This window comes from Erigeron canadensis, chromosome 4 (assembly GCF_010389155.1).
Source record: "Erigeron canadensis isolate Cc75 chromosome 4, C_canadensis_v1, whole genome shotgun sequence".
Lineage (NCBI taxonomy): Eukaryota > Viridiplantae > Streptophyta > Magnoliopsida > Asterales > Asteraceae > Erigeron > Erigeron canadensis.
Window position 1 is genome coordinate 26,748,892 of NC_057764.1, and position 121,896 is coordinate 26,870,787.

Genomic DNA, 121,896 nt, shown 5'->3' on the forward strand with positions numbered 1-121,896 from the left:
TTATATATTGAGGTCAAATAAGCTACCGAACATTTAATGAAACAAAGCTCCCCAAAAAATATATACACAATCTTTGATTACCAAGTCATTGCAAGCTGGCTTCAAAAACTACGCATAAAGTCAGGCATAAATTAAGCATAATAATTCTTCTAGACTTCTAGTGTCCTTTTTTTTTACAGATTGCTTACCACCCATAAAAAACAATTTTTTCATATAAACTTTTCTTAAATAGGCATTCTGAAAAGACAAAAAAAATCTTTAAAACTAACTATATACGCATAATATTTTGATGTCCACCAAGATACGGAAAATAAAACATAATAAAGTCCAACAAAAGCTCAAATAAATATTAAAAAAGTAATAATCCAACAAAAAAAAAATCAAATACTAGCATTACGCAAATGGTCTGAAACAGAAATAACAATAGTATAAATTACGAATACAAAATCTCACGTCTTTTCGTATCTTTTTTTAATATAGATATTTTTTTAAGCCTCATACAACGTAATAAAGAATATCATCAGTAGGCATAACAAACCCCATCTTACTACCCACCGACGCCGCCGCAGCACCACCATTCCCGTCGCTGCTCATCTTGACATCTCCGCCGTGACTTTGGTTCTCCGCCGAAGGTGGATGATAATACATCCGAGCAGTTTGTGGACAATGAGAATGGACCCTGCAAGCAATTCTAAATGCATCCAATATTTCTGTATATTTTCCCATCTTCTTCCTTCCTATAAAAATAATGATATAATGAAAAAAAAATAAAGAATAAAGATTGAAAAAAAATAGACTAAAAAACAGGCCAAACAAAGTTAGAAGAAGAGCCCATAAAAATAGGGGTTTGGTTTGGAGAGAAAGAGATGCGGTTTTGACATTAGAGTTGTGTGTGTATTTATATATGCACACGACGATTATACGCCGCGGCGTTTAGGGCAGCATTTTTTTTCCTTTTTCTTTAAGCCACGTTATTCTTTTAAGTGATATTTTGAGTTTACTCCCTTGGAGTATTGGGTATGTTATAATTCTTACCCTAAAAGAGTAATAAAAGGTCTCCTACAATTTTTACATTGACGAAGACACCTTTTTGACACTTGTTATTGTGCACCGCAAAAACAACTGACCACCTCTTTTTTCACCAGCATTCATTGCCTGGGAACTATGTATACAAATGGTGCAATATACCATCGAAATTCGAAGTTTTTAAGTTAAAGTTCTTTTCCTCACTAATATGCTTGCTCTCGAATCTTGGCTACCAAACTTAAAGAGTTCAATGTTATTATCCTCACATTGCTAGTACTTTGGAAAGCTTGAAATGAAACTATATAATAATTATCCAATAAACAAATCAATTTGAGACAAATATTTATTGTTAATAGTTAGATTGAAAAACATGTTAGAGTGACAAACAACATACAAACTCACGATTCATCAACGAAAATCATGATCGGAAAGAAAAGAGAGAAAACAAATATTGTCAGATTAGAATTATTGTTGTTCCTTTGCATAAATATTTTCATTATATTAACTTATACTCTTCTAGGCTTTTGTTAGTTATAAACTAGATAAATACATGCACGATACGAAAATGATAGTGCTACCACCACCACTTTAAACAATTATACATTACAGCAAAGGTAGGGTTTTCAATCAATTAATTTTGAAACGAAATGTGGAAAATAGTAACAATAGTTCATTTGTGATGAAAGTCGTCAAGAAGCTTAGAAAAGTAGAAACGGTATTTGACTTTTATTAAACAATTAATTTGAAAGAAAGTGGAAAATAGTGGTCTATTATAGATGAACATTTCTTGTTTTAGTCAATCGAAATATATTATTATTTTGAACCAAAGGGATAGTTGTTAAATTATTATTTATGGGTAAACTAGTTTTTAGACATATAGAGGTGCACGTATGAAATAAAGAAAAAACGTATAGATCACCTTTTTCTTTTTCTTTAAAGTAACCATATTGGTTGAAATTATCTACTATTCTTAATTCTTTCAGTATCTTTTTTTTTAAATACTCGTATCACTTTTTGATTTTGAATTCTTTATTTGGATCTACAGAGTACAAAAATACTTGAAAGATACGAAAATCAATTTTAATATAATTAAAAAAAATTAAATGAGCAATTAAGATATGTTTTGGTTTCTTATAGGATTGAGAATAGAATCATAGATATAGTCATATAGATAATAGGTATGTGAGGGCGTATTAGCCTCATAATTTCATTGTTTTAATGTCGATTTTAACTTTCAATATGAAAAGCGTTGGTCCATTAGCTCAGTACATCCCGTTATTTCTGATTTTGTGTTGAAGTCGGTAGACATATAAAATTCTTCTATGATGATTTGACTTAGCTATACTCAGGTTTAAGACCGAGGGGCAAGGTTTAACCCTATTAATTGTCGTGTCTTCGGATGGATTAGTAGGGGTTTTTCCCTATCGGGTTTGAAATAGGCATTTCTACTTCGAGATAGCGCTCTAACACGGACTCAGTTAAGACAACGTATAATGGATACGCTCTGGGACGAAATGATTCGAACCTTCGAATAGCCGGACCAAAACCCGTTTATTGTTTCACTCCTGTATCTTCCAAAAGGACATCCCACTGTCGAATCGCAACATGAAATTTCAAGAAAATTCACCTTTCCAAATAATAATAATAATAATAATAATAATCCTTGTAAACTTAATATATGGTTGTAAATTCATTTTTTTACTATTTTGCTCTAAACAAAAAAATGATTGTTAGAGTTAGGTATAAGCTGTCAGCATAAATTATCCGTCCTGATACTGTTTTAATAAGTGGTACCAACTGAGAGTTTCACGTCCATCTTTAATTTAATTCGAAGATTAAGAAAAATAAATTATTTAATGGGCGTCTGAAAATGAGTTATATATGGATAACATTTTTTTAAGGGAGGAGATTTCTTTAAGTTTTCTAAATTGACTAGTCAAGTTAAAGAAAATTTTGAACAGGTTAAATTTTGAATGTGATTTTTAAATATTGACCTTTAATATATTAATGGTAAAAAATTTAAACTTATACCTTTCCAGTTGAAATTAATTTGAAAAGATCTTCAACTGTTTTAATGCTTGAAAATTAAAATGCATAGATGGGAAACAAGAATATTCTTTGTCAACCTCGAGATGTAAATATTCTTTGTAACCTATTTGTTACAATGCATATAGATCTGGTCAAATGCTAATTGAGTTAGGACCTCGATCACTTTGGAACATATACTCAAATTATTATTATTATTTTATTATTAAAGTATATATGAATATATCCACATTATTATGTTCTTGTTTTCTCTATGATAACAGAATTTGCCCAAATGAAATATTGCATCATGTTTGATTCTTGTTCTCCCAACAACAATACATATTATTTTCATTACAAGCATCTGTATTAATACACACTTGTATACAACAAATGGAATATAAATTATAACCAGATTTAGTCTCGTGTCAAATATATGGATTATTTATCACATATTTGAGATAATATTTATCTCATTTATCAGAAAATTCTTGTAAAATCAAATTGAATTTTGTTTATGTTATGTGTTTAATTCTTGATATTGACGTTAGCTTTATGTTTTTAATTGATAAGTTTTGCTTATTTTTATATATATTTAATTATTTAAGAATAATTATTTAAAATTTAAAATTATAAGTATTTTATTTAGATTTTTTAGTAAGCTAGATAGGCCTTACAATAAAAATAATATTAGTTAAGTAATTTATTTATATTTCAAATAACCTAGATAAACCTTACAATAAAAACAATAAAAATAAAATACTTGATATAAATATTAATTCGTATTAATTTAAATCTCTAATTTTTAAGTTTTTTTTATTAGATGAATTTTATGCAATAAAGTATTAACTATTTTGACATTGGATTAAAATGTAAATTGATAATGAAAAACAAAAAAGTGTAAATTAATTTAGAAATTTAATTAATTTTGAGGAATTAAAAGGTGTGATTGGTTAATAACTATTAAGTCAGTTATCTTTTAACATATATTAAGATTAAGATAAGATTAAGATGATACATGACTGACAAACCTAAACACACAGTCAAAATGCTTTTGTTCCTTCCTTTCTTTTTATCATTGATTTTGATCAAAGCCACCATTATTGTGAATTTTTTTTTAAATTAACATGCAAACTAGGATTACAGTTTTTTAAGTATTTGCTTGCATTTTTCACTACTCTTATTTCCATAACTTTCCCAATATCAAAATAAAATTCGACATCTATTAGAACTTTTGTGACCACTGGCACGCGATTCGATCCAACATATGTTTGCTATTTCCTCAACCCTTGCATCATTTTGTTGATAGTGAAGAATGAAGAATCAATCTTGCATACCATGTTCTAAGAACCAATACTTTCTTTTGAATAGAAACTTAAACTACAAACATATTTGATTTTGCTTCTTTATTCTAGTCTTCTAGATATATTTTGATGGATACCTATTTTAGGTCAGGGCTGGTTGATTCCTTCATATACTATCAATGGAGTATTATAAAAGGTAACATGGAACCGATTCTTCACACTTTAATATTGGTGATGGACTTGTGATTTATAATTTTGTTAAGTGAACCAGGTCCAGGACCTAGTTTAGTCCATTACATTTCATATCACCACTTCAGATTCATGAGCTAGTTGTTCAAATAAGATGAGGATCAACAATTAAGGAGCTTGATAAGCCTCACCATTGAGTCCAAAATAATTCGTTTTACGTAGCCAATGAAAAGCTCCAAAATGCTAGCAGAAGTTTGAATCTCGAATAAATGTCATACTAAATAATTTAAAATGATTAAGGATGAAATCGTCCGACGTTAAAAGTGTGTTAACCAGTTTCGTGGCTTCTGTTTTGCATCACAAACTACACCTTTGTAGGTTATGTAACAATTACGCAAATTAAAGAAAATAATGTATCACTTGCAATCAAGAAAAGCTAATAATTCCTTTTGAACTTTGAGATCAATAGTACTTCCAAAAACAACCAACAACCTCTACGAAACCAGGAAAACCAAAACAACAAACTTGAGAAAATTACCAACCACCTATCAGTCACATTAAAAACACCATCCTTCGGAGAGTTCTACCAGTCAAAACACAGTAAGTACGCACCACCAAACACGGTCAAGTATGCACCAGCAGGCAAATCAAAGATATCCGTTTCACTGACCAGTGTCCTATTGTGGCTTCCGTGCCAAAAAGAAATACATTGGTGTAAAGATCTCCTTCCTGCCACACAAATTTACATGATAATATTAACAATAAGATATAAAGGTTCATACAACTTTTTTTCAGGTTTCTTTTAGGGTGGTGATGTCAGAAAAAGTTGAAATGCAATCTATATAATAGTTTTATGAAAGGAGGTATGTTCTCACTTTCCACCAGCAACAAGGCCTTCTGCAGCTTTTTCTAAGAAGGACTGAACCCTTTGGCTTCCTTTAGGGGCAAGTCCCACATATTCAAGGGCAATCACCTACAAATAACAACAAATTAATGCACTAATCTGAAGTGAAAACAGTCTTTTAACATTCAAAAGATATACGGCTATTACCATATTTTTAGTAATAAACCGTCCAGCTGCTGTAAGACGGAAACTGCTGAGAGAGAAATGACTTGTATCCAGGGGCAAGTACCATGGAAGAGGTGAATCTTTTGCGAGATCTTGCTCCCATATAACCTTAATAGCAAAAAAAAAATCACATCCTTGGCACAAGCGATATGGTACACTAGTACAGATAGTTTTTAGTTGTGGCGACAGGTTGGTATGAGAGGTCAAAACAGACAAGTATAATGTATGAGTCATGTCAGGTTGATCCAAAACACTATTTGTACAAAATTATTAAATTCTATGATACATAACTAGTGCCAAATTTCACTACAGAAATTATAAACCATTCGAAAATAACGATTTCTGGACTTTATGGACTGTACGTTTTAGTGGAAAATAAATATAGCACTTTTCATATAGAAAATTTTATTTTTTTAAGAAAGTCCTGTGCATTAAGAATACACATCAAGTGACTTTCATTATCAACCCGTCCGTAAGTAAATGGGTTAAAATTGCCCCATTAATAGCTACTAATTTCACCTCAAAACCTGCTTCTTTTAGAGCTGCAAGACATTGTTTAGTTGATCTTATGTCAGGAAGGCCATCACCGATCTCGATCTCTGCCTGTTGCCGTAAAGTTCTATTATTATATGGCCCATGAAGCTCAAAATATATAAATTATTATGCAATCTATGTAAAATGCCATGTACCTTAATTTTTTGGTGTTCGTTGTTATTAGGGTCAAATGCATCGGTCATGCACCACTCGTATGCGGCAAATGACTGACCAGGCTTCAAGACTCTAAATATCTCTTTGTAGCATCCAACCTGCAGTTAGATATGACCAATAACTTAATAAGGGAACCCCAACATATACCAGCATGGTTAGATAGTAACCTAGCTTCAAAAGCATTTCATAAATGATATGTATGTACCGCATCTGGAGCATGGCAAGTAGCCTCAATCGCATACACTGCATCAAAAGTAGCATCGGAAAAGGGCATCTTCATAAAATCAGCCTGCATATTAATGGATAACAAAATATATTAAGGTCCATTGCACTAAAACCATACAATCCTTTAAAAAGTAATACATGAAACAAAAATGAGCACAATGTACACTAACAGGTCAGCAAAAACTGACCTTTGTAAAGTCACAGGTTCGATCTACTCCCGCAACACGGTTCAATGCCTAGAGAAAACATAGATACATAAAGATCCAAATAATTCATACTAACATAACCGTTAGTACCATAAGAGACTCTACCTTTCCTCTCGTTATCTGATACTCATTATTGTTTATTCCCATCACAGATGTGGAGCTGCAACAGGGAAAATCAAAGTCAAAATACATTTATACCTATGAGTTATGAGAAATGACAACACTAATCAGTTACCTAAAACGAGAAATTTCCCTCAGCGGTCCACCAATTCCACATCCCACATCCAAAACCTTTAAAAAAACAGAGCATCCAACACTTGTTATCAATTAAAATGACACAATCAATCAGATAGCTTTGAAAGCAACTTAAATACTAATAAGACCTTCTGTCCAGGCTTCAAGCCTAATTGCAAAGCAAGAAAATGTTCATGTCTTTTAATGCTCTCTCTAAGTGATTCCCCATTCCACCTGTAAATATAGTAAACATAATTTTAGCACTACAGAAATATAAACTATGTCAGGGCTTAGGGGTAATCATTGAAATAAGACTATATCTACCTTGGGGCAAAATGAAATGATTCTCCCCAACCGTACTCGTAGAAGCTTGTGACAAGATCATAATACTTGTTAACCTGAAACAAAAGATAAAACTTTTAGTCCTCGTAATAGACTAACTAGTATTTATTATTATGCTATTGTAACAATATATAAATACATGTATATAAGAGAAGGTTAACATAGATCTAAAAACTTGGACAAATGTTTTTCATTTTTACCATATCAGTGTAGTTGGCCTTTCTATCTTCCTCCGCACCTCCAAAATCCGAATGATACTTCTCATACCTTTACAAAAGTCCACAAAAACGACCAAAAAGATCAAATCCATAGCATACAAGACATGCATTGACAGCTAAACAAAACTTTGGTTTTCGATAAACTACCTTCTACTTTCACATTGTATTTTATCCACCAAGTTTGTAACTTGGATTTACAGTTGCAATTCAAGAACCAATTTATCTGGTTTGTAATACTTGATGTACATTTTCTGGCAAGTATCAATTTTCCTTAAAAACAAATATATAATTCAGATAGAGCGGGGAGTGGCGGAGCTAGTAGGGAGTTAGAGGGTGCTCGACTCCCTCCAATAAACACAATATCTTTATGTAATTATATACTTAAAAGTCTAAATCAACATGCCCTTTTTTAGCCGGTCCCTACCAATCAAACAACCGATCCTACATAGTATCTCTTGGCTTCGCCACGGAGAGTGGGGAAATAGGAGAATACATATGCATATATATACATACATAATAATTGAAGTCCTATTGATAGGGGGTTTTTAAGGTGTACAAACACAATAATGACAACATGATTCATTCATATAAATATAAGCCCCAACATGTTTTTTCATTCTGTTTCTTCTAAAACGACCACTAAATACTTAGATCCTCAATACTAAAAATATTCCTACATTAACAAAAAAAAATCCTTATACTACTTGTCACATGCAAAGATGTTTGTAAAGAAAATGAAAAAACAGATCAAAAGGTATACTTATCAACAGCGGAAAGGACATCATCTTTATCGATTTTGCCACCGAGTCCAGACGCAAGATCCAACGCTCCAGCTTTCGACATTCTTTCTTCTATCAACACCAGATAAAATAATTATATCATATATATATATATACTATATCAGAAAATTTAAAGAAGAAAAAGATGGATAAATAAAGAGTGAAAGAAAGAGATGTTACAAGTGGGAAGTGAAAAGAGGATCTGGATTTGCAAAAACGGATTTGAACTTTGATGATATTTAATAAAGAAAATATGAAGAGAGTGAATCTAAAATACTCGCACAAAAACAGCGAAGATGTAATTGTCTTTTTATATGAGGAATATCGCCAAATCAGCAAGTAAAAATACACGTGATGGTGGGGATTAGATTGGATGCAAGCCGGCTGGATGCTTTGCTGTGTTTGGATCCTCTCAGTCTCACGCCCACTCACATTTTATTTGAAAAGTTAATTTTGATGGAACCATACTTTTTGATCGGCTTTACATAACTCGAATTCCTTTTTGTTCGGTCATAGGTTGGTCCAATGAACGAGAGTCGGTTTCTTTGCTCCCTCCACTACTACTTAACCTCTTATTTAGTCTAAATCGGTTCGGTATGGTTAGGGTTTTCAAGTGAATAGAGTCAAACAGACACAACGTCAAACTCAAGTTTGAGGTCGAGCTTCGCTTGGTAGTTAATCTCGAGGCTAAACTTGAGTTTGACGAATGTCTTATCTAATTTGCAAGCTTGAGTCTGGTTCAATTATTAAAGTCGAACTCGATTAAGTCTTTAATTCAACCTCGCCTAAATTTGAGATGGGTTGCACTCGAATATCAGTATTAAACTATTAATCAAGCTTGATTTGCCGGTTTGACACTCAAGATTGCTAATCTATTAAAGTGACTTAACTCAAATCAATTAACCCTTCAAAACTTTAATATGCATCTACAATTTTCAATATGATTTGCAAAACAAATAATTAAACACGAATATAACACATATCACATATGGATTGTCGTTAAATAGGGTTGAGTCATAAACAAACAACACAATTTGCACTTTTAAAGATTGATTTGTGTTTAGACTGACCTTCCATACTACCAACATGTATGTGATACACTATCAGCAATAAAGTTAAATAATGAAATTCTACATTAACCGTATAAAGTCTAAAAAGCACCGCAAGCAAGGCTTAGATCAAGTGAAAAGTATTTACATTTAGAGATAGAGGTTTAAGATTCAATCCCTACTCCATGCAAGTCGGATGTTCTTTTTAAGAAGCAAGATCTTTATTTAGGTAAGGGTAAAGTTGTCTAGATCTCATCTTCCGCATACACCATCTAAAACTATATTGATTATAATAACTCGTGAAATTCGGTGTTAGGTGTTACTTTAATTACTTTACAAAATTCTTATACTTTAGAGTATTATTTTTTTTTCTCTTAATAACTACTGGTTAAAAAGAACATTTTGAAGATAAATTCTTAATCACTGATTTCATTAGGTACTCGCCAATTCTACATACAAGATTTCACCCGTAAATCACTCTAGCACATTAAGCCCAATGATAACTCTAATGAAATATACGATCAACCAACATTTATCGAATTACCCACATCACATCTGAAGCTCAGGTATTATCAAATGTATTATCAACCAAACTATAATTAACTGGCTCTCTTAAATGATTAGATGAATGATCTATGAAACCGACTTGACTTTGAGTTGAGAATAAATAAATATGAGAGTTGTTTTGTTACTATTTTATTTCCTCTATTATTTTTATTTTTTTATTTAAACCCAAGAAAGTTTCAAATTAAATAAATACTAAATAACAAACCAAACCTTCATTCACAATTAAGATATGATGTTATTATATCTATACTATCTCATAGAGTTAAATACAATAATGGTCCCTGTGGTTTGTTACTTTTTGCAACGATAGTTCATCTATTGATTTTTTAGCAACCATGGTCCTTGAAGATATGTTTCAGTTACAACGGCGGTTCCTCGCTAACAGAATCGTTAATTAGTGTCGTTTAGTTTTCCATGTGAGTAGCACATGGGGGTATTAATGTCTTTCCACCTATACAAACATAGGGGTGTTCAAAAGTATTTATATCTAAACACATTATTTAAAAATCTAATCCGGTATTATTTGAAATGTCGGATATTCAAATTTCGGTTCGGATTTGGATTTAAGTTTAGGTAACGATTTTTGAAAACTTCGGATATTCGAATATCCAAAAGTCGGATATTCGACTTTTGGATATCCTAAATTTCTAGATCAAATTTCGGATATCCAAAAGGGATATTATGCCTATCTTATCTTGAAAACTTTAGATATTTCGGATATCCAAAACCTTTGGGTATGTGTTCGGATATTCAAATCCACTATCCGAAATTTTGAATATCTGAAATTCAAATAACCGAAATTTAGGAAAAAAAAAGTATCATAGAAAAAAAATAATAGGATTTTCATATTATTAGATATTGAGACTAACGTTTAGGATACTTTCAGATATTGAAACTAGGATTTTTCGATATCTTTTGATATTTCGAATTTAAAAAAAAAATGATATTGAAATTTAACCAAAAAAAATCGGATATTTTCAGATATCCAACATATTTGAAACTTTTCAAAAATCACTATCCGATTTTGAATCCAAAATTTATCGTATCCAACTTTTCAGAGAAAATCGGATCGGATTTTGGGATCATGGTTCAGATACAGATACTTTTGAACACCTCTCTGTTTATGTAGGAGGAAGGACATTAATACCTCTCATGTGCTACTCACATGAGAAATTTATTGACACTAACGGTTCCGTTAGTGAGGGACCACCGTTGCAACTGAAACATATCTTCAGGGACTACGGTTGCAAAAAAATCAAGAGAGGGACTGCCGTTGCAAAAAGTGACAAACCACGGGGACCATTCTTGCATTTAACTCTATCTTATAAAAAAAATAATCTCATGTTGAAAGTTACATGTAGAAAAATATATAAAATACCTTAATGATTATATTACACTATCAGTAATTTATTTTTTGAGATATTTTCATTAACCTTTTACATCAATTACTTTTACATCAATTATCTACACCACTTGATGCCGCTCTACCACCAAGTCGTTCCCAACCAACCATATTACCCGGGTACCGTGCTCGTATAAACAAAAACTAATCCATACATCACACGAGAAATATTATACGAGGCAAAAAAAAATCGTTACTTCTTAAATTAATATTTAAATTTTCATTTATAGAGGCCCAGTAAGAACTTATAATACACTAATAAAGGAACACTTAGTTAGTGGCTTAGTGCTTTAGGTATAGCCCAGATAGAAAAGGTCCCTAAGCCTAAACTATCAGTCTTATATTGGGCCATACAAACCGTAATTCGTTAGTTTGTAATGTAACCGCTATCGGTCAGGTTGAAATGTTGAATACAGAATAGGAAAGTTGTCTTAGAAGGCCCATGGAACTCAAGGTTGACAACGCATGGAGTCTAAGGTATTTAGTAGGAGAGAATCATAAAGAATAAAATGTAATAGAGAATGGAAATAGTGAGAAAAAGAATGAGTATTTAGAAAGAGAATGAATTCCGTTGTTTGGTACCCACAGAGAATGAATATATATAAAAAATAAAAATTTAAATAATAATACATTTATTACATATAACATCTTAAATTTTTTTTTTTTTCCATTCTCACCCATTCTCTACAATTTGTAGAGAATGGAATTGATTTCCCTTTCTCCTTTCTCATTCCCTTTCTTCGTCGGGATGTCTTTCCCATTCTCTTTTTCCCTTTTCCATTCCATCATACCAAACACACCCTCTACGGCCTTGTTTACATTCTACTAAATAAACTTAATAATTAAGAATTTAATAATTTAGTCAAAATTTATGTTATTTTTTTAGTTTAATGTACACAAATAAATGTTAATTACCTATATTTTACTTAATAGATACCGACATTATTTATGACTTAAAAAAAACATACCCATTTTACTTGCATCTATTTTAATCCTCTATCATATTATTTGAATGGAGTGGACAAACTTTTGACTTTGAAAACAAAATTCTAAGGGTTCAATTTTCATTCTTTGTTGACTAGAACTTATTTACTAAAATAAATATGGATTAGATCGTATGCATCTCATCTTTCACATACATCTTCAGAGATGATAGTTGATGTAACTTTATTAAAAATTCGATTTTAATAAGAAAAATTACATTTCCACTAACAAGTTTAATTATACGAGATTAAACTTTGATATATGCACAATATTAAAGCCTTAAATTCTTAAAATTAAAGTGATTGTTTTGTCCTTAAAGTTTAGACAACTCTGAAACTTGAATACTTGTGAGGAACGGTTGACCTCCGCCTCATGTTTCTGTGGCCTACACACCAACAATTATCCAAAGACGGACACATACAACATACGAAGTACGAACCACTCACAAAAAGACCATACTAGAAATCCCCAATATTCCAATGTTTTGCAAACGAGTTATGCACTTATGCCTATCTTACCATTAAGTTAACTCTAAATATTGACGAACACATCGTTCATTCAAGAACACTACATCTTTTAAGAGTATGTTAGATCGAACTAGCCAAATGTCAACCGTATTGTAAATCTTTTTTACTACATACAGTTCGCTATAAAACCTTGACGACACTGATGGATAGTGGTTCCCAACAAGACTGATCATAATTTAATATTGTTATCTTTGATGGAAATGATTTATTCTCTTATAAATTAGTCTAAAAATCTTCCTAAAATTATTAGATGATGAGTTGATGACATGTGGAATTCATTAATTCTCATTTTTAGTCTTGCTCCTTGATTTTTTCACATGTCTTTATCTGATAGTTTAAAGGATTTTTAGACTATTTTTATAAAAAGATTTATCATTTCCTTAGTGTTATTGTTATACTCCTATAAGACATTTGAACGGGTACATACGTAGATACTAAGTAAAATGGTGACTCAACCTCTATATATGCATCCTCATATCATGTTAACAAGGAAGAGGTAAATCACGTTATATTTAGATTGAAACATTCATTAGCTAGGTCTAATTATCTAGCTAATTAACTGATCATGATTACTATCCATGTGTTTTTATATTCATACATCTCAACGCAAAATCAAGCCGCGATTCTAATTAAATTTAAACCAACAACTAGTTAATTTGATTTAGTTTTGGGTCTAGTATTAAGAAGTTCTTAATATGAGAAACCGGCCTGAAGAAGATAAATAATCTAGACCATCCAAACCCAAACCAATGAACACGTGTTTGAAAGGACGAAGCATTGCACCTTTACCTCTCATTGTTTATCAACTTCTTCCCCACAAACAATGCAATCGAGTTTTCTAGAGATAAAATGACGTGATTGCGACATATCATGGAATGAGATACTCTATGTAACGACATAACCAATGAAACTTATGCTACTAAAAAAATCCAAACATTATGTTAATTATAAGCCTCTTGTTTTTAGACCAATAAAAGGAAGACTTTCAATTTAATTTATTTAAAATAAGCGCAGTTGGCTAGGTCTCATATATAGCTTATTTAGTTTAAAGTTGTTAGTAATTTTTTTTTATCATTAAGCTTAAGCATGTCTATTGGTTAGACTGGTCATATTTTACATTTTAAAAAGTTTTCATACCATTGGAAGTTAGAACAAGAAGATTGCTCTCCGTGGATTTTTTTTATAGTTAAAACTTAAACGTTAGCAACATTAATAAATACAGTTATATATTATTCATTTTGTTGCCAACTTGCCATCAAGCATATTCACTTAAAAAAATGCTTTGTGGGCACCAAAACAAAATACTACTACAATCTTCCATTTTGGCAGTCTTGCTTTAACAAACAAATAACAATACATTTATTATATAGAAATATAGTATTGTTATATGGGGATAGTATCTGTACTGCTGGCAGTTCCCTTATCGGAACTGCAAAGGGGAAAATCAGGGGGGAGGAGGTTTATTAATCAATTTCCATCACGTGAAGAAGATGGATGTGAGAGGGAAGTACTGAACTGCTGCAGTTCGGAAAATTATCCCTTGTTATATTGCCTTTTTCTTAAAGAAAAAAAACTTCTTAAATATATAAAAGGATACATACAATGATACAAAGAGTTAACAGTTAACACACTATAAATTAAGTTGAGGATGGGCGGATTTTAGGTTAAACTAGCTAGGCTAACCTGAATTTGTATATGGTTTTTTAAAATAGAGTAAAGGTAATGCTCGTATTTGGTTACAAGTTTCTGTTCTATGCCTAAGTATTATTTGTTGACATTTGTATTACTTGTTTATTGTAGATGGTCTTATCCCGTGGCATGGTCGGGTTTACACAAAAACGCTACAAAGTGAAAATCGGTGGCTCGGTCTTTGTTGGTTGAGGGTTTTTCTCGTGTCTATGCGAGTTTTTTCATCCCTTTTGTGGGCCTCGCAGTTCATATCATGGGATGAGTATAGATTGTTGTAACTTGTTTGATTCTAGATTGTAATTGTAATAGTATTGTTTTGGTAACTAGTGTTTCGCTAGTTGCCTAATAATCAATATAACTTTTTTCCTATTGAAAAAAAAAGGGGTAAAAGTAACTTCTTAAATTGTATTTAGCTAATTACTTATTGAACATTATTATAATGAAAGTTTTTAAAGTTGTATATATATAATTCCAACAGGTAAAATTTGTTACACTTTTGTATACTAATTCCATCTTAATAAAGCTTTAATTTGAAAAGGCATTTGTGTTATAACAACAGATTAACTACCTTGTTCTTAATGAAACAAGGTAGTTTTAAACTAGCTAGGTTGAATATGATAATCCATCGTATATAAAAAAGACTAGAAGGGTGCTCGCGCGTTGCAACGACAACGGTTTATAACTTGTGAGATGCCGTAACGATAATACAAACTGTTTAGGTTATTTTAATAAGATGCGACGATGAGACAACTAATCGTAGTTATCATTCTAAATATAAGTCAATGCTTAGATGCAAAAATAATAAGGTGATAAGATTAACCATTTTGAATACATTTGTTAGGATTATTTAGGGTAGTTTGGGAATATTGAAAAAAGTATTGAATTTCCTAAAAAGAGATAGATAATCATGTAAAGCGATTAAATTTACCTTTTGAGATAGATGCACAAATTAGAAAGGAACTTTAGTGGAATACATGGAATTAGCAATGTAAGTTATAATTCATAGATACAATCTTTCATTTATGAGAAAATGATTCGTACGACAGACTTTACCTAAGCTTAAGTAGTGTCACTTTAAAATAAGTTACAAATTAAACATTTAAATTTGATAAACATACATAGTCCCCTTATCTGAATTATACATAACTTTCCCTGAATTTTACATAATCTCCACTGTTTTACATAAAATAAGTATTACATGCTTTACTTAACCTTTCTACTTGACATAAATAACATTTTACGTGATAACCAGTTAATATGTCATTTACATAAATAAGAATGAACTTTAACCGAATACACGTTTGACATGTTTGACCTAGTACACTTCCTAAATACTGTAGACTGATATAGCCAAAGTTCTTTTCTATCTTTTAAGGATAAACGCTAATACTTTATACAAGTATATATATATTACATGTAGCACTAGCAGTTCATTCAACAAGGCAAATTTGAGTTAATTTCTCACAATATTATATATTTATATATCAATCTTGTACCCTACCCTTTACCTTTACTCCTGAATGTAACTCTGAAACAAAAAGAAAACGAGATCGAGAAAGAGATGGGAAAAGCCACTAAATGTCACACATTCAAATGGCCTTCCATAATGCAAATTGATTTATCTTTATTTATCCTAATTGTTTTTACTCGTGTGTGGCTATTATTCATATATCGTACCACCTTCATCTATTGGCCACAATTGCATTACCACTTTATCTAATGGATTCAATATTGATTTCCATCCCTTGGATTGAAATTTTCATACCCCTCAACACCACTATATATACCAACAAACCCATGCATTTCAAACCAACTCAAAAATTAGTTTCAAAATACCAAATATATACTCTTGTAGCAATAATTAAATGGCTTCCCTCTCCTCATCCAGTGTAGCCACTGTGACTCGAGCTGTCCCAGCTCAAGCCACTATGGTGGCTCCTTTCACCGGTCTAAAAGCAAACGTTGCTTTCCCGGTCACTAGAAAGGAGAAAAATGAATTTTCTTCCCTTCCTAGTAACGGTGGGAGAGTGCAATGCATGAAGGTGTGGCCACCACTTGGATTGAAGAAATACGAGACCCTTTCTTACCTCCCTCCTCTATCTGAGGTGTCGTTGGCTAAGGAAATCGACTACCTTTTAAGAAATGGGTGGGTTCCTTGTTTGGAATTCGAAGTTGAGCATGGATTCGTGTACCGTGAGAACCACAGGTCACCCGGGTACTATGATGGAAGATACTGGACCATGTGGAAGTTGCCCATGTTCGGGTGCACTGACTCGAGCCAAGTCATAAAGGAGCTCGAAGAATGCAAGAAGGAGTACCCACAAGCCTGGATCCGTATCATCGGATTTGACAATGTTCGTCAAGTCCAGTGCATCAGTTTCATTGCATACAAGCCATCAGGCTTCTAAGCAAGAAATCATCAATTGTACTTTATTAATTTGGGCCTTTTGTTTTTTTTAGCGCGCATTACATCTTTTGTAATGTTGTGTTAATTGATTGTCTCAAATAAATGGCATATATATATGTGTACTTTTTTTCCTTTAAATGGTCAACCTAAGTAAATTCCGAATATATATTGTGACAACAACAGGATTTGAACTTCAACCTTAAAGTTAAAACTACGTTACAAACAACAACGAATATTAAGAGGATTAAAATTCAAGTAACTTGTTGCAACTTCACTTGAATTTATAACACAAGTCTGCATAACCTGTATCTTGTATAAAGAGGGCATGTGTAAAGAAAACTAATGAATTGAATATGATATACTACGTACCTAGCTCGATCTATTACTTATAAAACAAAGAAAGACGAAATTATCACGAAATTACCAGCTATAGTTGCATATTTGCATGCCATTAGTTTTGTCTGACCAAATTTAATTATTGCTTGGTAAACTTTAAAAAAAAAAAAAAAAGGCCGATTGCATAGATATATACGTCAATTTATACTACTGTATAAAATATAAATTTAATAATTTATGAAAAAATGAGTTGATTGTCATAACTTAAACCTAGTCCATACACAACTTTTGATTATCATTAAAAATATAAACCAAGTCTTTATCCTAAGTTGAGTATGTTTGCAATTTTTACTTGGGCAAATCTCGACTACAGCGTGATTTTAACCCACACGTGTCATGATTACTTCCACAACAAAATATATATAGACCCTTCAAGTTTTTAGTGAACATATACAAATTTGACATGTCAACTCTGTATCCACACGACACATAACTTTGATATCCAAATTAAGGATTGGGATCTAGAAAATTCTTACTGAAAACAAATGGAGCAATAGTAACCATATTTGATCAAGCCTACAACCCATTTCCATCATTTGAAGAAAAATAGAAGTCTCAAAATGATTGATGTATAAACCGTACAAATTGAACTATTAGAACAAGTGTTTCCCCTTTTTTTAGAGAGACAACTCGACAAATTTTAAACAAACGAGTAGTTTTATTGTATCCTTTCCAATGATCCTATCGTGTTTATACAAATTCATATTGCCATTAAAAAAGTCAAAAAGAAAAAGTCATTTATACTTTTATACTACTATATAAAAATTATTAACCCATGTTAAAAGTTTACAAAAATAAGACATAATTGACAAAAATATATTTGATATATTAAATCACCATCAACCTTTAGTATTAAATTACACTATTAGTCTATTATATTATAAAATATCTCTATTAACACCCTTTAAATCAAATACCTTTACCTACACCAATTGGTGTCACTACCACCGTCATCATCCGTTGCTGCCATCACATTACCGTCATCGCCGGCTTGCTGTCGCATTGCACGAGTACCATGCTCGTTTATAATAAAATTAGATTATAAATTTTTAAAAGTTGAAAACTCTAAAATTAATAAAGTTGAATTAAAATTAATAACTTTTAAAAACTTTTCAAAAATCATAATTTGAGAAGATTTTTTAATCCAATCAGGTATCCAGGTTTACTATAACCGTAAAGGAACTCGATGACCAACAACTACAAAACATATACGGCTGGTCATCTGCACTTTAAACTATTTATTAGACATTTAGACCCGACCACTTAAAATCTAGACTCTTTTCTCTTTCCGACAATATCTAATTAATTATTTGTTGAAAATAAAGCTCGACTTGTATTTTATGATAATTTTAAAACGAAGAATTTCACGACATTAATGTAATTATTCATGTTATAAATACATTATTGATAATTTTCTTTTGGAGTCCAATCTTCAATATGCATTATTCATATCACAAATTCATGCTATTTGAACTTGCATAACAACTTCAAAGAGGCTTGATCACGTCTTGTGCATTATAGAGTTAGTTGGTCATGTCAATACTGTTCAAATTTGTCATTTAATTAATTCCTGAAACATATCAAATCACTACTTTACTCAAGCTATAAAATACTCGTAAACAACATTCTACTTTGACATCTCTTCTTCAATAACATTCTCACATATATGAAAGCTCAATTGATAGTACCACCTTCATTCCTCTACACTCCCAAGCAAGTTTTTAGAGTCTATGTCTACTCATAAGATAGGTTTTCGTCCAAAAACTTTAATGATGGTCTTTATTTTCGTAAAAACATTTTTCAATATTAACATTGTCATATTTAAAAATGCAAGCATTGAAGAAAATCATCAAGTTTTGAAGGTCACAATTTTGTATGTTTTCTTTGAGACGGGTTGTAAGCTAATAAGCTAAAGTGTGCAGTGTTTTTAGATAAAGTTTCTAACCGATAAGAAGGGCTTAAAAAAGATGATAGTAATATAGTTTTTTCTTACATATATAAAGAGGCGTTCTAAATGAAATTTAACATACATCACTTTCGAGAAATTATTTTTGTTGTATGTGCATTCCAATGCACACATATACTTTGAAGTTTCTTATTTGTAGTTTTGATATATTTTAAGAGTCTGGATTTGAGTCAAAAGCATACTACGGGTCCGGGTTTTTTCAAGTGAAGACCAAGCTACCTGATAGGGATTTTACAACTTTTTATGTATAAATGGAAACTATAACCTTTTCCAATTTTACTTTTCAAAAAAGATAACTTTCTAAAAGTTAACGTGACAATCACCTAACTTTAATTATATGAGGCAATGCAGCTGAATACAAATATGGGCGTACATGATGAATTAGACTTCGAGTTTTTTGGTTTGATCCCACAACAGATTTTCATTACTAAAAAATCCTATGAAACCAACACCAAATTGTGTGAGCACACATATCTACTAATTATTGAAAGGAAACTATAAAAAAAAAAGGAGTAAGTTTACAACTCTTGTTTTGAGATAGCTTTACTAGCTAGCTTAACAAGGCTTGCAACGGATTTGAAAAATTCATTATACTTAAATGTCGACTAGTAAATTTCATTATGCTTGGATGTCGAATAGTGAATATATCAGACGACAAACAATTTTACCCAATTCTTGAGTAAGTGGGATATAAGGAGATACAATGTAGATGGACTTAATTCTACCCGAGGGTATCTTTTTCTGTAAGTATCTTCGGCTCACTAGTAAATATATCATAATGGTAATGACAAATTCATGTTATTGTAAGCTGTCATCTTTACTATTAAGATGAAAAGAACGTAGAAACGAGTCAAATGGATATTTATTAAGCATTCTTCCTTGTATCGTTGCAAGTTTTATGTCGATGACACACCAATAAGAGTATTCAAGAACGACAACTACACATGCTTAATTGGGTTACCTACATCGGGCTATGCAAGTGATTGTAAGCTTATGGAATGTGTCTTGGGCTACTGATTCCGGAAAAACCAAAATCAATTGGTCCAGTGGACCATTTCAGGCCGGGCCCATTTTCAAGATTTTCATATTGATGGGTGCTCTTAAAATCCAAATATCCCAAATGAAGACTGTTATTCCACAAAGTATCGGTGCAACAAGAAAAACTATTCGCAGTTAAACCATCATCAAAAGAAAAAAAAATATGATAATGCCAGAAAAAGTACATAAATAATTATGATTATTGTACTGATAAGGGTAGGTACCATTTCCCTTCTCTAGATTGTCTTGAGGAGTAATTTAGTAATTTGATTGCTAAGAACTATTTGGTTTGGGTTGATTTGTGCTTAGGTTGTGACTAGAATTAAACCCTGCACGTTGTGGCTGGATTCAACGTATATACACGCGCGTGTATATATAAGCATTTATATATAGATGTCGTTGCATGTATCAGACAATCGGGTCTAATGGGTGAAAACTAGTAACATCGAAATTGAGGTTGATCTTGTGGAGCCTAAACTACGCATATATCATTGGCTTTTTGTTTACCAAGTGATGGTATATGTCACCCACTGTGATGTAACCTTACCTCCGTGACGGAAAACCTGCGTGGCGGAACCTTACCTCTATGACGGAAAACATGCGTGACGAAGCTACCCGTTGTAAGCTTAATCTAAATATGAAAGAGATTATCTTAATCTCTTCCTCCAAAATTAAGGAGATTTGCTCTTATCTCGTTCTAAATACCAGATCTGACATATTATTAGGAATATTCTCCAAAGCCTAAACTTATTCTCCAAGATAAACATCCCTTCCTTATTTAGATTATTCTCCCCTCTAGATGAGTTCTAACCCTAAATGATCATTCTCCTCCTCTCTAGAAAACACACGAACATCTTCCCTTCCTTATGAGAGATGCTCTCTCGACCTACAACAATATACTACATATATCAATAACATATCAATATACTGCGGGACGGTGACTCTCCATCACGAAGCCTCTCATAGCTTACAATCACCAAGCAGAATGATCCTTAAATATCGGGATGTGATAATATCCCTCCATAATCTTGCTACACAAGATAAAGGTCAAAATAGGGAAGATCTCAATCTCCCAAGTCATACCTCTCTTATAAAAGGAAAAGAAAAACTCATTCATTAGCACGATTATAATCGGCTATACCTCACATACGTTTGATTGGCGTAAAGAGACACGAACCCTACCTTCGGGGAATCGCCAACAAATCCCTAAATCAACCATTTATCCCCTCGGGATGACAACCTACTGTTTGATGAGCAAACACCAAGCATCCTAGATTGCAAGGCTACCATCAGTTGTGCCATCAATTAGCATTTTGAGGAAGTGAAAGATCGATCAATGTTACACTGCAGGCATAACCTCGTCTTCAATGGGATCTGGTGTTTTTTCTTTTTCTTCTTTGGGAAAGTATGCCTCAGTTGTGCCTTCAAGTTAGTATTTTGAGGAATGTACACGTATAATGTACACAAATTACATACATATGTTATACTGGGTTAGTCCTGTGCGTTGCACATTTATATTTTAAATCTTATTAATTTCTTGTAATTTATATATAGTAGAAATAATCAAAGTTGACGTGAATGATTATATATCATAATATAGACTTTCATATACATCCAAGTAATAATGTCGACAAAGCAGGAAGTATTACAATTAAAATATAAGTATATAAAAACATAAATTCAATTTGAATTGGTCAAAACTTCCATGAAGACAACAATATTTGTGATGACTTGTTATGTAACAAAAAGAACTAAAAGTAAAGCTATTTAGAATGTTACATACTTGTATACGTTTACATACACTCAAATGACTTTTTTTTATATAAGCATTCTTTTTCACATCTATATCTATACTACTTTATAATAATTCCACTTTCTAAGGTTAAAACTTTAAAGTTACATTTTTCCTTTTTGTCTATGCGATATTACCATTATTCTACCATTAATAAATTAATTTACACCATCGCTCTCCTATCTTCTAAAATATTTGAACTACCTCATCTACATTAAATACTTTTACATCAATAACTTATACCACTCGACATCGTCACCATTACCGACAGTCACTCCGACAACCACCGCCACTCGCCGCCATCACAGCACCGCCGCTACCACTGCGCATTGAACGGGTACCACTCTTGTAGCATGTAACTTTAATTAGAGGTAACAAAGACGACATATGTTTTGCTAAAAATGTTATAGCTGGTATAATTATGAACTAGATTAAACTCATCCGTTGGACGGTAACATTATAATAATTAAGCGGAAATATTATAATTAGTAGATAATATATGTTATTTCTGATACTTGTGGATGATTAAAAACTATAATGCAATAAATATATTTGAAAACATTATAGTAGAATGATAATAAATATTTTCGAATTTTATATTACACGTATAGCTACATATATAATTTAAAGCAATTTGTTTTAACAACAAAACGCTACATAGAAAGACATTATATAGAAAGTTAAATTATATAGAAAGAAATGATAAATGATTTTGAAATTGTAAATTCATTATTACATAAATAACTAAACAAAAAAGGAAATAAATTTAATAGAACCCTTAAATTAATTTCTTTATAATGTGAAAATAAGTTTATATCAAATAATTTTTCAATACTTTATATTGATATTGATTGACAAAGTCTTCGACTAACTAAGTTATGACTTGGACTAATGAACACGGCACGATTATACACATGACATGAACATAAATAAATATTGTGATAAAATGATAAATATACAAAAATCTAATGTGACAATTAATTCTATATGTCAATTAATATCAAAATTATCTTATCTTAGTTATATAATAAAAAAATTTTAATTTGAATAAATGATTGAAATTTTATTTTTCCAAAGTAATTAATAGTTTATAAATAATTATAGCATGACAACACACATGACATATAAAAGAATTTAAATTAAATAAATGACTAAGATTTTATTTTTCAAAGTAATTAATAGTTAATAAATAATTACAATATTACAATACACATCACATATATTAAATCAAATAATGTTAAAAATAAATAAATAAAATAAGATAAAATGAAAATTAAGCAAAAATCCTAATTATTAAGTATAGATAATTACCACATAATCAAAAAGATATCATCTATTAGTTTTATAGAGAGATTAATATAAAGAGACTAAATAAATTAACTACATATACATATATTAATTGTAATGAGATTAAATATATATTAAAAGATTACAAAAAAATAAATGCATAACTTACTTTAAAAAATAATAATCGACATAATATATTAGAAATATCAAGGATTAGAAAAATTCACAAGTAAGCAAAAATCATATTTGTCATTTACATATATAAATGTGTCACAAAAGATTATTCATATCTTTTGTTAGTTATAGATAAAAATAGATTAATCTCGTAATAAAATTTGAATTCGTATATCCATTTGGAATAAATATTATTTTAATGGTTAAAGAAAAAACTAATTTAAATGTGATAGACATGCAAAAGTTATTTATAATTACTATTTAAAGTTATAATTATAATCTTTATATATAATAAAACAAGATTGTTTCTTATAAATATTTTTAGAAAGTTTTTGATGTGGCAAATCCATATTTCACCTAAAAAAATCTTTTATTTAATTATGATGTCATATATAAATAAAATAAAAATAACCCTTTACATGTTTAATTAAAATATTAATCATTTATTTAAAAAAAAAATTCTCTCTTATATAATATTACAAATAAAATGTCTTTTTTTTTATTTAGTTGATTTATTAACTATATAATTATTGTGTTAGTTGAATTATTAAATTTATATCAAGTTATAATGTTTTAAGAACAAACATAAAATAAATTCTTTTAATACATTTTATAATTTTAAAGTTTTAATTAATATGTCCGGGTTGAACCCGGGTTATTAACTAGTATAGAATATAATCCTTAAATGATTCATAATATATACTTAAAGGGATGTGCTATATGTACCCCCAATTACTAAACGTACCCCCTAAAAAAATCTATTAATTAGTCAAATTTTTATTTTAACACTAATCAGTCAATTTTCCATATTAATAGCTAATTATATGTATTCAAACAAGTATTTAATATATCATATTAAATGCTATTACATTTATCTTTATATATAAATATCAATCTTTTTCTTAAATTTCATAAGCAAATCATTAACAAAATTTAAGCACAAAGTAGAGGTAAATTATAAAAACACAAAGGAATCACCACCATCGTCGTACACAATCTCTGGCCACCACCGCATACACAATCTCCGACCACTATTTCGTTTTATAGATGTCGGATTTTAGTGAATTTGTCACTAATAAGGTAGACATTTTATTTACACATTATTATTATTATTATTAATTTATTTAACTTATTTAATTTGTTATTATTATTATTGTCGTAAGTATTCATGTCACGTGAAGATTTGACAAATTGGGTGCAAACAACGGCTCATTCTTTTGGTTATGTCATTAATACTAAAAGATCTAAAGCAAATGCAAGTGATTTCACTTATATAAAGAATAAACCATTTATAAACTATTAAGAAAAATAAATTTATTATGAAATATATTGTGTTAATGAAATAAATTATAAAAAATGTTTTATGTAATGATTAGAAAGAAAAAAAAATTAATAAATGGGGTGTTTTTAAAGAGATATTTAATGATTAAGAAAAATAAAGAAATATTTAATGACATTATTAATGATTAGTGTTAAAATAGAAAGTTGACTAATTAATAGATTTTAATAGGGATACATTTAGTAAATTGGGGGTACATATAGACACTCTCTTTAAGAAAATTTATACATGATGTAAATGTTTTGAATTAAATATACTTTGACAAACTCTTTAAATTTTGTTACCAAAAGTGCTTAATACGGATTTTTATGTTGACTATCTAATTAAATTTAACTAATCACAAAAATTAAATATAATGAGATGGCTATATAAATGGTATAAAAATATCAAATATTTGAAAATTTTACAACTAAGCAAAAATCATACTTGTCATTTAAATAAATAGGACACTTAGAATTTTTCATATCCTTTCTTAATTATATAAAGAGAAATCAAAAATTAATTACCTATTTTTTAGTTACCTATATTTAATTAACGTGTTTCTGGTATAATTATAGCTGGCTTATGAAAATTTAAAATTAATTAATAGATAATGTAAATTCTGAATAATTTATATCTATCTATATTTCATATTAAAGCAAACTGTCTATTTTTTTTTAACCAATTTACATTTGAAATACCTAATATACCGTTCTACAAACAACTGTTTCATCCACTTTTTTAAGTGATTTTCCTATGATATGATTCCATCTATTTCTCGATGTTTATCCCTAATCCTTTGCTCTTTGTCCAATCTCTTAGCAAATACCACCATCGTGCCCCTTTTCTGCTCTTTGATCACCACCACTATAACTCACTACGACCCCCACCAGAAAAAACCATAATCACTCCGATCAGAATAGCCGCTGCCCCATCCCTACCCGATTGGAAAAGCCGCAGCCGCCATGTCCAAATGCTTCTAAGGTCTTACACATTTTCAGAGGTATATATTTTATTGATTATCTTTTTTATGTCATTTGGGTTGATCTTATTATATTGGTTTAATATTATGATTATATGAGAGTTCCATAAATTTTCAAAAAATTGTTATTCTGATTAATATGACCATAATTTATTGTTATTATTATTATTTCCTAATTTGAATAAATCATGTTACATTTATATTTCGGTAAAATCATTTTTTTCTTCAACAATTATTATTATTATTATTATTATTATTACTACTACTACTACTATTAGTTTATTTCAAATTCAGTTTTGATGATGGGAAAGCAGCTTGGTTGTTTGTTGTAAGGGATCCCTTGTTGTAAACTTGTAACTAGTAACTTGGTTTTTGACAGTAAGCTTGAGACAAAGCTTAACTTGGTTGTCTTTTGTAATCAGTAGTTTGCATAGAAATTACTATAGGCAACTTTATATGGCTAATTCTTTATATGGCTAATTTTCATTTGTTTTCGGACTATTAGCATATGTATTGATGCAAGTGTACATGAGAATATTTTATTTGTTAATTGTATCCGTTGCAATGTGTGAGTATCATTTTAGTAAGGTAAAAAAGTATAGCCTTAATTATATATATGGAAAAAGGTAAAAAAGTACATGGTGTTAATAATTGTGAATATGTTGTAGTGTAATGAGAATGAAAGTTCTTGTTATGTCCATTTATATATACATTCCCATATCGTTTCTAAGTCGTTTTAAACTTAATTATGTGCAAATTACATGTATATTCGATGCTTTGATGGTATTGTTAGTGATTTCAGGCTTAGAACAGGTACATTGGTTAGAAAGGGCATTTGGAAGGTTAAAAGATGCATTAGGATGGTTCTTGGACGAGTACGAATGAAGACGAGTCAAAAAATACAAGTTTCGCAAGTTCTGACAATCTGTGCGGCGCACAGAAGGAGTATGCGGCGCACAAGAACAAGGAATTTTGATCAGGGAATTTGGCAAAAGTTCCTGTGCGGCGCACAGGAGGAGCATGCGGCGCATATCGGGAGCCTAAAATAAGGAAAGTATAGTTTTGTGCGGCGCACAGCCATTTCGTGTGGCGCATAAACTAGGTCGGCAGATTTTCTTTTGAGATTTCACTATAAATAGAAGACCAACCCCCCCCCCCCCCATTCGATATACATTCACTTCTAGTCGATTTTAGGGTTCTTTGAGGCAATATTCAGCAACTTTTTCGTCCATCGAGATCTAAGGGTTGCTCGTAAGTTTCAAGGGATTCAAACGTCGATTTTCTTAGCTTTTCATTCTCTTTCGCACTTTGGTAGAAGATGTTTACTCTTTCTTTTACTTTTTGTGACTTATCTATGATTATGTCTAGCTAGATAACTTCATCATCCACTGAGATGGAGTGACACATTGAATAATGGTTGCATAATTTTATGAATTCAAGTTGATTGTTAAACGTTTCGTCGTAATCTTAATGTTTTGAGTTCTTGTGCTCTTATCTACTGTTTTGTTGATAATGTATGAATGATCTAGAGGTATCTAGGTTTAGGAGTGCATTGTTCTAGTTATTTGGGTACAATTAATAGGAGTTGACTTGTGGTAACAAGACAATAAACGGCAATAGATAATAGAATTCAAAGTGTTAGCGGTTTGGTAAAATCGATAAACAAGATTGTTTACAATAACAATACAAATTCGTCAATTTAGTAGGTCTTGATAGTGAAGGTGGTCACCGGAACTTAGGGATCGAAAGATTGGTTAATGGGTCGGATAGAGTAATAAGCTAAGTACGCAACTAGTGAGTTCTTTGTTCGACCTCGTTATAAAATCAACAAGTTGAATTGGTTTTAATATAGATGCAACCTAAATAATGTGTGTTATGGAGTCGAAGTGGATGATCTTTTAATTCTATTTGATATACGACAATTCTCTTTTCGATAAATTCTTCGGAATTTCTAACTCTTCCAATCAACTAACTTTTTCAACATAAAATCAAGACGACGTGGTGTCTTTAAAAACCAAAATCTTTTTAACTACTTAAAACTCGCTAGCTCTTTGTAGTCTTCGTGGAACGAACCTTTACTTACTTTAATCTATATTGCATACGGACGGGTCCACTGCCCGATTGTGTGTGGTATTCCATTCAGAGTATTTTTTAAGGATTTTAATTTAACTAAATTTTCACGCATCAGTTCTATATATATCATACGTCAAAAAGTGAAATGAATTTTTTTTTTTTTTTTGTAATAAGTGGTAAATTAAGAGAAAGAGACGAGTAATATCATTTAAGTTTTTGTTTAGTTACTTTTGTCCTTTTCTAATGATTATTAAGTCGATTTATCATTAACTTTCTAATTAAATAATATAATAAACTACATCAATTCTTGCATGGATACTTTTTAAATTAAAAGGTCAATTGTACCTGAAAGGCTGAAAGTAGCTAAAGATAAGCTTAATTATATATTAGCCAAAAGGTGAATATTATTATTCATAATCATAATTAACGATGAAAATACATAAAGTTGCAACAAGCCAACAATTATTATAAGAATAAGAATATAATAATTAGTGGGTTCCAACAAAGTTGGCGATCACTTGAATCAATTTACGAGTTTCCTCTGAGGTTTTCTGGTCGACATCAATGGCAATCTTGTTGAGATAAAAGCTATGTCCAACTCCATTACTCACCACCAACTCAATCTTTTTTCCATCTATTTTCATTCCTTCATAAAATTCCATTTCAGTATCGATCACAAGATCTTCCTCTGCTACACAAAATAGATATGGTGGCAAATCTAGCTCGGATACGGGTTCTCCCATTGGGGATGTTATCGGGTGGTCTTTCGTGCTTCCTTTGGGTAAGGCTAGCTCCAAGAACTTGTCCAACATGTCTAGAGTGAGCATTGGAGATTGCGGCTTTTCCAATTCGGACTTACTTCTTGTGGACCGGACAAACCCTGGGTGTATAGGTATTGCACCAGCTAGTCTTATTGGATGGAGGTTTTGGCTTTCTATGGCTGCTTTTTTGGCCACTTGGTGGACTATGTTAGCCCCCGAGCTGTCTCCAATGAGGAAAACTCGGTTAAAGTCGCCTTTAGTGGACAACCATGGTTCACTGGATTTCTTGTTTGCCAAGTCTCGAAGCCAAAGGAGAGTGGAATAGCCAGCGTCGATGGCTGCAGGAAGACGGTGTTCAGGTGCAAGTGGAAGGTATGTACTAACCACTATGCAACCAATTTCACGTGCAAGACGTGTGTAGATATTATAGTACATGAACCAGTCTGCCTGACTAATACAAAATCCTCCACCGTGGTAGTGGATAATTATTGGCAGTTTTTCAGTGTCAGGGTTTATTTGTGGTAAATAAACCCTGACACGAAGATCAGATTGTTCATCAATCACAACATCATTGATTGCGACCCCATCAATGAAATTGTGATGTGGCAGGACAGGGTCTGACAAGAACTTGAATTGTGGTGGTCCGGTCCATGTACGATCAACGAAACCGTCGTCGTAGATGGTTAGCCAGCCAGAAACTTGGTCGATAATTTTCCTTTCGATTGCCATTTCAATTTTCTTACGTTTTTGAAGATATTTTTAATGTTTTTGAAAATAAACGTAGAAATGGTTGTGCATTGTGTTGATAGTCTGTGAGTTTATATAGTATGGGATGGGGGATCGACTCGTGTTATAAGTTTGGAGTCAAGGAAAGAGTGGGATCGGAAGTGGAAGTTGTTAGGAAATAATTGAATTCATCAAGTCAATGGCTGCATTCTGAAAGTTTGAACACATAATGAGGATTGTCCCCATTATAACAAAATTTGACTTCTTTTTACACCACACTATCTTCTTTATATATTCACTAACTTTACTTTACAATTTCTATATCGTTAATATTTTCATATATTTTGCATAGCTTTTTAACCACTTCACATTAAATTTATTCAATCATTGGCACATCTAATACGATTTTTTTAAACAACCACACATAATAAGAATCGATACTCATGTTAAGGTATTATAAATGTATTTATTGATGACTTGGGGTTCAAATCTAACAGTATAAGTGTATGACTTATGGGAAGTGATATTGGTACCACAATTTTTGATAACTTTATCATACAGTACAAGTTTTGAAATACATTGTACAAGCAAGTAATACACACATGTGGTATATATATCAATACTTGTGGTACGATTAACACTTCCTATGACTTATACATGTACAAAGTATAGGATCTTTAATGTCAGTAAAAATCTACCATGATACTTTGTAAGTTGTAACCATGTAAATAAGAGTATTACCTTCCAATATGTTTGTCTTTTATAATAATAATAATAATAATAATAATAATAATAATAATAATAATAATAATAATAATAATAATAATAATAATAATGATGATGATGATGACTTGTAGGTTGCTCTGCAATTTCTTTCAAATTTCCACAAGAATTGATAAATATCATGTCTATCACATTTATATCACTACATGGAAAAAAGTTGCAAAAAGTATGAAGTTTGGTTGGTAGTTTACTCTAAAGCCCTAAGAAATTTCACTCACATGAAAAATCAACTTTATACAAGTAACATGCAAAAAGACATTTAAAGTCGGGGGGGGGGGGGGGGGGGGGCAGAATTTTGAATGTGTGTTTTCATTTTATTGGTTGTATATACACAATCAGGATATTATGCTATTTGTTATATACGATTTAAATTTTTTGTGTAGGTAGAATCTCTCTTTTAATATAGATGAAAACAAAAGTTTGCATGTGGTTTTTTAAGTGGCTTCAAACGGAATTACTACTCATCTACGGTTCAACATTTTTTCCTGCTTTTCATAAATTAGCATAATTGGTTGGATCAGTGGTTGGAGTTTTTGTCTTTGGAAACAAAGGTCATGGGTTCGATTCTCATGCCCAGCAAGGTTGGAGGTCATTTTCTACCTTTGGTAAAACCTGGAAGCAGCATTTCTACCTTTGGTAGGGGTAAGGTTGTCTACATCTCAACCTCCCCCATACACCGTCAAAGACGGTATTTGGGACCTAAAACCCGTGAAAGACGGCATTGGGAGTTACTTTACTTTACAGTAGTAATTATCATCAAATCATCTATCTCTTCATATACATGACCCGTTGAACCCGAAATGACCCGTCAAACCCAACTCTGTGAGCTTTACCACTGCTCTCATCCGGACCGGATCCATGACCCGTCAAACCCAACTCCCAGAACCGCTCATTAGTATGTCTTGTTTGATTCCTAATCATCTCTCTTAAATGATAGAGTAGGTATTTATCTATGTGATCAAGTCCCTCAAGTTTGATTGCTCATTAGTATGTCTTGTTTGATTCCTAATCATCTCTCTTAAATGATAGAGTAGGTATTTATCTATGTGATCAAGTCCCTCAAGTTTGATTGCGAAGGGATGTCATCCTTTTACATCTAAACTTATACTAATTCTCTGCAAGTTTGATGCTGTCACAAGTCTTCATGACTTGTGGCTATATATCTTGAGGATGGGATCCTTATGGTCAAATAGACTTTATAAGGTATATATAGTTGCGTTGCCAAGTCGTCCACTTGTCCTTATGATCTTAATTCTCATACATTCTTTGCTCGCATTCGGGTTTTATGGATTTTACTTAATTTTTGGTTAACCGCTAATTATATACTTATTCTTCGTTAAGATTTATCGCTTTCCGATGGAAAGTGTTTATATATTTATCTGATAAATAGAAAGATGAACAATTATTTTTAGGGGTTAGCTAATATGTTGTTAACAGCATTTAGTTGGCTACTGTTACCCTCACATCAGTGGCGGATCCAGGAAATTTTTTAAGAAGGGGCAATATCTAGTAGAGACGATAATACATATGGGTTGGTAACGATTCAAGAATATTCAGGTTTAGTTTTACGTTACATGTAAGATTATATGATACAGAAATAGGTATGCTTTTATTTAAATAAAAACTTAGATGTACATATAACATTTGATTGTAATTTTTTCATTGAATTATCCAAGCATGCTATTAACATATCAAAATCATAAAAATACAAATATATTGTTTCATTTAAGTACACAAGACATATATATACTACCCTAATGATAATAAAAAACCAACATCCATTTTTTTATTTTAGTGAAAATCTAAAGTAAAGATGTTAAAAAAATATGGAAATCAATATTTGTTGGGTTAATGTGAGGAGGTGCCTAGGACCCCCCTAAGAACATTATGGATCCGCCAATGCCTCACGTTCAGGGGGATAATTATTTATTTATCATGTGGAAAATTCAGGGGAGGTGTTTGTGAGAGTAGCAGGAATGATGCTAACAACATTTTATATTTTCCTTTATTTTTAAGTGTTATCTAACGATGAGAGATGCTTACTTTTTTTACCCGATGTATAAGTTTTTCAAAGCATTACTTCTAGATGAGAAGTACTCATTCTTTTATTCGATAAATAAAATATGAATACAATCTACTTTGGTGACAGCTTTCGAATAATTATAAAATATTCGCTATCAAGTTTTTCTTTTGATTAATATTATAATTTTCATTAAAAAGTAAGTTGTCATGAACCCATCAGTTCTTACTCTCATAGCGAGTACTTTTCCAAACTCTGACTGGTGACTACCAACCAGGCACCAGAGACTTGCTACAAAATACAAGGACTGATATTGCAAATATTCCAATTGTAAATTGAGAAAATTTTAAAAACTTCCACATAATTTATAACCTGCTAAAACCCACCCACAACTTTCAAACTGTAACTTAGCCACACTGACACCTATTTCTTTGACAGCTGAACAACACATTCTTGCCTTCCCTGCTACTGGGTCAGTCATGTCCAGTTTTTCGTTTATAAGTTATAAACTTACCCAAAATATTTCTGATAAAGAGATGCAGAAATCGCTAGGGCATCCCCTCGAGCTTTCACAGGATAAAGCTTTGTATCTTGTTGCCATTTATTTGAGTATGATATCCATTCCTTTCTCCATTTGATTATCTCAAACGTTGTGTTTTCTCTCAAACTTTTGGACAAACGATTGAAATACATTGAAGCTCGTGGTAGATAGTAGTCGACCAATAATCCACTCCAAAACTTGTTTGCTGCTCATATAAAGGTAAAAGATAAGCATATACCAAAAATGACTCGAATATAACATATATGTTAATCATATTCCTTTTATTTTCTTCAAAAAATGTAAAATGTTCATATCTACACGCATGAAAACTTTTCATAGAAAAGTCACAACAAATTTTGTGCTTATAGTTGAAACTGAAAAGAATTAACATTTGCACTCGAGAGTATGGGATGTTATAGAATACGTCTAGACTTAAAAATAGAGATTACTTTGTTAAATCTAATTTATTCAAAATTGTAAAATACCGTAATCATGAAGTTGGCTTTGATTGGTTTTTGTTGTATCGTACCACATCGTGACTTGTGTTCTTGCATTCCATTCATACTGAAATGACACACAAAGAAGTTAAAAGAGAAGAAATATATATTAATGCATCCCCATATATACACAGTCATTCTAGTAAATCAGTTATCACCTGCTGTTTTTCTTGTGGGGTTAAAGCTAGCTTTTTTGCACTCTCGAGCCACGTTCCAAGAAGGAAGTTATCATCAGCGGCAAGAAGTTCATCAATGTCAATGATAAGTTGTTCAAATTTTTGGCTGTTATATTTCAGAGCTTTCGTGTCCTTGTGTAGGAAAGCAAATAAAACATCTAGATAGACTTCATTTGCGATCTTTGACAACACTTGTCGAGTTAAATCAACCAAGTCATACCTATAAAAATTATTTTAAAAAAAATCATAAATGCTACCAAGAGAAAAAGTTGACAAACTGGACTAAATAGCAATGTACTTCACATTAACTACGTTGCAATTCAGCACAATTTCCAAAACAAGAACAAATAGTCTAATCAAGCATTGGCGTATACCTGTAAGTGAGGCTCCCAACAAGATCCTTGCCTGCATCAATGAACAGTTTTAATGCCTTGATGGCATCACTATTCGAGTACCACATATGCGGTTGAGGTAACGTAGACTTAACTTCACTCAGCATAGACCTTCGATTTCTAGGCAGTGTGATGAGGCTTAGTTTGTGGTTTTGTCTCGGGATGCTAGAGTGGATATTTGAATATGGGTCCCAATCAGGAAACTTCACGATATAATCTGTGTTATGGTCCTAAGAAGATAACAAAAATTGCGTCAAGACATAGAGAGCAAATACCATGTGACCAAACACTTTTATCAGCTAAGGCATATTATAAGTATAAAATAATGCATTTTAAGTTGGTTTCTATGTTAGAGAACATGCTTAGAAGATCAACATATAAGAGCCTGGGTACCTAAGTTTCTGATCAAATAAGGGACCTGGTTACCACTGAAAGGTTAGGTATCAAACCAATCTATTAATAGATGGAGTGGTAACCGTTACCAACGCAGCTTGGGCCCACATGTGAAGTTGAGAGACGCAGGTTCGATCCTTAGGGATGCCCAAATCATGTGGGTATTAAGTGAAGTTATTTTACCGATATCATAACACTTACGGGGTGGGATGATGGGTATCCAATGTGGTTCCGGGGACAGGGTGCCCACCTTTACCCTTTTGCATGAAAGGTTAGGAACCAAAGTCCATTATTTGGTTATAAGCTTACAAGACTCTGGAAGTCCATTCCATAAGTTAGAATTGCCTCGAAGTGTATTCCTTCACGTGCAACTTGACAGTTATAAAGTAGTTGCACGTGATGTCCCAAGTTGTGAGCAGGTAGCACAACAAAAGTGAAATAAACCAAGATATAGTATTCTTTTCTGTAAAAGTTAAGAGAAACGTACAGCAATTCCATCACTGCAATTATAAATAGATCTATGAAGAATTTCCCATGCTGACTCAGCTTGTTTCACAGTTTTGCCGTAACGTCTATGAGAATAGATGTTCAACCATTCCTGCATTAGAAAACATAGTTTAAACTTCCCAAGCTTTAGAGAGCCTAAATACTTTAATAGTCAATATCCATCCAATTATTACAAAAAAAAAAAAAAAAACATTTAATCACCTCAACATGAACTTTATCCTTTCGAAATGCCATTTCAGGCATCAACTCATACACAACAGGATTATGTTCTATTCCTTCCATACACATTCCAACACCAACCTGTGCGGAAAACGAAAACATAGTCAAATACAATTCTTCTCTATTATATGAAGATATTTCTTCTATTGCAATTGTTCTAAAATTTTCACATGTTATATTATCCACAAATTATATACTAGTCTCAGAAATTAAAGCTGACCATAGTTGAATTTTCACTGAGCCGTGCAACAATAGGACCCGATGCAAGTGTGTCCAATACGCCATACATCTCAATGTTCCCGCCAAAGTTGTGTAACATGCACCTGATTAGTGTACAAGTCATAAATAAAATACAGATTATTGCCAAATTAAACTTTTTAAAGCAAGTGACAAAATGCTGTTACCACACATAAGGGGTGCCATAGAATTGCGAGGATGATTCCCATACGGGTTTAACATCAGCGAATAGATCAAGAACAATCATTTTCCCAAATGGAACCGAATGCAAAAGCGCCTGTTACACAAATAATATCATTGCTAACTCGTCAATAAGCTACGGTCTACTCTTCCAACAAAAATTTCCAAATTTCGAGGTTAGGTATGGGTCAAAACAGCTTTGGGTAGATAGGAATTTTAAACACTGTTAAAACACATTGGGTATACACACAGACATATCTTTTATCCAAGTTCATAAAAAATTATTATTCGATGGTAAATCAGCAAAATTTGTGTAACTCTCAAGTTCACATGCAAACATAATTAAACATAATCTCAAATTATGAAATATATGATTCATAAGGTTGTATATTTAATCACACTTTGTGTAACTCTTAAGTCGTCCGACCCAATATTCCCCATTTAGTTGAGGGAATGAAGAGCTTCCTAAAGCATCCTTCTATTAAGCCTCCTAACAATAAGATCGCGACACTTTGCAAAAGGATGAGGAGAGGATTAGTGGGTCACACATGCCAAATTGCTATGGTACCAGGAGGATTGTTAGGCTAAACTTAAGGAGGATAAATCATTTTGGGGTAAACAGGTAACTAGCCTAATAAGGGTTTGCGTGGCCATTTCCTAGTCTTCTTTGGCCATCCCAAGATGTTTACCCGGCGAAGGTCATTTAACTTGACCCAAAATGGCTTGAAGTTGCCACCTATACAAAGAATCAATGAAAAGAACATACTTTCATTTGCGGAGGTTTCCAAAAAGATGAATCTGAATAGAAGAGCCAGCCCTGCATAATCAAACATTCAAACCATCTAAATTCTAACTCCATTATGATTGAAATACTTGAAACATCCATGATATAAATTAGTAAGATACCTGCATAAGCCAAATTGCATTCTTGTCAGCTTTGGACATTGCTTCATAAACAGCAGAACCAAGAGTTGATATGTATGTTGGATCACTTGTTGGAGGTAAATTCTCATTGAATGTATCGCTGTATAAAACACCAAGATCATTTAAGATATCACATTTAGCTGTAAAATCTAAGAAATTACTGAATAAGGATTACAGAAGCTACCAGTTATAAATGTCCGTCACATCTCCATATTCTGCATTTAATATTCAAAGAGTCAAATGAAGTGATCAGTTTACATGCCCAAACAGAGGAAATGGTTAACAGATACACATGTTCACCTTCAATTTGTTTTTTTATAAATGCCTCCCCAATTTGTATGAACAAGGGATCAGAAGGGTCAAGAAGGTAAGTACAGCACCAGCGAGGATTAGCATTAACTGTGTTCCTATGAGAGCCAAAACAAAAAACATATTAATAGATGGATCATCTAAACTAGCTGTCAAAACATGGGAAAATTAGGCAGGTTGGGCAATCGGTCCACCAGGTTCTGTTCTGAATGTGTCATATTAGATATCTATAAGGATCGTAATGGTTTGGGTTTTCCTGAAACAGTTAGTTAAAAGATTAAAATTCAACAAAAACAAGTTTCTCAGATATGATTACAAATATTAGATTATTTAAATAATCAATGAGTTTTATGACTTAAAAATATAATTTGTACTGCTTTTGATGCGTTTGACCATTTGACTTGTTTCCTCTCAGCTAATTTTCTTTACTTTGCCCATTTCACCTAATAGAGATGAAACTTAACCCAAAATGCCACCTCTATTACTAGATTGAATCAATTAACACAAGTCTAATAAGTTGTGAAAATGATGTAACTGACCAGTCTCCAAGCCTGGTGATATTTGCAGATGGGAATATGTCTCTAAGTGCCTTAGGAACATTTCCAGAAAATGATGGAAGCACTATAAAAGATAATATTTCAGATGAAGCATATTATGGTTCCTAAAAACGGCTAAAGAGCTAAACTTGAAACTTTATTACCTGGAGTCATGCCTAACTCGATCATCCGGGATAATATTTGTTTTTGCAACACCAATTGTTGATCCAGCCAATTCTGAGATAACGGTCCACCCCATCTGATACAATAATCAATAAACGGTTAAATTGAAGATTCTTAAGATGCATAAGCATTAAGTTTATTAAGCCTAAGTGATTCGATCATGACCCTCATTTACAAACAATTCAAACAGGCCAAAGAAATAGAGCTCAATGAATAATGTTGACTCACGCATGTAAGTTTCCCATTCGAGCCCATGCAAGAAAAGCTGGTCCACCGAAAAAAGTGTTCAAATCCTGTGAACTAATTTTGAAATCCTGCAAGAATACAGAAATAATGGTATATGAACTCAACGCACAAGTGAACTGGCTATAAATAACAATAAAATCTAAATCGTTACAGAACTTGATATATAGATGTCATATATAGTAGTTCGAGATAATACTCATGGTGATTAGGAAAACGGCCATTGTAACATACGTAATAAGAAAGACTTTTAATTCACCATAAAAACTTTCTGCCAGATTGATTCTTGCCCAGTAAACGCAAGAGGCAGATTAATTCCTTGAAGTGCCATCCAATCAATCTCCTTCTCCCATCTTTCCCAATCCCACCAAACGTACGAATCTGTTTATATGAGAAACACAGCCATATTTATAGTTTTTAAAAAAACAGCAGTATGAGCTAAATATCATATCCCTTTTACAGAAAGAGTAACTATCCACTGTGTGTCTGTGATAAGCATAAAAATATTATGTGTAAGAAGTTAACGAACTTGTTCATATTTCTACATCAGGTAACACGCTTTATGTTTGCCCTATAAATGTCCTAAAGTTTTCATTTTAACCAATCTGACGTGACAGTAACTTTGACCATGTTGATTTAATATGGGCGAACCTCAAGATTACCCTACATTTTGAGCCTTTTGTATGGGTGAAAACAATGTCCATCCAAAGCTTGTTACCTTTCTATTATAGTTACAAGAGAATCAACATTTGGAGACCATAAGCCTAGAAACAAAATTTTATTTGAAACTAATTGAAAATCAAAGGTTCATACTTACAGCTAGAAGTGACTACATTTTGATAATAATTCCATGGAACTGGACGTTGAATCAGAATTCCATCTTCTTTTACACGTGGTAAGCTTCCTGGAGGCGGGATAGAAGCTATCTGAATGCCACCTGTCTTGTCCCAAGACACATGAGCCCCACACAAATACTTTAAGTACCAATGAAGGCCGGATGCTATTTCAACCGCTGTAGTGCCTTGGATACTGACAATAATGACGGGTGAGAAAGAGTATGCATAGAAATGGTATGTAAATTTCATATTGAGAGTCAGAACAATAACTAGACTATACATACATAATTTCTGGGGATTTGCTGCTTGCATTCTTGTAATTTGATATCCAAAAGCAGCTGTATCTACCACAAGCATCCTAATACGAGAGCCAATTTTGAACAAATTACATCTTGTTAGGGTAACTATGTACAAACGACTGAATATATTAAAAAAAATCCAAAAAACTTAATTGACTAACCATTCGTGTCAGCAATAAAGAACATCAAATCCAAAATGATACAAAATATTTGGGAAAACTTCATCCTACATCCCCTCAACTTATGATACAACAGACTTTCGACTAAAATTGAATACGTTCTCAAACACTAATCCCTAAAATTTAATATCAAGCAGGCTCATTTTTCGTTTGGGATAGCACACCAAAATGTATTCTACCTTATTGTCACCTTTTGCTATCGTCTCTATCTGACTTTCAAACCAAATACTATATGGTTCGAACTTTCTAAATTTGCTACTGTCCGGCTTACGGTTTTGATGACCATGGCTACTAATATCATCAAAAATAATCGTTACTTACTGTAGAGGTATTCGGATACATACAATAGCAATGAACCGAAAGTTTTATACACACAATAGCAGAACATGACAAGTTTGACAATTTTTGGTTCACTTAAACCCCTTTTAAAAAATTTTCAAGATGATGTACTAGAAATACTAAATCATGGGTTCTAATTAATTGTTTTCATCCAAGATTCAATTTTTAAGCAACTATGCTCGAAATTATTGAATACCCAACAACCAAAATTGCACAAAACAGCATAAACTGATGAATTAAGAAAAAAAATTCATAAGATGATAAAAAAAAAAAAAAAAAAAAAAAAGGAAAAAAATTGAACCTTGGAGACAATCTTGAATTGGAAACTTGACAAATGGGTAGGAAGCAATCTTTTGAGAAGAGCTTTAGCTGCAGATTCTTGTAATAATGGAGATTGTTTATTTTTATCCAAATTTTTGATTAAACTGTTAATTGCTTCTGAAGATGATGTCGATGATGAGAGTGGTAATAAAAGAAGTAAAATTAGATAATATAATTTGGAATTGAACATCATTTTGTTAGCTTATTCTTGAATTTCAATTTAAAGAGTGAAGTAGATAATGGCATAGTGCTTACTTCTTGTTAAGAACACCATTTATTATGGGTTTTGTATAAATAAAAATAAAAAAAGATAAAATACATTAGGTTTGGAATTAAGCTCTGTCAAAACGATTCCCAAATGTGATGAGTGCAAACAGCAAACTAACAAAATTAAGAATAATCAAACATATTTTGAGCCGTGTAACCCGACCAGCCACTTTCCCGACGATATCGCCATGGAAAGTAGAATAAGACAAAACTGCAACCAACCACCAGAATTAAATGGCCGCTGACTTTGACCAAACTTTCCTTGGTAATGTCGCCGTGGAAAGTCTCTTCAAAAAACGCAATTCAAATTTGACCGTTCATTCTCCTTTCTTATCCTCCTTTTTATCTTCTTTTTTTTTTCTTTTTTTCCTACTGCCGAACTAAAAAAATTTTAACCTCTCCTCCTCAAAACCAAAAATCAAGAATTCCCATCCTTTTTTCTCCAATTATTCCGGCCAACTTTCCGGTCAATTTTCCGCGGCAACTTTGCTTACCACCATCCCCATCTCTCTTTTAAAATGCCAAACAAATCTCAACCAAAACCCTATTTTTTAAAATCCGGCCAAGAAATTTTCCGGTCATTTTTCCGCATTTTCCTACCATCTTTAAACAATGTATTTTCCGGCCATCACCCTTTCTTTTTGCTTTTATTTGTGTTTTTTATAGCTTTGGTAAATGCTTGTATTTTTTTTTTATGGATTTGTTAGTAGCCTCTGCGGTTCGAATTTTCCGGTCAGCCCGCGTATCTCGACCATCCTAGTTTTTGGTATGTATTTTCTGATTTGCAGTGTGGTTTTGTCTTATGCGGCTATCCGCGGCGACATCGACAACGACTTTCCGCGGCAACATCGCCACAGATAGTGTGGTCGGGTTATCCTTTTTCTGGTCGTGTTACCCTGTGCCTTTAGTAATCTAAACTTACACAAATTGTTGATATGACATATGGTTTACTATTTTGGTATTTTGCCCGTTCTTAATTTCTTATTTTAAATTAAAAAAATGAAAATAAAACAAATAAAAATAAATATTGGAAATGTCTCTACCATTAACTCGTTTGAATCTTAAGCGTACGTTTGGCATAAAAGCTTTGAGTTAGGGTTGTGTATCTGTTTGGCAAGGGACTTTTGGAGGCTTTTAGGAACTTAAAAGCCCGAACTTTAATATCCCTTTCTCAAATGCTAGTCCTGTTTAAATATGCATTTGAGATCAAAAGCATTAACCCCAAAGAGCCCTTAAAAGCCCCGATAGGTCTTTATAACAAAAGTTTGTGTAAAAAGGGTTGAAATAAAAGACCTAGCTCTTAACCCTATTTCAAAGCTCTAACTCCAAGCCCCTAACCACAGCCTGAGCTCGAAGGTTTTGTGCTAAACATACTATGTGATTAAGGGCTTGGAGCTAGAGATTGAAAATGAGGCTAAGTTGAGGCTTTTATTTCAACTCTTTCTTAAACAAACTTTTATTTTAAATACCTTTCAGAGCTTTTAAGAGCTTTTTAGGCTGATTCTTTTGATCTCATATGCATAACGAAATAGATCTACCATTTTAAAATGAGTTTATTTTAAAAGTTTGGGTATGATTGGCAAAGGACTTTTGGGGGCCATTTTAAAATGAGTTTATTTTTAAAAGTTTGGGTTTGTATGGCAAAGGACTTTTGGGGGCTTTTAGAGCCTTAAAGCCTTTGTCAAATAGACCTTTTATCTGTTGGTGTAACCTTATCATTCCAAAAATACCCGTTTAGGCCAAAAAGTAAATAAAAATATATTAAACACGAGCACACCAGAAAACTCTATCGCTACCCACCAAGCCAACTCACCACACCAACGAATACACCAACTTTTTTTAACACAGGCTCAACATATATGTCTCAATAAGCCAACAATATGCTGGCCCTAAAGTTGGTCTTAACATAATTGATCATGGAAGAGTCATACTTGTTATAACTACTTTAAGGTTTAAAACTGTCGTGTAAATTAAATATTTCCTACATTATAGATAGACGACTCATTAGAGCATTCACAGTGGGAGACACTCATCCTCCAAGGACTAGTCCATGTCAGCACCACATCAGCTCCATATCAGCCCAAGGACTAACCAATGACCAATCCCCTAAACCACACACAATGGGAAAACTAGTCTAGGACCTACTATATATTTAAATTTACTTTTTCAACCCAATATTCTACCATCTATTTAATTATACATTTTTAACCCTCTAAGTTATACAACTTCAAATTTAAAAAAAAAACACACTTAAAAATTTCATTAAATAAAAAACACATTATTAATTGAAAACAACAACATAGTTTCATAATTTATTATTACTAAGACAAACAACAATGGATCACGGGAGACTCTAAATATGCTCGACAAGATCATGACGAAGACCATGGTGAACCCCTCAGTCTTGAAGCTCCTATTGGTCCGTGCGTGGACCGTCATCCTCTCTCGGAAGGTACGAACAGATACACGGGGTGGCTCAGCTAGGATTTCTAGATCATAGGAGGTTATTGCATGACCTGAATCCTCAACGATCATCTTATGCAATATGACACAAGTATACATGGTTCGACGAATCTTGTTGACACTAAACGACCTTGAGGGGTGTGTAAGGATCGCCCAACGACCTTGGAGAACTCCAAATGCTTGTTCCACATCTTTTTGCGCACTTTCTTGATACTTCTTGAATTTTTTCTTCTTCGGCTCTTGTGGGCATGAAAAAGCCTTGACGAATGTCGCCCACTCAGGATAAATACGGTCGACTAGATAGTACCCCTTCTGGTAATCGGTTCCGTTAACCGTAAATGAAGTATCTGGAGCCATATCTTCAACGATTTCCCTAAATAAATGTGATTGATTGAGTACGTTTATGTCATTGTTCAAACCTGCCGTTCCAAAAAATGCATGCCAAATCCATAAATCGTACGATGCAATCGCTTCAAGCATGATGGTTGATACCCCTTTATCACCTCGAGTGAACTGGCCTTGCCATGCTTTTGGACACCTTTTCCAGGGCCAATGCATACAGTCAATGCTCCCCAACATCCCTGGAAAACCATGAAGTTGTGCGTGTTTCTGGTAGAGACGTTGTATATCATCTGTTGTTGGTCTTTGTAAATACTCTTCTCTGTAAAGGTCAAACACACACTTACAAAAAGCATAAAGCGCGTCTCTAGAAGTTTGTTCACCCATGTGTAGATACTGATCAAGTGAATTGGCCACGTTTCCATACATCAGCTGACTTATCACGGATGTACACCTTTGAATTGTAGAAAACCCGAGTTTACTTCTTGCATCTATACGCTGGTTTCGAAACTCAACAAAATGACGAGACACAGGCTCATCACCAACTGGGGAGAAAGAAGCGATATCGTTAGCTATAAGCATGAATATCTCTTTTCGCATTCAAAAACGCCGCCTAAAGAAGTGTGGCAGGTACTTTGCGTTTTCTACAAAGTAATCATTTCAACAACTGATTCCCTGCACCAAGTCGATCTCTTGGAATATAAACACGAGTGAGACGGGTTACAGATTCCCCATTTTCAACCAAATCAATAAAATCACCCATTATAGTGATAAGTTCTTCATCGTCGGAGTCGTTCCCAAATAACTCCGGTCATGCGTATGTGTTAGCACTCGACAGAAGTGAAAAAGACATGATGATTTTAGATATATGAATGTGTGTTTTATGTCTATAAAAGTGTGTTTTTATGCATAAAAACTATAAATGTAAAGATGTTATATATATAAGTGATAAAAAGGGACCAAAAGTGAAAATGTGTATAAAATTCGGAAATGGCCGTTTTAGGGACTGATTGTGTCAATTTTTTGAAAACTTTGAAAAACTTGACCGCTGCTTAAAAAAAATAAAATAAAAAACATACACTCCTCACTCGTATGTGTGGGAACGAGCCAGCGAGAACGAGCCCAAAGACGAGCCACACCTAACCGTGTGCGCTCGTCCCTCAACCGAAAACGAGCCACGAATGAGCGATGACGAACCCACTGTAAATGCTCTTATAAGTCGGTTAAGTTAGCAACTTTTTATTGTGTAGGAAATATTTAATTCATGGAAGAAAAAAAGTTAGGAACAAAGATATTTAGTTTAGAGTTAAGATGTCTACCAATGGTAAATTGTTGGGGTATTCTTTTGGCGTCATCCAATGATGAAGAAGATATGTTTTTGGTTCCTTTTTTTTACCAATAATAAATGAAAATGAGAAGATATTAATATATAGAAAACAAAAATATATTTGATGATAAAAAGAGAAAAATATCAAGTCGTAAATAGGACCATGTTTTTGACTTCCAATCATCAATATTTTTTTCCATTCAACTAAAACTTTAGGAAATATTTTTTTCCATTCTCTCAACTAAAACTTTAGGAAATGATATTAGTACCATACAAGTTGATTACTTTACCACAATTGCGTATTAACTGTTTGTACAATATGCTATAATACTTATATAGTGTGATAGATTAATCAACTTATGTAGTACGATTATCACTTCCTTAATTAATCAACTTATGTAGATTAATTAACTGTTCTGTATAAATCAATTTAATCACATATGAATAGGTATCTTAATGGTAGTTTCCCTTCCTTAAAGGGTATGATCTCCAATATGGTACGCTTGGTGTGCCCTTCAAAATTAAAAAAAAATGATGTACTCTTTGATCTTTATGAGATTTGGTGTAAGTCCACAATTTTTCTTGATTTGGTCCAACATATATGTGAAGAGAATGATACTTAGGATATTGTTAGTGCGATACGTAAAGAGATTTATTAAGACATCTAATATTTCAGACGTTGGTTTGCTTATGATAAGATGACTTAGTGATGTGATCATGAGAGAGAAGACATAATGTTTTTAATTATTGGACAGAAGACATAATGTTTTTAATTATTGGACATAAGAGGGGTGGGGTGAGTTGGAGGGGGGATAGATTATGGATTAATATGGAATGAATGTCTATATCTATACTCCTCTATAAAGCATATTGGTTTTTTTATTTTTGGAAATTAAGCATTTTTTCAGTATTCTCATAATACCCTTACACCCCTACCTTCTTTCTAATCATTACACGCTCTCCTCGGCCTTCTATCACCCTCCGCCGCCGCCCTCCTTCTCCACCACCGCCCTCGATCTCCACCACCGCCTCCCTTTTATATTGTCCTCGCCTTCTAGCCGCTGCAACGCGCGGGCACTATGCTCGTTATTTACTACGGTTACTAGATAATAATAGGAGATATAATAATAATAATAATAACAATAATAATAATAATAGGAGATATAATATTAATAATAATAATAATAGGAGATATATATATATATATATATATATATATATATATATATATATATATATTTGAGAAAACTCCATCATAATAAGACAACTTTTTCATATTTGTTTCTTGTTCCTTATTACTCGTATATTGTTATGTTTTATAGTTTTACAAAAAAAAAAAATATTGTTTTTTACAAGATATCTATTAATCACAAAACGGGCCGAATAAATGTGTGTGTGTACGGGCAATGCTAACCTTGATTATTTAATTTGCCACTTCAAGCGTTACGGCGGTTAGATGGTGAGGGTGATAGGTCATAGGAGGTGATATGTGATAGAGTGTCATAGCCAAATGTCTTAGCCGTACGGGCTCTTCCCTCGGATTTAAAAATTCGTCGAAAGTATATCGAATGACATCTCTAATGAAAGAGCATAAAATTTTAAGAACACCTAAATAATTTTTATAATTTATCGATGTACGGTTTTTGAGATAAAAGATTTTGAAAGAATTAGAGGAATAAAATGATTTATGAAGGAGAGAGAAAGTTGTAGGCATTGATGTATGGTACATTATGTATTATCATGTATAAATTGTTGAAATTAAAAGTTGAAACCCTATTTGCTTTATATTATCTACTCTAATAAGGGAATAAGATGTGAACAGTGGTTTTTTTTTGTCTTCATTTGCACATTGAAGATAAATATAAAAATTAGCAATTGTTAAATGTAAAATGAATTTGGTTCAGTGGTTGTTTTCCATGCCTTAAGGGGTGGAAGTCATGGGTTCAACCCCTCCCACCCTCTTTTTTTTTTAAGTTTGTATTTAATAGTAAAGTTTTACATTTTGGTCCCTCCTTTGTTTTCTTTTTACTTTTCTGTCCTTCCTGTTTCTATTTTATTATTTGAACCCCCTAAACTTATATAGATTTTAAAAAAATTTTTTTTTTTTTGTAACATCTTTTTTTTTTATATATACCTTTATGTTTTACTAATATTTTGTCTTTTTTTTTTTTTTTTTTTTTTTTTTTTTTTGTATTTTGTCATTTTTAGCATTTTATTCTTTGTAATATATTTTTTGTAACTTTTTAAATTTTTTATAACTTTATTATATGTACTTTATAACAATGACATATGCGTTGTAGTTTATGATGTTTTAACATTTAGTTTTTTTTTTATATATAACTTTTGTTTAATTTATTGTTTTTTTGTCTTTGTATTATACAATAGTTTTCAACACTTTGTAACATTTAAACTTTTATAGAATATTTTTTATAAATCTGTATTTTTTTAATATTCCATTTGTATATTCATCATTTCTTTAAGTTTTTGGTCTTTTATAAAAAAATTTTGTAAAATTTTGTTTTACATGTATGTTATCAAATTTTTCTTTTGTTTTCTTTTGATTTATGCGTTTCTTTATAAAAAATTTACGAAAGAATAGTATTTGATAACGCAGACATTTTCAAAAGCCGATGCCGCCCATCGGACGGCTCGAGCTACCTAGTTATAGATAAGAATAGGAGACATGAACAGAGAATCAAATAGTTTCATGGGATTATGGCAAATTGGCAATGGACTAATGGACTTAGTGGGGTACTGGGGTTGTTGCAATGCAATAATGGGCTGGGCTTTCTGGAAAATTAGCTCAGGTAAGTTTGGAAGATTAATGACAAATCGATTTGGCTAGAGGAAACTGTAACGAGTTATCGGTAAAAAAACGTAAAACTTTTCTTATTGAGTGGAACGTATTTTAGTAACCGATACGTATTCAAGTGGTCAAAAATGGGTGCCAGATATTTATGTGAAGGGCGGTGATGGATTGGATCCCGACCCTCGCTCTTCAAGTTCGGAATTATAGATTTGGTGAGGTGTATTTCGGTATCCGGACATCCATTAAATATACTAAATTACTAACCTAAGACTCAAACTTGTACTATCAAAACTCACCCAATTGATTAATATCTTTGTGACTAAACATGTAGGTGAACATAATATGAAATGAAACTGCGAAATGATAAAAAGCCGCCAGAGTGATAAAAGAATCAAGCACGCGAAAATGATTGGTCCCCAGGACTCCAACCACCCATCTCTCTTCCTTTTAAAGGGCAAATAAAAAACGTCTAAAGTTCTAATTCCATTTCTCTTTCATTTTAAAGGCAAATAAATTACTTCGAATTAAAAAAGTCTACCATTTATCAATTATCATTTTCCTTAAGACATTGACATAACACATATTTACAAACGACAATACTTAAACATGTTTATCTGGTTTTAGAAGTTCCATAATCTACTTAGACGTACACAACCACAAACGAATATTTTACACATATATGATTAAAAATGAATGTTTTGAAAAGAAAATAATTCATATTGTCTTTTTCCGCCCCTTTTATATTAAAATTTACACATTTGATACCCCATTTATAAACTTTTGTGATTCATAATAGGTGCTACTCGATAGTCGATAATACTTATCAACCATATTAACAATTTAGAGTGTAACAATTTATATTCCTAGATATTTTGTTTAGTGAATATATATATTTTTTCAAATAAAGTAAATAAACCAAGAAACTGATATATATATATATTCTTAAAAACTATCCTAATAATCGCCATAGCAATATGATCATAACATTTGGTAAAAAAATTTTTCTCAAATGATAAGATTAAGGTATAGAATAAACAAATTCCACTCGTCATATAGTCATGATACATATGGATTATATTAAGAGAACATTTAAGAAGACTAGCACAATACTTGCGTAATGCAACGGCGGTGGTGGCGATCAGCGTCTGGTGGTGGTAGCAGATGGTGGTGATGGTGGCGACCATTGGTGATGGTAGCGGCGTCAAGTAGTATATGTTGATATAAAATGTAATTGATGTAAAAGTGATTGTAAATATATTTTAGAAGATAAAGTTTAAAATATAAATTTTGGTATCACTTCTTTTGACAAATGTACCACAACTGTACGGTGTGAATTTGTATAGTCAACTATACAACTTGTATATTGTGGTACATTTATAAAAACTTTTGGTACCAATATCACTTCTCATATATTATTAATGTAAGAGGGTTTAAGTTATAAAGTAGTTTATTAAGAACAAATTGGATAAATTCTAATAAATCATTTTTAAAAGGAGAGTTCATTAAGATCATTTGAGTTAATTCTATCGTGGTTTTTTTTTTTAGTTATTATTTTTTTAAGAAAAAAAGGCTAAAATATACTCTAGTATAGATATACTCATATACCATTTTTCTTTCGAATAACAAAGTTGATTTAACACATGCTTAATTAATACTTTTTCAATATTGCATCCAGATATCATTTTCTCTTATTCTGTTATAGTAGGCGTCTATATAACGTACATTATTATTATGTAGAAGGGTTGGCAGGAAAAATATAGTAAGGCCAAAAACAAAAATGCAAGTCCCATTCATCGTCCTGGTGCTCATACTACAATGGCACTTTTCACATTCCATATCATCTATTGTCAAAAACCTCCCTGGCTTTTCTGGCAATCTTCCATTTACTCTTGAAACCGGGTACGTACCCGCCCACCTACGGCCTACCTACATCTATATATATGTTCATTAATTAATCATCATTATTGTAAAATATTATTTAGATGTAGTTAGTAATATACACTTGCTTATAAATGACCTCATTTGGATTATGTCTTATCTTTCGTCTAAACTAAAGCATTTTAATGTAATTAATTTGTATTGTGCTTCTTATAATGTATTCAAAATTAATTAGTTATGTTGGAGTGGGGAAAGGCGAATAAGTGCAATTATTCTACTACTTTGTCAAGTCCGAAAGAGATCCACACAAAGATCCGTTGCTTCTATATCTGACTGGTGGCCCTGGAACCTCCGGCATTATTCCCTTCCTTAATCAGATTGGTAATTTTTATTTGTTCTATTCATGTGTTTTTAACTATATATGCCAAAATGCAAATATGTTTTTTTGTGACATACATTATTTTTTTTATAGACACACGAAATATCTATAGAAATATTAAAACTGTAGGAATCCTAGCTTTTTAAAACTCTCTTTAATTTAAAACTATTTTTAAAATTTGAAATCCTATGTGTTATCTCTATAATTTTCCACAATATTTATTTATTTATGCAATAAAAAATATTAAATATATTATTGGTATGTAAAAAATAAAATTATGAAATTAATAAAATTGATTTTGTTTCCTAAAAACCAACATTAGTTTCATATATAGATTACATAATTGTGTCGACACATCACACCATTGTCATATTATTTTTTTAAAGTTGGTTTTTGATTTCATCTTCAAATTCTTTTCGACTTTTAATATGAAAAGTAATTGGGTTGTTATTTTTTATGTGCTTTATACATCATTATATTTCTCAAAAAATTTATATGCTTTAATGTATTATGTATTATTATAAATTAGTTCATATTCATTTTTATTCTTTTTACGTAGGTTATTTTAAATAGCCGCACATCGCGCGGATAAAAGACCTAGTATATATATATATATTTTTTTAAAACATATTTTTGTTAGAGGTCTTCTAAAAAGAAGTATTTTTACTCTCAAGTGGAGGTACAATTGTGTACATTTCATACCCCACTTTTGACATGATTATCGTGTATTGTTATATATATATATATATATATATATATATATATATATATATATATATATATATATAAAAGAGATCAAATAAGAAGGTGTCTTAAGGGGAGAAGAGAGAGATGGTCTTATGAACCAATTAGAACGTGACATGTGGATTTAAAAAAAAAACGCGGTGGCATTTTTGTAAATAAATCAAACTTTTGTCAGTCTGGTTCTGGATAGTTTGGGTCAGTATGGGTTATGATCAGCTTGGTTTGTCAGCTTGGTTGGGTAAGCTTGGTCAGCTTGGTTGGTCACTTTGGGTTCTGGGTCAGCTTGGGTTCTGGGTCAGCTTGGGTTCTGATCAGCTTGGTTAGTCAGCTTGGTCAGCTTGGTTGGGTCAGATTGGTCAGCCTGGGTTATGGGTTAGCTTGGTCAGCCTGGAATCTGGGTCAGCTTGGGATCTACATTTGTGTAGTTATGTGTAGTTTTGTGTCAAGCTGACCCAACCCAAGCTAACCAAGCTGACCCAACCTGACCCAGACCCCAAGCTGACCCAACCCCACCCTAAGCTGATCCAAAACCCATTATCTACATTTGTGTAGATTGTGTCAAGCTGACCCAACCCAAGCTAACCAATCTGACCCAACCTGACCCAGACCCTAAGCTGACCCAACCCAACCCCAAGCTCACCCAACCTGATCCCAAGCTGCTCCAAAACCCATAATCTACATTTGTGTAGATTAATCTATATTTGTGTAGATTGTGTCAACCTGACCCAACCCAAGTTAACTAAGCTGACCCAACCAGACCCAGACCCCAAGCTGACCCAACCCCAAGCTAACCAAACCTGACCCCAACCTGACTCAATCAGACCCTGACCCCAATCTGACCAAACTGATCATGCTGACCAACCAAGCTAATCAGAACCCAAGCTGACCCAAACCTGACCTAAGCTGACCCAACCCAGAACCCAAGTTGACCCAAAACCCATAATCTACATTGGTGTAGATTATGTGTAAATTGTGTCAAGCTGACTCAACTTGAACAGACCCCAACCTGACACAACCTGACCCAGACCCAAGCTGACCAAACTGATTATGCTGACCAACCAAGTTGACCCAGACCCAAGCTGATTAGAACCCAGGCTGACCAACCAAGTTGATCAGAACCCAAGCTGACCCAGACCCAAGTTGATCGGAACCCAGGCTGATCACTTCAGAAAAGTTTGATTTATTTACGAAAATGGCACCGCACATTTTTTTTCATTTTGACACATGTCGCGTTCTGATTGGTTCATAGGACCTTCTCTCCCTTCCCTCCTTAAGACAGCTTCTTCCATGATCTTTACCCTATATATATATATATATATATATATATATATATATATATATTGCTAATCCAGTCTATTCTATTTTTCATAGACTGATGTTGGACTAGCTGACTCTATATAGGGGGCAATCAAATAAAAACAATTTTAAAATAAGAATGGTGAGAACACTTAAAAACATCATTTTGATGCATTAAAAGTCTATATATATATATGCGATCAGGGGTGAGATAAAATTGAGTCTAGCTAATTTGAGTCCAAAAAAAGTCCATGTAACTTACATATGTGTAAGTTAACTCTGACCACCACCACCGCCATCATCATCTCCGGCCACTACCATGATCCTACGGTGACGGCGACCATCTCCGGCGAGACTTACACATGTGTAAGTACAACTTACGCATGTGGTGGTAGGAGGTGGTTGGAATTGGAGAAGATGGAAGAAAATCAATGGACTTATTTTAGACTTAAAATAAACTGAACTCATTTTATATTTCCCCTACATGATCATATATATATATAAATATTTTTATATATATATATATATATATATATATATATATATATATATATATATAAAAGTACTTATACTAACTTGTGAATTAAAATTACTGTTATTAAAAAAAAGTGTTATGGCATCCAGCAACTTGTATGTACTTCTCTCTTACATATTCATATATATCATATGTACGTCTTCCCTCATCTAATTTTATAATTAATATTAATAGTTAATAAGATATAAAATATAGAAGGTGGAACAATTCTCTTCTTTAATTGCGTGTCATTATATGTAGTACACGTAAAATATTTGATATCAGTATTGAAAACGTTGGTCAGATCTATATAGAAGGTAACCACTGGCTTAAACCCCAGTGGTCAGAGGTGTTTACACTTCTCACTATGTGGGGTCCTGGTGGGTTTTCTCTTAAGGTTGTGGGTTCGAGTCTTGGCTCACACAATCCTTGGGTATCCCATCTAGGAATTTTCCACAAGGAGGGGGGCTGAGAGACTACAGCTTATGCTCAACATCTCGCGAGGTTCAACGATAGTTGGTTAAAATTGTCTTCAGCCACGTCTGAGTTGAAATACACCTTTAAAAAAAAAATCTATATAGAAGGTTGTTTGTTTGAATAAGTTGCCACTTTTAATTTGTTTTCAAATGGAATATGGTCAGATTTTAATAATGTTGCTTAATTTGAATCTAAGAAACCACATAATATAAGTGAACTCTTTATGTATACAATACTTTCTCTTAAGAGCATCTACAGTGGTAGATGGATCGGATGTGACAAATTTTATAGTAAGTCAATGATTGGTGGTGGTGTTTGCCACAAGTCATTTTTAAGTTTAGAGCATCAAGTTGCATGTCACACCAAAATAACGAAGTACACATAACATGAGTCGGTTTTGGTTGGTTTTATTCTAAAGTGAAATTCGAATCGATTCATTTGGTTTTTAGAAAACCAAAACCGTTATATTCGGTTTTTATTCTCCGGTTTAGTTTGGATTGGTTTTGTTTTTCTTTTTCAAATTTTTTTTTTACACTTTTTGTTAATTATCTTGTAAAATTTACTTTCGATTGTTAAGTGAAAATATATGAAATAGAAACTAAGATATACAGATTCTTATTACTAACTATTTATATCTTTTAGGTGTTAAAATTGATATCCTTTTTATAAAATGGATTGATTTTGTTGTGTTTTTATATCTAAAACATACAATTAATATTGATTTGTACATTAAAAAGACAAAAAAAGAAAAAAAAACCATATGTACTAACTATAAGTAATAATTATAAATGTAATATGATATAAATATAATATTAATAAAAAGAAATTTGGTTTGGTTCTGTTCGGTTTTTGATCGGTTTTTTGACATATAAAACCCAAACCCAAACTAATCAGTTTGGTTTTTGGGGAAAAAAAATCAAACCAATCGGTTTCCTTCAGTTTTTGGTGATTCGGTTTCGGTTTTTGGTTTTTAGTTCGGCTTTTTGGTTTTTAGTTCGGCTTTTTGCTTACCCCTATCCCAAATATTCTATCATTTAATTTCTTTTTTACTTCTATAGTGTATTCAATTTTCCTTCGTTCAGTAATCCATCCATCATCTTTCTTTCGATGATCAGACCTAAACAAAACAGGTTTTCTAATTCCAATTATAAGCGTACATACACAAATAACAATTAGAGTTAATTTCATTATATGGCCCTGGAGTATACCATATATATTAAGTTTTATTTTTTTTATGTCATTACATCTTCTTAAGGTGACTTTTTGCTTCAACCCTCACCCTAACGTTTGTTTGTTAGATTGAGTCCGTTAGGTCCCTCATGTGTGTGTATTGCACACGAGGGATTTGACGGACTCAAACAAACAGATTTTATAGATCGAGTACACAAATGCTCTTATATCTAAGAACAATCTCCTAACAATGAAATGAAATAAATATTTCCATCTTGCACAGGTCCTCTTAAGTTCGAGTACACAAATGAAACGAAAAATGATGTAAAGTTGGGGCTGAACCCTTATTCATGGACAAAGGTTCCCCTAATTTCCTTAGAATCATATATATGTATATCCTCGATTGTTTCTAAATGTGAAGTGTAATGATTTAACTGTCCATGGTGTGTTGTTGTAGACAGCCAGTGTGATATTTATAGACCTACCAGTTGGCACTGGTTTTTCATATGCAAAGACATGGCAATCATCAAGAAGCAGTGATTCCCTTGTAGTTACTCATGCATACGATTTTATAAGAAAGGTAACTAGACATGTACAATCATATATGTTGTGTGCCAACATGTATCTGTTTTAGTTTAATGAATGACAATGGTCGAATAGAACATGTCCCCACCATTCAAAGGTAAGGGTCTATTACAGACGAGGATAGTTGGTTGTTTTAACCGGGGCACCACCACATCCAACCACGAGTAGTCATCAAGGAAAAACCACATAAAGGCCCTAGTCTAGAGGTTACCACAGATCAAACCCCTTTCCAGTGTCCTAAAGAAAAGTATATATATATATATATATATTAAGAGTGTTGAATATAATGAGTTAATAAGGACAATAAGTGTGTTTGATTTTTCTCTTCCTATAGATCTAATTTATATATAAATGTTGATATCAAGACTGTTTGTTATTTTGTTTGACTCTAATGTATTAGTAAATTTACAGTGGCTCATTGAGCATCCTTCACTGATGAGTATTCCACTGTACATTACGGGAATTTCTTACATGGGACTTATCATTCCAAGACTTGTGTCAAGAATTTATGATGATAACAATCAATTGTCTTTCCTCTAGCTAGATATATGTTTCCAATGATATATGCACTTGTTAACTTTAGAAAGCAATTCCGACTCATTAAACTTTTTTTTTTTTAATTTTATTTTTTTTTATAATTTTTGTAGGCAACGAAAGAAAAATCCAACCAAGTTTGAACATCAAGGTTACTTGGCGTCTCCAAGTAACCTAATTCTAATCAACTCATCATATTTTCCATGTACACTAATTCTAATCAACTCATCATATTTTCCGGCATAGGGATTTTTGATTGTGAACCCTCTTACGGATAGGTCCATAGACTTTAATTCAAGACCCGAATTTGCTTATCAAGCTGCACTTATAGAAGAGGAAATCTATGAGGTACATTATGAAATTTGCTCTGTATTAAAATCGATCAATAGCGTGTTTCTTACGTGCTTAATCTTGTAAGTTTTCATTGATTAATCCAAATTAACCTCAATCCTGAATTTTGCAGCCAGCAAAAGAAAACTGTGGAGGTGTATACTTTAATGTAAACCCAAATAACACATTGTGTCTCGACAGTCTTAAACCCATATATGAGGTGAGTCCATTAGTGGATCTTCTCTGTTTTTTTTTTTGGTTTTTTTTTTTATGTTACTTATGATGTATTGCCCTCTCATATATGTTATAACTTGTACATGTTTTTGTATGTCAATGCTTAAGTCGAATCAATGTAGGTCAAATATTAGATCCGGTTTGCAATGCACAAGATCCAAAGACAATTTGTCGAGTAAACTCTAATTATAACCCTTTTGCTTAAAACACATTTGTATATATCTTACGAGTATATCTTATCTTATTATAGTTTTATATAATCTTTTTTATGATCATAGTTAACTTTCTTTAGGAATCCATTTATGCCTATTCGAGTATTTGGGCAACAAAAAATCTGTACGAGAAGCTCTCCACATTCATGAGGTATGTTAATCGTATGTTTTTCGCACCTAGTAGTATTATGAGGAAAACAATATAATTCAAGTGCATCCTACCGTAACTAAAAGATGGTGATTGATAGTGTGTTCATTAGATTAGTTAACAAATTTTTATTATAGAAATAGAAACAAAAGTAGGCAAAAGTTTACCTGTATAAAAGGTCAATGAGGTTGGTGGCCCATTGGTAAGGTCTTTGACCTTAGAAGGATCCACCTGGATCGAGTCTCACTTCCCACATTTGTGGGGGTGGATTAATAGGGGAATCTTCGAGAGTTTTGATTTTTAACTCAGACAAGCACACTGAAAACAGAATTTGAACCCAATACCTCCTCATTCGCAAAAGTTCTTTCAATGAGATCATGTGTTTTACATGTGTGGATACCACATGAGTTATTCTTAATTGGTCATATCAAGACATGTTAATGGCAAATATGTTTTGAATCCAATTTTCAAGATTGATATGTGCACAAAAACATTTGATGTTTGTGTTGGATTGTACAGGGGACAGTTGACAATTTTCAGTTCACCAACAGAAGCATTCGGGCCGAATTTGCAAATGGAAACTCCATATATTACACCTATGACATCAACAGTAGTTTAGCTTACTATAAGCAACTTGCTACCAAAAAGTGTCATGCCTTGATTATCAAGTAATTTCTCCCTGTCCTTCACTCCCTCCCTTCCTTTTGAACTTCTTATGCATGGAAACTGGTCTGACCAATTGGGCCGTGTTCTTTTGTATTACAAACGGGCTAAGTAAATCTCCTAGCTAGGCGAAACAGTGAAGCAGAGCTGAAAGACAATACTGGCTAAAGCTTGTATCAGCTAAGTAGCAATGTAGGATACAACCTTAATTAAATAGTTTGGGGTGTATAGTAGGATTAGCTAAATGATTGTGACATAAAAATACAAATGGATTATATCATAGAAGATTTAGTTTTTGCCCCCCTTTTTTTTTTCTTCTCTTTTTCCATGCAGTGGTGATCATGATATGACATTTCCATATATTGGAACCAAGAAATGGATAAATAGTCTTAAGCTTAGAGTCAAGAGCCCATGGAGACCATGGTTCGTTCGTACTCAAGTCGCTGGGTGAGTCGTCGTTACACATATTCACACTATTTTGGAAAAGTTGGATGTTTATGCTAAGATCATTCGATCTCTGTATGTTCATAACTTTGCAACTCTTCATGTTATGCAGATATGAGAAGACATATTCAGAAGCCAATTTCTCCTTGAAATATGGGACTATTAAGGTTTAAACCACACAATTATCCATTACTTTAGTTATGATTAATTTATCTAACATTAATAATCTTTAATAGCTAGATCATTTGTCTCCATGTAACCGTTTACTTTTGTTATGAACTTATGATAGCTAGGTCATCTTAATATAAAAGATTAAAAAAAACACAAATTATATAAAGTTGTAGAACATGCTCTTTAATTAGAGATCTCATTCGATATACTTTCGACGAATTTTTAAATCCGAGGGCGGATCCCGTACGACTAAGGCATTTAGTTATCACACTCCATGACCTATCACCCCCACCATCTCACCGCCGCAACGCGCGGGTACTTACTCTCGTTATTAATAAAAGAAAACACTCCCTCTAAGTCTGGTACAACTAAAGCAAAATTGATTTAATTAACATACATGTTATTTAACGTAAGATTTATATATAACGAACAGTTGACCATTACTTAAATAAAGAATCATTTTAACAAGACAGTAATAATACAGTACTATTTATATATATTATCATATCTGGGGCACACATATATAATGTGCATCAGTGCATATACATAGAGAGAGGTTTGGAGTGAAGGGATGATAATGGAGCCAAAAAACAAAATGCAAATCTATCTAATCATCCTCGTGCTCATACTGCAATTGCACATGTCACCCTCGACATGTTCCAAATCGATCGTCAAGTATTTGCCCGGCTTTTCAGGCAATCTTCCCTTCACTCTTGAAACCGGGTAAGTGTCTACTGTCTCTAAGCTTCAACATTAGTCGTCGAATAAAAATAATACTGTACTACTGATTGTCAATACTAGCCTTATATTTTACCTGCAATAAGTTTCTGTATAGTACTTGCGGGCCACAAGTACTATACAGAATCTTATCATTTGATGATATATAAGGTACTAATAATTGAAAACATTGATATGTTGGTGGGTAAAGATATATTGTATCATGTAGGAATTTATTTATTTTTTCTCGATCAAACGCGTTTTAATTAAAATAAACAATAATGCACATTGTGCTGATCTTGTAATTATTGGATTGCATTTGTGTTCAAAATTAATTAGTTATGTTGGAGTGGGGAAAGGCGAAGAAGTGCAGTTATTCTACTACTTTGTCAAGTCTAAAACAGATCCACAAAAAGACCCATTGCTACTTTATCTCACTGGTGGTCCAGGGACATCCGGCATTATTCCCTTCCTTTGTCAAATCGGTAATTTTCTATGTTACATTCAACTTAATTTGATGTCACACTACAATGTTGAGACATTTTGAGCCTACTGTTATTGTTTACACATGTTTGGTGATCATAGTCATAGATGGTAGTTCAAGTTTGACTAAGTTGACAGATATGTTTTGATTTATAAAATGGCATATCTAATAGGTATTGCTTAATTTAAGAGAATATATAAGAAAATAATATGGTTGGTCGATCCCTGTAGTATGGCAAAAGTTATGGCACTTCATTAAATGTACTAGAAAATTTCCTGGCTTTGTACTTTATTGACTCATTTATATGTGAATGTAAACAACTACTAAAACAAAGATATCGATACAAGAAAATGACCCGTACTACAGACTTTACCTAAACTTAGGTACTGACACATTAAAAAAAGTTATATGTTAAATCTTTGAATTTGATAAACATACATAATCTCCTCTGAATTTTACATAAACCCCCCAAATTTTACATAATCCCCCAAATCTTGTATGTTTTACCTAACCTTTTCCCGGTATATATATATATTTTATATTTTATTTTATTTTTCTTTTGATATGAATCCAAAAACTTATCTTTTTTTAATTTCCGTTTATCCATTTACTAAGAATAGAACAAAACAAAACTTGACGAAGAAAGCTAATCTATCTATCATGCTAACAGTTTTTAACAATCTAACTTAGGTAGAAGTGTAGAACTTTCATTTCCCTTAATAGACTTCAAAACTTTTCTTTCACTATTACATATTAGAGTCTATGCATGTTATCAAAAATCCATATTTATGATAGTATGTTAGGAAATGATGAATGCTACTACATATTTTGGTTAACTTACTACAAATATACATTAATTAATCGCCTGTAATAAAGTGTACGTGTACATAGTGGTAAATTTTTTATCAAAATAATGAATGGAATGAGGATATATATGCATGTGCTCCTAGCTAGCTAGTATATTACCTTCCTTTATTTCTAAACAATGTGCACGTTAAGTGGTTATCTAGATGTCTTTGAAATCACCCAATTTAATTTCTTGCTCTTTAATCTTTATATAGATGTTGAGCTATATATCTTCTTGTTGTTGAAGGTCCACTTAACTTCAAATACACAAATGAAACAAAGACCGAGGCAACATTGAAAGTGAACCCGTATTCATGGACAAAGGTTAACTCTTTCGTCGATCTACTTATAATGATTATCTACATCGATCTACATAACTAATACATGCATATCATGATATATATATATATATATGCTAGCTTCATATACGTCTTTATATCGTGAAATGATCAGAGTGTTCGAATTTGCAGAAGGCTAACATCATATTCATAGATTTACCGGTCGGCACTGGATTTTCCTACGCTAAAACATGGGAATCATCGAGGAGCAATGATTCCTTAGTTGTTACTCATGCGTACGATTTTATAAGAAAGGTAAGACGTCATACATTAAATTGCAATATATCATGCTGATGAATGTTATGTGTTGCAATATGTATTTTCCGCATATAGAAAGAGCATAATAACTCAGAGACCTCAAAAATGGGCCGTTGAGTTTGCCCCTGTTCAGGGCCGCCCTACAAGTTACTAATTTGGTTTAAAAAAAATAAGACGAATGCAATGAAATTTTGAACTATATATACACAAGTGTCTCATAGTTTACATGACAGGGTTGCTCAAGAATAATTCGTTAGCGTTTGATTGTGTTTTGATGAATTTGCAGTGGCTTATGGACCATCCTACGTTTGTCAGTAATCCATTGTACATAACGGGGATTTCATACATGGGAATTGTCATTCCAAGACTTGTGTCAAGAATTTATGACGGTTAGCAATCGTCTATCTGGTTCAAAAACAGGCATACAGTTTCTTTTTTAAAAACTGAAAACAATATCTTCCAACATATTTTTATCAGAAGTTAGTATGGTTGTGAAACATGATCTTTTATAACATTTCATTTTTGTAGGCAATGAACGGAATATTCAACCCAGATTGAACATCAAAGTAAGCCAATTAATATCTTACATAAAGTTTAATTAATTATACACATGTTATCTTATTCGATCTAATTCATGTATGTTGTCAATGCAGGGTTACTTGATCGTGAACCCACTTACAGATAAGTTCATAGATTTTAATTCGAGAGTTGAGTTTGCTTATCGAGCTGCACTTATAGAAGATGAAATATATGAGGTACTTGTGAACGGGCCGGGTCATTCGTGCCATCTTTATAATAGTACTTTTTCTTCTGTTCTTTTTAATCACTTTTGAATTGTGTTTAACTTTTGCAGCCAGCAAAAGAACATTGTGGAGGTAAATACATATATGTAGATCCAAACAACACAATGTGTTTAAATAGTCTTCAACCTGTGAATGAGGTGAGTCGATTAATGAATTGTCTGCATTTTTCATATTCTCCCCTTATATATGTTTATGTTATACATGTTTCTGGTTGCAGTGTATAGCTCGAATCAACCTACTACATGTCTTAGACCCACTTTGTGATCGACAAGACCCAAAACTAATTTGTCGGGTAAATCCTAGACCTTCCTGTTACGCGCATTTTTCTTTAAATATATTTAGAAGTCCTTTCTTAACAGCATATTTCCTTTTTATAGGACTCCATTTATTCCTATGCTAATATTTGGGCAAACACTAAGGCCGTAAGAGAAGCTCTTCACATACGTAAGGTATGTTAATCAAATGATTCAAAGCGAACAAAATTTGAAAATGGTAATGTAATGATCAATGATAATGGTTGTGTATAACATTTTGTATTTGTGAGTGTGCAGGGAACAATAGACAAATTTCAGTTCAGCAACACAAGCATCGCAGGTAGATTTGGGAAGGCAGACTCCATAATTTATTCCTATAATATCTTCAGCAGCATAGCCTACCATAAAAAACTGAGCAGTAAAAAATGCCATGCTTTGATTATCAAGTACGTGATCACTGTTACTCTCTCGATCCCTCTCCTTCAAACTAGTTATATTTGTGCCTTCCTACTTCCTAGTTAGGCTAATAAGCTCATATATCATTTCAAACAAACTAAATATATGAAGTTTAAGTTTTTTACCTGCTACTATAATTTTTATAGTATATTTACATATATATACAGTGGTGATCATGATATGACTTTTCCATATATGGGCGTGAAGCAATGGATAAACAGTCTCAATCTTAGAGTCAAAAGCCCATGGAAACCATGGTTCATTCATACTCAAGTTGCCGGGTAAGTTCATAGTTAGTTCCTAATGCTTCTTGACATACAAAATGTGATATTTTTTACTAAATGATACATTTATGCTACGATATCTTTTGGGTCTTCACACAGAGGATCACAAGTAATGTTTCATATGTAGTGATCATTCTAGTTTTTATGGTTCTGCAGATATGAGAAGGCATACTCCGAAGCCAACTACAGTTTGAAATATGCAACTATTAAGGTAATTTCGATCTATATATATTTGGATGCTCTGATATAAATTCTTCCCCATACCTGTCAAAATGTTTCTCAGGATAGTAAAGTCATTCGTAAATGTCCAAGTCTGAAGAATTGATGGTCTAAACATGCTATCGGTTTTGCAGGGTGCTGGTCATTCTGTAGCAATATACAAGCCTGAAGAATTGATGGTCTTAGTACAAAACTGGCTTGCTTCTCACGCTGACTCTACAAAATCGTAGACACTTAACTAACAAAATAGTTACCAAACAGTAATTTATTTTGATTAGAATTGACCAACTTTGTTTTACTGTACAGTAAAACCAGTTTTACAGTCACATACATTTCTTGGCACAGATGTCAAGCTTGGAAATTAATAATGTTATTTGTGCCCAAAAACTTCCTGTATGAATGTTGAAATGTATTAGAATTTGAAAGTTGTGAGGTAATAGCATTGTGGTTACTGGTCAGATGAATGAAAAAATTTTGAGATAAGACCATAAGCTTCGCAAATTCATATTAACGGAATAGGTAACAGCAAGCGATGTAGATCTGGTTAACTGCTGACTCACACATGAACGCTTCAAAGATTTTGGACAGGTGGTCCAAATGCTTGAAGATGGCTATGGAGGTTACGAGGGTTAGAGTGTTGCAAGATTTATAGGGCTTATTGTAAGTCATGCTGATAAAGAATAATATGGCAAGTGTATACTTGTAACCCCTTGACCAATCTAGTAACCAAATCCCACTTGACCCAGTCCGTTACCTTACTTTCATACAAGGAGTCTGGGCCTAAAACCATCATATGATTCAAAAGGGCACCCAAAACATCGTAATGAGAATGCCACATGGCGTTCCTAGAGATAAGTAAATTACAATTGGTATGAGAGCAATCTTGTAGCCTTCCGGCTGTGTAAATCTACGCTTATTCACGCTTTAAAGTTAACCCTTGAGATGACATTACAAGGCCTACTAAGCGGTTGCCATAGTGAAGTAGTTTGTTTCATGCTGGAGTCAAAATATGTGAGGATATCAGACGACCTTTAAAGCCATATACGTTGTTTGAAAGAACATATACGTTGTTTGAAAGAAAAAAAAAAGTTGCGGTCATAAAATAACACATTGTTTCTAAATAGTCTCGCACACTCAAAACTCGTGACAAAATCATGTCATCTATAAATCAAAAGTACCAGTTCTGGCCTCTCCTTACATCAATAAGATAACCAAACTACTATAAGCCCTTCAGTATTCTATACGAGTATCAAACAAGTAAGAATGTAAAAAAATGAAATCAAGCAATATCCTCAGATAAGTAAAAAGAAATGACAAGAACTACACTCTGCTACACACTTTACGACCAAGTTCTTGTGTACAAAAGACAAGATATGCAACGGGCATTAGCAACCGGATACATGGAAAAATTACATGCCATGGTGGACATGGTCGCTTAAAGTAGAGCTCTTGGTTTATCTGATATTTTGCCTAATCTTGATCATTCGTTTCAGAGTTGCTAACCAGAAACTGCACTCATCCCAGTCACTTGTGGTAAGATCCACCTGTGCCAAAATATGAATACTGGATCGTAAAACATTTTGGGTTAACCCAATAAATAATTCCGGCAAATATGATTACAATTAATTTATTACAATACTACTCCAATATTTTGAATAAAGCAGTTTTGGTTTGCATTCACTAAAAAAATACTTTTGGCTCCTTTTTGACCAGTTTTCCTACTTACCCATTAAGATATAAAAAATAGATCTAAATCAACCTGCTTAAAAGATGGGTCAAAAATTTCACCTACTAGGATTGAGAGTTTAAGAAACATACCTGGATTTTGAGGGCAGTAGGAAAGTCACCACGATCCAAGCATTGACAGAGCTGCACAAGCTTTTCAGCGGCATTTTTGGATATATCGCCGCTATTTAGTTTGGCAAACAAGGCACCGAGTTTTTTCGAGTTATCATCAATCTCACGCTTCTTAGCTGGAACGGCATTTGAACCTCCCAATGCTTCTGATGTCTCGTTCAGAAGTCTAGTCAAAGTTCCAATAACTGGCTTTTGTTGGGCTGAACACAGATTTATATTGATTAGCTTTTACCGAAATTGGAAGAATGGAAATAAACCACAATATTACCTGGTACATTCGTCACATCAGCTGTCTGTACAGTTGGAGGAGCTGCAGGAGGTGCAGCAGGTTGTGGAGTAGGAGGTTGCATTTGAGCTGAGGAAGTTCTTTGCAATCCTGTATTGTTTAAAGGCATAAATCCCCTCACTGGTGGGGTCACACCCTGTGATATCTTTGGCCCGATAGTTGGAACCATGGGAGATGGGACTGGACCAACTGAAACAGGTCCCGGGGGTCCAGGTTGGTAGCCAGAGTTAGCATTCCCCTGAGACTGGTCAACATATGCATCATGAGATTTTAACACTTAGAACTTTAACACTTACTAAACACTAATGAATTATAAGAAAACTATGTATACATACAGGATATAGTTGTGAACCCAAAGTCGGTGCCTGCTGGTATTGATCCGCATTTCTCATAATCGGTGGTGTTGTAGGAACAAAGACTTTGGGAGTAGGCTGAGTTGTAACCGGAGATGGATTGAATGTCGCCTAAGAGAACATAATTCACAACTATTTTCAATAATATGCAACTTGCAACATTTGGAATACAGTAGCATGGTACCAGCACAATTTAACACAATCATATAGTTGTATAGTATTTCGAAAGTAGTAATTAATGATTTTTAAAAAAGATTCTAGAAAAAAACTAGACTGTAAAAAACTAATAATGACCCGTGTGTATTTTTTTTAATAAAAAAAAGAAATTATTGTAGTTCCGTTTATACTCCTATTTATTTAGTGAAATATAATCAACTTAACCATAAAATTGGGTAATTAAACACACTAAGTTATTAAAGAGAAGGTATTATTGCTTTGAATGTCTGAGAAAGGACATATGTGTATTTTCAAAATTCGAAAATTAGGGCGCGTTTAGTTGTGGAAAATGTTTTCTAGATTTCCATTTCTATTTTTTTAGAAAATGGATGGAGTTTTCCATCTCTAGAAAACAAATGAAAATTTTGAAAACGCGTTCAAAACTAGAAAATGTTATTTTCATGTACCATATTAGAAAACGTGTTATAATCTACTTGGTGGAGTGCGGGGGGTGACAGGGGCAGGGGCGAGGGTGACCGGGGTAGGGGATTGGGGGAGGGGGGAAGAGGAGTTAATGTAAATTGATTTATAAAATTTGGATAATGGAAAATGAAAAGTGAAAAACAATTATATAAAGAGTTTTCCAATTCCCATTGAAAAGTGGAAAACAGTGTTATAATCTACTTGGAAAATCTTTTTTGGAAAACTATGATTTGATATTTTGATCCCATTTTCCGTTTTCTATGTTTTCTTGGAAAACAAAAATCGAAACAAAGAGTGTTTTCCCCAACTAAACACCCCCTAAGGGATTCATATAATGAGTTATATGTTTTTTAAATGTTAGTACAAATATATGTATTTTTTGAACTTTAGTTGTTTTAGTACCACCGGGGGAACGTTCGCCGTGGAAGATGGCACAAACATAGAAGGTTGATGTGTCTGTTGATATGGTGTGTTGTATACAGGGCCATGTGGTTGTTGATAGCTCTCACGTTGATAAGTGCTCTCAGGCTACATGGAACAAACCGATTATACAAATCCCATTAGTAAACCACAAGTAAATATACTAATGAGCAGGGTTAACCGAAACACCTGATAATAGCTTCTAGAAGAATCAACAATAGAGTTTGCTTCGTGGTTTGCATCATATACAGGTGGCACTTGAGGTTGAGAGTGAACAAATTCTGTAGACCCTGTTGCCTCTTTCTCTGATAAACCAAACATATAGAGATTACAGACCCACAAAGAATATAAAAACGTGGTATATATACAGCAATAAAGGAATATGATTACGGCTAGTTGATTACCTGGTTGAGATGAGAGAGCAATCCGTTCTCTTAAGATGGCAAGTTCAGGAGACAAATCTTCTGTTCCCATTAGCTTCAAATATTCCATAGCAGTTGTCAAAAGTCCTTGACTTGCTAATATCTCAGCATACTTCTCAACAAGCTTGCATAAAGAAGCACTGAATCTCTTCTGGCCCGTTGCTAGAGCAAGAACCACAGTCTTCTCCATTAAATCCTAGCACAATAAATGACATAATAAGCTTTTTCTTATTACTTTTCAGAAGGAAAAAAATATATAGAAAAATCTTAAGAAACTTGTCAACCAATTGCTTCCATTACCTGAAGAAGGCCAACATACGATTCTCCAATGTGTTCTGCGGTAACATTCTTGGACCAGATTTCGACTGTTTTATCAATGTTCCCAGCACATATGTAACAAAGAGTTGCCGCTAGAGTATTACCAGCTTTTACTAGCCGAGAAGCAAGGATATCACAAAGTAAAGTCCATTCCTCTTTTTGTGCAAACTGTGAAGGCATATGCATAGTTAGTGACTCAAAAGAAATTAATAATAACGATAATAAGCAAACCAAATTGAATGATCTGCTGCAGGATACTATAAAGCTGAAGTTTTTCAGTAATGTTCATAACTTACAGTGCATAGGAGAGCAAGTGTTTCCTTCCAAGATTTCAGTGGTCGGATATTAACTAGACTAACCAGATCATTGTTCACCATTGCAGAAACAACCTGTAACCGAGAAAAACATAGATACTAAATTAACAGGAGCTCCTGCTAAACTTGATATATTCACAAATTTAAATGGCAGGTGGGAAATGACCTTTAGGTAGGGAGAACGGTTCTTCTTAAGGTATTCATCACGTGTGGTCTCCCACAAGGACTGACCCCCAACCTGTGCAATAACTAAAGCATCTGCCATCTTATCTGCTGCAATACACTGGGCAACCGCACCCTTGTAATCTCCAACAACCAATGCACGTTGCACAGCGTCATTAAATGACGGGTCAGTGTGGCCACCGTGTAAATCACTTTCCATTGTTTGTTCATCCACAAAGGGAACAGATTCTTCGGTATTTTTCCCCGGAGTCGAGACAGGTGTGTCACATTTAGGACTTGGAAGATTGTTAAAGAAATCTTCCCCGTTATCAATAGGTGTTAGGTTGCCTCCTGTAAACTCTTCTTTCTTTGCTTCATGTTCTTCAAAATTGAGAGAGTTTACATCATGAGATAGTTCTTGAACATTATCATTCACTTCTGCAGGCAAAGTAAAGCCAAGGTGGTTTAAAAGCTTTGTCCTTGCTGTTCCTTCATCCTCAAACATCACCTTCAAAAATCCCCATGTTTCTCTTTCCTCCTCGGATCTAAATTCAGACAACAAATCACATTCTTAATAAGACGGGAATGGGAAAGTAGAGGTAGCAAGAAGAGATAGCTGACAGTTCTATACAAGTTCAGGTGAAACTCACTATTTTATATACAGGTCAAAATTGGTCGGTCCAAGGTGGACTATAACCACATTGTCCAAAATAAATTTTAAAAAAAGAGTATAAAGACGTTGATAATGATTATTAAAATAATACTGTATTATTATAGCAGTAATTTAAATTTTCTAGCAAAAACATTAAGGAGGCTGTAGACATCAAAAAGACACTTTGGGCGAACCTTAACCCATTGACTCATTCACCTACTAGCTATTTTATGACTTCACGCGTTTGAGATTAAAACACAAGCGAAGTCAACCCATTCATACATATGTGGGTCAAAATTGCCACCTCTCTTGGAAACAATATGCAACTCATTCTTCTGATAGAAACATACTCAGATTGTTGAGATTTGTTGTCACATAGAACTCTGAAAGAAGATCTATCTCCGCTTCGCATTGCCTCTTCAAATTCAGATGAGGTACTTACTAAATTGTGTTCAGTAACCAAATCATGAACATTGACCTGAAGCATAGAGAAGGCTGTGAGTTCATATTATTACGAGTAAATGACATTTTTCATCTCTGTGCTTTCAAAATAGACTGATGATGGTCTCTTAACATCTCTATTTGCCTATTTCAATAGTTGCCAATTTAGCCTTTTAGTTCAACAGTAATGTAGTTGCCCAAAATAGCATCATCAATATTAAAGCACAGGGAGTGCAAACACCCAGTAAGTATACCTCTGAAGGTCCAGAAGAACCAGTTGAATGGAAAGAAACAAGCTTGCCCCCAAAACCAAAAGAAACTCCAGCTTTACGTTGGTACCATTTTGGGGCTTTCAAAGGTGCTGCACGGAGTTATACACAAGAAAAAATATATATGAGATATCAACTTTTACCAGTCAGTATTATTCAGAAATGGTTATCAGTTGTATTAATATAAAAGAAGGCATGAATACGAAAAAGGCACGTCATCACATTGTACAGAACTGAATTACCTGAGCTATAGTAATTTTCCCCAGCACCATATCGAGCACAGGCCTATGAAATTTAAACAAATGTAAGCTTCATAAGCATTTAGTAGATAAAGCTTATTATTTCCCAACAACCACATGAACATGTTCAGATCATGAGTGGAAGTACAACACTATTGCAGGAAAGAAAAAAAAAGAGACATGAGTAGATATAATGTTGCCAACCTCAATATTATAAATGCCAATTTTTCCATCAAAGGAAGATGCAGATATGATCCCAGGTATCTTTGGATACCAATGAACATCAAAGTTCCAATTGGTTCCAGCTGGAAGTTCAGAAACAATCTGCATCACATTAAACGTAGGTTACAAACTTAGACAGTAAAAGCAACAGGAAGTAAATTGATTGAACTTTATAAAACTAACAAAAAGGGCATTTGAAACAATTGAAAAAAAGCCTAACAAAAAGATTTACAGACCGCAGCAGAATTAGTGTCCCAACAAATAGTGCGGTTATCTTTGGCACAGGTCAGCAAATAGGAGCTGTCATTGGGACACCACGACATTGCAACTACACCTGATACACCCATATTGTTGGGAAGAAAAGTTGTAATGAATAAGAAAAGTTTGTATAGAATGTCTAGAAGATAAAATAACTGCAAAAACAAAAACTAATACCAAGAATAACATATTCAAATGCTTGATACTTATCATGAACTTATATGCAAGTATCCTTGAAAATCAGCATACCTTTATCGTGACCTACTAACTCTCGCAATGGTGACATTGTGTTTCGCATATCCCACATCTGCATATCAAATCAAGGGTAAAGTACAAGAATAACATATTCACTTGCAGAAACATAAAAACTGGCATAACCCATTACCCTCAAAGAAGGCGAGGTATCATCATCTGAAGCAACAATCAGCTGTGTGGCAAAATCAGGATGCCACTGTAAAACAGAGCATCGTCTTCTAACTGAATCTGAGAAACTGGATATTGGAAGTTCATATGTTATAGTTTAACATTCAATTTCAATTTCGATTTACAGAACCATAAAAAATGCATAGTTACAACTTTGCATCTGAGTCAGTACGGTTACCTAATAATCGGTTTTTGCTTCCTGAGGTCCCAAACCACTAAAACCAAAAAAATATGTATCATAAATCTCTCTAAACATAGATTAGCATTAGCTTAACAAAATATGGTGATTATTATCTATACCAGTTGTCCCATTGACGGAAGTGGATGCCAAGATTGGCTGAACCTTTCTGTTCCATGATAAATAAGATATTTCACTCTGTTTAGCTGACGCACTTCCCTGCATAAAGAGGTTTATAAGCATTTGAAATTTATACCTTATAGCACAAGAATTCAGATCTAAAGAATTAACTGAAATTTCCAAGCGAACATGAGTGAAGCAGTAATTGAGTATCAACAAAAACAGCATAAGGATCAACAAGAACAATATAAACATTTCAAATTTGTACCTTAAAGCATAACAATTCATTTCAAAAGAAGTATGAAAAGGTACAATATCAAAACAGAAACTTATTAATCTTGCAATACGTTATATAACTCAAGTTTTTATTTAAACTAGATAATGAAAAGAAATTGCTGACTCGTGCAGAATATAAGTCCGCAAACAACCTATATTGGGATTATGAATAGCACTACACCTTTTGCTTCTCTTCTTAGAAATATCTTTTTTTGCTTCAGTTAGCCGTCATTTATGATTCAATTGAGGGTTTACAATAACGAATCGTATTTATTAACATTGCTGTTATTCTTTTTAATTTTATATAAGTGATTGCACAGCAGAAACCAAATCCGAAACAAATAGACAGAAAAAGGGTCCTGGCTACAAACCACAATGTGACTTACCGGCTTACCGCGGTCTCAATTATTTGTGGAGATGGTTACAATTGGTGAATCTGAATTGTGAACAAAAAGAAAATGTGTGTGGACCAAGGTTCTGTTGTGTGTGCGTGTGTGACTTAAAGAAACATGAAATACATGTTGGTTTTGGGTGGACGACGCGGGGGGAGGGGGGGGGGGGGGGGTTACAACTTTGTACAAACAGAGAGCAATGTGGAGAGTCCAGAATATGGTCCATATTCTACCACCTTATGCTTAGAGGCTCTAATAATTGAATAGGGACCCACAAGATAAATGCTTTATATAGTGTAGCTGTGTAGATATAGATAACTGAGTACCTTATCATGTTAGTAATCATATGCTGAATCTGATAAATGGATATAACTTATGATTTTATGCTGACAGGCTTATAACTACACACTAATACATGTGAAATGATTTTATTTTTCTATTCTTAGTACCATAAAAATTTTAAGAACAACTTCTTCTACTAATACTACATTAGATCATATATAAGAATTTAACAGTATAACTCTGCTCTAGCTGGATTATCCCCGTTGTACTATATCCAACATTTCTATCCATATAAAATAATATTATATCAAGACTGTTAAAGGTACATGCTGCTGTCTCCAATGGAATCAGTTTCAGTTGTAAGGTTCGTTACTAGACAAAGGGATCAGTGTAAGAATAGACACGGGATACATAACCAATTGTCCAATTGACCACTAGAGTAACAAAACTTTGTTTACATATTTCCTGTTAGAAATCAAGAGTCATCAATAGAGCAAAAGTCTATGATAGAACTCCAGTAATAGATATATGAAGATGAATATAGGAGTTTCGATTTACTGCAACATCTTAAACGTTCTCTTTTATTATGTGATTCCCTTAGATTGAGTACAGCTTATATCTCAGTGAAAACTGGACAGATGAGTTGCCACATCCATCAGCGTTAATTTTCTAAGCTCATTACAGAAGGTGACTCTAAGCGCAGCAAAAATATGTATCTTAATTAACAGGATTCATCAAACTCAGCCCTGCACAACCCTTTTTCTAAAAGGCAGAGTGCTCCGGTCATGGGAACCTTGTGCTGTGACGCAGTAAAATCACAGATATACCAGATGCCGGCTGAGAATGCTTTGTAGTGCCAACTGAGAGCATATTAAGTTCTAACAATAGCACATCTTAGTCAGTTGGATGAGTGGAATAGTGAATATCTCACTGTAAAGATCTTCTAAATCAACATCTTTTGAGCAAATTAAGAGCATACACATTATATCCACATGTCCTCCTAACGAAATATAGTAGTGTGCATATTCCACAAACTTATGTGGATGCCTGACATTAAGCCTAACAAAATCATTTTCATAGCATGATAGCTTCCTCATCTGGTCACCTTAAATTGCACTGCCCTTGGCATTTCCTTGTAATCTACCTGAAAGAATCTAAGAACTATACAGTTCCAAATACCTAAATTTGTTTTCTCGCGAAAATATTGATGCTCTAGCACTAAACGATTGCCGCCTGAACAACTCATACAGTGTACTTCACATTTTTGCCTAAGTACATTACACTATTGAATTACCATTCTGTTCATATCTCTAATGTTCCATTGCTAGCTTAACTAGGCCCTTTAGTTACTGAAACCACGCATGGAAAAGAAATATCCACTTTGTTTGAGGACTTTCAGTGTTGGACACTCGGCTGTTAGCTATACTAGTGTGCCAAAGTTTGGTATTGCATATATAGAATGGAGAGCAAACAATGACAGGCATTTTATATCAACCAGTAAAAGTGATTTAGAATTATATATCTGATTATATATTAGTTATACTAATATACTGTCATGAAATCGTTCTATAAGCCATAACAATCCGGTTAACATAAAGATATAGATTGTTCATGCTAGAATATTCTAACCTTAAGTGGAGGAAAATGTGTAGGTTCTGATGGTTTAGAGATATCCCATATACATATTTCCCCTTCTTCAGCGCCAGAAGCAAGATGGTTTGGTGAGAGACCGCTAAACTCAAGACCACGAACCTGAGGGGAGACAAAAGGAGACATGATACAGAGTACACTGGCTTATCTTACATGCCCAGGGAATAATTAGTGTAAAATCATACGAACAGAAAATGGAAACTTACAGGTCCTTTGTGTTTTGATAGTTGTTGGATAAGAGCACTTTTATTATCTTCAGAGCTATAGTCAGTAAAATAAGAAATAAGGCTTTCACAATGACAACAATATTACAAAACAAACTAACAAAGAACAACAATATTACAAATCGCAAGCAAAACAAACTCCAAATCAATGAACATAAACCAATATATATAGGGGGGACAATCAAATAAGAACAGACTTAAAATAAGAACACGGTGAGAACACTTAAAAACTACATTTTGATGCATTAAAAGTCCATAAAGCTAACATAGTGCGTAACTAATTATCATTATTTAAGTGTTTAACAACACATGGATCTGTCAAAATCAAGAAAATCATGTTTTTTGTTTTGTGCATCCATCTTGGATGCATATTCATCAGAATGATGCATCCAACAAAAAAACGTGATTTTATTGATTTTGACGGATCCATGTGTTGTTAAACACTTAAATAATGATAATTAGTTACGCACTATGTTAGTTTTATGGACTTTTAATACATCAAAATGATGTTTTTAAGTGTTCTCACCGTTCTTATTTTAAAAGTGTTCTCACTGGAGTGTTACCCTATATATATATATATATACACACACTTCCAATTACCAAGAGTTGATATGGTGAAAAAGATAAGATTTTTTCATTTCATTATCTTTTTCTCATTTGTATCTACATTTCCAATTTCTTTAACTATCAATATCTAAAACATCACCCAAGAACCTTAAACAGCGAAATCATCATTCAAGATGATCCTACATCTCAATTCTAAAACTTTCAGCATTTTCTTTCGAAAAACGATTAGTATATAGGATTAAGACACGTAATCTCCATTTTCCTTGAAACCGAGACAAACATGCAAAAACTTTCTTACTTCCCTTATTGACTTTCCAGCAACCCCAACTGACCCATCACATGAAAGGTAAATCAAGCTCACCCAGTGAACCCCACTAGCCTATAACCACCTGATCCAAGATCACCCACAAACTTTTCTAGGCAGATCGAGTTCCTCATTGGATCCGTTGGATATTAAACCCGAGATACTTCCAAATAATTAATCACTAAAAACCAACTAGGCTACATGCCCGAAGTCTATAACATAATTCAGTTATCTCTAGATCAATGCCCATCTCATAAACATATACATACACATACATACAGACAGAACATTACAATACATACAGATACCTACATTGTCAAATACATCACAAGTAACCAACTTTTCGAATAAAACAGTACAAAGAACCAATACCCAGTAACAATCAAACATATCTAAGCGAAAAACGACACATAACGAAAAGCCACGAAATTTCACCTTATAAGTATCTTGGGATTCCAGATACCAATATTACCATCAACAAGACCACCAGCAACAAGACCCAATCCGAATTCTTCGGAACTGGGCAGGGGGGATTTGCCCCAAGATAATCGATTAAAGGGTTCAGAGCTAGGAATAGAACCAACTAAAGGAAGATTATGATCATCAGATTGGAAATCAAGTTTGAAAATTTCAAGATTTGCAGATGAGCTGAATGACATGTCAACAGCTCCAGCCATTGTTCCGGCTGCGATGTACGGGGCATCGGGGGCAAATGCCACCGATGCCGATCTGTTTACCTCTTTTATACAGGCGGATGTATCCATTTTTTTTTGGGAGATTTGAGAGAGATCTGATTGGAATTGATTTTATTGGGTAATTGAGATTGGGATTAAGATCTGATATTGGGGATTCGGTGTGTGTGTGTGTGTGTAATGTATCTATCTATATCTATATTTTCAGTTACTTCAGTTGTAAACGTTCATGTTTGGGTGTTTCATGACATAGAGAGAAAGAGTTTGGCAATAATAATCGAACTATCGTAGTATTGTGTTTATGTTTTGTTTTTGGAATTTATTTTTTTCAATGGAAAAGTTTTCTTCGATAAATAGAGAACAGAAGTCCTTTCTCCTTTCTTTTCAAAAAAAATAATATGCGGAATTATATAAAAAAACAAACAAAATGATAATGACAGCTAATGGTTGTCATTAAAAAAAACGCATAAAAAATAGTATTTTATATATCAATAACCGTCTCTGAATTTTCACAAGACAAAATACAAGTTTTAATTTATCAAATTAATACTCAAAGCCCTTACCCTAAGGACTGTCGTTAACAAAACTCAAAAAAAAAAAAAATCTAAAATTTATTAAATGTACATTATGATTCATGAGAGTGTGAGTGCCGCAATACCGATGTGACAATGTACTTTCCCCATAGAATAAAGATTTATTACTAGCACGGTGGCGGTTTGGTGGTAACCTCGACTATAAGGAGTGGTGACATGTTCGAGTGATATGGATTGATGCAAATGTAATTGATATAAAAGTGGTAATGAAGATATATATAATCTATAATATAACTAAAAAGGGGGTGTTGGGATACACTTGGAACCTCTAATCACCCTCATAGATCCCAATCCTTTCTCCTTATTAATCCTCTAATTTATTAATAATTATTTATTTTTTTAATAATCCTATAAATTTTAGTCCGTAAAACTTATGGGCTTACTTTTATAAAATAATTTTTGTACAACTTGACTAGGCTTAATCAGCAAGTATAATTAATCATCACGATGTAAAACAAAAATATAGATCCAATCATAATATCATCATCATAATAATAATAAAAAAAATAATGATAATTTATAATAATATAACTAAAAGAGGATGTTGGGCTACACTTGACATCATAATCCCCCTCTTAGAGTCTAATCCTCCCTTCTTATTAATCCTTTACTTTTTTTAATATTTATTTAATAGTTATATTTATTAAGCTAAGCCACATAAACATGGGGTGTGATGATTTTGGTGTGTTTTATAAGGCGTTTGAGTGTGTGTATATGATGTGCCCAGATCCTTTGGGCAGGGAACAAAGGCAAATTTTCAAACGAGTTTGGCAGGAGAAGGGTTGCAAGGTAGCAGCGTGTGTGTGTATGTATCATATGTATGTATTTTGTGTTTGTATAGGTTGTGTGTTTATATAGCCTTTAACTCAAAATATTTGAATAAAAGTGGGATTGTAATCAAAAAGTATTTGAATTATAATCAAAATTTGATTTTAAATTAATAATTTATAATGAGATTAGGGGTAGTAGTACGGTTTGATATAAGTAGTTGTGTCTAAAGCATTTAATACTGATTGGTCTTCCCATACAAGCAGTATTCTGCTCTGTTTTACATACAGATGATACACACGCATATATATAGATTATATATTATATCTATAAATCAAGTACAATAATTAGGAGGAGGATTTGACACAACCGTTCAAGGATAACTTTCCCATCCATTGTCTTGAGATTTACAATTGACCAAATCAACAAAGATAAATACATATATTGTGTAACCAAACCCAATTAACATCACAAACACACAACCATAGTTTTTTAAACTCTTTCGAGTTCAAAGACAATATTCATGACAAACAACAAAACAACGCTTGCGAAAAACTAGATGCTTCAAAAGATTTCTTGAACATGAAGGTGATGATAATCTGGCGATGGATAATCAAATTAACAGGCTTGAGATGGTTTTAGTTGACGAAAAGGTAACTTATTTTTATGTTTTAATCTTTAAATTAGGATGTATAATATACAAATCCATCTGATATCTAAATCGTTTATGCTCTTTTTTGATGTTATTTTGTAAAAATCTATATTAATAAAATATATTTAAAAAAAAATGATATTTTAATTTTTAAATTAATAAAATTTGATAATGTCATAATTAAATTAAAAAGATGTATAATGATATCACATAAGATAATTCTAAAAATCTTATGCCATAACAATTTTTCTTTATTTATATAATGGATATTTCCAGTATTTTTATTAATCATTTAAAAATTCAAAATATAAAAGTTAACTACACTGTCCAAACTAAAGAAGTCAAGTAAAAAGGTGGGTTGATGGCTTCTCAAAAGAAGACGCCAAGTAAAAAAGCCAAAAAGACATGTCGATGGCTTCTCCAAAGTAAAAAGACATGACGAACCAACCGGTAACAGACCAACAACAATAATCTGCATAAATGTTACGAGTAAAAGCTTTGATATTTCATAAATAAGGAGTATTTGTTTTTAAAAACACTAGGAAGAAATTTATTTTTCAAATTTTCTAAAAAGTACGAGTTTTTAAAATTATTCTATCTGTCCAAAATTGCATTTTTTTTTATTGTTATTTTCTTTTAAGGTAAGAGATCCAAGTATTTTTAATAGAGAACTAAAATAGTCTTTCGAATTTATCCTTAGAATTAGAAAACACTAATGTATTGCTGAAAAAGCACAAATAAGCAGAATCATATCACTAATAGTACAAATTACCCAAATAAGTGAATAACTCACTATAACAACAACAATCGAATTACTCGAAATCAGCTAGCTTTAGCAGTGTTCGAGTTAAGCTCCAAAGGAGGATTATGCTTATCATATGGTAATTTAATCCGATCGATAGACCCCTGTGGCTTCAGCTTCACATTCTCGCAGTTGCAAATCTCGATCATAAATCCATCTGGATCATTGAAAAAAAGTTGATCAATCTCTCCATCCTCCTTCCCTCCAACTGTTCTCTTTATGTACTTTATGTCCATATCCTTCAATCTTCGCTCCAAGGCTTCCATATCCTCACACTATACACGTACAATAACAATACACAAAACGTACACTAGTTAACTCAAATATATAATGTCTTAAAAGTTGTGAACTTGTGATATACATACAGATCCAGGTCTTTTAAAGTACGGGGCCAGAAGTTTTTGTTAAGTTAATAAAGGAAAACTTAACAACTGTGAAAAAAATTAAAGGGTTAAGGTGCATAAATTATTTATACATTTACCATGAAAATCAGGAGTAGACTTTTAATATGGAAGGTACAAATGTTTTTATGCATGTTAAATACAACCCTTAGGGTTGTATTTAGCATTTCCCAAAAATTAAAAGAGATCAAAACTATCAATTTACTAACTAAATCTAATGATAACAAATTATACAAGATCCAAAAGGATTTAACAACTTTTGTTGCATTTGGTTGATTCAAATTCATAAGCAAAATTAACATATAAACATTCATAGTTTATGACTTGAAAGCAAATAAAAAGCCAAATATATAAGAAATTTTTTTATATGGTATTTGAAACTTGATTTCTAGGCTGCTTTCATGGACATTTATGCATGACTTCCACATAAAATGAGAATAGGCCGGGTCTTTACATCTGTTGGGCTGAATTCAAAGTCTAGAAATGTTGCAATATCCATTATTGGGCTACCTTGGACTTGGGTCTACCTCCCCCACCTCTAAAAGGAGCATCTTACATTGAAAGTAGGATAGCCTGACTACAAGTCTACACGTCGGCTCAACCCATAATGTAGTGAAACTTTTTTGAAAACCAAGTTAAAAAAAAAAAGATAGAGGTCATTTTGTCATTCTAAACTTATTCAAAATTTTCCTAACAATGAACGTCATAAAGTCGTATTTGTGTAACTGAATGAGAAATGGTAAATTGGTAATTATGTCAAAAACTCATAGTAATCGCTAAAAATATCCAAAAATCCCTTAAAACGGCTATATATCGTAGCAATCTAGTTACTTTGGGCAGATACATATAGTATAAAAATTTGTGCTACGGGACTACAAGGCAATATTATTGTGGATGTAATTAATGATGACATGTATTTTGACATTGAAATTGAAACTAAAGACAAAAAATGTGAAATATATATACCTGAAATGATATGTGATTATCCATGGGATCCAAATCATCATTATTATGAGGCAACTTGTCTTCATCTTTAGCTTGGACAAGATGAATCCCAATTCCATAATTAAACAACCACGCCCCATCGAAATCAAAGGCTTGAGGCCTCTCGATCAACACGAACCCCAACGTATTCGTGTAGAACTCCACCGAGTCCTCAACCGACTTACAAAGTCTTGAAACATGGTTTAATGACATCATTGGGAGCTCTTCTTTTTCTTTGCCATTTTGCTTCTTCTCTTGTTGTGGCTTTTTCTTGCCATTATTATTATTATTATTATGATTCTTCTGCCTTGATTCCTTTTCTTGGCCATTTTGATTTTGATTATTATTTTGTAGGGTTTTCTCCATATTTTTGGATACGAATAATCATAATCATTATTGTTTATGGGAGGGTTCTTATTATGGTTTGGAAAACGGTTGAGATTTGGGTGTGTGGCGGTTGATGACGCGTGGAGTTAATATAGTGTCTTGTATAATTGAGCGTTGGATGGGATCGATATGAGACTGACGCGTGGCAATGTTGGATTTTGGAAGCTTTGGAGTGAAGTACGAGTACTATATTGAAATTTGATATTGATATCGGAATTAAAAATTATCATATATAAATAGAAAGGTATGGAAACCGATGGGGAATCACATTGCATTCGACATGCGTTTTCTTTTGGTTACTTACAAAAAATATATTTATATACTTGAACTATACATCCTATTGTAGAAATCATAGACTTGGTTTATTAATCGCGCTTATCACACTCAAACTTATCATCTTCCTACTCGGACCATACCTAGACCAAATGTTCATTACTTGTGCTGTTAAGTCTCCCCATATGCCGTACACATGAAGGATATTTTTGTCATTTTAAATACTCTATTAGAATTACAGGTATAAAATATATAATTTTCACTATACTTTAAATACAATCTTTATAATTTACCTTTATTATTAATATTTTACTTTATAAAACTAAATGAACTAGAACATTCTATTAAAGGTTTTTTAAGAATTATCGTTTTATAAGCAAAATCTAAACTAACAAATCATGCAAGCATTTCTATCAATCAAAATGTTGTAAAGAGTTAAAAGTGATCTCATTATGATGTTTCCGTATGAAACAATTTTGATTACTGCGGTAACGGGAACATAATAAAAACATCACTTCCAACTTTTCCAAAAACCATTTTTGGTTACTTTGAACAAACTAAATGATCTTATGACGTTATTGCAAGTTACTTTAGCAATGCCGAAGCTACAGCCAGTGCCGACCCTGGTGCCGGGCGAAGTGGGCAAAGCCCTGAGCAACAATCAAGCAAAGGGCAACAACTTTCTGATAGATCTATTACATATGTATGTATATATATGCTAACAAATGCTACATCTATGTATAAAATTTTAAAAATTGCAGACTGTGTTCTAATGGAGAAATTGTCTTCTTATCCAAACAAAGAAGATGATGGGTCTGTACTATCACTTTTTGTGTTTGGTTATTCACCACTAGATGCCTGACCCACCCAAAACATAATATTTTTATTTTCATTTTTCATTAAGGCCCTTCTTTGTAATATTTCTTAATTTTACTACAAACTTATATTTAAGTCTTTGACTTTATAATATTCCTTAATTTGTTTATATAAAATAATTATAACTATGATCTTTTAGGATCTTATGTAACGGTTTTTGGAAACTCAATTAATAAAAATAAAAGATTAATCATATATATTCATCAATAAACTACTTACAATGTAGGAACAAAACCACTTAAATTTATTAAATCTTATATAAAGTAATAAGAACTTGAAGATGTAAATTTTTTTATAAAACTATTAAGAAATTCATAATGATGGAAAAGAAATATTGACATGTTTGAAGATGATGATGAAAATGTGAATTAAAAGTGTTAAAAACTTTGATATGCCAAAATTAACTATATATATCTATAACTCTTATAAAAAAGTAGTTAACCAAGCTTTTTAAAGTCCTCTTGCAATCTAAAACTATATTGAAAAAATGCCACATAGGATTTTATCCTATGTGTCAACTCCATATTTTTTTCAAAAATAAACTATATATTTAGAGAAAAAAATGAACTTATATATATTAATTAATTAATAAATAAATAAATATATTGTAGAAATCTAAGATTTTCTCATTAGATAAAATGATATTTTCTCTTTAACTAAATAATCACGTCTATACGTAATGATATTTCATTATCTTTTTTATTCAACATTACATAAAATTCTTTTCTTTTTTTTTCTTATGATGATTATTTGGAAGTTTTCAAAACTATATGAATATACAAAAATAAAACAAATTAAGTGTAAAAAATAGATTTAATTAGTTAAAAGATAACATCGAAACTCATAAATCTTAACATTATATTAACTACACCTTGAATATATGTTCCAAATTAAAAATTTTTGTTTTAATAAACAATATCCTCTTTTAAGTATAAAAACCACCTTGGTGTATACCTTGTTCTTTGCCAATAGCCGGTAAGTACAAATAAGATGGGTTTTATGGTAAACGTAAAACTAATTAATACACTTTAACAAAAACCCTTAGGATTTCGTTTAGCAAAACCAAACAAAATTTTGAGTCATATAAATTCAAGTAATTGTAAATCACCCGGAGTCCGAGACCTACCCCACCCTTAAACCAAATTCTACATCCTACTTTTCTTTTTCTTTCTTTTTTGGAACTCTACCTCTTCTAGATTAGTCAATTAGATTAAACAAAAATTAAAACCACCATGGTGTTGATAATCCATTTCTAAAAATCACAGCAACACCTTCAAATGAATATAACTGTTTTACTTTTTGGATGTTAAGAAGAGCATTCAACACACAAGGCATAGTCAAATTATCTTCTTTGAATTATATATCCAGCCAATTGTAATTTTTCATGTGACTTTTAACTTTTTTGGAGAGAAATGTAGTGGAATTGTCACTCTACATTAAGGATCAAATTGTATGTCTTTGAGTTCTGTTGTAACAAGATGACTACATGATACATGTTCTAGATGTAGATCATTTAGTGACAACAAAAGGCAAATTACTATAATTACTAGAAGAAAAACATATTACTAAATTCTTAATGATAATTTAAAGTATAGCTTAATAGCTTAAGTCCTTCTATTTCTTTAAGTTCATATTTTGTCAAGCTTTTGGTTGAATCTATATCTGTTCAACCATATGTTTATATGTTACTAAACTATTTATATAGTTCACATCACGTAATTCTAATGAAATATGTTCGTTATCGTTTCTTCATATATAAAGTATATTATATAGTTTTTTATACAACTCGCGCATCGCGCGGGTCAAAAATCTAGTATGTATATATATATATATATTTGATGTCACACTTTGCAATTGTTTAAATTGGAAAAGAAAGATAAACTTTTACCTTGAGGACATGTTACTAATTTAATTTAAATAATCTAATACATAAATCAGGTGAACACGTTTCTTGCATACATATAAACTTGCTACGGAATGGAAATTATTGTTGATTTAAAGACCTATGTTTTCGTTGTTATTTAAATCTAATACACGTTGCGATGGGTTGTCTAATCTGACTAGATTTTGCTCTTAAAAATAACATGTTGGTTATTAAGAAAATTTAGTATGGGCATATCTGGATCATCTAGCCCATAGCATCTAATTATACAGGACCGGCCCTGGCTACAGCCTCAACTCTAGACACAACCGGATGGTTAAGGACCGGAGACCTTTGCTATATTGATGAAGATATTATAAAATTATTATATGTTATATTTTAAAAAAATAAATATTTGATGACAATTGTTTTGTTTTGGCGAATGGAACTATGGAAGTGTGGAACGGACAAATAGAACCCAAAGCCCATTTTGATTATTTTGAATTTCTTGGGCCGTGACTAATAGCCCAAGAAGAAAACCTTCATTATTTTTTAGTGGTGTTACAACTTGCAACAATTCCGAGTGTGTGCTGCGCAAGAGAGGACAGAATCATATTTTTCTCATTCCCAAGAGAACAACTTACAACGCAGCAGCAACATCTAGGTCTTCATCAAACCGTCAAATCATGAAAACCGGATTATTTGGATTGGTTTGGTTGGATTGAGTTGTTAAAGTCTGGTACGACGGTTTAAGTTTTGAAAAACCGGGTTCCTTAGTCCGGTTACGGTTTGAGCAAAGAGTTAACCGTCAAAAACCGGACCGGACCAAAAATATATATGCATATATATTCACTAATTTAGTTATATAAACTCACTTTTACTTTCATACTTTCTCATTTTCACTTTATCTTTTTATATTTTCAGCTTCATTTTCATTATGTTTTCACTCAAAGATAAAAAATATTAAGTCTTGAGTCCCCCATCACCTTTAATATTTCATATTTTGTAAGTATAAAACACAAAGTATTTGTAATTTTATCAATGTTTCTACTAATATTAAGATTATAGAGTTACTGGCTTCTATATGTGTGATAAAAAATGAAAAAAATTTATTAATACGAAAAATGCATAATTTATTTAGAGATAAAAAAAATATATCTTGAAACCGTGGAACCGGGTAAACCGGACCAATTTACATGGTTTGTTTTGGTCTGGTTTAACAACATACTTGGTCTGGTTTGGTTTAAAATATGTTGAAACCGAGAATGCGGTTTGATTTGAGATTTAGTAAAAACCGGACCACGAACACCCCTAACGCCAGCAGCGGCTCAAGACAACAAAACAATTTATTTTTATCTTTTCACATCAACACCCACATATAAAAAACTCATATTACCATCATCTATCTCCACCATCATCTCTATTCTAAATCTAAAACCCATCATTTTCCTTAATATACTAGGGATTAAATCTAGACTTAATTCTATACATAAATTTATAGCAAATAGGCTAATTTTATAATGATTTTTTTTCCCGGCCCCAAAATGTATGTTAATGTGTACATACAGAATATTGATTTTATTATCACCTATTACAAACAAACATGATTAGCCATTGTCTTTTGACACCAACAAGAAATACATGATTACATCCAAGAAAAATAAGAGTTATTATGAATCTAATCAATGTCTTATATAGTCGAGAGGTTCTCCGGTCAAGAAATGCGTGACAAGTGTGAGTGCACTCTTTGGTTTGTCGCTCGGGACCTGGTGACCTCCCCCTAAAACTGTGGAGAACGTCAAATCTCCTTCATAAACTTGTGTAAAACCACCCATCTGTGATCATGATTTTTATGACATTACTTTTATAACAAACATCTTTCTGATTTTTGGTTATTTAGCAATGTAAACCACTTAGTAATTATTTAAAGTACTAAATTGAATATATCACTAATTACCTCCCCTTGATGATCAAGCCATGGATGCCATGGAGTCTTTATAGGAAGACTCATCGAATTAATAGAGTACTTGGTCGACGTGACTGGTATTATTGCATCAGCATCACCACTACCGAACAAAAGAAATAAAAGAATTTGATCACATAATGTATATACCAAAATCTGATTTCCATATTTAGTTCCTTTTCTAAAGTAAGATTATTATACCTGAATATCCACACACGAAGATTATTCTCCATCAATTCCCTAAGGAGTGGAATAATCGTCTGAGGGCTATCAGACCAGACATCTATGATACTACTGCATAAGTTTTTCGGAAACATTTCATGTCAATATTACTTGAAAGCATTTTTTGATTTATAATTAAGCATGCCTACAAATGGATAAATATATGCACATAATTAAACTGTGAAATTTACCTGCATAAATTCCACTCATGATCCAGTTTCGTGACATTAGCATGGATAGCTTCTTGAACATCTTGACGATTCATATAAGCATGGGTATAGAAATCGCTACATGGATCAATAACCTGAGACTGTTTGCACCAAAGAATTCAAGGATATGTATATCATATTTAGTTGTTATATTTGGATTCACTTTAATAATGATCTTGAGTTAGAATTTACCATTGGCTTAGGCTTGGAAGTAAGATTCGAATCCAAACATAAAGGTGCAAAAATGTTGTAGACATTGATATATTCAATATCATGGCTGATCTCATACTGCGCTTCATTGCACTGATCTAGATTTGTCGTAGACATTGTGAAAGAAAACACACTACAATAGATCACCCAATTTTACCCTTTTGGGCGTGTTTACACACTTATAAATGTGCAAAACTATAAAGTACATGTTCATAGATACATTTCATGAGACAAATTACTTGTAAATCTTTACCATTTTCAAACCTACATGCTATAATTTCCTTGAAAATATTAAGTGTGATAAAAATTTTAATATTATTTCTACATAGTTATTTGTTTTATTTTTTGGTTCATTAGATATATATAGCTTTACTGTTTACATATGTTAGTGCTAATTTTAAGACACATGATGGTACCAAAGATTATTTTTCGTATACGTTATATGAATATAAGGATATTTGTTGATGTAACATAACTCGCGGACTTGATCTATTGCTTCATCTGATACTATAGCATGAGAATTAAGGTAATCATACTCTCCTAGCGTATCAGTCTCATGGTTAATCAATGCGTTCCCAATCTGTAAGCACCACATCCAAAAAACTAATCAATGGCCAAAAGATAAAACACATGAGAAGTAAGGTTGTTAGATATCGAAATCATTAGAAAAGGAAGGAGGAAAAAGGCTATACAAGGATTCCTTTAAGATTGATTAAGGTTTTGTTAGCAATTTTGTTGTTGTAAAGAATGGTATGTGCGAGCTGAGGCACATAGTGTCCGGCATAGCTTTCTCCTGAGATATAAAACTCCCTTTCTTTGTACTCCGGAAATCTTTCCAACCAATTTAACAAGAACACATAATTGTCCGCTGCGGTTGAAGCATCTCCACAATTCAAGTAATCTGATGTTGAGTTTGAATATGAAAACCCGACGCCTGCAGGTGCTTCCACAAACAAAACATTTGCCACTGCAAGCATGAAAAATAAACATAGTTAGAGACGGCGTTTGTGAAACATATTTTTGTTTTTGTCAAATGTGATACCATTATTCCATGCAAATTCATTTATATACAGAGTTTTTCCATCACTGTTGACCCGAAATGGCCCAAGCTCCTGCGTAGCTCCAAAACCGAGTGAAGAACAAGTCGGACCTTGTAAAACGAGTAGTTTATTCAAGTCAAAATTAAATGTCACTAAGATATGTTGTAACAGAACACTCAATTAAGTACTATCAAATTATGTTACCTCCATTAAGCCAAAGAAGGAGTGGTAAAGATTCTTTGGAGTTTTCAGCTTCAACAAAGTAATAATAAAATGCGCGTCCTGCTGATTTGATCAAAATTTACAGATGGTTGACCAGGAAGTCGGTCAATTTGATCATTCCTTTTGAGTTCTCCTTGAGGAAGAACAACACTAACTTTATTAACATACGAAAGAGGCTCAAAATGGTTGGTTTCGGTTGCTGAATACCGTTTGGCCTTGAAAAGATGATCAAGTGCTCGCGTTTGTTTGTTGCGTGCATGGATTTGCCATTGAAAGCTTGAAAAAAAGAGGGATATGAGAATAGCCCAAAAGGTAGTCTTCTCCATTACTATCTATAGCAATACACTACAATGAAAATTGGAATTTCATGATGCTCTAATGTTTAGATTAGATTTAGAGTAGTTATGGTTATAGGTAAGATAATTTGATAAGTCATGAGCATCTAATGTTTATCATTATATATTTTCTGTAAGAAAGACAAATAAATTCATATACTTTTATAGTTTTATCTATATCTATATATATAGGACTTTGGACCCACAACTTTTAGGTTACCAGCATGCTAAACGTGTTAGAAAAAATAATTTAGTGTAACATTGATGGATCTTTCACTTCCTCTTGGTTACCAGTTTTGCTGATTCGTTTAAATAAATGTAAGGACACCAGAATGCATATATATTATTAATAATAGGGATAACTGCAGAAAATAGAAAACACCTTTCAGTCAATTCACGAAAATAACAGTGACATTTAAAAGTTTTACTTTTTAAAAATGAGCTTTCATTTATTCACGAAAATAGTAACATTTGACACGTGTATATGATGACGTAGACATTTTTTAATTACGTGCCATTTTTTAATGACATGACATGACATTATTTTTTATTTATTTATTATGTAATTTTTATCAGCCGTGTCATTTCCCCCAAAAAATGACATGGCTCCGTTTCAGTTTCGGTTCTGACAATGTATTTTTTCTCGTCATTTTCTTCTGGAACTAATTTCAGCTTAATTTTATTGTTTTTTGTTGAGTCTCTTCCTATTTCAATCATTGAAAAGCTGAAAAGCTGTGTATGAAGATCTTAAAGGAGACATAGATCTAGCTCTTCTTCATTCGTCTATCTCTAGAAAAAAAAATAGATGTCAAAACGTCGTCGTTTTAGTCGAAGGGAGATTCTGAGGAAGTTCAAGGTGAGACGAGAGTTTTATAGGCCGGATCTGGACCGTTTAAGAATAGTTCGTCGACAGATGACATAGTTCCAGAGGTTAGCTCGAACTTGAACAAATCGCCGTCGTTTTCTAAATTAGTTGAAGAAATCGAGAAGAAATCACCCCCACCTCCAACACTGCCGTCGTCGGTGTTGGAGTAATCCAACAATAAATGAGAGTTTATTGCTAGAAAGTGAAACTTTTAAAGGTTATCGCTATTTTCGTAAATTGGTCGAAAGGTTTTTATATTTTTTGTAGTTATAAAGTACGTCACGTCATTAAAAAATGACACGTAATAAAAAAATGTTCATGTCATCATGTACGTGTGTCAAATGTTACTATTTTCGGGAATAAATAAAAGTTCATTTCTAAAAAGTAAAACTTTTAAAGGTCAATGCTATTTCTGTGAATTAGTCGAAAGGTGCTTTCTATTTTCTGCAGTTATCCCTTAATAATACTCGTACTTCAGTTTGGTGAATCATCCAATATCCAAAAACAAAAGGCAAACACAACATTGATCATGATTGGCAAGGTTGCATTAGTTCTATCTTAATAATCTCATGTTATTGCAGTCTTATGAAGTTGTGTTATATGGTTTCTTTGGAACTACTATTAGCCGGGTTTTCAACAACTTTTACTCGTCTTCATCTGACCTTTAGAAATTCAGGTCCACCACCACCTGTTTGGAGCAATTTCCTTCTATGTCTTCATATTGCCAAGCTATGAAAGTCATCTTTGATCAGTTGGTTAATATTGGCTCCTCCATTACTGATGATCAATTAGTGTTACAGATTCTCTCTGAAGGGGTGGCATTAGTTCTCTCATGCACAAAACCTCTGCCAGGTTTTATTGAGACTCGATCTCAACTCTGCATGACTGAAGCTCAAAAGAACACTCAAGCTAAATATGCATGGTCATCACTATTGACACGGAATGGCCCAAGCTCTTGCATGGCTCCATAACCAACCGAAGTACAACCCGACCCTGAAATACAATTATAATTAGTCCATATATATGAATCATGTTGTCAAGGACAGCTAACAAAGAATGCACATTTCTTTTAAATTTTGAAAGTCTTTGTTTCTTAACTTTGACCCTAAGTATACTTGTTTCAGTTTATATAATACTTGATGATCGGTTCATAAAACTTTCATCAAGTATTGTATAAAACAAACAAAATAATCTAAAATCTAAGTTTAAAAAGCAAGACTTTAAAAATTTGAAAATACGCAATAGATTGTGTAGTTTTAGTATATTAATTATTACCTCCATTGAGCCAAAGAAGAAGCGGTAACGAATCTTTTGCCTTCAGAGCTTCAACAAAGTAATAGTAATAAGCCCGACCATCAGATTGATCCACGGTAACATATCCACCATACTGGTCGAATCTGACGTATGGTTGCCCTGGAAACTTGTGGATTTTATCATTGTTTTTAAGGCCTTCTTGGGGAAGAACAACGCTGGCTAAATTATTCACAAAGAGTGACGACTCGAAATGGATACTAGTGTCGATGGTAGAATTAGGGGACTTTTTGATGTTGTAAAGATTATCAAGATTCAAGAGCTTGTGTTTGTTTGTAGCCTGCGTGACGACCGTCACATAAACAACTTGAAAAGTTGAAAGGGAAACAATTGCTATCAAAAAGATCGTTTTCTCCATTATTGTTAGTATAGTAATTAGTGTAGATGGAAAACTAGAAGTAGGGTCTATGTTACACGTTTATATGGAAGTAGTAGTTTTTACTTACTATACGATATACATGCCAGTTATATTGGGATATCGAAGTGAATTAATCTATACTATCTATACTGTATTATAAAGCAAATAGGGTTCAACTTTTAACTTTCAATTTCAACAATGTACACATGATAATACATAATGTACCATACATCAATGCCTACAACTTTCTCTCTCCTCCATAAATCATTTTATTCCACTAATTCTTTCAAAATCTTTTATCTCAAAAACCGTACATCGATAAATTATAAAAATTATATAGGTGTTTTTAAAATTTTATGCTCTTTCATTAGAGATGTCATTCGATATACTTTCGACTAATTTTTAAATCTGAGGGCGGAGCCCGTACGGCTAAGACATTTGTCTATGACACTCTATGACATATCAACTCCTATGACCTATCATACTCTATGACCTATCACCCTCACCTTTTTACCGGCGTAACGCGCGGGTACTTACTCTCGTTATTGTATGATCTACGGATTTAGATTTGAACTTAATATTGTAACAGAAAATTTAAGTTAATTTAGGGATCAGAATTTTTTTTTTATAATATTGATCTAAGAAAATAAAGTTCAATTCTAAATCATGTGATAACGATTGGAGTTTTTTTATCCATATAAAATTGTTTATACTGTATTTGATTACACTAAAATCATTTGTATCTCAAACTTAGGGCTCATTGGATGAACGGATCATTTCAAAGAAGAGATTTTATAAGTATTCGTGTCAAACATGGAGATATTTTAAATTAGTTGTTTAGTTAAATTAAGAAAAGAATGGAGAGGAGAAGGAAGAAAAATTTTCCTTCCTAATTATCTCAAAAATGAAGGGAAAACTTTTGAAACAAAAAACAACTAAATTTCCTTCTCTAACCTTTTCTACTCCTTTTTTTTTCACACTTAAAAAAATCTTAAAAATATTTTTTTACTGTATAATTTTCCCCTCTCATTTCCTTTCCACCCTTAAAAAGTTCGAAAACACATTAAACAATTATACATATAGTGGAGGGTCATAAATACGGACTCTGAAGTTAAAAATCCATAAAAAAAAAACAACATAACTAATAAAATATTATTAAAACATAAATTTAAAGCTGAGTAACAATGTAAAAATAATTTTAAATATCTTAGGAGTATTCTACAGATTAATTAAAAATACTTAGTTGTAAAACTATATATTAAAAATAGTGAACGGAGTGAATAATAACCGTCTACGTGACAGTTTACTATTCGTCCGTATCACACACAGTGTAACTGCCTACGATACAATTATCCAGATTTTATCATATTACATCTTATTCGGGTTTTCAGCTATGAGTTATTTTTTGGTTTCTTTCATATTTTTTACTTTTAGATTTCCAACTAATATATTAAAATGTTTTACGCGGAGCACTTAAAAACCGCCAATCAAACTAACCTCACAAGTCAAAATTACCCATCCAAAAAAGTCAACCCCCTTTCTCTTCACAATCAATCATCCCCCAAATAAATCACATACCGCCACAATCAAATTCCGATCATGAATCCATTCCTCACACATTCCCTCATCTTTCTCGCCATATCACAATCAGTACTATCAGAAGCTGACGTACAGTGCTTACGTGGCATTTCAGCCAGCAATCAGAGATCGTCACGTGGAACTTCTCAAAACCACGCGCGGTTTCATCTGCAGCTTCTCCGGCGTCACGTGCTGGAACGATCAGGAAAACCGGTTGATTTCGCTCATGCTTCGGGATTTATCGCTTTCCGGTTCGATTCCTCCGGATATTAAGTATTGTGAAAGCTTACAAAATCTAGATCTGTCAGGTAATAATCTGTTCGGTTCAGTTCCTTCAGATATTTGTAGCTAGTTGCCTTTTTTAGTAAGTATTGATTTGTCTAATAATCAATTTAGTGGTGAAATTCCTGATAGTTTAGGTAACTGTACCTATATGAATACTGTTTTGCTATATGGAAATAAGTTAACCGGTAGTACGTATTCCGTCACGGCTTTCTAATTTAGGAAGGTTAAGTCAGTTTCGGTTGCGGATCTTAATATATCTATCTATACTACTTAATAAAACAAAAGGCCCCTTTTTATTTTTAGAAATTCTGACTTTGAATTACCGGAAACACCCTTGACATTTTATAATACCGAAAATACCCTTTTCTCCAAATCCTGTTTCCTTGGACCAAAAAACACACACATCCAACAACGCTTATGTCATCATTTAGATTAGATATTCATTAAAAACTCTGATAATCATTATCCAAATATATTATTATATTACTATTTATATTAATTTGTAGAAAAAAACTCATTAATTTACATTTTTTTGTTTTCCATCAATAATTTAAATTTTTTAACCCTCAATCCTAAATTTTTATTTATTTTTAGCATCAACTTGGGGAGATTTTTTAAAAAGTTACAAAAGGTATTTATATTTAATTTTTTAAAGTTTCAATTGTCACTAAAATCAAGAATCCTAATTGTTATCAAATAATGTGAAAACAATCTTAATTGTTATCTAATTATCCCATGACATGTGATTGAAAGTAAACCTATTCGTGTTATGAGTCTGCATCATGATCAAATAAATATACTTGAATGTGAAGTACAGGATCACAAGTATGTTTATATTTTAATTCCTAATTATCTTCAATAATAATATTAAATTATGAGTACAACTGGTTTCAAAAAATTTATAATAGAGAAATTATTGTAGCATGTGCCATGTGGAATGACTACAACAAATAATTCCATCAATATGTCTCAGCTAATAATGACAGTGACGAGCTTGTGATTATTGTACTACAACTTGCAAAGTATAACACTTAAAACCGTATACGTTTAAAATTATAAGCTGTTATGAATTAAATGTATGAAAATCTAATATTGATAATATCGTAAACCTCGTGTCCAGTGTTGGACACAGGTCTAAAATCTAGTATCTATACTATAAGACAGTGGAACCAATAATACCAATCAAATCGCCCGATTTCATGAAATTGACTCTCGCTTATGTCATCATTTAGATAAACTATAAATTAAAAATCCTAATAATGATTATCCCAAATATATTATTATATTAGTATTTATATTAATAATTTGTAGAAAAAGTCTCATTAATTTATACTTTTTTATTTTACATCAATAATTTACACTTTTTACCCCTAAATACTTAATTTATATTTATTTTTAGCCATCAATTTGAGAGAATTTTACAAAATTTATAAGCATTAAATTAATTAAAAAATATGAAATATTATCAACAAAAAATTATTTCAAAACTTAATGACTTATTAACCAATCAAATCGCTCAATTTCATCAAATTGACTCTCGCTTATGTCATCATTTAATTTAATTATAAATTCTAATAATCATTATCCAATATGAACTCCATTTAAGAAGCATTTTATCTTTCAATAAAAAAAAGTACATAATTTTCTTCTTTTTTATATATTATTTTTGCGTATTAATGTTTGAAGTTAAAATTGGCATTCAAATCAAAAGTCATAATTGTTATTAAATAATATATATGAAAACAATCCTAATTATTATCTAATTATAGTAGAATAGTTGATTGAAAATCAACCTATTCGTCTTATGACCCCGCATCATGATTAATTACATATATTTGATGTCAAGTACATGATCACAAATATGTTTATATTTTAATTCTTAATTATATTTCATAATAATATCACATTATGAGTAAAATAGTTTCAAAAAAAATTCTATAATAGATAAATTATTATAGCATATTCTTTGTGGAATGACTACGACAAACAATTCCATCAATATGTATCAACTAATAATGACAGTGATGAACATGTGATTATTGTACTACAACTTGCAAAGTATAATACTTGGAATCGTATATCTTCATATTTATAAGTTTTAATAACTTAAATGTATGAAGATCTAATATTAATAATATTGTAAATCCGGTGTCCAGTGTTGGACACGGGTTTAAAATCTAGTAATGAACTATCCGGAAGTTTTCCGTCTAGTTAAAAGTATTTTACAATATTTATAACCTTTTACAAGAAAAAGCAAAAAAATTATCTTTTCCCAAATGTACTTTATCTCAATTACTTCATAGCAAGATACTTCATAGCAAGATACTGAAGCAGCGACGCAAAATACCGAAGCTCAAACAATAGTAGCATCCATGATTTATAAATTTTAATAGGGATAACTGCAGAAAATAAAAACAAACGTTAATTGATTTCACGAAATTAGCAATATCCTTTAGATGTTTTATTTTTCAAAAAGCATCTTACTTGCTGACGTGTAAGTTTTTACGAAATTATCAATATACTTTCATCATCTTCATCTCCATTTCCAGATTTCTTTCACCTTCTTCCTCTTTTTCATCATCATCTCTCAATCAAATCCAACATTAATCCAAACATAATGTTGGATACACATCTTTCAATCATACAAGTTATATCGTCGAGAACTTAATCGTATAAATTTGATGACTTTCAAAGTAATTATCTAAACTTATTCCATTATCTCCATAACATAAAAATATACCAGATCAAGGAATGTTAACAAAATTCTATATCATTCTAGCCAATCAATTTATTTTTTTTTTCAAAACAAACTGGACACATCAAAAGTTATATATATAACTTTATAAATTCGTGTATAGTTTTTATTCTCACTTAGATACATACGTTATTATTTTGGGTGCTGCATTTAACCTATGTATGTAGTTAATTAATGATGTTTGAACTTTGTGTTGTTTTATTGATACTGTAAGTTTATTTTTTTTTCTTTTAATAGTTCTCTGATTTTCATTTGATTATACATGCATGTTTTGAAGTTGTGAAAATTGTGTTAATTTTTGAATTTGTGAAAGTGGGAGCTAATTAATTAAAGTAATATGCCAATAAATGTGAAAGGAAGAAAAAGACATGGTTGATTACACATATCAATCAGAATCTTACTGTTAACTTTTAAATTTGAGATATAAACAGATAAATTAAGGTGGCAAGCAGCAAAGTGGAGATTAAAAACAGTGCAAACAATTAATTAAGGAAGGTAAGGCTAAGAATTGAACATGATTAAAAGTTAAAATTAATGATAGAGGAAACGACTCGAACGCTAGAATACATCCCATTTCAATCAAGCAACAACACAAGCACAAATCGACCAAAACAGACAAACCCAATATAGTACTTAGCGATCAAATTATTAAATTATGCTCAACACACTCTGGACGAGTGACCCTACTACAATAGTCATCATACAAATACTTCTTTCTCACATTATCATATTTTTTCTTTTGACTGACGGTTTATTTGCCAGTACTTTTCTATATTCCACCGATATTTTGTGGAATAACAGTCTTGGCTTGGGATATATTGATCTGAAGGGCACCCATCAATATGAAAATATTGAAAATGGGCCTGAAATGGTGCATGTGACCAATTGATCGGTGTATTACTAGCCCAAGTCGCGTTCCATATGCTTATGAGCACTTGCATTGCCTGACTTGGGTACCCGATTACACTTGTGTAGTTGCCGTTCTTGAATACTCTTACTGGTGTGTCATCGACAAAAAACCTGCAATGATACAAGGAAAAATGCTTAATAAAACCCGTTGACTCGTTTCTATCATCTTTTCATCTTAAAAAGTAAAGATGACATTTAGAGCATAAGTTTCTAATTAACATGATTATGATATATCATCTAGCGAGCCGAAGATACTTTAACTTACCCTCGGGTAGAGTTATATCTATTTATATTTTACCTCTTGATATCCCACCTGCATAAGAATTGAGTACAATTATATTTGTTTGATATATTTGCTAGCTAGTCAATATCTAGGCATAATGAATTTTCTCAATCAGTTGCAAGCCTGGTTAGGCTAGTTAGTAAAGCTATCTCAAAACAAGAGTTATTATTTACTAGCTTCTTTTATACTACTTCTCTTACAATAATAAGAGGATATGTGTGCTCACACAATTTGGTGTTGGTTCCATAGGATTCTGTATTCATGAAAATCTGTTGTGGGATCAAACCAAAGAAACATTCGTTGTTCTCTACCGCCAACCCCATTTATGATCACATTTGTTTGCAACGTAATGTGTTTGCCTGAGCTGTTTCCCAAGAACTCGAAGTCTAACTCATCATGAACGCCACCTATATCTCTATGCAGCTGCATTGCGTCATACAAAGGTAAGTGATTATCACAATAACTTTTAGATTTTTTTAAAACTTACAAAAGTAAAATTCGGAAAGTTTAAAGTTTTTATGTGTACATAAAAAGTTGTGACAACGCCTGCAGAATCCTTAGGAGGTACTTTAATCATCATTCGAAAGAAGCCAGACCCATAGTATGCTTTTGATCTAAATCCACACCCTATAAATATATTAATACTCCAAATCAGAAACTACAAATTCTAAATATTGAATGCATACATAACAAAACTGTTTTACAATGGTGATGCATGTTAACTAAAGTTGTAAAATATAGTTTTATCGGTTTGAAACCTTATATATATTGATTCACCATTATACTAACGTTTAGAGATACTTTTAGCTTATCCTGCCTAAGAAAAGGTGCATACAAAATTGTGATCTTCAAAACTTGAGGGCCTAACCATTTTTACCTTAATTATTTTAAATAATATATATACACAAGTTCTCTAGCTACAAATCTCATCTCAATAATTTATAAAACCTGAAGATCGATCCAAGGACAACTGAACTTCTTGTCCATCTTTGAGATACGAGATATGATCTCTGCCCCAAGATACTTCATAATTTAGATCAATACTTTCATTTTGTGAAATGGCAATATTGAAAAACATTTCAAATAAAATGAGGACGATCATCATCTTTGCAAGAAAACTCATCATATTGATAGACATAAATCCAATTAGTTTGCTACGGCGTGTAGGAAAATGAAGATGATGATATATTTAGGTATGTATATAGGGAAGAGATGTCAAACTCACATTTTTTACGAGTAATTTATAGATTGAGTAAAGTGTTGATTCGGTAAGTCTTAGTAATCAAATGACTAGTGTTGAACACTCTTGACATGACCAACCTACCCTGCAATGCACAAATGCACATGGAGGTTGTTATGCAAGTTCATATGTCATGAATTGTGATAGTAATAATATGTATAAGAAATCTCTTGAAATACCAGAAACTATCTAATCACATAAAACATAATTGAATTGTTACTCTAAATTTTAGAACGTTTTTAGTTTATGGGAAAAGATGAGTTAGATAAGTCATGACATCTATACGTTTATCATTTTTGAGTTTTTCTTTTAGAGAAACAAATAGTTTATATAGTTTTGTCAGCGTTGAACCCATAATCTCTTGGTTATTACAATCCTCCATTCATATCGTTATACAGAGTAATTTAGACAAAGCAACACTTCGCAAATATATATATATATATACGAGAGCAAGTACTCGCGCGTTGCGACAGTAAAATGATGAGGTGATAGGTCATAGGAGGTTATATGTCATAGACTGTCATAGCCAAATGTCTTAGTCGTACGGGCTCCACCCTCGGATTTAAAAATTCGTCGAAAGTATATCAAATGACATCTCTAATGAAAGAGCATGAAATTTTAAGAATACCCATATAAATTTTATAATTTATCGATTTACGGTTTTTGACATAGAAGATTTTGAAAGAATTAGAGGAATAAAATGATTTATGGAGGAGAGAGAAAGTTGTATGCATTGATGTATAACACATCATGCATTAATATGCGTATATTGTTGAAATTGAATGTTAGAAAGTTGAAAAGTGGATTTGCTTTATAATATAACGAGAGTAAGTACCCGCGCGTTGCGGCGGTGAGATGGTGGGGGTGATAGCTAGGTTAGAGAGTGTGATAGTCAAATGTCTACGGCGTCCGCCCTCCGCCTTCGGATTTAAAAATTCGTCGAAAGTATATCGAATGACATCTCTGACGAAAGAACATGAAATTTTAGGAACACGCATACAATTTCTATAATTTATCGACGTATGATTTTTGAGATAAAAGATTTTGAATGAATTAGAAGAATAAATGATTTATGGAGGAGAGAGAAAAATATAATTGGTTGAGATTTGAGAAGAGAGAAAGGGTATTATGGTTATTTTAGATAAATATAGAATAGATGAGAGGGGTATTTTGGGGATGTACTTAAAATCAATATTAAAATTTCAATTCAATGTTGAAAATCTGGAAGGAATCTGCTTTATAATATAGTATAGATATAGATATAGATAGGGGTTGAATATTATAATTAAGTAATTTAGACAAAGCAACACTTTGTAAAAATTTATATATACAATGTCATTAATTAAGTATCATAATTTAACTCAAATGACTATAAAATGGTCATAACTAGCTTCTGCGGGAAAAGTCTATATAATTATCCCTCATCATGTAGCTAAATCTCTTGACCTTTAATCAGTAATAAAATGTTTTCCTTTTGGATGCATAATTGGTAAGGCACAAGGTATAGTCAAGCCAAATTGAGCTGAAAGTTAATCACTCAAATTGAACCGAATAAGGATGGATTTTGATACGGAATTTGACACATTTAGTGTCTTATTTCCAAAAAGTTATCGTCTTAGAGTTTCATATTTGACACGGAGAAAACATTTTATAAGCCTAACATTAAGACTATGTGGTATGAGGCATCCCCTTGAGAGGGGTCTTCCGACATGTGGCGCCAACTAAGCAAAGAGTCATTTTTCAAAAATTAGTGGTATGAAGCAACTCTAGTGGATAGGGGGGTCTTTCGCCACGGAGCAAAAACAATGATTGTCTAATTATTAATTTATTTGTCTAGTTTTTATATTTTTAAATATTATTTTACACTAACTAAATATAAAATACATAAAATTATCATACACAAAATTAAAAATCTTAAATAAAAATAGAATAGTAATAATAATAAAATTCATTATATAACATAAAAACTCATTAAAAAATGACGTTTGAAAATTAAATAAAAATTTATAAAACATAACAGAACTATAAGTTATAATTGATCAAATCTTTAAAAATACAAAACTAAAAGCTAAAAACAAACTATATATATTTATAAGGGTGGTTTTTGAAAAATACATGAAATTTTAAGGTTTAAAGTAAAATTATTAAATTATAATAAAAAGAAAGAAGCATGTGTGGTTGTAAGTTGTCTTCTTCCCCATCTCTTATTTGCATATATACACAACCTATAAATATGAACCAGATATTTGACAAAAGAAAGAAAAAGCTAGAAACTCACTTTGTTCTCTTGGAGATCGGAATGCACAAAAAACAACAAGGAAAAGTGGGCGTCCAAAACCAACCGTGGATCATAGTTTGACCAGTCGGAACGCGATCCCGGGACCATGTACACGGCGTTCATGCCGCGTTTGAGGGCCGAACCCCCCCCCCCCCCCCCCCCCCAATGCTTCACATCGTATGGTCTAAAAATATTAGTGATTCAAGAGAGTGTTTTTTGTTTTGTTTTTTTTTTTATGACATTCTAATCTACCCCTATTTTTAAATTACATGCATGGACAAAGCCCAAGATCGACTCTAAAAAAAAACCCCTATTGATCCACTCCACTAATGGAAAGTCGGTTTCATGTTCTTTTGAACGGAATGTCGTTTTATGATGAATGGCTGTGAATTGACACTTTGACCAACAATATATGCAACTACACAAACGGGAAGCCGTCAGGCAATAGACAACTAATTAGACATAAACTCCAACAGATTTCCAATCTGCAACCTTGATCAAGCATCCAAATCATACATTTTCTTGATATATATGATGACCCTTAATTGCAAAACTATGTCTACCTAATAGTAGAATTTGCAGTCCATTTAGTTTACTAAATTGAACAACTTTTGCTCATTCGTTTAAAGGAGTAAAAGGAAAATAAATGCATATACACTATGCAGTGATATATAATACGAATACTTTTTCTATAATGGTTTTTTAAGCTTTTCAATTTATATATTTAAAGAATGGGAAGCTTAATTAGAACCGAATCAATTGGTTTGAGTGGATTTGCATTCCTAATATCAAGCTATTGTGCTCGATCTTTTGCATTAATTCAATGTTAAAAGATCTCATTTTGTTGCATTTTTATGAATTGGGTTGATATTTGGAACGGAGGTGTCAATGAAGGTCAGCCCATCTGATGAGAGGTACTCTCGGTTTTTTACCTAAAATCTTGAATTCGATCCTTATGGATGACAAAACTTTAGAGTTTTTCACTCTGAATACTTGTAATGACTCATGTTAACATCTCGTTATCTAGAGTACGTGCAATACTTCACTATTATACGGTGACATTTCCTCAACGTCGTATACCGAAGGAATGTTTGGAAAAAAAAATTGAAACAGAGGTCCATACTCATACACAACCATAATCTTATGTTATAAGACAATTTAACCCATTGACAGGTTTAATTAATAAAAAAGATTATATTATGGTTTCTTTGAAACAATTAATTGGGTTTCCAACAATATTCGCCCATTTCCATCTTAACTTTATAAATCCCGGTCCACCATTGCATGTGATGAGATTGGAACATACTAGCTAACGATATTGAAATAGAACATTAACATTGCATGAATTAAATCGTTGATTAGAGCTTAATTATAAGAACAAACTACTGTACTTGGTTGTGGTTCATTTGATTTCATGAAGAATACTTGGAGTTAAAAGCAAATCCACATCAAAATAGAAAATAAAGACCAAACCTTAACCGTGATTAACATCAACTAAAAAGTCGATATTCAGATAAAAAAGGAAAAAAAAAGTCGAATGAACCTAATCACTTGAGTGTATCTTTGAGAGGTGTTCCGGTCAAGAAATGTTTAACCAGTGCAAGTGAAATCCTTGGTTTGTCACTTGGCACATGGTGACCCGCCCCACGAACTGTGGCAAATGTTAGATCCCCTTCACGAACTTCTGCATATCCACCCATCTGTGATATTATTCATGAAATTAAACTTCAATTCAGCCAATATTATATATATATATTAACTAAGTAATCAAGTAAGATAAAGCCAACGAAATCATATTCACCTCCCCATGATGATCAAGCCATGGATGCCATGGAGTCTTTATAGATAGATTCATTAAATTGATGGAGTACTTAGTCGACGTGACCGGTAATCTTCCATCAGTATCACCACTACAAGAAAACAAATTAATCATACCTATGGATTCATTCACATTGATTGACTCTGTATGAAATTAATTCGATCAAGTACATCCACACACGAAGGTTATTTATCTCCATGAGTTCCTTAAGAACTGGAATCACCGTCGTAGGACTATCAAGCCAATAAGTGAACAAAATCCTGCATAATTAGATGCTATACATATTAGTTAGGTGTACATCAGTTCCTCCAAATTATAAAGAAGATGTAGCTCTAGTCCATAATCAAATGGCAAAATTAGGTACTTACACGCTACAAACTTGCCAATCATAATCAAGTTTTGTGACATTCGCATGGATAGCTTCTTGAACATCTGCACGGTTCATATAAGCATTGGTGTAGAAATCGATGCACGGATCAATAACCTGCGACTATTTGCACGCACCAAATATATAGAAGCATATTACTCATTATATAAATTAACTTTATACATATGTTAAATTTTAGTATCTAGCCTTAGTGAATAAGAATTTAATATATTACCATCGGCTTGGGTCTAGAAGTAAGATTTCCGTCGACGCATACAGGGGCATAAATGTTGTAGAGGTCAATATAAGCAATATTATGTTGCGCGACTCTATCGGCATCGTCACAGGCAATAGGTCCCATGGGATGCATCTTACTACGTCCCTCGGAAAAGTCACAATACTTATGGATCTGTTCATTTGTTTCATCTGACATGAGAGCATGCGTCTGATGATAATCATACATCCCTATGATATCCGTTGGGTCGTTGATTGCTGCATTTCCAATCTATATATATATATATATATGACATACAGGGTTAATATCTGAAAACCAATTTAGCTAAACGAAAATTTTCATGTATAACTTTCACATATAAACATCAAGTTATAATTTAGAGGTTCTTATGTTTCTTCCAATTCAAATAGTTTTTACATGAATCTTATATGTATATATATATATATATAGGTTATAGGTAAAATAAAACAAGTATTAAAGTAAAACAAATAAAACAATAGGTTTCTTTTCATTGAAAATCACTGTGTATCATGAATCTTATTTGTTTTACTTTAATACTTGTTTTAAAGTACCCAACCCCGAGAGATATGTGTGTAACTAATTAAAAATTGGATGAAGTCATACGTACAAGGATTCCTTTCAGATTGATTAAGGTTTTGTTGGCCATCTTGTTGTTGTGAAGAATGGTTTGTGCAAGCTGAGGCACATAGTGTCCAGCATAGCTTTCGCCTGCGATATAAAACTCCCTTCCTTTGTACTCTGGAAATCTTTCCAGCCAATTCAATAGGAACACATAATTGTCAGCCGCGGTTGCATAATCACTAAAGTTATAAGACTCATCCCGATCAGACTGGTTTGAATACGAAAATCCTACACCTGCTGGCGACTCCAAAAACAAAACATTCGCCGCTAAAAAGAAACAAAAATATAATCAACACTTGTTATCTTTTTACTATATATATATATGTAACATTTACACTAATAATCTTGATTTCATATTATTGAATACAAATATGTACGTGTACGTAATAGTACCATGATTCCATGCAAATTTATTTCTGTGAAGAGTTTGGCCATCACTATTGACACGGAATGGCCCAAGCTCTCGCATGGCTCCATAACCAACCGAAGAACACCCCGGCCCTGAAATACAATTATAATTAGTCCATATATATGAATCATATATATGTTGTTAAGGATAACTAATTAACTAACAAACAAACAATGCACCGGCCATTTTTAACTAATTAACTCTACTTTGTACGTACCTCCATTGAGCCAAAGAAGAAGTGGTAACGACTCCTTTGCCTTCACAGCTTCAACAAAGTAATAGTAAAGAGCCCGACCATCAGATTCATCGATGGTAACATATCCACCGTACTGGTCGAATCTAACGTATGGCTGACCCGGAAACTTGTGGATTTTATCTTTGTTCTTAAGGCCTTCTTGGGGAAGAACAACCCTCGCTAATTTATTCACAAAGAGTGACGGCTCGAAATGGCTACTAGTATTGATTGCCGAATTAGGTGACTTTTTGATCTTGTAAAGATGGTCAAGAGCTTGTGTTTGTTTGATGCTTGTGGCGTGTCGACCTTCACATAAAAGACTTGAAATAATGGAGATAAGTACTGTGATCAAAAAGATCGTTTTCTCCATTATTGTTAGTATAGTAATTAGTGTAGATGGAGAACTAGAAATAGGGTCTGTGTTACACGTTTATGTGGAATATATACAGAAAAAACAAGACGAGAAAACTGGAATTGAAGTAGTGTTTACTTACTATACGATATATCTGCCAGTTATATTGCGATATGGAAGTGACTAATAAATTGCATTATATGAAATTCAAATTTGAACGATGATAGTATATAATTAATGTAACTAATTTTAAGTTAATTAGGGACCAGAATTTCTGAAGAATTCTTTTAAAATATTATATTATTATCATAATTAAATTATAATCCCGCGTAATACGCGAGGTTTTGATAGTGACAGCCTTAATAAAAATTAATTTGGTACGTGGTTAAAATTTTTTATACCTTGCTGTTAGAAAATCAAGGATGATTTTTAATATATAATGTATAAGTTTATAAGTATGTAATAAGTTGTTAGTGACATAAGCTATCATTATCATTTTTCTCAATCTTTATCTTTATCTTTATCTATATATATATTAAAAGGCAACTGACATAACCTCAATTGACTAATCACAAATCTTCATTTTTTAAAACTAACTAAATCAACACGGTCCAAATTAATTTACACTTTTTGATTTTTCATCATCAATTTACACATTTAACCCAATTTAAAATAATATGTTTAAAATAATTAATACTTTACTACATAATGTCTATCTAATAGCAAAAAATATACTTCTAGTTAAAAGTTAAGAAGTTGTATGATGGAAATACTACTGAACTATTATTATAACCTTACTCGCATTTGAAAAAACATATACAAATGAGAATCTTCGAAAGTTATTTTTATTTTCATATTAAAAAAACACGTTTTAAACTACTTGGGGGTTGGGGTTTTGGGAGTGGGGTTGTTGTCGGGGTGTGACGGGGGCAGAGCATGAGTTGAGAGTTAAAAGGTTTTTAGAATTTAAAAAAGTAATAAAAAAGTTTTTTATAATTTTTAATTAAAAAGGTGGAAACAATGTTTATGTTTTATTGGATAAACTATGATTTGATGATGTTTTCTTTTCCATCATGTTCTTTATAGATAGATTCATTGAAGTGATGGATACTTAATCGACGTGATCGGTAATTTTCCATCAGTATCACCACTATAAGAAAACAAAATCATACCTATGGATTCATTGACATTGATTGACTATATATGAAAGTTAATTTGATCAAGTACTTTCGGTGAAATTATAGATTACCTATACATCCACACACGAACGTTAACATTCCATGAATTGAATCGTTGATTGGAGCTTTCCATTATTAGAGGAATCACAAACAATGCACCGGCCATTTTTAATTAATTAACAGATTGAGTGTTCTACTTTGTACCTCCATTGAGCCAAAGAATAAGCGGTAACGACTCCTTTGCCTTCACAGCTTCAACAAAGTAATAGTAAAAATCCCGACCATCAGATTCATCGATAGTAACATATCCACCAAACTGGTCGAATCTTACGTATAGTTGACTCGGAAACTTGTGGATTTTGTCATTATTTTTGAGACCTTGAGGAAGAACAACCGTGGCTAATTTATTCACAAAGAGTAACGGCTCGAAATGGCTACTAGTATCCATAAAAAATTGTTTATACTGTATTTGATTACATGTATCTCGAACTTAAATAGGGCTCATTAGATGAACGGATGATTCAAAAGAAATATTTTAGAAGTACTCATGTCAAATATGGAAATATTTTAAATTAAAAGAATTTCACAACACAATGATTTCAAAAACACATTAAACAGTTATACATATAGTGGAGTGTCACAAGTACGAACTCTGAAGATAAAAAACTATGAAGTATTAAAAAAAGTTTAATAGATTGGAAAATACTTCAACTTATCCCGAATGTCTTTTATACGACCATACTTTAAAAATGTTTAATATAAGGATTAAAACCATTAAAAACTTATTTTTGGAGTCTATCTTTAGGTACCCGGTTACCTTTGATTTTTAAATTATTATTTTTTTTATATTAATGCTTATATGGCTATTCCATGTCATCATATACCGAATAAGTCAAAGTCATCTATATTGTTGTATCCATACAAACCAATATTCTAAAAATGTCCATCCAAACTGTAGGCAAAATTAATCTGCTAATCTGCCCATGAAAGTGCTGAACACCATAATCATTTCATCTGGGATGAAGCAACCGTCGACCATAGTATCTCCAAAATCCATCAATATCTCCAAAATCCCAATTAAAAAACAAATACAAATCAAAAATGGAAGTTTCATCAATTCCCTGAAATATAAACAAAAGAACATCATTAACATTATCAAAATCATATTCATCCGAAGAAATAAAAGTTACTAATTTGTAGATCTAATTAAGGACAAGGTGGTCGGATGCATATGTCGGAGATTGTCACGGTGGTGGAGGTCGCTCAAAATTGGATCTTGTGAAATAGGGGGCGATGTGGTGGTGACTTGCAGGTGGTGCAGCGGCAACGATGCGACGTGGGGGTAGCGGCAATTTTTATCGGTTTCGATAATCATAATAGACATTTTAAAAGTATAGCGATATAAAAGACATTCGGGACAAGTTAGAGTACTTTTCAATCAATTAGCCTTAAAAAAAACAACATAACTAAAAAAATATTATTAAAACATAAATGAAAAACTGAGTAACAATGTAAAAACAATTTTAAATATCTTATTATACTGAATAAAAAAAAAACTTAGAGTTGTAAAATTAAAAATATTAAATGATATTTACAACCTTTTAAACAAATGTACTTGATCTCAAATACTTCATAGCAAGATACCGAAGCAGCGACGGAGCTCAAACAATAGTAGCATAGCATCCATGATATAATAATATAAATAATGTTTTGAGTCTATTGTGGGTGGAAATTGGAATTTTCCTTTATAGATATAGATACAAGGTTCTGTGCGGATGTCTCCTTAATTAGTTGCAATGTCAAAGTGGAAGTGTTTAAAGAACTTGTACGTGTGGCTGTTATTGTGGCTTAAGATTAGCGTAAAAGATTAGATGGTGGCAAGCAGCAAAGTGGAGATTTAAAAACAGTGCAAACAAGGAAGGTAAGGCTAAGAATTGAACATGATTAAAAGTCAAAATTAATGATAGAGGAAACGACTCGAACGCTAGAATATCCCATTTCAATCAAGCAACAACAATCGACCAAAACAGACAAATCCAATAGTACTTAACAATCAAATTGTTAAATTATGCCCAACACACTCTGGACGAGTGACACCTTTACCGGTACAATAGTCATAATACAAATATTTCTTTCGGACATTATCATATTTTTTCTTTTGACGAGGGTTTATCTGCCAGTACTTTTCTATATTCCACCGATATTTCGTGGAATAACAGTCTTGGTTTGGGATATTTTGATCTGAAGGGCACCCATCAATATGAAAATATTGAAAATGGGCCTGAAATGGTGAATGCGACCAAATGATTTTGGTTTTTCCTCCATCAGTGGCCCAAGACGCGTTCCATATGCTTATGTGCACTTGCATTGGCAGACTTGGGTACCCGATTACACTTGTGTAGTTGTCGTTCTTGAATATTCTTATTGGTGTGTCATCGACAAAAAACCTGCAATGATACAAGGAAAAATGCTTAATAAATACCCGTTGACTCGTTTCTACCACCTTTTCATCTAATTAAGTAAAGATGACTTTGTAATTAACATGATTATGATATGTTTTCTAGTGAGCCGAAGATCTTTTAACTTACCCTCGGGTAGAGTTACGTCTATTTATATTTTACCTCTTCATATCCAACTTACCTAAGAATTGAGTACAATATCTAGGCATAATGAATTTTCTCAATCAGTTGCAAGCCTTGTTAGGCTAGTTAGTAAAGCTATCTCAAAACAAGAGTTATTATTTACTAGCTTCTTTTATATTACTTCTCTTGCAATAATAAGAAGACATGTGTGCTCACACAATTTGGTGTTGGTTCCATAGAATTCTGTATTCATGAAAATCTGCTGTGGGATCAAACCAAAGATAGATTCCTTGTTCTCTCCCGCCAATGCCATTTATGATCACATTTGTTTGCAACTTAATCTTCTTGCCTGGCCTGTTTCCCAAGAACTCGAAGTCTAACTCATCATGTACGTCGCCTATATCTCTATGCAGCTGCATTGCGTCATACAAAGGTAAGTGATTATCACAATAGCTTTTAAAACTTATAAAAGTAAAATACGGAAAGTTTAAAGTTTTTATGTGTACATAAAAAGCTGTGACAACGCCTGCAGAATCCTTAGGAGGTACTTTAATCATCATTCGAAAGAATCCAGACCCATAGTAAGCTTTTGACATAAATCCACACCCTATAAATATATTAATACTCCAAATCAGAAACCACAAATTATAAATATTGAATGCATACATAACAAAACTGTTTTACAATGGTGATGCATGTTAACTAAAGTTGTAAAATGTAGTTTTATCGATCGGTTAGAAACCTTATCTATGTTAATTCACCATTATACTAACGCTTAGAGATACTTTTAGCTTATCCTGCGCGCCTAAAGAAAAGGTGCATACAAAATTGTGATCTTCAATACTTGAGGGCCTAACCATTTTTACCTTAATTATTTTAAATAATATATATACACAAGTTCTATAGCTACAAATCCCGATAATTTATAAAACCTGAAAATCGTTCCAAGGACAACTGAACTTCTTGTCCACCTTTGAGATATGAGATATGATCTCTGCCCCAAGATACTTCATAATTTATATGAATACTTTCATTTTGCGAAGTGGCAACATTAAAAAACATTTCAAAAAAAATGAGGACGATCATCATCTTTGGAAGAAAACTCATCATATTGATACACATAAATCCAATTAGTTTGTTACGGGGTGTAGGGAAATGAAGATGATGATATATGTTTGTATGTATATGAGGAAGAGATGTCAAAGTCACTTTGTTTACGAGCAATTTATAGATTGAGTAAAGTGTTGATTCGGTAAGTTGTAGGAATCAAATGACTAGTGTTGAACACTCTTGACATGACCAACCTACCCTGCAATGCACAAATGCACATGATCTGATTATGCCTCTTTGAGGTTGTTATGCAAGTTCATATGTTATGTATAAGAAATCTTGAAATACCAGAAACTATCTAATCACATAAAACATATTTGAATTGTTACTCTAAATTTTAGAACGTTTTTTATTTATGGGTAAAGGTGAGTTAGATAAGTCATGACATCTATACGTTTATCATGTTTGAGTTTTTCTTATAGAGAAACAAATAATCCATATAGTTATGTCATCCTTGAACCCATAATCTCTTGGTTATTACAATACCTCCATTCATATTGTTATACAAAGTAATTTAGACAAAGCAACACTTCGTAAATATATATATACATATATATATGGAAAAGGTACAAGTGAGAACACATATATGGTGAGAACCGTGGGAACCATTGAAAAATTATCTCTATGGGTTTGCCCTTAGAGTTAAGGGCGTACCGTATACAACCGTCACCATCTCTTGGATTGTCACATATCAAATCCATACCATTCCCATATGCGTCCGGTGACAACCCCTTTAAACGGATGAGGGAAACGCCCGCTACCGTATCCGTACGTTTTCTTAACCCTTAATCCATATGATTTTAAAAAAAAAAAGAACGAATCTTTACAACAAAGCATTTTTAAGCAGAGTATTTAATACTAACAGTTAGTTAAAACTATGTCTACCTAATAGTAGAATTTGCAGTCCATTTAGTTTACTAAATTGAACAACTTTTGCTGATTCGTTTAAAGGAGTAAAAGGAAAGTAAATGCATATATACTATGTGGTGATATATAATACTTTTTCTATCATGGTATTTTTAAGCTTTTCAATTTATATATTTAAAGAATGAGAAGCTTAATTAGAATTGAATCAATTGGTTTGAGTGGATTTGCATTCCTAATATCAAGCTAGTGCCGATCTTTTGCATTAATTGAATGTTAAAAGATCTCATTTTGTTGCATTTTTATGGAATTGGGCTGATATTTGGAACGGAGGTGCCACCCAACTCATCAGAGTTATTCTCGGTTTTTATTTAAGGTCTTTAGTTCGATCTTTATGGATGATAAAACCTTAGAGTTTTCCCCTCTGAATACTTGTAACAGCTCATGTTCAACATCTCGTTGTCTAGAATACGTGCAAGGCTTCTCCATTATACGGTGTGGTTTCCTCGACGTCGTATACCGACTGAATATTTGAAAGAAAATATTTGAAATGGAGATCCATACTCATACACAACCATAATTTTATGTTATAAAACAATTTAACCTGTTGACGGGCTTAATTAATAAAAAAAAAATTATATTATGGTTTCTTTGGAACAATTCATTGGGTTTCCAACAATATTAGCCCATTTACATCTTATCTTTATAAATCCCGGTCCACCATTGCATGTGATGAGATTGGAATATACTAGCTAACGATATTGAAACAGAACATTAACATTGCTGAATTAAATCGTTGATTAACATACTACTCGTACTTGGTTGTGGTTCATTTGACTTCATTAAGAATACTTGGAGTTAAATGCAAATCCACATCAAAATAGAAAATAAATACCAAACCTTAACCGTGATTAACATCAACTAAAAAGTCGATATTCAGATTAAAAAAGAAAAAAAAAAAGTCGAATGAACCTAATCACTTGAGTGTATCTTTGAGAGGTGTTCCGGTCAAGAAATGTTTAACCAGTGCAAGTGAAATCCTTGGTTTGTCACTTGGCACATGGTGACCCGCGCCACGAACTGTAGCAAATGTTAGATCCCCTTCACGAACTTCTGCATATCCACCCATCTGTGATAATATTCATGAAATTAAACTTCGATCGTCCAATACTTTATATATATATATATATATATAGGAAGTGAAGGTGGTGCTATTAGGCATCTACGTTAGGTGAAATCCCTCTCACATGTTAATTTTTTAATCCATAAAAATCATGAGGCCCCATTATAGATTAAAAAATTAGCATGAAGGGGATTTCACTCCAATTGGGTGGTGTTGTCTCACACCTTCACTTTTCCCTATATATATATATATATATATATATTAACTAGGTAATCAAGTAAGATAAAGCCAACAAAATCATATTCACCTCCCCTTGATGATCAAGCCATGGATGCCATGGAGTCTTTATAGATAGATTCATTGAAGTGATGGAGTACTTAGTCGACGTGACCGGTAATCTTCCATCAGTATCACCACTACAAGAAAACAAAGTCATACCTATGGATTCATTGACATTGATTGACTATATATGAAAATTAATTTGATCAAGTACTTTCGGTGAAGTTATGGATTACCTATATATCCACACACGAAGGTTATTTATCTCCATGAGTTCCTTAAGAACTGGAATCACCGTCGTAGGACTATCAAGCCAAGCAGAGAAGATGTAGCTATACATATTAGTTTGGTGTACATCAGTTCCTCCAAATTTAAAAAGAAGATGTAGCTCTGGTCCATTATCATATATATATATATATATATATATAGGGTGACAATCAAATGAGATCCAAATTAAAATGAGAACAAATGAGAACACTTAAAAACTACATTTTGATGCATTAAAAGTCCATAAAACTAACATAGTGCTTAACTAATTATCATTATTTGAGTGTTTAACAAAACATTGATCCGTCAAAATCGAAAAAATCACGTATTTTGTTGGATGCATCAAGTTATTTTGAGAACCCTTTTTTTGCGAGAACTTTTGAGAACTTTTCAAATCAAGCCCAACAGATGATTGTTCTTTACATGAAAATTGTTTTTTGATTGTTTTTCTGAATAACTTATGTCTAATTTTGAAGTTTATAATTGTGTAGGAGCATGAATTATTATCCGTTATACAATTATATGGAGATTTGGATTCTTGATCACGTGTGCACGAAAATTACTATGATCACATGTATGTAAGTCGATTACATGTAATCATAGCAATATTCGTGCACATGTGATCAAGAATCCAAATCTCCACATAATTATATAACGGATGATAATCCATGCCTCCACACATTTATAAACTTCAAAATTACACATAAGTTGTTCGGAAAACAATCAAAAAAAAATTTTCATGTAAAGAATAATCATCGGTTAGGCTTGATTTGAAAAGTTCTTAAAGGTTCTCGCAAAAAAAAAGGTTCTCAAAATAACTTTTCACTGTATATATATATAATATATATATATATATATAATATGTTATTAACTAAAATCATTACAAATTTTAACAATTATCCAAAAATTAAGCAATGGGTCAAGAAAGACTTAGGTATAGCGATTGAAATTGAAATATTAGATAATTTACTAGACTATCAAGAGTTGATCAACCAATTTGTTACACGTATAACATTTATCATTGTTTTTTTTTATCTTAATATATGTAATTATATTTGTTGCACCCATCTTCCAGGGTTTTTTTTTCCTCGCCCGAGGTCCATAAATCCTCAGATACGGCTAGTTCCTCCAAATTAAAAAGAAGATGTAGCTCTAGTCCATAATCAAATGGCAAAATTAGGTACTTACCCACTACAAGCTTGCCAATCATAATCAAGTTTTGTGACATTCGCATGGATAGCTTCTTGAACATCTGCACGGTTCATATAAGCATTGGTGTAGAAATCGATGCACGGATCAATAACCTGCGACTATTTGCACGCACCAAATATATAGAAGCATATTATTATACGGAGTATAAATTAACTTTATACATATGTTGAATTTTAGTATCTAGCCTTAGTGAATAAGAATTTAATATATTACCATCGGCTTGGGTCTAGAAGTAAGATTTCCGTCGACGCATACAGGGGCATAAATGTTGTAGAGGTCAATATAAGCAATATTATGTTGCGCGACTCTATCGGCATCGTCACAGGCAATAGGTCCCATGGGGTGCATCTTACTACGTCCCTCGGAAAAGTCACAATACTTATGGATCTGTTCATTTGTTTCATCTGACATGAGAGCATGCGTCTGATGATAATCATACATCCCTATGATATCCGTTGGGTCGTTGATTGCTGCATTTCCAATCTATATATATATATATATATATATATGTATGACATACAGGGTTAATATCTGAAAACCAATTTAGCTAAACGAAAATCTTCATGTATATCTTTCACATATAAACATCAAGTTATAATTTAGAGGTTTTTATGTTTCTTCCAATTCAAATAGTTTTTACATGAATCTTATATGTATATATATATATATATAGGTTATAGGTAAAATAAAACAAGTATTAAAGTAAAACAAATATAACAATAGGTTTCTTTTCATTGAAAATCACTGTGTATCATGAATCTCATTTGTTTTACTTTAATACTTGTTTTACAGTACCCAACCCCGAGAGATATGTGTGTAACTAATTAAAAATTGGATGAAGTCATACGTACAAGGATTCCTTTCAGATTGATTAAGGTTTTGTTGGCCATCTTGTTGTTGTGAAGAATGGTTTGTGCAAGCTGAGGCACATAGTGTCCAGCATAGCTTTCGCCTGCGATATAAAACTCCCTTCCTTTGTACTCTGGAAATCTTTCCAGCCAATTCAATAGGAACACATAATTGTCAGCCGCGGTTGCATAATCACTAAAGTTATAAGACTCATCCTGATCAGACTGGTTTGAATACGAAAATCCTACACCTGCTGGCGACTCCAAAAACAAAACATTCGCCGCTAAAAAGAAACAAAAATATAATCAACACTTGTTATCTTTTTACTATATATATATATGTAACATTTACACTAATAATCTTGATTTCATATTATTGAATACAAATATGTACGTGTACGTAATAGTACCATGATTCCATGCAAATCTATTTCTGTGAAGAGTTTGGCCATCACTATTGACACGGAATGGCCCAAGCTCTCGCATGGCTCCATAACCAACCGAAGAACACCCCGGCCCTGATATACAATTATAATTAGTCCATATATGTGTATGTATGTATGAATCATATATGTTGTTAAGGATAACTAACAAACAAACAAGCAAATGGTAAGGCCTTTTAATTAATTAACAGATTCAGTGTTCTACTTTGTACGTACCTCCATTGAGCCAAAGAAGAAGAGGTAACGACTCCTTTGCCTTCACAGCTTCAACAAAGTAATAGTAAAGAGCCCGACCATCAGATTCATCGATGGTAACATATCCACCGTACTGGTCGAATCTAACATATGGCTGACCCGGAAACTTGTGGATTTTATCTTTGTTCTTAAGGCCTTCTTGAGGAAGAACAACGCTGGCTAATTTATTCACAAAGAGTGAAGGCTCGAAATGGCTACTAGTGTCGATGGTCGAATTAGGGGACTTTTTGATCTTGTAAAGATGGTCAAGAGCTTGTGTTTGTTTGATGCCTGCGTGACGACCTTCACATAAGCAACTTGAAAGGGAGACAAGTGCTATTAGAATAATCGTTTTCTCCATTATTGTTAGTATAGTAATTAGTGTAGATGAAAGAAGTAGTTTTTACTTACTAAACGATATATATGCCAGTTATATTGGGATACCGAAGTGAATCAATTATTTTATGATCTACGAATCTAGATTTGAACTTAGTATTGTAACAGAATTTAAGTTAATTTAGGGACCGGCCAGAAGAACTTTTTCATAATAATTATCAGAGAAAATGAAGTTCAATTCTAAATCATGTGATAACGATTGGAGTTTTGTTATCCGTAGAAAATGGGAAATGATAATGGTATCATTTCTTTTAATTAATTTACCAATATCATGTATTAGAAGCTTGTACAGTATGCTTTAAAAATTATACAGTATGGTAAATTAATCAAAAGAGATGGTACGGATATCACTTCCCAAAGAAAATTCTTTATACTGTATTTGATTGCATGTATCTCGAACTTAGCGCTCATTAGATGAACGGATGATTTAAAAAAGATACTCCGTATTTTATAAGTACTTGTGTCAAATATGAAAATATATATATATATATATATACTAATCTTAATACCCGTAAGATGGTAGGTATATAAATTGTATCATAAAAAAATTCGAATATGCCTTACATATGATCCGTGAGTATGAAATAAATCGTGGTTAAAATAAATCGATGATCGAAACTAAGTTATAATAAGCAGTAATGATAAATATAATACTCGTATATGTTTAGTTAAGATTTTGGATTTACTTTAAATTTATTTATAAATATAATCATAGTGAATTGTGGATGACAAATAGCCTTGTGATTTCGGATCGTAAATTCAATTTATTAATGACAATATTAATGACAATAAATTTATTAAGCGAAGAGTTAGAGTTTAATTCTAAGTCTAATAAGTAAATTAAATTTATATACAATTAAAAAAGCTAATTTAACAAAATAAATAAATTAAAAGGACACGTGTCGATCAAGGATATGTCAATCATGTTTTAGTTTATTGATAGATAGATAGATATCTATATCTATATCTATATCTATTTATAATATAAAGTTAGAATAATAGTTGCCTTTTAAGTACAAAGTTTATGAATATATTTATAATGTAATTTATGACTCTTTATTATTTTGATTACTCTTAATTAATAATCAATTAATAATGTATTTTCTATAATTTTGTTTAATTAAATACATTTATATTTACTTTATATTAAAAAAAACTTCAATTAATATTATAACTTAGTAAATAATCCTTTACATGTCCCACAATCCAAGCTCCAAAAGGCCCAAATAATTTTAGTTATAAATAACCCAGCTCTAAAAATGGGGAAGCTTTCTTCCCTCCTAAACAAAATAGTTATGGTCTTCAGGATATCTCTCGATATCTCTCAATTGTTTCATCCATCTTTCATATCCCAAAACGGCGATAGCTCTCTTTCTATTTTCTCTCTCAAAATAGTTGTGTTTAATTATAGATATACGATATATATAGTAAAAACAAGACGGGAAAACTGGAATTGAAGTAGTGTTTACTTACTATACGATATATCTGCCAGTTATATTGCGATATGGAAGTGACTAATTAAATTGCATTATATGAAATTCAAATTTGAACGATGATATATAATGTAACTAATTTTTAAGTTGATTTAGGAACCAGAATTCCAGAAGGATTATTGTATAATATTATATTACTGATCATAATTATTAAGTTCATAACATAAAATGAAGTTCTATATCTTGTGATAACGATAGGATTGAGTTTAATATCAAGAGAAGAGTAGAAGACCAACATAATATCATGTTTTATGATTTTGTTATTTTGATAACTAGTGTTAGTACGATGATGAATTAACTACACATATACATTATATTATTACTTTTTTTCATATAAAAAAATCTAAATCTGAACAAAATAAAATGTTTTGACGAAAATATATATATATATATATAATGACATTTTAATTACAGTAAATAAAGATTATACCACTTAAAATAAGTTAAATCTCAATGACAAGGTAGTCTTTCAATAATGAGGTTTAAGTTTAAATATCTTGTCGGAAGCAAGAACTACCTCTATTAATTCTCGTTGTGCCTTATGGACGGATTATTAAAAAATTTTCCCATCGTGTATTCGAAATAGTCATTTCTAATTCAAGAAAACTCGTTAGCGCGGACCCGATTAAGAAAACATATACTAAACCTCCCGTTGTCGAAACGCAACACGAAATTTGAAGCGAAATTCACCATTCAAAAATAATTATTTGAAATTATTTGTGACAACAAGTCTAAACAAAAGACTGATTCTTTCTAATTAAGTATGATCAACCTCAAAATTTAATATTACCTTATACTTTAGCCTGTATAATTTTATCTTTAAACGGTAAATAATTTTTTTTTATTTACAATATACGAGTAATATAGAATCTAAACTAACTAAAGAAATGAAAGAAAGAAACTGTTGAGTGCCGTTTTTTACAGGTTTTGAGTCTCAATGCCTCGACGCTGTATGGAGAGGTTAAGATATAAGCAGACCTTACCTTATTTAAATAAAAAGGTTGTTTCTATGTTCTAATTAAACGAGCATGGTACCCGCGCAATGCAGCGGCAGTAGTAGGGAAGACGGTCTGTTAGAGATTTTGGATAGTTACATAAAGAAAAAAAACAAAAAAGTTCAAGGACAAATCTGGTAATTCAAAGGCAGAATTATCTATAATAGAATATGTCATTTCTTTTATAAAGTATTATAGATAAAGATATGAAAAAATATATACTCAAATTTCAGAATATATTGATGATTTGCTTAGTTACTGATTAAATTAAATATAAGACAAATAAGTATCTTGTGTAGAAATTACAGTAATAGGTTAGAACGTTAGGTAAAGCTAAATTAATATTTTATGTCATTTTAATTTTATACATTAAAAAATCTAAAGTAAATTCATCTGGATTTTCTGATAAATTCTTAAATTCAATCCTGTGATATACTGATATATAAAACAAAATTCAGTTTTGGATTATTCTTTTTTTTATTGTCCCTTTAGTAGTGAATATGTTATATCTATAATTCCTTAAAATAAACGGAACTATTTATTTAAGTATTTCAGCATTTTTCTAATAAACGGATCATTTTTCTAGTTAGACTCAAAATGTTATTGAAAAGATATAGCGTATGCATGAAATTGTCGTAGAACCACTAAATGAATATAAAATGATTCGGTAAATCCAACCAAGTTACATCAGGTACAAAATGCACAGGGAGCAAGTAGCCATCAAATGTTTACAAAATAATATCAAAAGATGGCAAACGATCCTAAGCATAAAGTCCAAAAGTAGGGCAAATGAATCCGTGATCCAAGTAAGTCCAAGCCTGGGTACTAATGCAATCATCAATCATACTTCTTGTCCTTGATTCGCTGGATTACCTGAAAAGTGTACTAAATAAGGTCAACACTAGGTTGATGAGTTCGTAGTAATGGTTCACAAGGAACCATCCAAGCCACAATATGCATAAAGAATGAACGAGTCATAATATGTAAAATGTGTGAGTAAATCATAACTTACAACAGATCATTTCATCACATATGAAAGCAAGGAGGGTTACTCATGGCGCAACCTAGCCACATATTAATACATGTACAAGAGTCTAACCATGATAGTTAGAGAAAGCGAGTAAGTGAATCCAACAACAAACATCAACGAAGAATCATACATGTACCATGACAATAATGTGACTAATTTATACTCATTACCCACATCATTATTGGTCATTTATTTATATGTTTTAAGTCTACTTTGTGTGCATTTGGAGCGTTTATGGTGTTTGTTAGTGGTTTCAGGCGCTTAGCAGGTTACGTGGTCATTTGGCTCACATTTGGAAGACTATTGGCTAATACAATAATCCATGAAGTCGAGAGTTGATTTATGCAAAAGAAATGATGAAAGTGGCGAGTTGAAAGTTGAAAATGAAGTTATCGAAACCTTAGTGTTGACTGCGACGCAGTGGGCTATGTCATTGTACCACTGCGCCGCAGTGGTTACTTATGCATGAACAAGTTTGAGGCAGAGATATTTGGCTGCGCAGCAGTGGTCGTAAACGAGGGCGACTGCGGCGCAGTGTACGTTGGTCAACGGAGACGAGTCAAGAACTATGATTGCGCCGCAGTGGATGGCATGCACGAGCCCACTACGCCGCAGTCATCCATGTTGCATACGAAGGGAATTCCAGTAATATTTGGCTGCGACGCAGTGGAGGCCTTCACATGACCACTGCGCCGCAGTGGGGGGTTGGTCAACAAAAGTCAACGGCCGACTAAAAGCCTTATTTTTCAAGAGGTATAAATATAAACCCTAGGCACAAATTTCAAGGTATTCAAACTCTTTCTAGGAGCTGCTCTATCAGGATTCTTCCTTCTCCAATCAAGTGTTTCACTTAGGCGGACTCATTGAAGATATTACGGGCACCCATCTAGATCGTATCTACATTATTGTCTTGTAAATTATTTTCTTCAAACAATTGGTACTTCATGTTTCTCTTCCGTTTCTTTGATTATTGTGAATTGATCATGAGTGGCTAACTGTTTAATCATCCACCTTGATGAAACTAGACGGATAATGTGATTGCTATATTTTTAATTTAAAAGGGTTTATTTAATTATCGTTGTTCCGTGATCTTGATGGTTTTAATTCTTTTCATTTAATTAAAATCGATATTGGTTGCATATGATTCTTCGTTGGTGGTACCAGTCGAATGTGTATGTGATTTTAAAACGGTTACTTGTCTATAAGTAATTATCACTAGTTCATGGTATGATAGTGAATATCATTTTAAGTAAAGATTAAATTTGTCAACGTGATTGATATCGGTTGGTGGTACCACGTTATTGTCACATAGGTTCAATTGATAATTTGATAAGTCGATAAAAACTGATTGTTAGAAGAATTGTCCTGGTCTTGGTGGTACCGGCTTGGGTAATTCAACTAGTAGTCAGGTGAATCGATAAATTATTCATGGATGGTGGTACCACGTGAATAGTTTAATCTTGTCACGACTACCTTTCAAACTCTTAAGAATTTGTTCCTCATCAAATGCAATCACATTTGAAGTCAAGGGAAGTCAAGGTGGATGACTTTTAATTATTTTGTCTGAATCTTTCTTTAATTTTATGCAATCAATTGGCAAATCAATTTGTTTAATTGTCAAAGGGAATTTCGAGCAACACCTGTTTTCCAAACCATTTAACAAGCAACTAATCATTTCACAGTCCCTGAGAACGAACTCAGACTTACCTCTTTGCTATATTACAAACGATCGGGTCCACTGCCCGTGAGTGCGTAGTAGTTAGTTCTTTGGTAGTTTTAGTTTACAAATATTAAAGCTCGATTTGGCACATCAATAAGACAACCACAACCACAATGTTCTCAAGCATGGAATGCTTGGAGTTGTCGTACGAAAGCATGTTCTCAATTGTATGACACTTGGGAGTACGTGGTACAAATCATCAAGTAAGAATACTTGGAAGTACATCGAACCAATCATCAAGTACAAGCATAACCAAACAACCATAACACAAGCACATACACTTCCTATGACTCTACACTTAAGGAATCCTCGATGCTTATATATAGGGTCACCCGCAACCTTCCCATCACATCTTAAACTCTTTAAGGGTAGCGTCGTGTTCCATGTAACTATCCTAAACAATGCATAAATATCGCCAACGAAAGCATAATATCCAAAATTATAAGTATATCCGACAATCAAACCAACAATCAATCAAACAAGTACTTGCACACTTTTTAGCCCGAATCTCAAGCGAGTAGGGAGCTACGGAACTCACCTTAATTAAGCAACAATAGGTTAATATCAAGCTACAAATGTCCGACGATCGTCAAATGTCCACAACCAAAACATCAACAACGATCACAACCTACTTTACAATATCAAAATATCACAAGCTACTCGAATGGTAAAGTCTAGCTAGTTATGCAATGCCACAATCCCCAATAGTATATTAGTAGTGATCTCGGAACATTTGGGTAACAAACAAAGAGTTTTGGTTAAACACGTTTCAATGACTTAGCACCTAAATTTGACATGAAAATCAAAGTGTTCAAATTTGTGTTTTAACAACTCATTTGACATTTGTTTGATGATATAAGAGTTGTATATAAGTATCGGACCTTGAAGAAGTCGACCGATGATCAAACGAAAAAGACAGAGAAAGCGCGGACGATGCTGAAAACATCTTCCGCCCTTCCTTCAGAACGTCCGCCCCCAGATTTCAGCATCCGCCCCTGCAGATTCGAACCTAGACTCATTTTTGCTTAAAATCGAACATGTTAGACACAAAATCAAAGCTTTCCATCTCACCACTACTTGGTACATATATAATCAAAGGTAGAAAACATCTTGTTTCACAAACCCACTTCCAAAATCCGACTAAGAATCAAACCTAAGAACCAAAACCCTTGTATTTGACCTAATTTAGCTTTTGACCCAAAATTTGACCAAGATATGCAAGGGTTTGACTTAGAACATGATTACAAACATGAAATGATGCTTTTGAGTGAAGTTTAACTTACCAATTCGTGCACCAAAGTCCAAATCCGAATTTTGACCTAGTTGATGGGTTTTTCTTGCACTTGGAACTCTAGATTTTTGATATGATGAAGATAAAATGATAATGATGATGAATCTTGCATGTACTAATCTAGCTTGGATGACAATAAATGAGGTAGAAATCTTAGAGAGAGAGAGGTGTGTGTGTGTGCATTTAGTTAGAGAGAGAAGTGGGTGGATGAATGAATAAATCAATGCTATCTCAAATCGTTTAATATCGTTCCGTCAAATATGTGATCACTCAAACCGTTAAGCACTTCATACGTCATTAATTAAACTCGTTAGTCAAATTGTGCGTAAAGTCAAACGGTCAAAAGTCTCGGATGTTACACAATTACCCTTAAATAACCTTAACAACTATATTTAAAATGTTTATTTTTGCATCGTATTATATTTTTTTTCCATCTAATCTTCGACTTAAATCTAGATTGATAATCACGGTTAGATGTCTCATTGCCACATCTCTTGAAAGTAGCCTAAACAACTTGTATTACTGTTATGGCATCTTACGCGTTATAAAATGTTGTCTGTGGAACGCGCGTTACCCTTCTAGTATGTCATATAGGCATGTACTGGACCGCCAAGTGAATTTTGAAATCCGTGTGTAAAATCAAAATTTTAAAAGGGGGCCTATATAACAAAAATAATATGGATGTCATTGAACACAACAGAGTTCGTATCATAAAAGTAGTTAGAACATTTTCATTCTTCGTTGAATTCTGTCCTTCTTCGAGACGCCTTTTAGAAAAAATATTTATCAAACTAATATATAATTAAGAATTTTTTTTAGAAATGGAGGTCCGTTTTACATTTAGGACCCTATGCATTGCCCTATATAGCACTTGTCTTGATCTTCCACTTGGCATATACTATTCTTATTACTGTGTTGTTAGTTATGTGCTTATAACAATCCTTGCGTCTTAGCCTTCGAGGACGCATGACGTTTTAGGCCGGGGGTCGTCCTAACAGCTGCGTTTTGTTTGAACTTCGTATGGAGGAAGTGAAGACAGAGGGGAGTGAGTCGGAGGTGTTTCTCTCCTAATTTCTATATTTTCTTTGCCATATAAATGTACCGAAAATAACAAACATAGCTCGCGTGCCATGATTAATATATTTAGACGTACATAAATTTGTTGTACATCGATTTTTTAGGAATAATTGTAGGACGTGATTTTATTCAAAGTATAATAACTTTATGTATGTTAGAGTTAAATATAGCTCTTGGGGCTATGTTTATCAATTTTTTAAAAATAAGACAACCATGATGATGCCAATAAGGTTGGTGACTCATTAGCAAAGTCTTTGACCTTGGGAGGATTCACCTGGATTCGAGTCTCACTTCCCACATTTGTGGGTTGAATTAATAGAGGTTTTTTGAGAGTCCTGATTTCCAAACATACGTGTAATTTAGGAGTAAGAGTAGAAAAGAATGTCGTTAAAAATCGACCATGATGATGATGTAGTATATATAAAGGTTTCATTTTAGCCCCTAAAACAGGTTTAGAAGTTTTAATCTAATCTCTGAATTTTTATATAAATTTTATTAATTTGATATATTTGGTTTGAAGTTTTATTTTTGAAAGTTATTACTAATTAATATTTTATATGTTTTTATATAATATATTAATATTAATATTAATGTAATGTTTTTTGTTGAATAAAAGGTATTATTTTAAATGATAAAAAAAATTAATACAATAGTTATTCGATGACGTGACTAATTAGTCTCAAGAAGCCTTTTTTATTGGTAAGGAAAGTTATGAAAAAATTACTGGGCAATTTAACATTGTAATGGTATGGAAAAAGCTCTAAAAAACTTCTTAGCAATTAGCATAGGCTTTACAGTAAAAACAATATTTTACCACATAAAAAGTTACTTTTTGTGTATATCAAACACTTTCTTTTTTCTTATTTTTCTTTAAGATTTGCTACAATTGACTATAAACATGAACTATGGCTTTCTTTTATCTCACCTTCTATATATTCCGTTTTTTAATTAAAAGATTGAATGTAGTTGGTGCAGCGTATGCGGCTAGAAATGATTATAAACATGTGTATCCTTAAAGATCACCATTAAAGTACATTTACATCAAATGTGTATGCACGAAGTGTAGACTATGCTATGACGATTCAAGTACCCAATGTTGACCATCAGCCTTGACTCGCAAACGATTGACCCGAGCAAACATATTAACTGCTCTTCTAACACCTCTATTATCCGCAACAGTAAAATAATCATGCCCGAAAATAACCCCACCGGGCCTTAACAACTTATATGCCCGATTAATATCTGACCAAGCTGAATGAAAATCATGGCCCGCATCGACTTCAATCATGTCCGCAAACACACCCCACTCGCAAAGCCTCTCTAGAGTTGACCCAGTCGAGAATGGCAAGAAAATAATGGATTCGGTTGCGTTCATATAAACAACATTTTGAATGAATTGGTACAACAACATGGAGTCACCATTTATCATTTTAATATCTCGAAACTGACTTGGTAACCCGGGCCAACCACGAAAATCATCTATGCATAGAATTTGTGTATTTAGGCCGAGCTGACTAGTCAGCTCAGCCATGTGAATAGCAGAGGCACCTAAAAAAGTGCCTACTTCTATTATGATTTTGGGTTTTACTTTATGAATAATGTTTTTAAAAACCGGACCGGTTGACCCCCAACCTTTAATTCTCTTACGACGTAAGAGAGGTTTGATATGGGGCTCAGGGAAATTTCGATAAGGGGATGTCCCATTAAACAAACGGGTTAGGATTGTTTGACGTACGAGTTGGGATGGAACTGGGTCAGCACACTGAGATTGGAATTGGTAGTGGTCAATATCCGTGGCTTTTGGTGGTGGTGTATGATGCGGATCATACGATGGATTGTTCTTTGAAAGGGCCGATAAGTAGCCGAGGTAATACGACAAGAAGAGAATTATAAAGTACGCCACTGGCTTGGTAAAGCCACTTGGTAATCGAAAAACATGATCTCGAAACATTAGAAGGTAGTTTCGATTCATGCCTTGTACTTGATCACTAAGAGTGACCGATGATGTTTTGGTGGTGTTATTGTTTCGTTTGGTTGTGGTGAACAAAAAGTTAAGAGAAAGTTAGGATAATGTAAAGAAAAAGGAATGATTGGGTGATGATTGTTCATACATGAGTCGCTATTTGAACAAGTATGAAAATCGTTGAGAATAGGTTACAAATAGATATTGTTTCGTCTTCTATATATATATACTCATTCATTTTCTATATTTACTGAATATTTAGAATATTTATGTTTTTTTTAATGTACAGCGGATAAATGGTTAACATTTTTAATTTTGGTACACTTATGCTGGGTTTAAATTTTGGTAATGCCTTGAAGGTTTGCTCTTCCATGTATAAATAAATATAAAGTTATTAAGGCTATGAGGAGTGAGGGGGCAAATTGCCCGACGCCGCCCCTCGACGCCCCCTTTGTCGCTAGCTACACCGCCCCGAGGGGTGGCTTTGGTCAAAAAAATGGTCGGACGGCAAATTTGATCGCCCTTTGTTCTTCGAATTTCAAGGCAAAAGTAGTTGTTAAAGGCTATGTTGACCAACTTTCTTTTTTTTTTTTATTTTTATATAAATCTTTATATAAATACAACCAGTTCTCATTCATTTAATTCAAACTAAAACCATTTCTTCCTATATTTCTCTTTATATATTCTACACATACTTTTATATATTTCTCTCTAAATGGCACGTGCTTAGACTCGGTCCGAAAGAAATAAGTTTGGCAAGAGCTTGGGTCGAGGTGGCAGACGACCCGTTTTGCAGGAATTATCAAAAGGAACGTACGTTTTGGTCAAAAGTGACCCAGCTTTTCCCCCCTTATGAAAACCAACCATCCACATATCGAGATTCAGATGCGGT

General features: G+C 32.6%; 14 protein-coding genes across 18 annotated transcripts; 2 read left to right on the forward strand and 12 right to left on the reverse strand.

Annotated features, from left to right (window-relative positions):
- Positions 1-4,943: 4,943 nt before the first annotated feature.
- Positions 4,944-8,613, reverse strand: LOC122595873 (cycloartenol-C-24-methyltransferase). Of its 2 annotated transcripts, none has more exons than XM_043768337.1 (14): positions 8,506-8,613; positions 8,307-8,397; positions 7,529-7,595; positions 7,311-7,384; positions 7,136-7,220; positions 6,988-7,043; positions 6,858-6,912; positions 6,735-6,782; positions 6,527-6,610; positions 6,303-6,419; positions 6,133-6,216; positions 5,596-5,721; positions 5,420-5,517; positions 4,944-5,273 (listed from the first exon to the last, which is right to left on the reverse strand). In XM_043768337.1, the coding sequence occupies exons 2-14, from the start codon at positions 8,387-8,389 to the stop codon at positions 5,222-5,224; spliced, it is 1,029 nt and encodes a 342-aa protein (XP_043624272.1). In that variant the 5' UTR covers positions 8,390-8,397; positions 8,506-8,613; the 3' UTR covers positions 4,944-5,221. The 2 variants fall into 2 exon arrangements, with proteins under 2 accessions (XP_043624272.1, XP_043624273.1); XM_043768338.1 differs by having other exon boundaries at positions 8,307-8,394; positions 8,506-8,607.
- A 7,745-nt stretch (positions 8,614-16,358) lies between these two features.
- LOC122595071 (ribulose bisphosphate carboxylase small subunit, chloroplastic 2) lies at positions 16,359-17,088 on the forward strand. Its single transcript, XM_043767364.1, has one exon. The coding sequence runs from the start codon at positions 16,409-16,411 to the stop codon at positions 16,949-16,951; it is 543 nt and encodes a 180-aa protein (XP_043623299.1). The 5' UTR covers positions 16,359-16,408; the 3' UTR covers positions 16,952-17,088.
- An 11,272-nt stretch (positions 17,089-28,360) lies between these two features.
- On the reverse strand, positions 28,361-29,545 carry LOC122595933 (probable carboxylesterase 6). The gene has a single exon (XM_043768411.1). It carries the CDS (start codon positions 29,464-29,466, stop codon positions 28,465-28,467), a length of 1,002 nt encoding a protein of 333 aa, XP_043624346.1. The 5' UTR covers positions 29,467-29,545; the 3' UTR covers positions 28,361-28,464.
- Positions 29,546-32,470: 2,925 nt separating this feature from the next.
- LOC122595547 (alpha-N-acetylglucosaminidase) lies at positions 32,471-39,785 on the reverse strand. 2 transcript variants are annotated; one of them, XM_043767926.1, is made up of 19 exons: positions 39,558-39,785; positions 38,724-38,797; positions 38,421-38,632; positions 37,863-37,984; positions 37,589-37,674; positions 37,342-37,436; positions 37,181-37,262; positions 36,633-36,739; positions 36,517-36,547; positions 36,315-36,432; positions 36,175-36,225; positions 35,396-35,505; positions 35,212-35,314; positions 34,974-35,072; positions 34,753-34,863; positions 33,855-34,102; positions 33,463-33,700; positions 33,293-33,371; positions 32,471-33,012 (listed from the first exon to the last, which is right to left on the reverse strand). In XM_043767926.1, exons 1-19 carry the CDS (start codon positions 39,768-39,770, stop codon positions 32,777-32,779), a joined length of 2,415 nt encoding a protein of 804 aa, XP_043623861.1. In that variant the 5' UTR covers positions 39,771-39,785; the 3' UTR covers positions 32,471-32,776. The 2 variants fall into 2 exon arrangements, with proteins under 2 accessions (XP_043623861.1, XP_043623862.1); XM_043767927.1 differs by lacking the exons at positions 37,863-37,984; positions 38,421-38,632; positions 38,724-38,797; positions 39,558-39,785 and adding an exon at positions 37,838-37,856.
- A 2,321-nt stretch (positions 39,786-42,106) lies between these two features.
- Positions 42,107-43,246, reverse strand: LOC122597263. The gene has a single exon (XM_043769876.1). It carries the CDS (start codon positions 43,244-43,246, stop codon positions 42,107-42,109), a length of 1,140 nt encoding a protein of 379 aa, XP_043625811.1.
- A 10,268-nt stretch (positions 43,247-53,514) lies between these two features.
- Positions 53,515-61,678, forward strand: LOC122596757 (serine carboxypeptidase-like 13). 2 transcript variants are annotated; one of them, XM_043769388.1, is made up of 23 exons: positions 53,515-53,600; positions 53,698-53,820; positions 54,606-54,707; positions 54,823-54,909; positions 55,032-55,098; positions 55,216-55,286; positions 55,803-55,951; positions 56,280-56,393; positions 56,503-56,557; positions 57,112-57,284; positions 57,618-57,763; positions 58,856-58,932; positions 59,079-59,201; positions 59,491-59,593; positions 59,733-59,770; positions 59,858-59,959; positions 60,058-60,144; positions 60,225-60,299; positions 60,385-60,456; positions 60,559-60,707; positions 60,885-60,998; positions 61,158-61,212; positions 61,355-61,678. In XM_043769388.1, the coding sequence occupies exons 8-23, from the start codon at positions 56,293-56,295 to the stop codon at positions 61,448-61,450; spliced, it is 1,566 nt and encodes a 521-aa protein (XP_043625323.1). In that variant the 5' UTR covers positions 53,515-53,600; positions 53,698-53,820; positions 54,606-54,707; positions 54,823-54,909; positions 55,032-55,098; positions 55,216-55,286; positions 55,803-55,951; positions 56,280-56,292; the 3' UTR covers positions 61,451-61,678. The 2 variants fall into 2 exon arrangements, with proteins under 2 accessions (XP_043625323.1, XP_043625322.1); XM_043769387.1 differs by lacking the exons at positions 53,515-53,600; positions 53,698-53,820; positions 54,606-54,707 and having other exon boundaries at positions 54,854-54,909; positions 55,046-55,098.
- A 686-nt stretch (positions 61,679-62,364) lies between these two features.
- Positions 62,365-73,466, reverse strand: LOC122595180 (protein transport protein SEC31 homolog B-like). Of its 2 annotated transcripts, none has more exons than XM_043767512.1 (22): positions 72,924-73,466; positions 71,600-71,654; positions 71,373-71,495; positions 68,796-68,892; positions 68,674-68,710; positions 68,458-68,563; positions 68,322-68,379; positions 68,051-68,148; positions 67,797-67,916; positions 67,596-67,638; positions 67,339-67,445; positions 66,994-67,121; positions 65,996-66,536; positions 65,812-65,904; positions 65,498-65,683; positions 65,180-65,393; positions 64,965-65,080; positions 64,761-64,883; positions 63,699-63,827; positions 63,346-63,607; positions 63,039-63,277; positions 62,365-62,764 (listed from the first exon to the last, which is right to left on the reverse strand). In XM_043767512.1, exons 1-22 carry the CDS (start codon positions 73,250-73,252, stop codon positions 62,675-62,677), a joined length of 3,294 nt encoding a protein of 1,097 aa, XP_043623447.1. In that variant the 5' UTR covers positions 73,253-73,466; the 3' UTR covers positions 62,365-62,674. The 2 variants fall into 2 exon arrangements, with proteins under 2 accessions (XP_043623447.1, XP_043623446.1); XM_043767511.1 differs by having other exon boundaries at positions 64,758-64,883; positions 72,924-73,465.
- A 2,473-nt stretch (positions 73,467-75,939) lies between these two features.
- LOC122597264 (metallothiol transferase FosB) lies at positions 75,940-77,746 on the reverse strand. Its single transcript, XM_043769878.1, has 2 exons — positions 77,363-77,746; positions 75,940-76,270 (listed from the first exon to the last, which is right to left on the reverse strand). Exons 1-2 carry the CDS (start codon positions 77,744-77,746, stop codon positions 76,016-76,018), a joined length of 639 nt encoding a protein of 212 aa, XP_043625813.1. The 3' UTR covers positions 75,940-76,015.
- Positions 77,747-82,459: 4,713 nt separating this feature from the next.
- Positions 82,460-87,512, reverse strand: LOC122597265 (serine carboxypeptidase-like 40). Its single transcript, XM_043769879.1, has 9 exons — positions 87,119-87,512; positions 84,424-84,531; positions 84,074-84,348; positions 83,858-83,961; positions 83,364-83,514; positions 83,154-83,272; positions 82,942-83,034; positions 82,735-82,843; positions 82,460-82,612 (listed from the first exon to the last, which is right to left on the reverse strand). Exons 1-9 carry the CDS (start codon positions 87,510-87,512, stop codon positions 82,460-82,462), a joined length of 1,506 nt encoding a protein of 501 aa, XP_043625814.1.
- Positions 87,513-92,855: 5,343 nt separating this feature from the next.
- Positions 92,856-94,445, reverse strand: LOC122596076 (xyloglucan endotransglucosylase/hydrolase protein 2-like). The gene is made up of 4 exons (XM_043768590.1): positions 94,271-94,445; positions 93,849-93,949; positions 93,549-93,745; positions 92,856-93,150 (listed from the first exon to the last, which is right to left on the reverse strand). The coding sequence occupies exons 1-4, from the start codon at positions 94,443-94,445 to the stop codon at positions 92,856-92,858; spliced, it is 768 nt and encodes a 255-aa protein (XP_043624525.1).
- Positions 94,446-98,371: 3,926 nt separating this feature from the next.
- LOC122597266 (serine carboxypeptidase-like 40) lies at positions 98,372-102,525 on the reverse strand. Its single transcript, XM_043769880.1, has 9 exons — positions 102,282-102,525; positions 100,530-100,853; positions 100,297-100,404; positions 99,890-100,170; positions 99,262-99,531; positions 99,028-99,149; positions 98,830-98,919; positions 98,642-98,750; positions 98,372-98,540 (listed from the first exon to the last, which is right to left on the reverse strand). Exons 1-9 carry the CDS (start codon positions 102,523-102,525, stop codon positions 98,388-98,390), a joined length of 1,701 nt encoding a protein of 566 aa, XP_043625815.1. The 3' UTR covers positions 98,372-98,387.
- Positions 102,526-104,076: 1,551 nt separating this feature from the next.
- On the reverse strand, positions 104,077-105,819 carry LOC122596075 (xyloglucan endotransglucosylase/hydrolase protein 2-like). Its single transcript, XM_043768589.1, has 4 exons — positions 105,592-105,819; positions 105,166-105,266; positions 104,876-105,072; positions 104,077-104,524 (listed from the first exon to the last, which is right to left on the reverse strand). Exons 1-4 carry the CDS (start codon positions 105,779-105,781, stop codon positions 104,131-104,133), a joined length of 882 nt encoding a protein of 293 aa, XP_043624524.1. The 5' UTR covers positions 105,782-105,819; the 3' UTR covers positions 104,077-104,130.
- A 1,780-nt stretch (positions 105,820-107,599) lies between these two features.
- LOC122597267 (serine carboxypeptidase-like 40) lies at positions 107,600-111,400 on the reverse strand. Its single transcript, XM_043769882.1, has 8 exons — positions 111,022-111,400; positions 110,773-110,880; positions 110,366-110,646; positions 109,728-109,997; positions 109,491-109,612; positions 108,272-108,367; positions 108,064-108,172; positions 107,600-107,762 (listed from the first exon to the last, which is right to left on the reverse strand). Exons 1-8 carry the CDS (start codon positions 111,398-111,400, stop codon positions 107,610-107,612), a joined length of 1,518 nt encoding a protein of 505 aa, XP_043625817.1. The 3' UTR covers positions 107,600-107,609.
- Positions 111,401-120,032: 8,632 nt separating this feature from the next.
- On the reverse strand, positions 120,033-121,181 carry LOC122598088. The gene has a single exon (XM_043770695.1). The coding sequence runs from the start codon at positions 121,011-121,013 to the stop codon at positions 120,114-120,116; it is 900 nt and encodes a 299-aa protein (XP_043626630.1). The 5' UTR covers positions 121,014-121,181; the 3' UTR covers positions 120,033-120,113.
- Positions 121,182-121,896: the final 715 nt, after the last annotated feature.

What these genes read in the sequence shown, in the direction of transcription:
- LOC122595547 (XM_043767926.1), bottom strand. Translation starts at nt 39,770, where the DNA reads ATGATGTTCAATTCCAAATTATATTATCTAATTTTACTTCTTTTATTA. An exon ending in ATGCAATTTGGCTTATGCAG is followed by an intron (nt 36,226 to 36,314) that starts GTATCTTACTAA and finishes TTGATTATGCAG; the next exon opens with GGCTGGCTCTTCTATTCAGA. An exon ending in AAGCCAACTTCATGATTACG is followed by an intron (nt 33,013 to 33,292) that starts GTATTTTACAAT and finishes TTATATGAGCAG; the next exon opens with CAAACAAGTTTTGGAGTGGA.
- LOC122595071 (XM_043767364.1), top strand. Translation starts at nt 16,409, where the DNA reads ATGGCTTCCCTCTCCTCATCCAGTGTAGCCACTGTGACTCGAGCTGTC.
- LOC122597264 (XM_043769878.1), bottom strand. Translation starts at nt 77,746, where the DNA reads ATGGAGAAAACCCTACAAAATAATAATCAAAATCAAAATGGCCAAGAA. An exon ending in ATAATCACATATCATTTCAG is followed by an intron (nt 76,271 to 77,362) that starts GTATATATATTT and finishes GTACGTGTATAG; the next exon opens with TGTGAGGATATGGAAGCCTT.
- LOC122596757 (XM_043769387.1), top strand. An exon ending in TGAAATATGGGACTATTAAG is followed by an intron (nt 56,558 to 57,111) that starts GTTTAAACCACA and finishes GCATATACATAG; the next exon opens with AGAGAGGTTTGGAGTGAAGG. An exon ending in CGTACGATTTTATAAGAAAG is followed by an intron (nt 59,202 to 59,490) that starts GTAAGACGTCAT and finishes ATGAATTTGCAG; the next exon opens with TGGCTTATGGACCATCCTAC.
- LOC122595180 (XM_043767511.1), bottom strand. Translation starts at nt 73,252, where the DNA reads ATGGATACATCCGCCTGTATAAAAGAGGTAAACAGATCGGCATCGGTG. An exon ending in TTGGCATTTATAATATTGAG is followed by an intron (nt 67,639 to 67,796) that starts GTTGGCAACATT and finishes TAAATTTCATAG; the next exon opens with GCCTGTGCTCGATATGGTGC. An exon ending in CTTCTAGAAGCTATTATCAG is followed by an intron (nt 64,884 to 64,964) that starts GTGTTTCGGTTA and finishes TGTTCCATGTAG; the next exon opens with CCTGAGAGCACTTATCAACG.
- LOC122596076 (XM_043768590.1), bottom strand. Translation starts at nt 94,445, where the DNA reads ATGAGTTTTCTTGCAAAGATGATGATCGTCCTCATTTTATTTGAAATG. An exon ending in GCGTTGTCACAACTTTTTAT is followed by an intron (nt 93,746 to 93,848) that starts GTACACATAAAA and finishes GACGCAATGCAG; the next exon opens with CTGCATAGAGATATAGGTGG. An exon ending in TGGAACCAACACCAAATTGT is followed by an intron (nt 93,151 to 93,548) that starts GTGAGCACACAT and finishes GTATCATTGCAG; the next exon opens with GTTTTTTGTCGATGACACAC.
- LOC122597267 (XM_043769882.1), bottom strand. Translation starts at nt 111,400, where the DNA reads ATGGAGAAAACGATTATTCTAATAGCACTTGTCTCCCTTTCAAGTTGC. An exon ending in CTTCTAGACCCAAGCCGATG is followed by an intron (nt 109,613 to 109,727) that starts GTAATATATTAA and finishes GCGTGCAAATAG; the next exon opens with TCGCAGGTTATTGATCCGTG. An exon ending in GATTGGCAAGCTTGTAGTGG is followed by an intron (nt 108,368 to 109,490) that starts GTAAGTACCTAA and finishes TAATATGTATAG; the next exon opens with CTACATCTTCTCTGCTTGGC.
- LOC122597266 (XM_043769880.1), bottom strand. Translation starts at nt 102,525, where the DNA reads ATGGATACTAGTAGCCATTTCGAGCCGTTACTCTTTGTGAATAAATTA. An exon ending in GATTGGCAAGTTTGTAGCGT is followed by an intron (nt 98,920 to 99,027) that starts GTAAGTACCTAA and finishes CTAATTATGCAG; the next exon opens with GATTTTGTTCACTTATTGGC. An exon ending in GGCTTGATCATCATGGGGAG is followed by an intron (nt 98,541 to 98,641) that starts GTGAATATGATT and finishes ATAATATCACAG; the next exon opens with ATGGGTGGATATGCAGAAGT.
- LOC122598088 (XM_043770695.1), bottom strand. Translation starts at nt 121,013, where the DNA reads ATGAATCGAAACTACCTTCTAATGTTTCGAGATCATGTTTTTCGATTA.
- LOC122596075 (XM_043768589.1), bottom strand. Translation starts at nt 105,781, where the DNA reads ATGTGTATCAATATGATGAGTTTTCTTCCAAAGATGATGATCGTCCTC. An exon ending in GCGTTGTCACAGCTTTTTAT is followed by an intron (nt 105,073 to 105,165) that starts GTACACATAAAA and finishes GACGCAATGCAG; the next exon opens with CTGCATAGAGATATAGGCGA. An exon ending in TGGAACCAACACCAAATTGT is followed by an intron (nt 104,525 to 104,875) that starts GTGAGCACACAT and finishes GTATCATTGCAG; the next exon opens with GTTTTTTGTCGATGACACAC.
- LOC122597263 (XM_043769876.1), bottom strand. Translation starts at nt 43,246, where the DNA reads ATGCGAAAAGAGATATTCATGCTTATAGCTAACGATATCGCTTCTTTC.
- LOC122595873 (XM_043768337.1), bottom strand. Translation starts at nt 8,389, where the DNA reads ATGTCGAAAGCTGGAGCGTTGGATCTTGCGTCTGGACTCGGTGGCAAA. An exon ending in ATCAGATAACGAGAGGAAAG is followed by an intron (nt 6,783 to 6,857) that starts GTAGAGTCTCTT and finishes TGTTTTCTCTAG; the next exon opens with GCATTGAACCGTGTTGCGGG. An exon ending in GGTTTATTACTAAAAATATG is followed by an intron (nt 5,518 to 5,595) that starts GTAATAGCCGTA and finishes TGTTATTTGTAG; the next exon opens with GTGATTGCCCTTGAATATGT.
- LOC122597265 (XM_043769879.1), bottom strand. Translation starts at nt 87,512, where the DNA reads ATGGAGAAAACGATCTTTTTGATAGCAATTGTTTCCCTTTCAACTTTT. An exon ending in CTTCCAAGCCTAAGCCAATG is followed by an intron (nt 83,273 to 83,363) that starts GTAAATTCTAAC and finishes TGGTGCAAACAG; the next exon opens with TCTCAGGTTATTGATCCATG. An exon ending in GGCTTGATCATCAAGGGGAG is followed by an intron (nt 82,613 to 82,734) that starts GTAATTAGTGAT and finishes TCATGATCACAG; the next exon opens with ATGGGTGGTTTTACACAAGT.
- LOC122595933 (XM_043768411.1), bottom strand. Translation starts at nt 29,466, where the DNA reads ATGGCAATCGAAAGGAAAATTATCGACCAAGTTTCTGGCTGGCTAACC.